We start from the raw sequence: 143,719 nt of genomic DNA, 5'->3' as shown, positions 1-143,719 counted from the left end.
TGACCTGAGCCAAAGTCCGACACTCAACTGACTGAGCCACCCAGGTGCACCTACAATGATTTGTTATTAAAAGGAAGGGGTGTTGGATTTAATAAGATTGGGGAAAACTGGTTCTTTCTCCCAATCATACTTAGGGGTTCCTTTTCCTGAGCACCTCTGTGTACATTACCATGAAAGCAATTATGTGACCGTATGATCATTGTTAACAGATCAGTTCTTCAAAGACTCTGAGCCCTTTGTGAGCAAGAATCCTGTCTTTTACTTTCATATTTCCAAGATCTGGACAGTTTCTGGCACTCAGCAAATACTTACTGCATGATGAATAATGGGGAGTAATTGAGATGATCACCCAAAGACAGCAAGGCAGAGAAAAGTACTAGGTGGGAAGAAGGAATGAACATTGTGTGCTGACATGGGGGGCCAGACTCTGCTTCCTCACTTCTGGTTGAATTCTCCCAAGTTGTCCTGCCCAGAGCTGGGCTCTGAATCCATCAGGAGGAACTCCCCCAAGCCACCACCTTTCACCATCACCTGCCCCAGCTCTGGGTGACGGGGACGACAGACACCGCCCCTCCCCCTCAGCAGTGCAGGGCAGTGGGAGTTCGCCTCCAGCTATTGGCTTTGTGCCCTCTCGGTGAGTGCTGCCTTTCAGAATCTTACTGCGCTAGAACAGGCATCATCCAGATGCACACCACTGCATTTGATGGGCTTTGGTGGCAGCTCATTTAAATTAAAGCCGAGGTTCTCTGCACCTGCGTGTTGGTTTCCGTTAAGCTCCGGCTCTGAAAACTTTCCCAGTGATCTTTGCTGCACGGCCACCTTGCCTTGGCCCCCCACCCCAGAAGGGTTGTGCCCTTCTCCAGTTCACCAGAGTAGTGCCACTTAACGCATGTCACTTTCGCCGATTGCTATTTGAGCATACGACTCTTTACCGCTAAATTATAACTTTTATGGAGAGAAACTGGGTTCCACATCTTCATATCCTCATAGCACCTAGAGCGTTGCCTCAGTCAACAAACGACAGGACAAATATGGTTTATTATATATTTTGTGTAAACGCAGCTATTACAGGTTAACATGTTTCATATATTCATTTTATTAAAAATATGTCTTGGGGCGCCTGCATGGCTCAGTTGGTTAAGCGGCCAACTTCCACTCAGCTCGTGGTCTCACTGTTTCTGGGTTCGAGCCCCATGTCAGGCTCTGTGCTGACAGCTCAGAGCCTGGAGCCTGCTTCGGATTCTGTGTCTCCTTCTCCCTCTGCCCCTTCACCCACTTGTACTCCCTCTCTCTCTCTCAAAATAAATAAATATTAAAACAATTTTAATGTCTTAATGAGAAATTCACATAACAAAATTAACCATTTTAAAGCAAGCAATTCAGTGATATTTAGTACATTCACAACCTATGCATCCACTGTCTAGTTCCAAAACACTTTAATCACCGCACAAGAAATCCCCCTGCCTACTGAACAGTGACTCCCGATTCTTGCTTTTACCAGCCCTTGGCAAGCATGACTGTGCTGTTTCTATGGATTTACCTATTCTGGATATTTTATATAAATGCAATCACACAATATGTGACCTTTTGCGTCTGGATTCTTTCACTTACCACAATGTTTTCAAGATTCATCCATGATGTAGCATGTATCGGTATGTCCTTCCTTTTTATGGCTGAATAAATGTTGTGTATTTTATTTGCAATTTATCGCAGGTACCTGATGTTACCACTAGATGGCACTGCTTCCCTAGGAATTTCCTCCTGGTTCCTCCTGCAAATTGGTGAAATTAACTAAACTGAAATTATATCAGTTCAAGGACTGCTTTCACTGGAAAGCCTAACGAATTAACCATTATGGGTGTTTTGACAGCACACCATACAAACTGTCATGGATCTAGCCATTATATGCTTCTGTAAGCTACAGTGGCTTCTGTTAATGCAGATATTATTTCCAGATCTTTTAAAAAGTATCTATTTCATATTGCATTATAGTAACATAAATCTTTCTATTAAGTTGCCAGTGAATAACAATATCCCTGTCAAGACTGAAATAACAAAATGCAATAGAGAAGTTTGTAATGTAGTTATAAAATCTGCATGATTCTCGGCTTGGTTTAGACTCCAGCTCTACCTATTAGCTAAAGGATCATGAGCAGAGAAAGGTATCATGGGGAAACCTCATGGTTTTCCTTAACCACCCAGAAAAAAAATTAATGAAAGTAAATGAACACCCTCCTTTGAGGGCTTTATGAGTATCAAATGAAATATGTCTGTGAAAATGCCCTGCTATCTGGGAAGCGCTATGCTAATTGTTACTAATTTTGAAGATTTAAAAATTCACACTCATTAGTATTTACATCATGCATAAAAATGTTATTCTCTTTCAGGTAGTGTAATTAGGCTCCGAGTTTATCAAGAAGTTTAATAATTTGGGGGGCGCTGGCTGACTGAGTTGGTAGAGCAAGAGACTCTAGGTCTCAGTGTCGTGAGTTTGAGCCCCACGTCGGCTGTACAGGTTACTTAGAAAGAAATAATTTTTTAAATGTTTATTTATTTATTTTTATTTTTCAACGTTTATTTATTTTTGGGACAGAGAGAGACAGAGCATGAACGGGCGAGGGGCAGAGAGAGAGGGAGACACAGAATCCGAAACAGGCTCCAGGCTCTGAGCCATCAGCCCAGAGCCCGACGCGGGGCTCGAACTCACGGACCGCGAGATCGTGACCTGGCTGAAGTCGGACGCTTAACCGACTGTGCCACCCAGGCGCCCCTATTTATTTATTTTTAGAGAGAGAGAGAGAGACAGAGAACCCTAAGCAGGCTCCTCACTCTCAGTGCAGAGTGGGACAGGGCGCTGGATCCCATGAACCATGACATCATGACCTGAGCTGAGATCAAGAGTCGGATGTTTGAGGGAGCCACCCAGGCGCTCCCAACCCCCCAAAAAGAATTTTAACAATTTAAAAAGCAATTCTATTTTGAGCATTTCTCTGAGACTATCATCAGAAAGAATGGTTTGAATACATTCTATGAGGAAATGACAATTTTGAGTAAGTGACCTCTACTACTGGATTCCTAGTTTATTTAGTTTAGCTAGATGAGGTAACTTTGAATTGACTAACAGTATTTCTTAGTACCAGAAGCATATGTCCTATCTGGTGATAACTGTTCAAAGCTTCTTTGTACTTTTAGTGCCCAGCAGAGTTTGACGTATAATAAGCCTTAAGTATATAATGATAAACAAATAAATGAGTTCTAGTCCCTATATTTCCCCCTTATTTGACTAGGAGGTGTGTGTGTGTGTGTGTGTGTGTGTGTGTGTGTGTGTGTGTTTAAGGTTTTATTTTCAAGTAATCTCCATACTCGACGCAGGGCTCGAATTTACAACCCAAGATCAAGAGATCAAGCCAGCCAGATGCCCCTGACTAGGAGTTTCTTCAAGGTAACAATCATTTTATTTATTGACTTTTCATTACCAAATAGCGCCTGGCCTTCAAATAAAAAAGAAATAAATAAAAACAAACAAAGATGAAGTGCTTATTGGATGCATAAGTGAATAGATGAATACATTAGTACTAAAATGCAGAGAATACAAGTTTAAAACCGTTGGCTATGTTTTAAAACTATTAGAGGTCCATTTCAAAGTCACAGAGTCTCCCCTAGTTGATCTAGCTGCTTAGCTAAACGCTACACAAACAGTTAACATCTATAATCATCTTTTGACAGATAAAACCAAAGCAAGCAGGTGGTGTTCATAGGCAGGCTTGCAAATGACTCATGTGACCTCAGCTTCTTAAAATGTAAGCAGTACAGAGTTCTTTGCATGTGTAGGAAGCACTGGGATTTTGCAAGGAGAACGGGCGGACATGTGGGACAAGTGGATTAAAGGAGATTAAATCCACACAAAGCATTCATTCAACTCAGTACCTGGCTCCTAGCACCTTTGTGCTAATTAGGCAAACACCTCTCCCGGCAGATGCAGCTTGGGCCCACAGCCTGGCAAGCTCGGTGGGGTTTAGATTTCTGTCCCCAAGCTTCCTTGTGCGGCAGCCTTGTATAACGAACAACCTGCAGAGCTATTTTTGGAGGTCCTGGGGCTTGCTGTTGTCATTAAGAGATGGCATGACATCAGGTCATGATCTCGCGGTTCGTGGGTTCGAGCCCCACATCGGGCTCTGTGCTGACAGCTCAGAGCCTGGAGCCTGCTTCGGATTCTGTCTCCCTCTCTCTCCCCCTCCCCCCCCCTCAAAAAATAAATAAACACTAAAAACTTTTTTTAAAAATAAGCGGCGGTGCCCTCCATCCCTCTCAGATGATTACTTATGAGTACCTCCCCCAATACTGCAGCATGCTGAAGCATATTCTCCCGTATGTCTTAGGTTCGCACACCTCCGCTTTCTTCTCAGGAATATTTCCGTTCTGGAATGGCGAGGAACACCAACAAACACAAGAGGTCTTGGAGTGCATTCTCCTGGATTTTGAAAAATAGTAACATTGCTCATCATAGACTTACAAAAAACCGAATAGACACTATTTCTAGAGCAGTTTTGGGTTCGCAGCAAAATCGAGAGGAAAATGCAGACGGTTCCCTTGTACTCTTCCCCTGCCAGGGCACAACACCCCCCACACCAGCCTCCTGCCCCAGGGTGTTACGGTTGGTGGACCAACACCCACACATGGTTTTAAAAAATGTTTATGTACTTATTTTGAGTGGGGAGGGGCAGAGGAAGAGGGAGAGAGAGAATCTGAAGCAGGCTTCATGCCCAGGGTGGAGCTCAACGCAGGGTTCGATCTCACAACTGTGAGATCATGACCTGAGCCCGAAATGAAGAACCGGAGGCTTAATGGACTGAACCCCCCAGGCGCCCCTTGTCACATCATTGTTGACCAAAGTCCACAGTTCCCATTAGTGTTCACTCTTGACGTTGTACATTCTGTGGGCTTGGACACACGTATAATGACACCTACCTGCCATTATAGTTTCATACAGAACAACAACAAAAAAAAACCCCTTTGCTTTGGCTATTCATCTCTCCCTCCCCGGGACCCCTGGCAACCACTGACCTTTTACCCATCTCTACAGTTTTGCCTTTTCCAGAATGTCAGAGAGTTGGGATCATACAGCATGTAGCCACTCCAGACTGGCTTTTTTCACTTAGTAATGTGCGGGTTTTTTTTTTTTTTAAGTTTATTTATTTTTGATACAGAGAGAGACAGAGCATGAACGGGGGAGGGTCAGAGAGAGAGGGAGACACAGAATCGGAAGCAGGCTCCAGGCTCTGAGCCATCAGCCCAGAGTCCGACGCGGGGCTCGAACTCACGGACCGCGAGATCGTGACCTGAGCTAAAGTCAGACACTTAACCGACTGAGCCACCCAGGCGCTCCAATGTGCGTTTAAAGTTCTTCCATGTCTTATCAGGGCTTGATAGCTCATTCGTTTTTAGTGCAGAATAATATTCCGTTGTATGGATGTACCACGGTGTACGTATCCATTCACCTACTGACAGGCATCTCGTTTGTGTCTACGTTTGAGCAGCTAGGAATAAAGTTAATATGAGCATTCACATGCAGGTTTTGTGTGGATGTCAGTTTTCAAGTCCTCTGGTAAGAACCAAGGAATGGGATTGCTGGATTGTATGGTACTAACATGTTTAGTGTTGTAAGACACCTCCAAACCGTCTTTCAAAGGGGTTACACCATTTTGCATCCCCACCAGCCATGAATGAGGATTCCTTTTGCCCCACCTCCTCACCAGCATTTGGTGTTAGTGTTTGGGATTTTAACCACTCTAATGGGCGTGTAATGGTAGCTCGCTGTTGTTTCAATTTGTAGTCCCTTAATGGTGTATGATTTTGGCCATCTTTTCATCTGCTCAATTGCCACGTATATATCTTCTTTGGTGAAGTGTCTGTCCAGGTCTTTTGTCCGATAGTAACTGGATTCATTTTCTTATTGAGTTTCATCATGATTTTTTTTTTTTTTTTAAACAGTGGTGGAGACTTTAGTAAATGTAGAAAAGCACAGGGTAAAAAAAAAAAAAAAAATAGAAACTTCCATAACTTAGAAATAACCAGAGCACTGTTTTATACTCTTTGGACCTGTTTCCTCTGTACATAAATAAATGTTATTATACACGGTACGTGAAAAATTAGGATAACGCTCAACGACTGTACAAATGCCAGATTCGTAAATGCTCCCCGGCAGAGTTAACACTCCTGCAGGATCTATAGTCTTCATTTGCTCAACACATCACTTCAGTTCCAGATGCTCCTCTTGCTTTCCTTGTTGCAAATAATGTCAACACCTTCACAATGGCTCAGTGATTGGCAGGTGGCCTTCCATCTTTCTTCCTTAAAAACCACAGCGATGTCAAGCAATGTAAACACAGTATGGAAAGGGTTTCTGTAAATCTCTTACAGATGATAGTTATTTCTCAAGGAACTTGGGAAATGATACCAAATCCAGTTCCTAATTCACACGTGTCCAATTTACAGCTTGATGTCGTTTGGGATAAATAAATCTGGGTTCAAATCCCGCCTCTGGGTGGTAGAATGTAAGTTTTTTAGCCTCTTACCCATTTAGCCCATCCCCCCTCCCACAACCTCTCCAGTAACCCTCTGTTTGTTCTCCATATTTAAGAGTCTCTTAGGTTTCATCTCTCCCCCCCGTTTTTATATTATTTTGCCTCCCTTCCCTTGTGTTCATCTGTTCTATGTCTTAAAGTCCTCATATGAATGAAGTCATATGATATTTGTCTTTCTCTGACTGACTAATTTCGCTTAGCCTAATACCTTCCAGTTCCATCCACGTAGTTGCAAATGGCAAGATTGTGTTCTTTCTGATTGCCGAGTAATACTCCATTGTGTGTGTGTGTGTGTGTGTGTGTATATATATATATATATATATATGCCACATCTTCTTTATCCATTCAGCCATCGATGGACATTTGGACTCTTTCCATACTTTGGCTATTGTTCATAGTACTGCTCTAAACACTGGGGTGCATGTGCCCCTTCGAAACAGCATACCTGTATCCCTTGGATAAATACTTAGTAGTGCAACAAACATTATCTATCTTAATGATCTATTATGGCCCTATAGGTATTTATGCGTTGAAGATATTGAAAAAAGAAAGGGGGGCGCCTGGGTGGCGCAGTCGGTTAAGCGTCCGACTTCAGCCAGGTCACGATCTCACGGTCTGGGAGTTCGAGCCCCGTGTCAGGCTCTGGGCTGATGGCTCAGAGCCTGGAGCCTGTTTCCGATTCTGTGTCTCCCTCTCTCTCTGCCCCTCCCCCGTTCATGCTCTGTCTCTCTCTGTCCCAAAAATAAAAATAAATGTTGAAAAAAAATTTTAAAAAAAAGAAAAAAGAAAGGGAAGGAAGGAAGGAAGGAAGGAAGGAAGGAAGGAAGGAAAGAAGAAGCTTCTTGCCCTCGAGAAGCTTGTTTTCTAGTGCATAAGGCAGATAAATAAGCCACCAGCCAGGATGCAGTGATGGGACTAAGTCAGAGTTGTACACAGGGTGTGAAGGTATTCTGAAGGGATGCTTGTCTAATCAGGGAGGCTTTCCCGGAAAGACCATGATTAGGCTTCCTTTCAGAGAAGGCATGGAAGGGTGAAGGACTACAATGTACTTGCAGAACCATAAATGGCTTGTGCGAGGCAGTAGTGTTGCCTTGGGCAGCCGTAGGAGATGAATCCAAGAGGTAATTTCAGCAGACATCGCTATCTGGCATCGTTTTCTGACCCCACCTCATTTCCTACAACTCCCTCCCTGTTCTGATCCCACCGGCCTCCTTGCTCTTCCTCCCATACCCCCAAGCACACTCCAAATTCAAGGTCTGTTCCTTTGTCCCAGGCTCCTTTGGAATGTTCTCCCTGCAGATAGCCGCAGGCCTGCTTTCTCAGCTCCTTTGGGCTTCTGCGTAAGTGCCACTTCCCTGACCACCCCATTGACCATTTTCCCTGTGCTGTCTCTCTCCCCGGCACTCATCACCACCCGACACCCCGTGTACTTTACCCATTATTTGTCTGTTGTTTATCTCTGCTGCTCTACCCCAGTGATACGAGCAGTGCCTGACCTGTGCCAGGCAACTCACATATTTTTATTTTTAAGTGAGTGCCACATGATTGCTGTTAAATTGAAGTTGACAATACATCTCTTTGAATGATACTTTTGCTCGTGTTTGTGCATTTGTTTTTGTTTTATAGTCAGGTAAGGGCTAAAGATACACAGAGTTCTTACCTAACTTTTTCTATGTACTAAAGCAGCCAGCATTATGATCAAAATAATTTAAGTTGATCCTAAAAGATGCTCGACATCACTCATCACTGGGGAAATACAAATCAAAAGTACAACGAGATCTCACCTTAACAACTAAAAATCAAACAACACAGGAAACAACAGGTGTTGGCGAGGATGTGGACAAAGTGGAACCCTCTTGCACTGTTGGTGGGAATGCAAACTGGTGCAGCCACTGTGGAAAACAGTATGGAGACGCCTCAAAAAGTTAAAAATAGAACTGCTCTACGGCCCAGCAATTGTACTACTAGGTATTTACCCAGTGAATACAGAAATACTAATTCAAAGGGATACATGTACTCCAATGTTTATAGCAACATTATCTACAATAGCCAAATGGACACAGCCCCAATGAACATCGGCAGTAAATGGATAAAGAAGATGTGGTATATACATGCAATGGAATATCGCTCAGCCATAAAAAAAGAACGAAATCTTGCCATTTTCAATGATGTGGTTGGAACTAGAGAGTATTATGCTGAGCAAAATAAGTCAGAGAAAGACAAATACCATATGTTTTCATCCATATATGGAATTTAAGAAACAAAACAAGTGAGCACAGGAGAAAAAAGAGAGGGGCAAACCAAGAAAGAGATCATTTAATTTTTTTATGTTTGTTTGTTTGTTTGTTTAGAGAGAGAACAGGGGAGGGGCAAAGAGACAAAGGGGCAGGGAGAGAGGGAATCCCAAGCAGGCTCCTCACCGTTAAGCACGGAGTCTGAGTCCGACAGTTTGTTAACAAACTGTGAGATCATGACTTGAGCTGAACAACGGACGGAGCCACCAGGGTGCCCATAACCCGTCACCCGGGTGCTTAACTATGGAGAACACACTGATAGTTACCAGAGGGGAGGAGGAAGGGGTTATGGGTGAAACAGGTGATGGGGATTAAGGAGTGCACTTGCTGTGATGTGCACTGGGTATTATACGGAAGTGTTGAATCCCTATATTATACACCTGAAACTAATATTACACTGTAGGTTAACTGGAATTTAAATAAAAACTGAAAAAAATAATTTAAGTTGATCCTGAGAACTGCTGATGGAGACATCTGGGAGAAATTTTCTATTCCTTTAAAAGGGGCTCATGCATTACTCATATTTAAGAAATGCTATTATAATATCTTAGATTGTGTATGTGGGTTTTTTTCAGTTAGTAAGGAATATAGGAGTTAAACATTAAATTTCTTAGTACCACCGCTTACTCACTCTGTGTTCTTGTGCAAATTATTTATTTATGAACTACCTGTCTATAGTTTTTGAGAGGATTAGATGAGCTAATGCTTACTACAGTGCCTAGGCATAGAAGGCTCTCAATAAATTGAGTTATGTTGTGCTAATTATCTCAGGAGGTGGGGACTAAAGCTGAATCATTTTCAAAGAACCATATCCTTTCCTCCAGAAGAGTCACCGTGGTTTGAAATCCCATACGGACTTGAATCCTGAGCATATGTCTCACAAGATCTCAGGAATCATGTGGGTTTTGCTCATGACTGCTCTCTAGCACCTAGCCAGGGGCCTGGTGTGCCAGTGTTGATTCCAGAAGTCCATGTATAAAGGCGGTGTAAATCCCAATAGTGAACACATGGAGGTAGTGTTGTGCCATTTATCCCCAGCCTGGCTCCATTCAGAAAACTTGATTGAGGAAAGGGCATTTTTTTAAGCCTAGTTTTAGTCAAGAAAGCAAGTTCTTTATTTCTTTAAGGCTCAGGCTCTCTGATTTTGCCTCATTACTGCCTGAAATATATACCTATCCTCTCCATGGAAAGATAAATAAAATCTAAAAGCTTGGCTGTATTTGTACCCAAGACTTAATAAGGAGTTTTAAATGTCCAAATGTTTAAATCAAAGAAATTTAAGCTGGTTATCCCTCTCTATTGGGTAACATAAAATATAATGATATTGCAAGTAAGGTGATTAGAGGTGCCCTCTTAAAACATTAATTTGCTCGGTTAATCATTGTGGACACTTTCCAAAGGTAATCGCTAACCCTGAATACTTCATTCTACAAATATTTACTGAATGCCTTCTAGGTGCTAGGGCTTTTTCTGGGTGCTGGGGAATTAAGTGAGGAAGGCAGACAATGGTTGTATCTTTGTGTTTAGCCTGCCAGATATTCTGTCAGGAGAGGGAGGAAGGGAATTAATCTGCTTGCAGAGGCTCAACACTCTTGAAAGAATATCTTAGAAACATTTAGATGTGTTCAGAGGAAGGGGGATTTAGAGATTATCTTGTGGAAATGCCTAGAGGGGCCAGACAAATAATATGCATAAATGAAATGGGACAGGTGGGAACTGCCATTAAATGAAGAGCAGCAGCCAATTTAAGAAAAAATGTTTAATGTTTACTATATTGTTGAGAGAGAGAAAGAATGTGTGTGTGCAAGCAGGGGAGGGGCAGAGAGGAAGACACAGAATCGGAAGCAGGCTCCAGGCTCCGAGCTGTCAGCACAGAGCCCGATGCAGGACTCGAACCCATGAAATGTGAGATCATGACCTGAGCCAGAAATCAGACGCTCAACTGAATGAACCATCCAGGAGCCCCAAGCAGCGTCCAATTTAAAGGCCACTCCCTCCCAATTATCTCAGGCTAGAATTTTCTTCCCCCCCCCCCCCCCATCAGCACACACACCCCTTTTCCTCAGGTCACCAAATAGAAAGCACTGCTCTCAGAAAAGTGGATTCCGAGAACCAGAGACAGGGCATCATCATCTTCAGGTGCTATTATCAGAGGAGGGATGAGGTGGGCAGCTGTGCCTTCCTCCCTGTCATTTGCGAATGTGAGAAGCTTGTGAGATGTGGAAGGGAGTCTCTGAGGCCAGAGTTTTCAAGGGAATTCAGATTTGGATTTTGCAAAAGAAACCAGAAATACGAAATTTCATGGGAAATCTCCCAACTTTAGAAGGTTGCCTATGACTGAAATTTTTGTCAATGCTACGGAGGGCCAATCCAAGCTCAGCGGGGAGCTAAATTTGCCTCCTTGCCCCATAGTTTACTCTCTAACCTACTTCCATCCTCTAATTTCATGGACCAAAGAACAGACTCGGAGAGGGGTGCCTGGCTGGCTCAGCTGAAGAGCGTGAAATTCTTAATCTAGGGATTGTGAGTTTGAGCCACACGTTGGGTGTAGAGATTACTTAAATAAAAAAAGATTGGGGGCACCTGGGTGGCTCTGTGGGTTAAGCGGCCTGCTCTTGATGGCAGCTTATGTCAGGATCTCATGGTTGGGAGATAGAACCCCATGATGGGCTCCGCGCTGGGCACGGAGCCTGCTCGAGATTCTCTCTCTCTCCTCTCTCTGGCTCTCGCTCTCGTTCTCTGCCTGTTCCCCCACTTACATGTGCATGCATGTATAAGCTTGCTCTCTCTCTCTCTCTCTCTCTCTCTCAAAAAACAAAAAAAACCAAAAAAACCAAAAAAACCAAATAGACTCAGAGAAGCGAATGACTTGCCCAACATCCATATTCTCTCCCTGTAGTAGGAAAATGGCTGGGAAAAGTGGAGGAGAGGTGTGACAGCTACCAGACGGCTCTTGTCAACTTTAAACACGCGGGGCTTGAAAGGGAGCCGTGCTGCTTGGCAACGTTGGTGTTGAGACAATTCAGAGTGTGCTTTATCCTAACAATGAACGTAGTGCCTAATGTGGAAGATGATGATTATCGCCGAGGGGCCAGGGAGCCAACAAAAATGCGCTCCGTGGTGGTAAGCTGGAACACCACCGCGTGCAGGAGGCCAGCTGCGGGTTAAGGTCGGGAAATTCCGGGTAAGTCAGACATTGTATTATTTCACAAACCTAATAAGGGAAGCGCATGTGGGTTTGACTATTAAGTGAAGAAAAAACACGGGAAACGCAGTGAGCTTGGGGGTGTGGAGGAGGAGCTCGCATGAACGAGGACACGAAGGCGGCTGGGGCTTCCAATTCTGGGGGCATTTCAAATGCGGGCATTTCGTGGAAACGGGAACTAAAAATATTTTGGTACCATTTGAGAAAGTCCCATGTCCTCGATTGTCGACTCCACACGGCTGATTCTTGTGTCTTGACGTTCCGAGGGGAGAGCCAAGGGCTGACGTCAGCCTCCGGCTTCGTGAAGTCTTGATCACCTCCCATTTATTCTGTTGGGCAGAGTGGGTATCTACACGTTCACTGTCACATTCCCGGTGAGGCCTCAGGCACTCACAAGACCCTCCGTGACTGCGTGTTTCGTTGGGCTGAAGTGACTTCGCTGAAATGAGAAGCCATTGGAAGGGACCTTAGAGCTAGATCTCATCGTGTGCACCCACTCCCACCCCTGCGAGCGTGACAATGCTCCTTCCTGTCACACGGCCGCTCCCGTCAGCGATGGGACATGCTATGTACTGTTGCCATGGCTGGCCAGCAGCCAGATCCAACTGCTCGAGACCCTCCCCAGATGATGACGCCTCACTCCAAACTAGATTGTCATGATGTTCTTGGCCAAAAGCCCATACTTTTATAATGAGACTTCATGTGATTCATGGGTTGTAATAAAACCGTAATAAGTATTAATAACACATGCCGTCTAATCAGTTGGCATTCTCCCACGAAGAGCTCAAACTCTTCTTATTTCTTACTGTGATATCTTTGTACTTACGGATGCACGTCAATAAATCTCTCTACATAAGGGGAAAAACAAGAAGTTTCCAGGCAACAGTGTGAGTTAGCTCCACTAGGTCGGAAGAGCAACGGGGCTTGGGAATTCTATTGTTTACTTTTATTTTTAATTTTATTTTTAAGTAAATTCCGCCCACACCCAACGTGGGATTCAAGCTCATCGAGGGTCAACACAGTCTCCTGACTGAGCCCACCAGGCACCCTGTGATCTTGGAGCTTTTAGATCAATGGTCACTGAGATTACTCCAGAATGGAGTTTATTTTCTCAATGCACGCTCTCACGCCACCCAAAAATGAAAGTTTCTGACCTAAGTCCGGGCCTTGCACACCTTGAACACTTTGGGTCCTTTTATCCATTCATCCAATAATTGAGTTCCTACTGTGCACCGGGCACCATGCAAGTTAACAGAGACACGGGATGAGCACCATGGACGTGATTCTTGTTTGCACTGAGCTGTTACTTCAGAGCCAAACAAAATGAAAACAAGTGGCCTTGGAAGGCCTCGGGGAGATGACATTTAAGCTGAGGTCTTTGCAAAAAAAAAAAAAAAAAAAAAGTTGCAGCGCTTTCCAGGCAGGAGGAAGGGACACTGTAATAGACCTCCGCCTCCTTGGTTTGGTGCTGAGAAGAAAACCCAGCCATGGCCACAGCTATAGCAAGCAGGAGATGGGGTGCCAGATGACGTAGAGGGGCGCGGCACTCTCGCCGGTCATGCTCAGAGGAGCCCAGATTTTGTTTTAGGGCGTTGGGAGCCACGGAAGAGTTTTCAGCTGTGAGGCAATGCGATCTACTTTAAGTTTTGAGAAAAATGTTCTTGGTGTTGTCATGGGAATGGACTGCAGGGGGCTGAGAGCAGACACAAGTACATGGATTAGGAGGACACTGTGGGAGAGAAGACCAGACGGCTGGCTGCATCAGGCTGTTGGCCCTGCAGATGGAAAAACAGTGAGGCAGATTTGGAGTTCTACTTTGATGAGGTAATTGACAGGACTTGCGGATGGATTGATGTGGGAGGTGAGGGATGAGTCAGGTTTCCGGCTTGATGAATGGAATGCATGGCATCCCAATCTAATAAGACCATAACTAGAGCTGGTCCACTTAAGGAGGAAGACAAGGAAAAGGAGCAGCTGGTCCTGTCTATTGGGGTGCCTTCCCCTTTTCCAACTGCCCTTGGGTCTCGCTCCAGTACTCACGCATGGCTCTCAATTTTTAGGGTGCTGAGACACTTGGAAAGTTTATTCAATACTGGTTTCTACATAGAATATTACTAGAGCAAAGCACTTAGAGCAGATACAGAGCAGAATGGTGAATGTGGACGTGTCTGCTGATAAGAACTATGTATCCACTCCTTTCAACTAACCTGCAGAGTGTTGGTTGGAAACACTTTTTTTTTTTTTTAATTTTTAAAAAAAAATTTTTTTTTCAACGTTTATTTATTTTTGGGACAGAGAGAGACAGACCATGAACAGGGGAGGGGCAGAGAGAGAGGGAGACACAGAATCGGAAACAGGCTCCAGGCTCCGAGCCATCAGCCCAGAGCCCGACGCGGGGCTCGAACTCCCGGACCGCGAGATCGTGACCTGGCTGAAGTCGGACGCTCAACCGACTGCACCACCCAGGCGCCCCTGGAAACACTTTTAAAGCAACTGGCAAGCAGTTTGCTGGTGGACTTATGTATCCTTTTTGTATGCTTTTTCTTTTTTTAAAGGAGATTTTGTTTGTTTTTCTTTTTACTTTATGTTTTTCTATTCTTCGTACTTCACTGAAATAGAGTAGAACCAATGACTATTATTCATATTCCTAGAAACTCTACCAGTGGTTCTTCCAGTGGTTGGGATGAATTGTACTTTTTTTTTTAAGTAGGCTCCACACTCTCTCTGTTGATTGAACTCATGACCCTGAGAACAAGAGTTGCATGCTCTACCAACAGAGCCAGCCAGACGTCCCTGAATTGTACTTTTTTTTTTTAATGTTTACTTATTTATTTTGAGAGAGACAGAAAGTGCGAGTGGGGGAGGGACAGAGAATCCCAAGCAGGCTCCACGCTGTCAGCACAGAGCCTGGCGCACTGCTCGATCTCATAAACGATGAAATCATGACCTGGGCCAGAATGAAGAGTCAGATGCTTAACCAACTGAGCCACCCAGGTGCTCCTGAACTGTACTTCTGTAACTTAATGATGTTATCATAGCATCATCTCTAACCACAAGAACTAAGCAATATGGATGTGCAAATATGTGTCTCTGCTCAAAGCAGTAGCTACAATAGTATCCTATAGTGCAGCTTATATAACATTTCGGATATACTTACAGCACATAGAAAAAAACCAAAAAGAAACTAAAAACGGATTTGGCCTTTGTCGTTTCCCTTGACGCTTTATTTATTTGGATTCGACTTACCCTCATCAAATATTTTCTTCAATTTGCACTTCCCGAATTTATGAAAATGAATAAAAGTGAAGCAGAAATGTGCTAATTAATCCATTCAGAAGATCGACACAGAGGGTCAAAAGGGGGCACATCACCCCCAGACAAAGCTAGCTGGGTTTTCTTTTTTGTTGTGTGGCTTTTGTTTTTGCAAATAAGTGTCACGAGTCTCCTCTGTGTTTCTGTTGTTAGCAGGTGACCTGTCCAGCCGGAACCACGCGTCCCTCCGAGTGACTTACAGAAGCTGGGTGGCCCTGCTATGAGCCACGGGGACAGTTTCCGCTCTGCCGCTCTGTCTCCCTTCTCTGAATGGTGATCACACTTCTGTGACCCCTCTGGCACGCACCACATCCTACTTAGCACTCAGCTCTGCCTCTTTCTTATCTGCCCTGCTAGACATTGCGGACATTCCCCGAGATCCAGGCCTTGCCCTTCTCCTCTGGTTTCATCTCGGCTTGCTTGCATTGAAGATTTTCAAGCCATATCTCTAACTTTTACCTTTCCCCTCGGCCCCTGACCTGAATTTCCAACAGCCTGCTGGGCATTTCACTCCAGCTCAAGCTCCACGTGTCTAACGTTGAAGAGTTCACCAGCTACCAGCTCTTCTGTCTCTGTTAATGATCACCATCCTGCTGGCTGGAGACACACAAGCTCCTCACGTGTCTTCCACTCCACATCTCATCAGGCACTTTGTCCTATTGATTTTTCTCTGTTCTCCTCAAAATGACTTATTTACTCTCTGCCAAATACGCCTTGCACTTTCCCTCTGCTGATATTATAACCTGTAGTTGCACCTGCCAAGACGGCCCTCCTACCTGCTTAGTGAAAGGCTCCAAGAAGGAGTTCCAGCCCCACCTGTAAAGTCCAGCCTTCAACTGGGCGGTTTGTCTGCCAAGCATTCCACTGCGGACCTCTCCTAGCAAGTGCTGACGTCCTTTTTCTGAACGATCAGGCGGTCATGCGTCTTGTCTTTTTGAGACTGTAAGGGTGTGGTGCAGGTGTTCTTGAAGTCTTTCATTGTTATTAAGCTTCTCTCGGTTCATGAATACTTACATTTCTTTTTTTTTTTTTTTTAATTTTTTAATGTTTTTTTTTTGGGGAAGACAGAGAGACAGAGTGCAAGCAGGGGAGGGGCAGAGAGAGAGAGGGAGACACAGAATCTGAAGCAGGCTCCAGTCTCCAAGCTGTCAGCACAGAGCCTGACGTGGGGTTCGAACCCACAAAGCATGGGATCATGACCTGGGCCAAAGTCAGACGCTTAACCAACTGAACCACCCAGGCACCCCTTTTTCTAGTGTTATTTATTTATTTATTTTTAATGTTTATTTATTTTTGAGACAGAGAGAGACAGAGCATGAACAGGGGAGGGGCAGAGAGAGAGGGAGACACAGAATTGGAAGCAGGCTCCAGGCTCCGAGCTGTCAGCACAGAGCCCGACGAGGGGCTCGAACTCACGGACTGTGAGATCATGAGCTGAGCCGAAGTCGGACACTTAACCGACTGAGCCACACAGGCGCCCCATAGTGTTATTTATTTTTGAGAGAGAGAGAGAGAGAGAGAGAGAGCGCATGAGTATGGGAGGGGCAAAGAGAGGGAGACTCAGAATCCGAAGCAGGCTCCAGGCTCTGAGCTATCAGCACAGAGCCCAACACGGCTCGAACTCATGAACTGTAAGATCATGACTTGAGCCGAAGTCAGATGCTCAACCAACTGAGCCACCCAGACACCCCTACCTTTCAATTGCATTGTAAATTCCTTGAAGACAGGAACCTCATCTTAAAACACTTTGCACTGGGGGCCCCCGAGTGGCTCAGTTGGTTAAGTGTCCAACTGGGGCTCAGGTTATGATCTTGTGGTTAGTGAGTTTGAGCCCCACATCAGGCTCTGCACTGACAGTGCGGAGCCTGCTTGGGACTCTCTCTCTCTCTCTCTCTCTCTCAAAATAAATAAATAAACTTAAAAAAAAAACACTTTGCACTGTGCATAGTGTCTATACACACTCGACCCTCAAAACAACTGGCTGATGTGTTCGCACTGGATTTGTCTGATGATAGAAACGAAGGAGAAACACACTGTGGTTGAGTTTCCAATTTAGTTGTTCATTCAATCGGCCCATCAAACAAAAATAATTTCTAATATATTGCTCACAGTATGTTCCCCCACCTTGAGTAATTAAAAAGAACAAAATAGCATGATAAAAACCGGGGAGGGGCACGGGGGAGAGAAAGATTTCTGATAGATATGTTTGTAAAAACGTATCCCTTCCTACAATTGTCGGGTACGTACAAGATCTGCGGGCATTGTGAATGTATACTTTCTCTTGGTAAAGTGATGCTGCATGATAAGCACGACACCCCAGTGGCTACAACAGCAAAGCTTTATTTTTGTGTATGCGTGAGTGGGTTGGCTGGGCAGGCCTGATCTGAGCTGTTCTCAGTGGGCTCCCTAGTGCACCTGCAGCCTGCCATGGGGATGGTAGCAGTTTCCCTGATCTTAGCTTGGCTCTCCCGGTGTCTGCGGCCTTGGCTGGGGTGGCCGAGCTGACTGGGCTCGGGCTCTGTGTTCTCCCATCTTCCTGCAGGCTAGCCCGGGCTTGTTCTTCCAGCGAGGCAGGGTTCTAAGAGACAGCCGGGTGGAGGCATGGCCCCTTAAGGCTCAGAAGTGGCTCGCCACTATTCGTCTTTCCCACTGGATGAAATAACGAACAGACTGGCCCGGATTCAAGGGGTGAGGGAACAGGCCCCACGTCTTGATGGGAAGATACAAATTCACACCACAAAGGATATGGAAACCCAGGTGGAGAGAGTCCCAGCTGTTTTTGTATCCAGTCTACTCCAGATTTACACCAGGCTTCACATACCAATGGCGCTGTTACCTAGTTGCACAACGTTGCACAATTCCTTTCACCGCTCTGTAGGGGCCGAGGGCAGGCTGCCCCAAGATGAGTCGCTAGGGTGTAAAGATTATTTTGAGCTGAAGGCAGTTGAGAGCCTACAAGCTCAAGAGAAACTTTTGCCCCTCTGTTAACTACGTAGAAGAATCTAAACTGGAGGGGGGTGTCTATCCCAGAATAGGGGTTACTGGCAGAGGTAAATTTTATCTAAGTGACCATCTGCATTGCAGGGCAAACGTCTAAATGCCAAACATCTGTTCTTCTTATTTCCCTGTGAATCACATTCCTTTCCCCTTCTCCCTCGTTCAAGAAGACAAAGATACCTCATTTTGCCTGACTGGCTTCAGTATTTCCACGTCTGTGTGGATTCCCCGTTAAGTATGTTATTAAATTTGATTTTCTCTTGTTAATCCGTCTCATGTCAATCTGAGTCTTAGTCCAGAAGGACTGAGCAGGAGGAGGGATTCCTGTTCCCCAAGAATTCTGAGCCACCTTCCTGCACTTGGAAAACGGGTGCTGTGAGAATGAACGAACTATATTTGCCTAGAACACTAGAGGAGTTCCGTAAATCCATCATACTCACCCTCCAGCCATTCAGGGGTGGGAAAGAGGGGTACACCAGCTGTGAACATTAACGGAAGTTGAATAATTTTATTTAAGTTTAATTTGGAGTACCAAAATGCTAAAACCAACACATACTTCAGAAAAAAAAATGATATAGAAGTTTGAACAGTAATTTACAAGATTTTTGAATAAATTAACTGGGAAACAAAGCTCAATGTTATTAAAATCAGTAGGGGCCAGAGTACCCGAGTGGCTCAGTTGGATCAGGTCACGATCTCACGATTCGTAGGTTCGAGCCCCGCGTCAGGCTCTGTGCTGACAGCGCGGAGCCTGGAGCCTGCTTCAGATTCTGTGTCTCCCTCTCTCTCTGCTCCTGCCCGCTCGTGCTCTGTCTTGCTCTCTCTCAAAATAAATAAACATTAAAAAAAATTTTTTTTTTAATCAGTAGGGCCTGTGTGCTACTTTAACGGGAGCAAGAAAGGGTAGGTCATGAAGTCTGTGGGTCAGGCCATGGTGAATTTCTCATCTCTTTTTTTCCATACTCCACTCTGGTTGGTTGCTAAAACCAGTAGCTTTTTCTCTCTGTCCCATTCTTCATGGAAATATGCATTTCCATTGCAGATGTGTTCCCCAAAGGAGTTTTAGCTTGGTCAGAGAACTGTCAAAACTGCACACACAGTAGCTCAGAGCAGGGGAAACCATTGGCTTCAGGGAGAAAAGTACCGGGTTAGGTCTGAGGCTATCGTGATCCTGACCATGGTTGCTGACTTTGTTCGGAGTAAATGCTTCGTAAATAGTAACTGGATGAATCTACCAGAGGAACAAAAGCAGAGGTGAACAACCAAGGTGACATAGCTACAATCACTCATTCTGCAAAGATTTCTTAAAATTCCTGCTTTGTTAGCATTGGGAGAATTGCAAAGGAGACAGAGAGGGTCCCTGCCACCAAAGAGCTTATGCTTTATGTGGAAGAGGGAGGAGTGTTTGTATGTGATTTTCAGCTAACATTTATTTTAATTTTTCCCCCAGCTTTACTGAGATACGACTGACAAATAAAAACTGATCTAGGGTACGCAATGTGATGATTTGATATATGCATACATTATGACATTATTACCATAATCAAGCTAAGAAAGCATCCATCACATCACGTAGTTACTTTTCTTGTGTGTGTGGTGAGAGCACTTAAGGTCTACTCACTCAGCAAATTCCAATATATAATAGAGCACTATTAACTATAGTCATCACGCTGTACATTGGATTCCCAGAACCTACTCATAAGTAAAAGCTTATATCCTTTGGCCAACATTTTGCCATTTCTTCCACCACCGAGAATGGCAACGGCCATACGACTCTCTGCTTCTGTGAGTTTGACTATTTTAGAGTCTACGTGTAAGTAAGATTATACAGTAATTGTCTTTCTGCGTCTGGCTTATTTCACATAGCATAATGTCCTTCTGGTTCATCCACGTTGTTCCAAATGGCAGGATTTCCTTTTTTATGGCTGAATAATATTCCATTTTATAAAAAGATACCACATTTTCTCTACCCGTTCTCATCAACAGATAGGTTGTTTCCATATCTTCTTATTGTAAATAATTCCACAAACATTTGCCAAATACTTACTATGTGTCAGCAACTGTGCCAGGCAATTCAGGAGTTACGTGTCTCACTTAACCCTCACAGCGGTCCTACAAGGAAGGTGTTGTTATATAATTTTATAGACGAAGAATCTGGAGTTTTGAGTTGTTACGGAACTTCCTCAAGGCCCCCTAGCCAGCGAAAGGTGGAGCTGGCTTTGAACTCAGATCTACCTAATAGCAGAGTCTGAATTCTTGATTACTATGGGTTAGATGGAAAGGCTTTGATATGTTTGTTTTATCTTTTAAAATTTTTATCTCATTTATTTTTATTATGACCATTTTCAAACAGAAGTTGAAAAATTATACATACACTGCTCCTCGATTCTAGATTAACATTTTGCTACATTGCTTTATCACCTGACTATCCATCTCTCCCTCCCTCCATCCAACCATCAACCTATCTTTTTTTTTTTTTTTGATGCCTTTCAAAGGAGGTTACAAACATCAGTAGAAGCTAGGATTTGAACTGAGCCTGGAAGGATGTTATCAAGTCTATAAAGGCAGAAGAGATAGAGGAAGCAAAAGTCCATGTATGGGGAAAAGTGTGGGTGAAAGAACAGGGGCAGGGATGTGCATGATGACTTCATAGAACAAGACGGAGGCAATGACAGAGGGTGACGGGGGGGGGGGGGGGGGACAATGACCATGAAGGATGGGTAGGAAGGCTGGATGGAAGAGAACTTGGGCAAACGAACAGAGGAGTTCCACTTCAACGAGAGTAAATAGGGGAAACAGGAACAGCCAGAGTTTCCAGTAGAAAGAACGCAGGTCATAAGCAGTATCGGGAGGGGTCGGTGTCCAGAAGGGCAGGCGTAAGGGGACACTAACCTAATGGAAGGCTACTAGTTGTAGCAAACTACACATAAGGGAACCTGAGTCTGGAGAGCAGTGGGAATAGATAGGGAGAGAACAAAAATCACCAAGAAAATGTAATATAAGAAATTTGTTTTATTGTTGCTTAAATTCAAAAGCAATATTTTCTAGGATAGAATAATGTAGAACAACACAATCTAAATTAATTTTTTCTAAAAATGTTTTTCAACGGTGATCTTCGGAAAACACGTCCATTGACAGAGCTCATGGGTGAGCGGACACCCACGTCCTGCAGATGTTGACCTAGTCAGGCTCTGTGCCGGCTGCTTCCTGTACATCGTCTCCTGGAATCCTCACAGACCTGCAGGGGAAGGCACTGACACTCCTCCCAGAATTCCTCTAACCCTATGGGTGCCAACAGGAGGCAATTTTGCCCCTGCCCAGGGGACATTTGGCAATGTCTGCAGACAATAGCGATGGTCATGACCAGGGAGGTTACTACCGGCATCTGATGGGTAGAGACCAGGATTGTTTCCGAACATCCTTCAATGCACAGGGCAGCCTCGCAATGAAGAATTATCAGGTCCAAAATGTAATTACTGTGGAGAGTGAGAGTCTAACCTAATTAGCACAGAGGTTAAGATAAGTAGCAGCTCAAGTCATAATTTTTGAAAGGTACTGTTGGTCTAATTTTATTGATGAGAAACACAAGGCTTAAGAGGGCTAAGAAAATTTCCTAAGTTCACACTGCCAACGGGTGGCAAAAAAACAGGTGTTTACTTAGGTCTTTTGATGCCAAATTCAATGTCTTTCAGTTATACCGTGACTCCATGAAGAAGAAAAAGGGGTTAAAATCATTCCATGGCTTCAAGTCACGGGACATGAGAGAATTTTAGCGCCAAAGACCAGGGCGGTGACATCAACGAGAATAAAACAGAAAGTCTGGGGGCAACTAATGGCAGAGTGTACCTAATAAGTCCAGTTGCTCACAGGTCAACGTTGGAAGTGACGGGGTGGGGAGAAGTGAAGTGACAACGTCCCCTGGGGACCTGGCAAGAAGACTCAGAGGTCAGGACCGGAAATTTACTGCCTCGAACAGGCAGCTGTTAGCTACAGGCATGACAAGGGGGGCTTGGGAGATGGGTTAAGTAAAGAGAGCAGAGGAATTGGGGCTGAATTCTAAGACAATGCCCGTAAGAAAAGAAGTGCAGGAAAAGGAACCAAGGAAGACAACAAGGAAAGTGGAACCCGAAAGCTGCCCACAGGATGTGATTTTATTAAAGAAGGGCCAAGAATAGGAGTTCGGGAAGGTCGTGTTTCTTGGTGTGCTGGGAAGAATTTCCCTGTATCCGATTCCATGTATAATTTGTATAACTAATTGGTAGAACTGACAGCAGATAATACTTGTTTCTTTTTTATGCTGTTTGTAATTATTCTTAGACTCTGTGTTAGCCCTGAAAATAAACTTTCAACTTTCATTCAGGCAAAAGCCTCAGACTGCCAGCCCCAACCCCCAAGCTTCTGGTAGCTTCCAGTCTGACGTGGACACCCCAAGTATTACTTATCTGGAGCCAATGTTCTCATTTCTCTCTGCTGAGTCCACACATCCTTGTTTGACCAAATAACAGGAACAAACAATTCTTCCCATAATGGATGTACCCTAAGGTGTCACGCTTCTGAGAATCTCCACTGAAAATTGATTCCCCTGAACTATGGCACGGTATGAGTTTTGTTAACACATTTGTTACTTATTGGACACAAATGGTAGGGGTTGGAGCAAATATGCGGAGCCTCCGGGCTAGAATAGTACAGGTAGTGCCCAGCTCTGAGCAGGGGGGAAGAGGGGAGGGGAGGGGAGGGGTTGGAGCCCAGCTATAAATGGTAGCCCTGGTACCAGAGCAGCTGACCACACCAGCAAAAAGTTATTGACTAATAAGGATGTAACTGTTGTACTATGTGCCCCCCCCCCCCCCGCAACAACTTTGTTTCTTTTTTTTTTTTTTTACTGTAAAATGACTATTAATGCTTATACTGGTTAAGATTTTTTTGCACGTTTACTATAGGCAGGAATTGTGTCCAGCACATTGTATGGATTACCCCATTCTGACCCTCACGAGGACTCAGTGATCTTGGTTTAATTATCAACCCCTCCACCCACCGTAGGCCAGATGAGGTTCTGACAAGGATTTGGGACAGCTGGAATACCGGGGCTCACTCCCTCCTCAAAATCCTGCTGCACACTGAAACTTTCTGTGCTGAGGAAAAGCTTGATATGCTGTCCGGTGTTCATGTGGAGCGCTTGAAACTTGGTTAGTGCAACAGACTGACACTCAAACACAAGCACACACGCACAAGACCTCTGAATTTTAACTAAAAATGTAATTACATTTTAATTACGTTTGTATTAATGCATTTCTTTTTTTTTTTTATTAAAATTTTTTTTTCAACGTTTATTTATTTCTGGGACAGAGAGAGACAGAGCATGGACGGGGGAGGGGCAGAGAGAGAGGGAGACACAGAATCGGCAACAGGCTCCAGGCTCCGAGCCATCAGCCCAGAGCCCGACGCGGGGCTCGAACTCACGGACCGCGAGATCGTGACCTGGCTGAAGTCGGCCGCTTAACCGACTGCGCCACCCAGGCGCCCCTGTATTAATGCATTTCAATTACATTTTATTTTAAAAATTTTTTTTTTCAACGTTTATTTATTTTTGGGACAGAGAGAGACAGAGCATGAACGGGGGAGGGGCAGAGAGAGAGGGAGACACAGAATCGGAAACAGGCTCCAGGCTCTGAGCCATCAGCCCAGAGCCCGACGCGAGGCTCGAACTCACGGACCGCGAGATCGTGACCTGGTTGAAGTCGGACGCTTAACCGACTGCGCCACCCAGGCGTCCCCATTTCAATTACATTTTAATCAAAATTATGAAATGTGGTAAATAGCCACATTTCAGAGCCGTATGGACCGTGCAAATGCAGAACATTCCCACCCTGGAAGAACGTTCTATTAGGTAGCACTGTTTAGGAAAAAATGCTGCCTTTTTCCTTTCCTCCCTGGTTGGATTCCAGGGCAAGCACACGGGTCTTTCTCCTCCCCTTCCTTCCCTAGCTACTCCAAACCCCCAGCCTCTGAGAAAGGAGATTCCTTTCCTCTTTCCATCTTCCCTTCTTCCACAGGGCCCATCCGCATGGCATCAGCCTATTCAACAGCCCTGCGTAGGCAGATGGGCGTGACCATTCCAAATCAGGCCCTGCCTGCTGCATTACCCTCCACATCATCAACAATCTGCAATTACTCAACTTGCAAAAGACGGAAATCATTCTGCCCGAGCTACCATCGGGCAGACTCAATCTGAACATTCCAAGAATCACAAACAAACCCAAACACACAGCATTTAATGAAATAAACAAAATACATGCTTTGGGCTTTGCTAGAGCCTCTCTGTAAGTGATGACTTTGGTTAGAGGGAAGCCTGTGAGGTTTGTTTCTATTCTCCAAAACTTTTTAAAAGAACTGGTCGTCCTACATTACCTAAATGGAGAATCGGCCTTATTTGCCACTGAAAACAATGTTCTGAAATGCAAAAGCCCTCAAGCCTTGAACCTAAAGACCTTCACAGATGAGAGCTCAGGGCGCTCCAGCGCTCTACGTTTAGAAGTCCATTTTCAATGCTAATGAATTCTTTTACGAGCCATATTTTCTAATTCTTACGTGTGTTTTAGACATAGATTCGCTAATCATTACTTAGATGCAACCCAGAGGTTTTTGCACTGAAAATGGGACGTCAGGCCAGATTTATAAACAGCAGGCGATTGCGGGAAGGAGAAGAAACAAAACAGCCAGAGCGTAAAATGAGGAAGGACTTGACTTAGCCTGTTTTTTAAATATCCTAAAGTACCGCGTGGCTACTGCTCAGTAACTTCGCAGTCCCCTTCTCAAATCTTCCAAAAGCTCCAACTCTTTCTGAAACTTCCTGAAACCGACTAAATGACCTAGGGATGCTTGTGAAGATGGAGATTAGGATTTAGAGGTGCCGGGGTCGGGCCGGAGATTTTGCATTTCTAGCAAGCTCCCAGATGACAACGATGTTGTTGAGTAGCAACGGTGTAGAGCCCAAGAAGCTGGAATCAGACTGGCAGCTGGAACCTGCTTCTGCCCGAGTGAGTTCCAGAAAGGTTAGCCTAGAATCTGCCTTACGTGGGGGTACCTCTGAGCAAGCTCGGGAAGCTGCTTCTTCAGGCCTTTGAGACGGCCGCCTACAAGGCGAAGTTTGAGGACCTGGGCGAACCGCAACATAATCAACAGCAGTAACGCCTACTGGGGGCGAGTTACACACCGGGCACCTGCACCTCCTTCGTTCGGTCCTCTAGGCAAACACAGGAAGTGGGCCCTATTATTATTCCTGTTTCACAGGTGAAGAAACTTGAGGCTCAGAGACTTAAGTAACTTGCGCAAGGTCACAAGCTTTTCAGGAGATTTGAATCCAGGTACACGTAACTCCAAGAGACAAGGCCCCGAATGGCCTCAGTTTCCGGTGCTGTGAAATGGGAAGCGCTGGCCGGCAGAATACAGATCCGTGCCAGATGGTCTAAGGGAGCCCTCGATTTTTTCCCTGGAGACCCTGCTCGCTAACGCTGCAGGGAAAAGTTCTGTTTGAGAACACCGGGCCCCCTCTGCTTGCCTAGGTCAGGGGCGCGCAAGGCTGCTAAGGGTCACGGCGGACCCCGGGGAGGGTAGGGCAGTCCTGGAGCGAGCTGGCTCGGGACACAGCGGGCCGACCCGTTACATAACCGCCAGGCGTCCCTCCGCCCCCGCGCCCCTCACCCCGCTCCAAGCCGCGGCGCGCAGGGCGGGTAGCAGTGATAAACCCCTCTCGCCCGCCCGACAGAGTCCGCGGCGGAGCTGGCGCGGCGGGGGCTGAACCTGCCCGTGCGCTTCGGCACCCGGGCGCTGGGCTCTTCCCGGCCGCGCTCCCCTCCTCCTCCCGCGCTGCCCGCGGGGCCCCCGGCCCCAGCCCCGCCGGCGCCTCCGCCCCGAGCACTCCCCGCCCCTCCTCGGAAGCGCGGACCGCGGCGGCTGGGGCCCGGGACGGGGGCCACGGCGCAGGGACACGGCCGGGTGGGTGCGCCCCGAAGACATGTCTGCGCGCCACGGCCCGGGATACAGCGGTCCACGCGAGGTGAGGACGCGGCGGGGCCGGGCGGAAGGGGGTTCGCGCGCCCTGGGCGGGCTGCGGGGCGCCGGGGTCGGCCCCGCTGGGCTGCACCGGGCGCACCCTCCCGCCGGCGGCTCTGGCGCCCGGAGCCCCCTCGGCTCTCTTTCTCCCAGTTCCCCGGCGGCGCGGGGATCAGTTGACCCAGGCATCCTGCGCGGCGGGGCTCTCGGGCTGCGCTTGGTGGAGCTGGCGGAGGGCGCTCCGTCGGCTGCCGCGGCCCCCCGCGCCCAGCCTCGCTCCGGGAGCCCCCACCCCAACCCGGGTCCCTCGGGACGCCCGCAGGGTTAGGAGACGGACGTGTGCCCGCTCGTCGTGTCGGTGTCGGTGTCGGGCCAGCGCTCCGGCAGTTTCTGGGCAGGTGGCTCGAGAGGAAGCGGCTTTGATCTCCATCTCCTGTGCTTTCCAAAGGCGGACTGCCCGCTGTAATAGAGACCGTTTGTCGGCTGGATTCGGTTTTCAGTGTCTTTTTTTAAATCTTCGTCTGTCTCGGGTAATATTTATTCCTCGTGGGCGGTGTACTAACAACACACCAGCCTCAGTTGATTGAATTTAATTTTTTCAGCTGTTTCTTGTCCTCAAGGAAAGTAGTGCGGACTCAGGGTCAAGTGTTGGCAAGCACAATTTTAAAGCAAGATCCCAGTAAAACCTGGGGCTATTTGGTTAGCCTTCTGTCTTCACAGCCCAGCTTTCTGACCATCTTATAACTTTTTTTTTTTTTTTAATGTTGAGACGGATGGAACCTACTAGAACACTGGTTAAACCATTCCATTCTGATGGGGTTCTCATTTGTGCAACTTAACTTGTTTCTTGGCTGAGAGGGGGGTACTCTGAAGGCGCAGCCAGCTTAACCCAGGAAGAAAAGACTTCAGGCCTGACAAATTTAGAAATACACTGTCTTGGGGCGCCTGGGTGGCACAGTCGGTTAAGCGTCCGACGTCAGCCAGGTCACGATCTCGCGGTCCGTGAGTTCGAGCCTCGCGTCGGGCTCTGGGCTGATGGCTCAGAGCCTGGAGCCTGTTTCCGATTCTGTGTCTCCCTCTCTCTCTGCCCCTCGCCCGTTCATGCTCTGTCTCTCTCTCTGTCCCAAAAATAAATAAACGTTGAAAAAAAAAAAAAGAAATACACTGTCTCCATAGGTATCTGAGGTCACTAGCTTTTAAAATCATCAACCGACCCTGCGGAGTTTGTCTCGCCCCTCCCCCCCCCCCCCCAATGTCACGCCAGACTGGGCTAATGGTGTCTGACCCTTCCCAAGGTGCCCAATGTATGTTTGTTAAAGAAAACAAACGATTAAATAAGGAGTAATTAAGTGACTGGGATTTGCTCACCTAATCACAGGATCTTGGAAATTGCTAAGGGTTTTAGAGATCATCTCCTCAAACCCTTCTCCTTGCAGGTCCGGAAGCTCAGATTCTGGTGGTCAAGGATTGGCTAAACTCCTACTGGTAACTGGTGATGGAACCAAGCCCACAATCCAGGCCTTCTCCTTCCCACTTCCTTAGACTTTTCAAAGCGTATTGCCGCTAGGCATTTTTTTTTTTTTTTAATCTTTATTTATTTTTGAGACGAGGAGAGACAGAGCATGAACGGGGGAGGGTCAGAGAGAGAGGGAGACACAGAATCCGAAACAGGCTCCAGGCTCTGAGCTGTCAGCACAGAGCCTGACGCGGGGCTCCAACTCACCGACCACGAGATCATGGCCTGAGCAGAAGTTGGATGCTTAACCGACTGAGCCACCCAGGTGCCCCAACCGCTAGGCATTTTGAACTACAATGATAATACTGGAATCACTTATGATCATATCCTTTTCCTTTTCTTATTTATTTATTTTAACTGGTGTGATTTTGAAATAAACGAGAGGTTGATTTAGTCAAATTGTATTTGGAGTCCAATTTTTAAAAATGTGAACCCTTAATTTTAAATAATATTTACATTCTACCTGAACAACGATGAATATGCAGATATGTCCTAGGTGAACATCCAGAAAAGAAAAGCAATCAAAACAGGTGGACTGAATTTACCATTTCTCCCTGGAACGTCTTCTGATTCTTAGCTCCTGATGGCGATGATTGGTTAGAGTAAAAGGTGTAATGTATGATATTGGAGCCAACTTGATCATTTGTGTGTTATAAGGAACACCATGACCATATTGTAGAGCTGAGATGGGAACTTTAAGCTGACTTCTTTAGTGTTTTATGCATTGCACATTTTTTTATGTTTTTCAGTTTAGTTCAATTTAACAGATATTTACCTGCTGCATTATATAATGCCTACTATGTGCCTGGTGTATTCTGGGCATTTGGGATAGATCAGTGAACACAACAAAGAAAGTTGTTCCTGCGGAGCTCAAGTTACAATTCATTCATGAGAATTTTTTCCAGATTTTGTTTGGCAGGTAGAAAAGAATTTCAGGGGCACCTGGGTGGTTCAGTTGGTTGAGCATCTGACCATTGATCTCAGCTCAGGTCTTGGTCTCCAGGTCATTGGTTCAGGCCCTGCATTGTGCTGGGTGTGGAGTCTACTTGGAAAAAAAAAAAAAAAAAAGAGAGAAAGAATTTCAGTTTTGCCTAAAGTAGGGGAGTGGACATAAATGTTCCGGATTATCTTCCTTCCAATCCTATGATTCTGCTGATTTTATAATCACTGAAAAGAAAGAAGCGAATTCAGTGAAGTTACTTGGACTTCTATAAACCGATACCCTCCTATACACTCACGAAGAGCAAGTCCCACATTTGGTTATTTTATGGATGTTCATTCGGAGTCTCTTAAATTACATTATCTTTAGTGCAGGGATATCGCTGCCTTGGTGACATTAAACTTAAGCATGGAAGGATTAGTTTTCTCAGTAGTGTTAGGGTACCCGTGTTAGTGTTACATACTGTAATTGTACTAGTTTGTAAGATGTAGCTTCTTATTTATTTATGAAGATGGTGTTCTGCTTTCATTTTTTCTCACTTTGCATTTGTCTCCCATCCCCCTGACTATGCCATAGGCCACACAGTGTTGTGACTTCTTGGTAAATCCGTTACCAGGGAAGTTTTTATTCAGACATTCCAGTTTTAAGCATTTTCTAATTCTCTCACTTGCTTTTTCTTCAAAACAGCATGGTTTGCAAGCTTAGGCATGTTTATTGTTTTTAACAAAGGCTTATCAAAATGAACTTGGCAGTTTTTCAGTCGTATACAGCCAAAAAAAGTATTCAGTGCAGCTTTTGGGGCTGTTTATACATTCCTTACCTAACCAACTGCTTTGCTTTTAAAAATCGCTAATTTGGAAGCTATTTGCTTATGAGAGAACCTTTGTCGTATATCTCAAAACTCACCCGTTAAAGGGGTATAATAATTGAATTGAGAAAAACCAAATCCACATTTGATGTTGGGAGATTCCGAGTACAAAGATGTCCTCTCTGTTTCTAATTTGTTCTACATCAAAGGACTTCGGGAAGTGTCATTATCTAACAATGTCCCATTTGAAAGTGATCTCTGTTAAACACTTGGAGGAGAGTCACGATTTCTGACGGCTGCTAGGCACCCAAGATGAGTTGATTTTCTTCATCCACCCACCACTTCAGACACCCATCAGGCACCCGTCTCCTTTACCCCTTCCTTTACTCCGCACTCATGAATGGGATGAGTTGCTGTAGCCAGGTAGGAAGTTACACGCCATTAATTAATTATTTAATGTGCTCCTTCTTTACTTAATGAGTAAGTAATAAACACTTATCACTTCTACCCCCTCTGCATGCCATCCCCTCCATCCATCCCCCCCCCCCAGTACTCCTGGGTAATGGAGTACTGACCCACACTAAAACAACACATTGGGTTAGCCAGTGCCCTCCTTCCCTCTGAAACACCTATTGGTTGCTGCTCAGAGCACAGGGGCCACTATGGCAAATAGCTATCATCACAAGAAACTGGTGTACTTTGCTTTTATCAGCCCAGGTGTATGCTTACAGTGGCGTTTGCCCACAGTCCTGTTTATTCCAGCAGAACTTGCTAGTGTAATTTTGCAATTTAATGACGTGTCACATAAAGTGAAGAGATGGGAATGCCAAAGAATGCCTTTTCTATAAAAACTAAATAGGCGCATAAAAGTAAGTCATTTTTTTTTAAGTTTATTTATTGTTGAGAGAGAGAAAGTGCAGGTGGGGGAGGAGCAGAGAGAGGGAAAGAGAGAGAATCCCAAGCAGGCTCCACACTGACAGTGACAATGCAGGGCTCGGATCCATGCACTGTGAGGTCATGACCTGAGCCAGCGCTTAATCTGCTGAGCCACCCAGGTGTCCCAAAAGTAAGTTATTTTTAAAAACAGTATCAACACATGCTACAACACGGTTGAACCATGAAAACATTATGCTAAATGAGAGAAGCCAGACACAAAAGACCACATGTTGTACGATACGCCCACCATAGGCTAATCCATAGAAACAAAAAGTAGATTCGTGGTTGCCGTGCTATGGGGGTGGGGAAAGTTGAGGGTGACTGGTGAGGGTTACATGGTTTCTTTTGGGGATGATGGCTTTGTTCTAGAATTAGATAATGGTGATGGCTTTGTAGTATGTGAGTGCACCGAACTGTAGCCTTTAAAATGATTAAAACAGTAAATTTTATCTCAACCTCCTCCCCCAAAGATAATGAAGCTAAATAGAGAAAGAAAAGTCAGCAAACAGGCTGCTACTATTTAGGCATGGAACCGACAGCTATAAATGATTGGAAAACTATAATAAAGCAAATCCAGAAAGATTTTGCACTCAGGTTTTTCCACAAGTGACTTTAAGGTACAAGTGCTTTTAAGAAACAGAAGCAGGAAATTTGGGTGTGGTTTCACCAAGAAGGCAACCCAGAACTCCGGTCGTGACCTGATAGCTAAAGGTTAGTGAGTGATTTTGCTTGTATTTATGTGACTAATGTTGAAATACAATGTTTGAAATATGTCGTATCAACTTTTTGACTCTGCTTTTACTGACTTCTGACTGCCCCAGTTAAGAGAGATCTTAATTTTTCAGTTTCTTAGAGTACCCGTGTATCTTGAAAATAGCTCATCCCTCTGCTTCTGGAAAGAAATTCCATGTTTTATAAACATGGAAAGTTATGCCTCTCTTATGGATGTAATGTTAGTTACTCTGTGCCTCTCTTATGGATGTAATGTTAGTTACTTCCTATTTATAAAGGGGACCTGAACCTAGTCTTCAAGCTTTAAATCCCCATAAAAGTCACTGTCTGTCTCCCCCCAAGATATCTTATGACTACTATATATAAACAGAGTAGCCACATAAAATCTTAACCACCCCAATACTTAAACATTTGTTAACTTTATAATTTTTCAAATATTTCTGAGCGCAATCCACCATTTTCTGGTTTATTTAGCACATTACAGATTAAAGCTGTAATTACCTATCTGGGAGGCCAAAGGGTGTTATTTTTGTAATTTTACTTTTTTGGATGGAATACTTTCCACGGGAGTAAGCTCATATTTACCTACTGAAACCAGTCGTGTTTCTTGAAATAGTAATTTCATCGTTCTAAACTTGTGACTTCAAAACACCTGCATTCATAGCCCATGAAGGAACTGCCCCCCCCCAAAAAATCCCCCAAAACAAACAAAACCCAAACCCACACTCACAACTAAGTTAGATCTGCTTGAAGGGAGAATAGAGAGCTATTTCTTCAGTCTGATGTTGGTCAACCAGACAACTAGCAAAAAGCAATCTTGACCATCATTATTAACGGGTCACGAATGCGGAAGCCCACTCACAGGCATCACTGCCATCAAAAAGAAGGTGTTTGTCCCAGGGGTACCTGGCTGGCTCAGTGGGTAGAGCACACGACTGTTGAACTTGGGGTCATGAGTTTGAGCCCCAAGTTGGGTGTAGAGATTACTTAAGGAAATTAAAAAGAAAAGTGGTTTGTGCAAGTTGAGGCCTGACTACTGAGTGATCAGTCACTTGATTCAAGACTATATCAATGGTTCTCAGCGCTAGCTTCACATTAGAATCACCTAGGAGGGAAAAACAGTATTTGTGCCAAGGACCCATCCTCAAAAATTCTGATTCACTAGGTCTGGGTTAGGGCCAGGGCACCAGTGGTTTTTCAGCCTCCCCTCGTGAACCTCATGTGTAGGCAGGGTTGTGAACCTGATGTATATGATACTTAATAATTTTACACTTTTTCAGAACAACTTTTATTGAAACAAAGTATGATTTCTTAACATACTTGATGAAAATATTAAACATGAGACTTTTTTCTTCTTTTTAATTAGCACTACAATTTCTCTATATGGTACTCACTCAGTATATGGGAAGCTTTCCCAATGGTCGAATGAATTTTCACTGATTTTCCTCCTGTGGGAGGAATTCACTGAGCTTATGTCAGTACAATATCAGAATAACCAAATCAAGGGGTGCCTGGGTGGCCAAGTCAGTTAAGCATGCAACTCTTGATTTTGGCTCAGGTCATGATCCCGGGGTTGTGAGATTGAGCCCTGCCTAGGGCTCCTCGCTGAGCACGCAGCCTGCTTGAAATTTTCTCTCTCTCCTCTGCCCCTCCCCCCTGCTCACATGTGTCTGTGCACCCTCTCCCAAAAAAACATAAAAAACAACCCAAAAACAAATCGACCAAGTTGGTGTTATTACAGTCAACCAACCAATAATTGATCAGTCACCCTACTTGTTCTATGTTTTGGTGATTGTTTTTCTTGAGGACAGTAATTTGGCCTTTTCTACAATAATCGGTTTCCTCTATAATAACTTAAAGATGTGTCCTTGTTTATTATGCATTTCCTCAAGTTGATAGGAATCTTAATGTTCAAACTTGTTTCTGAATACTTTTTGTTTAACTGTATCAAAATAAATTTTGAAAAAACATGGTTTCTATGTAAGAAATACCTAAGACTCGTAGAAGCAAGCAGCTTAAACCTTGCCTTATGTGACTTAAAAAAATAGTGTCTACTTTAAAAAAAAATTTTTTTAACGTTTATTTATTTTTGAGACAGAGAGAGACAGAGCATGAATGGGGGAGGGTCAGAGAGAGAGGGAGACACAGAATCGGAAGCAGGCTCCAGGCTCTGAGCCATCAGCCCAGAGCCCGACGCGGGCTCGAACTTGCGGACCACGAGATCGTGACCTGAGCCGAAGTCGGACGCTTAACCGACTGCGCCACCCAGGCGCCCCAATAGTGTCTACTTTTAAGTTTTTCCTTACCATTAAGATTTACTGTCTTTGAGAAAATGTGATAAGGTGATAGACACAGTGAAAGACGCTGATCTAGTGCACTTCTTAGAACTGACTTTATGTTTAATGACATTTGTTCTTATTTTACTTCTAATACTGTTGGGAATTCTCACCCACTGTTACCAGTTCGCTGTCCCCAAATGTGCTTTCCCTGTTGATTTTTGTATTAAAAGTAGCACCTTCATGGATGTTGGCCAGTCATTTTTGAACTGTGTTTTGCAGATTTCTGGGAGTTTCAAGGAGTCGCAGGGGCTGTTATGGGGCATGGGGACAATGAGGGGGAAAGATGTCCTGCATCCAGTTTGGGGTTCTCTTTGGTGGTCTCGACTGCAACCTGAGCAGGTGTGCTATTCTTGGTTTCGCATTTTGGATTTCCAAGTCAGATTTTATCTCAACAAAGGCTTTCTTGGTGAAAACAAGTTGGTAAATGATTAGGCCACGTGTTTGTAAGTTTCTGCTTCTGCAACCCTGCCAAATTTGATTTATGTCATTCTGGTAGCTCCTTATTGTTTCTAACTGCTACTGTGCACCTGTGTTGAAAAAGCATGGGAAGACCTTGGTCTTACTAACTTTATATCCTCTGTGCCTGTGCAGACAGCCAAATGAGCAGTTAGATATTCTGGGCAAGACGCATAGATTGGGAGTTATCCGCGTAGAGACTCAGTTTAAGTCCCGCATGTATGGAAGTAATCGCCCAAGGAGAGGGTCTATAGAGAGACATGAGGTGAGTCAAAGATAAAATCCCGAGGAATGGCTGTTCTGGGTCAGGTACCCTCTGTAGTCACGTTTTGGTCAATGGAGTTTCCTCTTTACTTTGCCATTTCCCCACGTATACTTGGGCATAACTGTCAAAAGAGTTGGAGACCCACTGTCTATGTGTGTGGGTGGGGGTAGGGGATGAGGTCAGAGCACATAGACTGTGGAAACCATCCAAGGATGTTTTCTGTTTCTTTGAATACCCTACATCCTAGAGGGCTTATTCTTCTTTTTTTTTTTTTTAATTTTAGAGAGAGAGAGTACACGCATGTGCAAGCAGAGGAGAGGCAGCGGGGAGGGCAGAGAGAGAGAGAGAATCTTAAGCTCCACACTCAGTGTGGCTCCCAACGTGGGGCTTGATCCCACAACCCTGGGATCACGACCTGAGCCAAAATCAAGAGTTGGACACTCAAACGACTGAACCGCCCAAGTGCCCCACCTAGAGGGCTCCTTCTGTATGTGTGTTGACGAACAGAACAAGAAGATAAACTTGAGTGATTGCCTCATGGGTTTGGTAGTGAGAGAGCCATTGCAGCCTACAATGATTTGTTAAGAAGCATTATGGTTTCTTGACTTTTAAAATCCAGACGTTGCCCCCATGTCTTCATTCTCCCCTCTGGAACCAGAGTGGTGACTGCTAAGCTCTGGGTAAGGTCCCACTGAAGCCCCGGGGTGAGTCTGCATTCCAAAGGGTCTGAAGCTTTTTTCTGTTTCATTGACACAGACCCTGCCTTCAGTGCTGGCCAGCTGTTTGGCAAATTTACTTACAAGTCTCAACAGGCAACAGTGTATTAACATAATTTATAAACTCATGAACCCTCTTAGAAAAGCTCAAAGTACCATGGTAAAGAATAAATAAATGTTCATAAATAAGATCCTGGCAAAAATATTTTGCTTAATAGTTAGGGGGTTCCAACAATAAGGAGATTGGTCGTTGTATCAAAAAATTAAGCACCACACATTTATTTCCTCTCATTTCTACTTCTTTTGGTTGACTTCTTCCCCACTCAAAAAAGATAAAGTACAGAAAACCACACATTCTAATTTTATTAGAGGTGAAGGTCTAATTAAAATTTCAAATGACACTGAATAGCTGCTGCATCCAAATCAGCATCTTGGAATTGTTCTGGCACATTCTGCTTTCTTTGTAAACTCTTGCACGATGGTATACCTAATGGGTGGCATATACAGGCAACGTTAAAGTAATGCGTCAGTTTGGGTTTTTTAAATTTTAATAGTTTTTAAGCTGGGAAGACACATTTGAATTAGATGAAATGGAATTCATTACTTTTAAAGCCCCTAATAAAAAACATATTGGGATTAAGTAATGTTAAAATAACTCAGTGAGTTTACCGCTTCCTCAGGCAAGTGTGTGCTGAGTACCCAGCACGTGCTAGGTACTTGTGTCAGGTGCTGAAGGCCCACAGAGAATAGAGAGGATTTTATCCAAAGGCTTACAATCTCCTAGGGGATCCGGATGTGTGGACAAATAGTCACGGCATTGTGAAGAGTCCCCTAAAGACCACCTGCTACCTGGTTCAGAGCCAGAGACACTTCATGCTGCCTAGGGTGATCAAAGCATTAAGGAAGGGTAGAAATTCATGAGGCAAACAACAGGTGCAGGCACAATACGTGCAAAGGCACTGGGGTGGGAAAGTCACACTGTGGATGGGACTTCAGGGCGGTTAGGTATGGCGGACCTGCAGTGTATGCATATGGCTAGATGCTAGATAGGACCAGAAGAACTGGCAGGAGCAAGATCATTTAGGGTCTTTGTGTACCACACCACTGAGTTTCAGTTTTGCTTTAGCTGCTAAGAGTAGTCCTTGGAGGCCTTTAAACAGAGGGGTGGGGTGGGATTGGGGGTTCGGTGAAAAAATTAGCTTGTGTTTCAAACATGTATGTCTGAATGAGCCCTGAAGAAAGGTCCAAGAGGGTGACACACTGGGGGCCTGTTGAAATGGTACAGATGGGAAGTAAGGTTAATGCCTCACGTAAGACTTTTGCTTTATTCGTATTTATATTCTCCGTGCTTGCTGCCCTTATAGGGATGTGGTGGGGATGGCTGGTTAGGCAATTTGATAATCTGGGCAAGCAATCCAGAAGGTGGGCATCACCAGCCAATAGGCTCAGTTGAGCATGACAGGATTGGATGAACAAGACATAATTGGATGTAATTACCCGGGGAGCACGTAAAGGATGACGTGTGAAGTGGGTCCAAAAATTGTGGAGGACAACTGGGGTGTGTTCGTTCGTGTTATACCCAGGGCACCTCTTGGTCATCGTGCCTTTCTTTTTCCACTCTAGTTACATGTTGATCTTTTTCACTAGCCCAACGGTGAGGGCAGAGACTATGTCTTCTTTACAGTGTCACTGCCATTGTTCACGGTTTAAGTCCTGTGTGTGGAAGTAAGCACCCAAGGAGAGTGTTTATAGAGAGACGTGAGATGGATCAAAGATAAAAATCCTTGCACAGTTCCAGAAAGTGCCACTCACGTGTCTGAGTAGTTGCGTCTCACGGTGAATAGTGCCTTCTGGACTTGTGCTTCAGCTGTCCCTGCCTCACTTGTCCCAGCGTTTGTCACGGTGCCTGAGACATGGTAAGAGTTCAGTAGTGTTTGTTGGATGAATGAATAAATGATACACCATCGAATGAGTGGTCAGAGGAAGAAGGATCTAGCAAAAGAAAGGAAGAAGTATGGGTATGTAGGGAAGAAGGATACACAGGGAGGACTCCTGTCACGGAAATTCAAGGAAGAAAGAGTTTCAACAACGAGAGAGTGCCAAATGCTGCCGAGAGGTCAATGAATTACGGATGGCAGAGTTACCACTGGCAATTAGGAGTCATTGGTGACGATGTCTAACACAGTGTGAGCGGTATGTAGGGGAGGCAGAAGCCAAATTCCATTCCATTGAGGAGGGAGTGAGAAGAGGGATGAGGAGACAGTGTAGACAGATCATTAAGAGGCTGGGTTTGTGAAGGGACAAAAGTCACCCAGGTGGCACGGTTGGAGGGGGGTTTCTTCCCTTGTCTTCTCTTCCCTTCTTTCCCCTCTCACATTTCTCCTTCCTGCTTTCAAGATGAGAGATACTTGAGGGGCGCCTGGGTGGCTCAGTCGGTTGGGCGACCGACTTCGGCTCAGGTCATGATCTCGCAGTCGTGAGTTCGAGCCCCGCATCAGGCTCTGTGCTGACAGCTCAGAGCCTGGAGCCTGTTTCAGATTCTGTGTCTCCCTCTCTCTCTCTGACCCTCCCCTGTTCGTGCTCTGTCTCTGTCTCAAAAATAAATAAACATTAAAAAAAAAATTAAAAAAAAAAAAAGATGAGAGATACTTGAGTAACTGTGTAGGCTAAAGAGGATCCAGTATAAAAGTCTAGGTTCAAAATATAGAAACTAGAAGAGGGGATACTAACCTGAAGAATATAAAAGGACATGTCTTTCTTTTGAAAGGAACAAAAGGGATCAAGGATGTGTGTGGATAGGGATGAACTGGAGGAATAAGCTGAAGGGGAAAAATGGAGTAAAAGCAGCCCCCATTTTCCCTATAAAACAGTAACAGCATTTTTGGGACAGTTTATATGTTCTAAGCATTGTTAAGGCTACTTTACACGTGTTAACTCTCTGAGTTCTTGCAACAATCACGTGAGGAGGGAGTTGTTATCCTAATTTTAAAAACAAGACAACTGAAGCCGGGAGGGGTTCAGCATCTTGCTGAGGTTGTACAGCTGCTAAGAAACAGAACCAGGAAGCCCCTAAAGCTGTTCGCCATCCTGCTGAGGGGTTCATGGAGTACTTAAGATTTTGAATAACCATTGTGCAGATGGAGCAGGTGCTGATATTGTTGCTGAGTCACTTCGAGCGCTTAGTTTACGTGTTGGAAATCATAACCGTGCCATTTAATTTGCAAGGCTGAGAGATTTCCTCTAGCGAAACTTGCCTTACCAGTTATAGGGACGGACAAGTTTGGATGGTCTGAATTGATTCAAAATTGGGGATTGGTGGTTTGGAAGGAGTGGGGGTGTCAGAAAGAGAGCAAATGACATAACAGAGAACGAGCTCTAGCCTCTAAGGAGTGGGACAAGCTGAGGAAATGGGAGAAAATGGAGAAACCAGGGACCTGGGCGCTCAGGGAGGTTGGAAACTAGGTGCAGTAGGAGTTAGGGAATTGCTGTTGGATAGAAGGTTGGGGTTTGGGAGGGATACTGACATCTCACAACAACTGTAGATTCCAGAAGTGAGGATTAGCACAGGTGATGATTGATGATGTGGCTTTGGGAGTACATGGCTAAATTAAATGGAGGTGAATCTTTTTTTTTTTAACTTTATCTTTTTTAATTTGCATCCAAGTTAGTTAGCCTATAGTGCAACAATGAGTTCAGGAGTAGATTCCTTAATGCCCCTTACCCACTTAGCCCATCCCCCCTCCCACAACCCCTCCAGTAACCCTCTGTTTGTGCTCCATATTTAAGAATCTCTTATGTTTTGTTCCCTTCCCTGTTTTTATATTATTTTTGCTTCACTTCCCTTATGTTCATCTGTTTTGTCTCTTAAAGTCCTCATATGAGTGAAGTCATATGGTATTTTTCTTTCTCTGACTGGCTACTTTCGCTTAGCATAACACCTCCAGTTCCATCCACGTAGTAATACTCCAATACGGTGATACTGCCGAGAATACTCCACATCTTCTTTATTGAACGGAGGTGAATCTTAAGGGTTGTGATGAGCTCAAGGTTGAGGCTGAGATCAGCCAAGATGTTGGGGACATGTTGACTAGATCCTTTCTCTTGTTGGAAGATGGTGCCCACTAGCCCCGTGGACTGGTCTGGACTTTAGAAAGCTGTAAGACAAGTATGTTACAGTTCTAGGGAAAGATACAAAAGGTTGACTGATATCCGGCATGCAATAAATATCACTCGATCTCAACAGAACATTGTCAAAAGACAGTTGAATAGCTTCTATTTTGCACTGTCGTTTTTGAAAAACTAACTTGCAAGTATCGGTTGGCAAAACAGCACATTTCACAAGTAACTTCTGATGCTTTCGCCAAATCGTCCTTATCAACCTGCCAAGAAAGGACTGCGTGCTCTCACGAAACCCCCTCTCCCTCTTCCTTCTCCCTCCTCTTTCTTTTCTCTGGTAGTGTGCAGTACAGCACTCTGTGGGCGGGGAAGCAACCGGGGATCATCAGGCTTCCAGCTGTCGAGCTTTGTTGTGATTTGTGGGGGTGGGGGTCATGGGAGAGGGGCCAGAAACTTGAGTGGGACTCAGTGTGGTGTCTTTGCTTCTATAGTTAGCCATGTGATGGGAACCAGCAATATGCATTCCCTTTGTACAGCTGTGCATACCACTGTCTGCTTTCCTCCTCTGCCCATTCAGGATTTTGGAAGTCAAAATTAGATGTGATGTAAGCTTAGAATTACCCACATGTGAGGATCTGGGGCTACTGCACAGGGGAAAGGACATGTGTGCTGGGCCCGATGTGTAAATGGCATTTGTAGAGAGTATATCAGGTGGGCAGTTTGGGGGTATAAGAACGGAAACTCCAACCTGGCCTGGCTTCACTGGTAAGGAAAAGGATTCTTTGTGCGGTGGAAAGGCCAGGAGCAGAAATGTCTGCGCTCTGACTTTAGTTCTCTGTGATTCTCTTGGCTCTGCCCCTGCCATGGTCCTCAGATGGCTACGGTTGTTTGAAGGGCCACATGGAAGGGGAGCGACGGCATCTGCTCAGTAGTGATGAAATCTTTCCAAGAAGCTCCCGAAAGACTTTGTTGTCGCTGGCAAAGTTTGGGTCACTGCCCTTTCCTTAAATCAGTCCGTGACTGGCTGGCGGAACAGGATTGCTATGATTCTTGATTAACCACTTGGGATGGACTGGGATGTTGGGAATCACGTCCATGATAGAGAGAAGACTTGAGGCCATTATTATAAAATTCCAGCCTCCTCAAGGGGAAGGGGCCTTGGAGGACCGTCAAGTCCCCAAGTCAACATTTGCTGGCAGTAAGGACTTGGACAAATTATTCTGTGAGCTTCTGTTTTCTCTTACAGGATCACTGTGGGACTCGAAAACACTTTATATAAACTTTAAGGAGCTATACAAATGCTAATTTTTCATTTAATAATGATGATGATAATAAGGATAACAGTTTCATTTACTGAGCACTTACATGTTCCAGGCACTTGCAGAAGGCATTTAATGCATTTTCTTTATTACTCACTGAACACAGACTGAGCAACCATTATACTCAAGGCGTTCTCCTAAGTGCTTTATTTCTTATCTCTGTTAAGCTGAGATCTGGAAAAGTAAGGCTAGGGACAGAGAAGGGGGGCGAGGCGGTGCTCCGTTTCATGTACGGATTTCAGTTTTTCGGACTGCGTGACTGAGAAGTGGCAGCTGGTTTGTGGTGCCTCTGACAATTGCTCTGTTTTCTGCCACTGATGGCCTTCGGCTAACTAGTGCAGGGCTCCCTGCACCGGGGATTTGCTGCACACAGGTGTGCATGTGCTTTTGATGCTTTTCTTTTATAAGCGTTTGCATGTTTCTGCTCTTGAAATAGAGGGATTTATAAGTGTTTATTAGGTGCTTGTCTGTGCTGCCTCATCTGAGCCTCATGAAGTCAAGCCTTATTTTGTATTTGTACTGAGGCTTAGTGGTCATGAGATCCTCAGGTAATGAAGTCTGTAGGTGGTGGGGCATCGGTTTTTTGATGTTGCAAATTGCCCTGCTGTGAACATCATTGCAAAGTGAACTTTTTTCATATTTTGGTTTTGTGTCCTTCAGATAGTTTCCCTGAAGGAGAATCTGGGTCAGAGGGTCTGAACTTTTTATACAGATTGTGTGATTGGTTCACAGAAGGTTTTTGAATGGTGAAAATGGCACACTTGTAGTGTTTTGTTTTGTTTTTTAATGTTTGTTTATTTTTGAGAGAGTGAGAGCAAGTGAGGGAGGGGCAGAGAGAGAAGGGGACAGAGGATCCGAAGCAGACTCTGCACAGACAGCAGTGAGCCTGATGCAGGGCTCGAACTCACGAACTGTGAGATCATGACCTGAGCCGAAGTCAGACGCTTAACAACGGACTGAGCCCCCCCTACGCGCCCCGGCACACTTGTAGTGTTACTTGGGGATCATGTGTTTTCTCATTCTACGGTGTTTTATATGCCCGGGATCATAAGGTATTTCCAGAAAATCTGAACTGTTCTAATACCATACAACTTACATTTTCCCAGGTCCCCCCTTGCAATTATAATAAAAACAGTGTTACTGTGGCTCAGCCCCTACTGGATTTTGAGGAGGTCCCGCCTATGTCAGTTCCTCCCATTAGTTCCTAACGTCCTGGGGAGAAACTAAACTTCTCCATCTTGATTTATCCTTTCCTTAGTGTGTGAGTTGCTGCTCTTAAGGCTTCTTGATCTGCATGCAAATAGACTCCCTGCAGGGCTATCTTTGATGCACATCTGCTTTTTATTCTTAGTTCTGGCCCTCATGCTGGGAGCTCTGCTATACTCTTAGACAATATGTGAGCAAATTGATGGGGAAAATGAAGAGATATACTGTGGTTTTTTGCTGATGCAGTATGAATATGGAATATCTATTTTGATGTTGTGGTGCAAATAGAACGACTTCCATTCGGATGACTTGACTTCCCCTGTAATTCTCTCAACGGTTCCTAAAATACTTCTCTCCCCAATTCTTCCTACCCCACCAGATCTATTGATGAATGAAGCTACGAAGCCAATGGAAAATCAGGGGAAGAAACCACTGCTATTCTTAAATAGATTTTAAAAAAATCGTAATTGCAACCATAGCCAATTTGTATGTGTATTTTGCTCTTTGTACATTTCCTCAGCTAGTTTTTCACACTAGTGTGTTGAGTGGGATAATAGGAAAAAGCAAAAGAGTGGGACCTTGCAGGGGACTCTCAACAGAGCACACAGTGTGACCAGGGCTGGAGGGGACACAGAGAGTGCCGTGGCAGCAGCTAAGTGGTTGGAGGGAGGGCCCAGGACAACCCTATGTAGCACGTAGGACACTGGAGCCCCAGGAGGCCACTCCTACCTGGTTGGTTACACAGCAAGTCAGTGGGAAAGCCTGGATTTCAAACCAGGTCTTTCTACATTCAAATGGCACCTTCTTTATTTGCTTTTTTTGTTTTCTTTTTCCAGATATGAATTTTCAAAATTACCTCTAAAATAATTCAGACTTCACAGAAGGGAACAAAAGGGCATACTGCTTCCCCCAGCTTCTCTCATATCTGAGGCTTACGTTATTTTTTATTTTATTTTAATTCTAGTATAGTTAACATATAGTGCTATCTTAGTTTCAGGTGTTCAGTATAGTGATTCAGCACTCCCATATGTTACCAGTGTGGACAAGCACACTCCTTAATGCCCCCAGCCCCACTCACCTCCCCTCTGGCAACCATCAGTGTGCTCTCTATAGTTAAGTATCTGTTTCTTGGGGTGCCTGAGTGGCTAAGTTGGTTAAGCGGTTAAGCGTCTGACTTCAGGTCACAGGTCATGATCTCACAGTTTGTGGGTTTGAGTCCCATGTCTGTGCTGATGGCTCAGAGCCTGGAGTCTGCTTTAGATTCTGTGTCTCCCTCTCTCTCTGCCCCTCCCCTCTTGTGTTTCTCTCTCTCTCTCTCTCAAAAATAAATAAATAAATAAATGTTAAAAAAAAAAGGGGGGGGGGCACCTGGGTGGCTCAGTTGGTTGAATGCCAGCTTCAGCTCAGGTCATGATCTCACAGTTCGTGAGTGTGAGCCCCGCATCAGACTCTGGGCTGTGACAGCTCAGAGCCTGGAGCCTGCTTCAGATTCTGTGTCTCCCTCTCTCTCTGCCCTTCCTCTGCTGATGCTCTGTCTCTCTCTCTCTCAAAAATAAGTAAAAACTAAAAAAAAGAAAAAAAGGAATCTGTTCCTTGTCTTGTCTCCTACCCTGTCCCCCCTTGTTTGTTTGTTTCTTAAATTCTACATTGTGAGTGAATCAAGTTTACATTTTACATTTTCTAATCTCCCCCTTCCACCAGTAGGACTCAAGAAGCTATTTTCATTTTGAATTTTTATTTTTATTTTATTTTATTTTATTTTTTTCAACGTTTATTTATTTTTGGGACAGAGAGAGACAGAGCATGAATGGGGGAGGGGCAGAGAGAGAGGGAGACACAGAATCGGAAACAGGCTCCAGGCTCTGAGCCATCAGCCCAGAGCCTGACGCGGGGCTCGAACTCAAGGACCGCGAGATCGTGACCTGGCTGAAGTCGGACGCTTAACCGACTGTGCCACCCAGGCGCCCCTCATTTTGAATTTTTAAAACATGGCTCTTGGAGCGCTTGGGTGGCTCAGGGGGTTGAATGTCCTACTTCGGTTCATGGTTCATGGTTCATGAATTCGAGCCTCACTGGGCTTGCTACTGAGGATGCAGAACCCACTTAGGATCTTCTGTCCCCCTCTATCTCCACCCCTCCCCCATTCCCACTCTCTCTTTCAAAAATAAATAAATAACATTAAATAAACCTTAAAAAGACTCTTAAACCCTTGAATTTTTCTCGAATTAGGCCTTGGCAAGAACTATTTGCCTATCATGGATTTAGGGGGTTCCTCACCCTTATTGGAAATATCAGTTGGCCCCCAAAGTCTCGTACCTTGGACAGAATGTTAACCCAAAAGAAGTGCTAAAATTCAAATGGGAAATTACAGTGCCACTTAGTTCCTGTGATTTGCCAATTAATAGGAGGGGATTAAAAACTATTACTCTCTTCCTGTCCAAGTGGAGTTCAGTTTGAGAACCTTCCAGTAGTGAAGACTGGTAGACACTGAACTAAATTTCCCCTTCCAGCTTGATTCAACCAAGCTGCCCTAATTACAAGTTTGAAGGAGTTTATAATCTAGTAGGAAACAAGGTAGGCAGTCACCTTGCCAGGTAAAAAACAGGGTGCAAAGCAAATAACTCCTGGGAACAAGATCACAGAGAGAATACATCTATTCCAAAAGAAATCTTACCAGTTATTTACAGTATCCGTTCACAAGGAAATGGTCGGTCATGGCAGTTAAACCAGGGTTTGCAAAATCGCCCCTCTTTGGGAACTCAAGCGTGAAGTAGCTGAGTCTTGACCTAATAGGGAGGGAGCGGGCTGTCGCCAAATTGAGGAAAACATTCTTTCGCCATTGGACAGATCCTCAAGTTCTGTTCTTCGTGCCAGGGATATATCAGCCAACAAGGCTGACAGAAATCCCTGCCCTTCTGGAGTTTACATTCTAATTTGTCACTGCCTTGAAAAACAAATAACCAAGCCAGTTAGACTTCTCTCTAGAGTAAAAGTCAATGAGTCAGACACATTGGTGTGTTCCTGTAACCAAACTGCCCAGATCCCAGCTTTGTTTGCCTGGAGGCCCTTTTCACATAGCTGATGTTTCTGGATAAGTGAGATTCTTGTAATTACAATAGACGTTGAGGTGGCTAATTTTTGGCATTCTGCTCATTCTGTTGCCTTAATTTGCCAAATAACCATAATTATAAAATACTTTTGGCTCTACAAGGCAGCCCCTGGTCTATTTCGTTCCAGTTTTGCTACTGAATTGAAAATAGAGCATTGGGAAAAAGGCCATCTGTCCTTGCATGGATTGTGTTAATTGGTGATGCCCTAGTGCCGTTGACAACCACCCCAGCTCCCTCGGGGCTCCCCTGCGCTGGGGGCTCCCCTGCGCTGGGAGCTCCCCCCACCCCCACGCCCACCCACCGGGAGCCCTGTGACTCTGATGAGGTCACTAGAATAACACGCTTGAGAGCTTGGACCTCAGAGACCATGTGCCTTTTCTTTGAGCTTCTTGTGGGAAAATGGGGATAAGGAGCATTTGTGACTGCTCTTATCTCATTTTTGCAGATGGAACTTCTGCTGGGTCTGCAAAGTGAGGCGAAATTGATAGTTTGGGAGAGAGAAAACGCTGGCCACTGGCAGGGATTAGAGTCCTCTGTTCTGTTCAGCCTTCAATGCCTGGGAGACTGTCTTTAGCAATTTAACGGGTATTAAGGATGTGAATGTCTGTGGCCCGGATTCCCGTCTCAGGAACTTCTTGGCGTGTGTACCCACGAGCTCCTGCTTGCCTTGCATGTGGGGGGTGCTGTGCTGACCCCGGAGGCAGTGATTTTGCCACGCCAGCGTCTCAGCAGTCCCGACCTGGGGCATGTTCCGCTGGGGGGACCTGAGAGTCCCGACAGGCCACGTTGTATTACAGAAGTGGTCTTGGGTTGTTACCGCGAATCTGTGTGCCCTCAAGTAATCCCATCACCCACTGAAATTGCTGCCAAACGCCTCACGGGCATCTTTACATCTACACAAAGTCCAGTGGGCACTGTTGGGAGCCCAACGTTTGTGTCTCCCCTGCATATGTCGAAGCCCCAACCCACAATGGGGTGGTCTTAGAAGGTGGGGCCTTTAAGGTGTTAAGTTTAAGTGAAGTTGTGAAGGTGGAGCCCCGTGATGAGATTAGTGTCCTTAGAAGAAGAGGAAGAACGGGGAGGGCTGAGGAGAGGCCATGTGAGCACACAGCCAGAATTTAGCCCCCTGCCAACCCCAGGAGGAGAGCTCTCACCAGAGCCCCACCATGCTGGCACCCTGGCCTCCGACTTCCCGCCTCCACAACTGTGGTATTTTGTTACGACAGCCCGAGTGGACTAGGACAGGCTCAAGTGCCTCTTTTTAGTGTCTTACCTGATCTGCCAGTAGGGTTGATAATGCTGTTCCTTTCTTCTTTGACCTCTGACCCCGTGCTCTCCTGGATTTATCTTTACCTTTCTCAATTTCCTTGCAACCTCTACTTCTCCTGACCCTCCTTGAGAGATTGAGATTCCTCAGAGTCCTGCTCTCTCTCTTTACTCTCTCTTCTCTTCCACCTACCGTCAGGACACCTCACTCCTCAACTTGGGGTCTGTGGACCAGCACACAGGCCTCACTTGTGAGTTTATCAGAAATTCAGATCTCAGGCTCCACCTCAGACCTGCTGAATCTGAATCTGCCTTTAACAGGAGACACTCACAGAAGTCTGAAGGGCCTACTCTTTAACGTCTCAGTGAGCAAGGGTGCTCCCCAGCACCTGTGTACATGTGGACACCAGACCTCTCCCCTGGGCCCTAGACCAGTCCCATAGGGATAGCAAATGTTCCCTGTCTAGAGCTTTGCTCCTCTTTTTCCAAATAAGCACCTATTCCTTTGGGCAACCGATAAAATACAGGGGCTCTTCAAAAACTTAAACAAAATTGTTTTTTAATGTTTTGTTTATTTTTGGGAGAGAGAGAATGCGAGTGGAGGAAGGACAGAGAGAGGGGGACAGCAGATCTGAAGTGGCTATGCACGGAGAGCAGCAAGCCCGATACGGGACCCAGACTCACAAACTGCAAGATCATGCCCTGGGCCAATGTCAGACACTCAACCAACCCAGCCACCCAGGTGCCCGTCTTCAGAAACTTTTACTTGAGAACTTCCATTTAGCCTCAGACTCCTGGTTAAATGGTTCCTTTGGGGTTAAGAGAGCTAATCTAATAGGCAATATGCTCTGATCTGGCTGACCCCATTGTTCAGCTGGCCTCTCCGCTGAGTGATCCGTGCAGCTAACAGCCTTTGCTAAATATTTTGAATATTGCCCAGGGTATCATGTTCAATTCGTACCTTGTCTAGCTTTTTCCCTCTGTAGTAAACTTGAAAGTATACAGGTACTTAATAAATATTTTTAATTAGTATTATTCATTATATTTGTTACTAACTGTAACATATTAAAGGTACTAGGACTTAATAAATATTTTTAATGGTGAGCAAACAGCAAGTTCTCTTGAGTGAAGTGCAAGCTTTCCAGAATATTTGTGAATGACCCTAGGTAGGGTTCCCTGGGAATGTAGTGTGACCTGATATGTCACATGATTGAATCATCCAACATCTTTTTGGGACAAGAAAAGTCAGAGGCAATGCAACTGTCCGACAACAGAGGATTGGTGACATTAATTATAGTAAATTCACACAAATACTTTGCAGCCATTACGATGATCAGAGTACATTAACATTCATGATGTCAAACTACATGAAAAGAACAAAGTACAGATAAAATGATTACAGTTTTGGATTTTTTTTTTTTGAGAAAGAGCAAGAACATAAGTGGGGAAGAGGGGCGGGGGTAGGGGGGAGAGAGAGAGAGAGAGAGAGAGAGAGAGAATCTTAAGCAAGCTCCATGCTCAGTGCAGGGCCCTACACGGGGCTTGATGCTACTACCCTAGGATCATGACCTGAGCAGAAATCAAGAGTCAGACACTCGACCAACTGAGCCACCCAGGCACCCCAGTTTTGGATTTTTTTTTTGAGGTATGGTGAAATATATGTAATGTACAGTTTGCCATTTTAACCCTTTTAAGAGTACAATAACATTAAGTACCTTCCTGTTGTTAAGCAACCATCACCATCGTCTATCTGCAGAACATTATTTTTTAATCACCTCAAACTGAAACTCCATACCCGTTAAACAATAACTTCCCATTCTTTGTCCAGCCCCTGATAACCACCATTCTTTTTTTTTTTTTTTCAACGTTTATTTATTTTTTGGGACACAGAGACAGAGCATGAACGGGGGAGGGGCAGAGAGAGAGGGAGACACAGAATCGGAAACAGGCTCCAGGCTCTGAGCCATCAGCCCAGAGCCTGACGCGGGGCTCGAACTCACGGACCGCGAGATCATGACCTGGCTGAAGTCGGACGCTTAACCGACTGCGCCACCCAGGCGCCCCGATTCTTTGTGTTTCTGTGAATTTGACTCACATAAGTGGAGTCATGTATTTGTCACTTTGTGACTGGCTTATTTCCCTTAGCATAATGTCGTCAGGGTTCGTCCATGTTGCAACATGTGTCAGAACTTCCTTTTTAAGGCTGAGTAATATTCCATGATGTTCATAAACTTTATTTTGTTTACCACTTGAGTTGCTTCTACCTCTTGGCCCTTACGAATAATGCTGCTATGAAGATAGCTGCACAGATATCTGTTCGAGCCCCTGCTTTCACTTCTTTTGGGCATATACCCAGCAGTGGAACTGGTCGGTCCTATGGTAATTCTATTTTTAATATTTTGCAGAGCCACCATACTGTCTTCCAACAGAGGCTGCACCATTTTACATTCCCACCAGCAGTGCCCAAGCCTTCCAATTTCCCTGTGTCCTTGCTAGCACTGGTTATTTTCGGGTTTTGTTTTTGTTTTTTATAGTCACCATTGTAATGAAGTCTCGGTGTTGTTTTTAAAAAGATGTATTGACAGGCATACATGATATAGAAAAAAAAAATTCTCCAAAGGATTTACTCCAAATAAAAACAGTACCTATTGGGTGGCAGGATGTAGATGATTTTTGTCATCTTTGTAGATGATTGTTCTCCTTTTGCTCTATGCTCTCCTTTTTCTGCATTAAGGATGTATAATACGTGTAATTAAAAATGCCTGAAACTCAGAGTCAAGGTTTATCAGTTCAGATGTTGGCAGCAACTTGTTTGCCTCTGGCTGTGCAGCGCTCACGTGGGTCCTCGTAACTTGCTGATTTTGGACTTGAGGCTGCCCCTGTCATGTTGCCACTCTTCACGTTGAGGCCATCCACGGATGCTCCGGTGCTTGGGGCCCGGCGGCTGCTCGGGGCCCGGCTGCTGCTCATTCCTCTGCCCAGTGAAGCAGAACCAGGTTTTCTTGGCATTGGATGAGATGCAGGAAGCTATTATAACCAGGTGTCAGCTTTCTGGTGCCCTAGGCCACTTCCTCCCCCATTTGGATTTTTAGCACAAAGAAATCTCCTTTTTTGGGGGTGTTTACTCAGCAGGGTTTGGGCCGGTCATCTTAACTGATTGCAAATGGAAGGGAAAGTTACTTTCTTCCTATTCTGTGAATTATATGCTCTGTAATTTTCCAAAGAGTTTCAAGGCTCACACATCACAAGATTGACTCTGTGTCGGCTTAAAAAGCAGTGAGGGTTGCATATGTACCAGTTCAGAAAGAACCAAAAGAAAAGCTTTCATGGAGCAAATTACTACCTTTTTGAAAATAAGGGCTGTCCAGTTTACAGTAATATAATTTATTCCTTTTTTTTGCTTACTGTATTTGTTGATGTGGTAGCTGAAAGGATGGCTTTCTGCTTGTTTTTTTTTAGGGGTGGAGAGGGAGCCAGGGACGGGTATAAGGAGAGGCTTCAGTTAAAGCTCTCTGTACTTGTAATTGGGTGTTTTAATCAATTACCAATGACCTTTTGTGGGGACCTTCTTTTGGTTGTTTTGCTTTGACGGGACGATTCTGGCTGCCGAGTTCGAGGGCCAAGATTTTGAAGCAAAGTCCAAGAGACTGTTGGAACCGTCCAAACTTGAGCTGTTAGCACTTGTGCTGATCTTGTGCAGACAGGAGACAGACCGGTGAGATCCGACAACTGAGCCTGGGGCCTCATAGAGATGGAAGGAGTGGAAGCTGAGGACAAATTGTGTATCGTGGAGGCGCGAGAGCAATTCCACATCTTCATCATGTTACATCTGGATAAGGCATCGCTGTTGCTTTTATCTCCACATTTCTTCCCTGCGCTCAGATTTCTCACAGACCTCTCAAGAGAGAAGCCGTCGATAACTTTGGGTTTGGCTTTCTGCCACCTTCTCCTCGCACTTCCAGCTTCCTCCATGCCTGCCATTCCTTTCCGTCAGCATAGCCCCAGCCTGGTGCAGGCCTTGGTGGCCCAGATCGTATGGAGGCAACTTCAGGCTCCACTGTAGGCACTGTTCCTGCCCACAGCCTGACTGTGGGCTCATCTCTGGTTACTCTGGGCACACCCACCCCTGACCCAGCTGGCCCCGTGGTCTTTTTCAGGTCACTGCCTCTGACTCACCTGCTCGTGTCTCTTTCTCTAGGCACATCTAGAATCCATGTGCTCCAGCACCCGCTGCACCCTCCCTCCCCTCTCTCCCTACAGTGCATAACCACTCATTTTAGGCTGTTCACCATTATGCGCATCCGCAGGGAGAAGGCAGGCAGCCGTTGAAAGAGGTCCTGCACAGGTTGATGGGGGAGGGTACAGGGACCTTTTATAATTCCAAGTGGGATCGGGATAACAACTGTGGTTTAGATGGCGTTACATTAATTGTTCCTGAGTTTTCTTTTTACCAAAGTTAAGTCACCACCTCATTTTAAAACCTTTTTTAAATAAAACAAGGCCATGTTTACATGTTGAGGTTAACCATGGACCTACCACTTCAGTAAGACATTTTTAATATAAAAAGAAAGTAATGAGAAAAAGGGTGGAAGCCAGTTACATGAGAAGTAAGCCATTTCGATGTATTTGTAATTTAATAACGTTTGTTATGCCAAGAGAGAGTTGCCCTGTCCTTTTTAAAGCCTGTTGTTGAATGATGTGGGGCTGCTTTTGAGAACATTCACTGGAGAGAAATGAACTGAGTGCTTGTCTGTCATTGACAAGGTACAAACAGGAACCCCCTGACCGTGACCTCAGATAGTAATTTTAATTGTGGGTAGAACACGCGTTTCCTATAAGCTTTGCCAGGCACTGTTGCTTCTCATTTGTTCAATTTCTGCTGAAGAGGTGAAAGAGAGACGGCTGCTGGCTTCTTTGGACAGATGGAGGTCTAATGGATATGAAGTCGGGGAATTCCTGATCCTTTGCCAAATTAATATTCATAAGCGTCGTGTTGGTCTCAGTCTGTGGCAACCCGTGTGATTTGGCAGCTGGAAACTTTAGTGCATGCTCCTTATGGAATGGGTATTGACTTTATCAATGCCCGGCAGATGCAGAGCTAAGATGAGTGATGTTTATTTGCTTCTGTAATCCCAAGGGCTCAAGGCACTTGACACATTTTTGATAGCCCTCCAGAGTGTGGCTCCGAAACCCTGCAAACCCCTGGGCAAGACGCTGAATTCTCAGGAGCGTTGCTCGTCCTCTGGTGAACGCATGCAGGATCCAGTTCTCTGTCGTACCAGGAGTATTTCGGTGGGCATCACTCCTGCCTGAATCCCGGCATCAGATGGAGGTTGTGCAGGCTGTATACCGCCTCCGCTCCTCTTGTAAGCAGTTGTGAATCTGTGAGTAGCCAACCTACGTCACTGAAATGGAAAGCAACGCGGTGAGGATCAAATTGTCTTCTATTTATGAGGCAATGAATCTTGCATTTTCAATAAATATTGGTTGGGGGCTTGCTGTATGTTAGGCTTGTTCTAGTTGCTGGGAATCCAGCAGCATTTAAAGAAGATAGGCAAGATTTGCTCCCTCATGGGGCTTACAGTTTTGTAGTGAAGACAAACAGGAAACAAGTTAATGAATGAGACAACTTCAAATAGTGGTAGCTACATGAAAATGAAAAAGCCTAATTAGTGCAGAGTTACTAGGATTTGGGGGGACAGGGAACGTCGTAAATTATTATGGTGGGGAGGGGCTATCTTAGAGGCATTTGACCTAAGATCTGAATGGTAAGAAGGGGCCATCTATGTGAAGATACGGCATGAGGGGGCTTGCTGGCATGAAGGGGCTTTCTAGGCATGAAGGAACAAATGCAAAGGTCATGAGGCAGAAATGAATTTGAATTTGGCAAGTTCAGAGAACAGAAAGAAGGATACTGCTCCTCCCATGGTTGAGAGGAAGAGTTCTAGAAGATGACATTTGAAGATTGAAAAGGGTCGGATCATTCAAGGCCTTATGTTATAAGGATATTAGGTCATATTCTCAGGGCAAGGGAGAAACCATTAGAGAGTCTTAAGCAGGGTCTGATAAACAGTGCTTCTTTCTACCCAACTTTACAGTTATAGTCTATAGTCTTCCCTTTTTATATCCTGACTTTTTACTATATAATGTTCCAGATTTTTAAAAAAATTTTTTTAATGTTTTTATTTATTTTTGAGACAGGCAGAGACAGAGCATGAACAGGGAGGGTCAGAGAGAGGGAGACACAGAATCTGAAACAGGCTCCAGGCTCTGAGTTGTCAGCACAGAGCCTGACGCAGGGCTCGAACTCACGGACCGCGAGATCATGACCTGAGCCGAAGTCGGCTGCCTAACCGACTGAGCCACCCAGGTGCCCCAATGTTCCAGATTTTTTATGAATACTTATATATATTTGTTAAAAAAAAGAGATCATGCCTAGTTTTACAACTGAATTCATCCACATATCTATATATCTGGAACAACTTCCCTGGTCGGTAATTACATGTTACAGTCCATCGTATATGCATCATAGCCAATGTCATTAACCCCAATCAATTGAACTAGTAAGGGTTACTGTCTTTGTTTTCTCTGGTTATAAAAGTAATACTTGTTCCTTGTTATATTTTTTGTTTTGTTTTTTGTTCTTATATTTTTAAGTAGTACAGAATTAGATAAAATAAAATTGTACCTATTTTTAACTTCATTTTATGTCGTCTGAGTGCCCAAGTTTACTATTTGGAGGGAATAATTACCTAGTTAACATATGTACCTAAAATATAGTTTTGACCTCAATAAGAAAATGTTAGTTTATATATGATTGAAAGGGTCTTTTTTAATTAACAGAGACATGCTCTTAATGAAATAATTTTGGGTTTTCTTTTTCTGCCTGATGTCTATACCCTTCTAATTCCTTTTTTTTTTAATTACATTTTTTTAGTGTTTATTTTTTGACAGAGAGAGAGAGAGAGAGAGAGAGAGAGAGACAGAGTGCCACGAGGGAGGGGAAGAGAGGGAGACACAGAATCTGAAACAGGCTCCAGGCTCCAAGCTGTCAGCATAGAGCTTGACACAGGGCTTGAACTCACGGAGTGAGAGATCATGGCCTGAGCTGAAGTTGGATGCTTAACTGACTGATCCACCTAGGCACTGCCCTCCCTGTACCCTTCTAACTCCTAAATCAGTAATTGCACACAGGATAGCAATAGCATATAGTAGGATGTATGCTAGATTAGGAGTTAGGAGATCTGAATTTAGTTCCACTCTGCCTTTAACCAGCTGTGCATACGTAGACAGATTGGGCCTCCGAGCCCCTAACCCAGTGCTCTTTCCCCTGCACCATGAGGAATTCTCCCTTGTGCTTTTGCCAGGGACCCCTGTTGCACCATCGTGCTTTCCTCCTGAAGCTGAAAAGACCTGGTCTTTGAGTTTTCAGAAATCGGATGCAAACAATGCAACATACAATAGTTTGATTTAAGAATGATATACATTTCTTGGGGCGCCTGGGTGGCGCAGTCGGTTAAGCGTCCGACTTCAGCCAGGTCATGATCTCGCGGTCCGTGAGTTCGAGCCCCGCGTCAGGCTCTGGGCTGATGGCTCGGAGCCTGGAGCCTGTTTCAGATTCTGTGTCTCCCTCTCTCTCTGCCCCTCCCCCGTTCATGCTCTGTCTCTCTCTGTCCCAAAAATAAATAAACGTTGAAAACAAAAAAAATTAAAAAAAAAAAAAAAAGAATGATATACATTTCTTATTGGCATAAATAGTAAATGTTCCTCTGAATTTCTTTGTTTCTACTTCTACTCTTTAAGAATACATAAATAAAACCGAAGAAGCTTGATACCCAAGGAGAACGTGTTGATCAATGTGGCACATGACCAGAGGGATGGGTTCTGAGTGGACTCAGCATATGCATACAGTAGTCCCCCCCCCCCCCCTTATCCTCAGGGGATACGTTTTAAGATCCCCAGAGGATGCCTGAAACCAAGGGTAGTACCGAACCCTATTTATACCATGTTTTTCCCTAAACATACATGCCCATGATAAAGTTTAATTTATGAGTTAGGCAAAGTAAGAGGATTAACGGCAATAATTATAAAATATAACCATTATAATAGTATACTGTAATAGAAGTTATATGAATGTGTTCTCTCTCTCTCTCTCTCTCTCTCTCTCTCTCTCTCAAACTATCACATTGTATTGCACTCATCTTCTCCTCATGATAGTATGAGATGATAAAATGCCTACGTGCTGAGATGAAGCAAGGGGAATGATGTAAGCATGGTCTTCTTAAGGCTTAATTGTTTTGCTTTTCATATTTTAGTTGTATAGCACACCAGAAGTTGATGTATGTGAATAGTGTGAGATGGGGGGCTGTGGGGTTTTGTGTTAAGATTTTTGCACACTCACATGTGGGGTATGTTTTCATCATATATTTTCTGTGTTTAGGGGACACCTATTGTGAACATTGGATCTCCTGAACTAATCCAATAATTTTCTTATGTCTCCACTCTAATATTCTATGTCTTTGTGTTTTTGTCTGCTTTTTGGGTAGACAAAGCTTTACCTTCCAATTCTCCTATTACATTCTAAATTTCTTTTTTTTTTTAATTTTTTTAATGTTTAGTTTTGAGAGAGAGAGAGAGAGAGAGAGAGAGCGCATGTGAGCAGGGGAGGGGCAGAGAAAGAGAGGGAGACACAGAATCCAAAACAGGCTCCAAGCTCCAGGCTGTTAGCACAGAGCCCTATGTGGGGCTTGAACTCACGAACTGCAAGATTGTGACCTGAGCTGAAGTCAGATGCTTAGCTGACTCAACCACCCGTGCGCCCCTAAATTCCAACTTTCCACCATCATTATTTTTGATTCCAAGTGTGTTTTAGTTCCCAAATGTTTCTTTTTTAAAGACTCCTTTCGTTGTTTCATTTATGCACTTTTTTGTGTGTCTGAGGATAGTAACTATAGTGGTTTTTAAGTTGAAGTTTTTTAAGTTTATTTAATTTTAAGTTATTTAAGCCTTTACGTTTATTTATTTATTTTTGAGATAGAGCGCCCACAAGCAGAGAGAGAGGCAGAGAGAGGGAGAGAGAGAATCCCAGGCAGGCTCTGCACGATCAGTGCAGAGCCGAATCCGGGCTCACACCCCAAACTGTGAGATCATGACCTGGGCTGCAACCAAGAGTCGGACGGACATTTAGCCGACTGAGCCATCCAGGCGCCCCATCCTTGCCTTTTTCTTTTAAGCTCTGAATTGTCCTTATTTCCTCTGAGTTCATTCCCCACCCTCATCCCCTTCTGAATCCCCCATCCCAGCTCTTATATTAGAGGCTTTTAATTATCTGGTGATCTTTGGTTGTCTGTTCATTTAGGAATGAGACACTAAGAAGCTGATCAGAAGGTCTTATGAATTGGCAGCTGCATTGTGAATGAGTTTTGTTGGATCTGGCAGTTTTGTTGGACTTAGTTCCTGCATCCCCCGAGTGACAGTGCCTTTTTCCTCAGCGTGGTCAGTCACTCCAAAGATAGAGCTCAGTCTTCTGCCTGGAGGTTAGAAGGCTGACTGCTAGTCTAATGGGGCCAGGGTGTTTCACCATTTAACATGATTTCTATTTAATCCCCTGTGTTCCTGTGGTGCCTCGCCTCCCCACTCTATTCTCCTGTAGTCTGCTATCCCCAGTAGGTGTGCAGCCTATCCACAGAGTAAAATCTAGCTTTCTTCCAGGGAGGGGAAGGCTAATTGTCTAGGGGGCAAGAACTTTTAAAGACCTTCCATCAATCCTCCTGTTTTTAACCCCATCCTGTTCTGGCTGCCTTTAGAAATCCTCTGTTCCTTCATGCCTGACACTTTCTGAGATTTTGCAGTTGGCTTACTTTTTATTGTATTCCTTCCCTGTTGGTTGGGTTCTCTGTCTTGCTACATTGTATATACCATCTGTTGGGTCACTCCCAGCTTCCCACAGGTGGTTCACCTCTTTAACCTGCTGTTCCCCTCTCTCCTTTCCCTGTGTCTTTGTGGCTTCTTTCTTAATTTCTTTACTATCAGTGGTGTTTTAGGAGAGAGCAGATATAAACCTGTGTTTTCAACGTGCTGTATTAAATCAGAAGTTGTATGTACCACAATTTATCCAACTGATTTCCTGCTAATGGAAATTTATTCTGTTGTGTTTGGAGTTATAAATCATGCTAATGACCGGGCACCTGGGTGGCTCAGTCGGTTGAGCCTCCAACTTCAGCCCAGGTCACGATCCCTTGGTTTGTGGGTTTGAGCCCTGAGTCGGGCTCTGTGCTGACAGCTCGGGGCCTGGAGCGTGCTTGGGATTCTGTGTCTCCCTCTCTCTCTGCCCCTCCCCCACTCTGTCTCTCTGTCTCCCCAAAATAAATAAACATTAAAATTTTTTTTTAAATAATGCTAATGTGCCCTTAATACAAATATATCTGAGCCCATGGGGGAGCGTTGCTCCGTGACATTACAAACTGTAGAAGCCTTGGGTCTGAAGTTAAGTTTGTTTAAAGTTTTGACAGATACTGCCTAATATGACTCAAAAAAATTGAATCAACTAATACTCCTATCAACAGTGTGAGACAGAACACATGTTTTTATTCATGAACTAGCTATATATCCTCCTTGACTGACAGATTTCTCTGTGGGATTGAAAACATTCTATTTAATAATTTTGGCAGATTTTCGCATTAGGTAACCGAAAAATTCAATACTGAACATTATAGTTCTTCAAGACAAAAAAATGATACCATGTGGGTGATTAAATTACCAACAGGAATGGAGCCAGTATGATTGCTTGGATTGTCTTTATCTCTACTCTATTCTTGTGGCTCATAGTACTTCAGTTTCATAGGCTTCCAGAACTTTAAGTATTAAAGGAACTGATGATCGATTTGGTAATAGTCTGCTTTCACAAAATTGCTTTAGTGAGCATCCTTCATTTGTCTGCTTCATGTCACAAACTCATTCTCCTGATCCTTCTGCTTCTGACATGGCTGCTGGCCTATCTGATTACGTGAGTGCTTCTGCAAAAAGAGGTAAAAAATGCAGTTAGGCCTGTAGAACGCTGGTAGTATAAGTATGTGGGATGGAGAACCAGCTGAGAATTGGGAAGAGCCATAGACAGGGAGTTTGACAGCTTTGGGTTTGCATCCTGGCTCAGCCACAGATTATTGCACGATCTTGGAAAATCATGTAGGCTCTGAGCCATATTTACGTAAGACAAGAATAACAATGGTTACAAAAACTAGTAAGGATTTTTGGGTGCAGTGAAAGAAATCAAATTCAACATGACTAAAATCAAAAAACAAATTCATTTATTTACTTAACAGACAACCCCAGGGATAGAATTTAGACATAGCCGAATTCAGATGTTTGCACAATTCCAGAAATATGTATTTCTTTACCTCTCGCTCCTTCTCTTTCCTGGGTTGGCTTCATTTTAGGTGGGGGTCTCTCAAAGTGGAGAGAAAAATGGCTTACCACGGGGGCCTGGGCAGGTCAGTCGGTTGGGCATCCGACTCTTGGTTTCGGCTCAGGTCATGATGTCACAGTTAAGGGGTTCGGGTCCCTCGTCAGGCTCTGTGCTGACAGTGTGGAGCCTGCTTGAGATTCTCCCTTTCTCTCTGCCCCTCCCCTGCTTGTGCTCTCTCTGTCTCCTAAAACAAATAAACGAACTTAAAACAAAATAAAACAAAAAATGGCTGCCCGCAGCTCTTTATATCCATTCTGGGTCTTGGGAAGCCCATGCAAAGAAAGCACTCTTTCCCAACTGTTTCGGCAAATGTCCCGCAGCTGACTCTTAGCTCTAGCTTGGCTCATAAGTGTCTGGTCAGTCAGTGTCTCCAGCTGGCCAGGCCTCTCCAGGAGCGTGTAGGTTCTCAAGGCATGTGAACCGAGAATAGATAAGATGCCCAAGGAAAGCTGCTGCCGCCTCTAGGTAAGGACAGGATGCTGGGCAGAAAGAAAACAAGAGCTGTTTTTCTCACTGGATGGTCTCAGACTTAAATACCGTAATATTTTGAATATAAGCTCCATAGCGCATATAACATAGTATTCTTTTTGTCCCATTTTATGGATACTCAACCCACGTAAATTATTTGTAGTTAATTTTTGCAAGTTCTTTTAGGCCTGGAGGGCCTCATGCTTATTCCTAAACTACTCTTGTCCCAGGCCACATGACCTGAAGGATCACTTTAAGGGAACGTTAATAACCTTTAGTGGATAGTCTATGTGCATTTATCATCATCTTTATAGAGTCTTGTTTAAAATGCCTTGGTCAGGGGCACCTGGGTGGCTCAGTCGGTTAAGTGTCTGACTTCAACTCAGGTCGTGATCTCATGGTTCGTGAGTTTGAGCCCCGTGTCAGGCTCTGTGCTGACAGCTGGGAGCCTGCTTCGGACTCTGTGTCTCCCTCTCTCTCTGCCCCTCCCCTGCTTGAGCTCTGCTTCTCTTTCTCTCTCAAAAAATAAATACACATTAAAAAAATATTTTTTTAATGCCTTGGTCAATGAGATAATACGATAGATTATTTTATCTTGGTATATAATGGTTATGGTCAATTAAGACATGCACAGTTTTGAAACATTGAAGTTGATCTTTTGTTTGCTTGTTAGTATGACACCGAAAACAGAAGAAGCCATTGGGAGGACATGGTTATCATATTAGTGCAAAGTATGACAGCATCTTCCAAATATTCCCTGTTTCTCTTGGCAGCCAATCTTGACATTATCCGTGAACTGATCTAAACTTTTCTTGAATCTACTTATACCTAAATTGGTATTGCCTCCGGAGATGAGAGCCATAATTTTTTTGTGGGTCCTATCGATACACCTCATTTTGTGTGATGGTATGTTGAGTGAGTACTATTTACAGACTATAATAAGCTGCAACTGTATTTTTCATCCCCTGTTTTCCTTTAGAACGTGTTCCATAGGGAATAACCCTCTGCCATCTCTCTAAATGAAAACGTGGACAGGTCCCATGGCTCTCTGTTCATTCTTGGGTAGCAGGTGGCCCCATGGCCACCTCAAGTCCTGAGCATGGTCTCGATTCAGACATTAGAATAGCTAACCCATGCAGGTAGTGGAAACATAGAATTGAATTTAATGTCAATCCTCACCTCCTCCCCCAGGCAAGGCCACTAAAATGTTGGCTGTTTGTAGCGGCAGAAGGAGGCATGATTCTTTCCCCTTCCCCAGCTTAATGTTTCTTCCTCACTAGCTTGCTGTAATTTTTTTTTTTTTTTTAACTCCTTGAGACCTGGCTTAAGTAGGAGAGGGGATTAGGAGAGTAGGGCACAATGTTACACTCGTCAGCTCTTTATCTGGCGGGTGATGTTTGTTTGTTTTTAGTTCTTGTTTTTTGTTTTTGGGTTTTTGTTGTTTTTCAGCCCTTGGAGCACAGCACCTGTGAGGCATGTAGTACTTCTCATCTGGCTGCCTGCAACCCCCTTGGCTCCTGGTTCTCCAGGGATTATGGACCTTTGCTGTTAGAGAACCATCTCCCATCAGGAGGCCCTCCTGGGCAGAAGTGTAATGGCTCTAGACAGTTCTTTCCTCAGCAGGGTCTGTGCCTGGCCCAGGGGAAACTATGTGGCACCTGTTGAGTCACCTTGAGGGACGGGGGAGTTCTGTCTCCTTCATGCCAAGGTCAAACCCATGTATTAGCCACTCTTGGGATTCCCTGGGCCTGGACTCATATCTCCCTCCTCTGTTCTCAAATGCAGAGTCCAAGTAGCTCCCCCCCAAGGTTTCACTGACACCTTACTTTTTCTAAACTTGAGGTAGGGTGGGGGTATCCCCTCATCTCTAAGGAAATTGTCTTTAAAAACTCCTATTTATTTATTTATTTATTTATTTAGATAGATAGATAGATAGATAGATAGATAGATAGATAGTGAACAGGGGAAGGGCGCCCAGTGTGGGGCTTGAACCCATAACCACAAACGAGATCACGACCTGAGCTGAAATCAAGAGTTGGACACTTAACCGACTGAGCCACCCAGGTGCCCCCCCACCCCGCCCAAAATCCTCTTTTTAATTTCTAACTCTCAGTTCTTTTGTATTTTCAAAGCTAGATGAGGAGCCCAAGAGTTGTGGAATGAGATTTTTGTGTGTAAGTTCCAAAGACAGTCATCTGGCCTGTCACAATAGAATTTCACATTTATTTTACTTGGGTGTTTCAGATAAGACTTTAATGTTAACAGACTTGTAGTATGATAAAAAAATTTTTTTTTTTTTTTCCATCTCTGTCCCTGGCTCCTGGCACAGCACTCCTAAAACTCTTGGCATTTCCTGAGTGATAGGGGAATGTCTTTTGTTATTCATAAGGAACCACTTCTTAGCACACTGGAGTGTGCTAAGGAGGTGACGTAGGGTGGGGCCCTGGGTAGCCTCAGGATGGGGCTGGTCACCAGAATGACCATGTGATTTGGACTTGCAGCCATACTCACTAATTTCCTCGGAGCAGCAAGAAGTGGGGCTAGAGATTGGGCTCTGTAGTGAGTCAGGTGGGAGTTTGTTTTTTGGTTCTTGTTTTTTGTTTTTGGGTTTTTCGTTCTTGTCGCCCAACCCTTCGAACACAGCACCTATGAGGCATTCAGTACTTCTCATCTGGCTGTTTGCAATTCAGAGAGCTTCCAGGTTGGTGAATACATCCACATGAATTCATCCGCCAGGAGGGTGGCCCGCCCCAAGTCCACAGACGGGAGCGCCCGACTCGGGACCCTTCTGGTCCTTGCCTTATGTACCTTTTCATCGGTTTCCTCTGTATCCTTTATAATAAACCCGTATATGTAAGTAAAGTGTTTTCTTGAGCTCTGTAAGCTGTTCTAGCAAATTATCAAACCTGAGGAGGGGGGCGTAGGAACTCGAGTTTCTAGCTGGTCAGTCAGGAGTACAAGTGGCCCAGAATTTGAGATGGCGTCTGGAGCGGGGGCAGTCTTGTAGACGAGGCCCTTAACTTGTAAGTTCTGATGCTAACTCTGGGTTGATAGTGTCAGAATTGAATTGTGGACACGCCGTTGGTGTAGGATTGCTGGAAGACTTAAGAATCAGAGAATACTGTATTACATATAAGCCACCGCAGTCTCTTCTAGCCTTCCGGAATTGCTGGCAGGTTCTGAGATTTGTTGCAAGTCCAGATTCATCATACCTACTCGTCGTGATTTTTTAATCTTCAAGCCCATTAACGTTTGATCTATTTCTTTGCCTACTGAAGAAGAGCCCTACGTTTTCATTTCTCTTCCTATGAAGACCTTTGATGTCTTGAGACACTGTAGTCATCTTTCGTGGACCCTTCTGAAATTGTTCTATTTTTCTTGATTTTCAAGTGAATGGAACTGTAGCATTATGGATGCTGATGTTTGATACAAGGGGAATTACATTTTTTTAGTTTGTCCCTATTTCCCCTTGATGATGACCAGAAATTATATTGACTCTCTTGATCACAGAAGCACTTGAACTGATGATACCTTTAGGGACTATTCAATAATAGATTTACACCTTTTTTTTTTTTCATCATTTCTGAAATAACAAACATTATTATGTGTTCACAGGTTTAGATACATGTAATACACTATTGACTCAAAAGGAAATACATATCCAAATGATATTATCCTCATAAAAGCAGCTACCTTAGGAATTTTTAAGGTCAGTCTATTGTTCACAATATTTTAGAGCCTCATGTTTTGAAACTGCTTTAAATCTTTAGCATATTCTTTTGAATGTCCTCAACAATGGCTATTCACTCCAAGAAAGTGACTGATTTTTGGAAACATCAAAAATCATTGGAAACCACATCTGAGTGTGATATTGATTATTCATTTGAGCAGTGCTGTTAAGGTCAAAATAGTGTGTCTATAAAATGGTGGGCCTGGTTTCCTTATTTAAATGAAAACAATACCAAGAATAATTGTAAGGCTTTTTTGACAATGATAATTCCATTGATATTGATATACCCACATTTTATAGAGATAACTGTTTAAAAGTAACAAGTATAATCACTCTTTCTTTCCTCATGAAAGACTCCTTCCATGAGGCTGTAAGATATCTGGTGCCGACAGGGAAGTGAGCCACTCTCTAGTCACTTTCCTGACATATCAGTTCTCATTTTGACTCTTGTCACATCAAAGCTTCTACTTATCCTGATACCGTGCAGAATGATCTCAACCAGACCTTGCCATGTCTGGCTATAGCCTGTATCTCAGTTCCCCTTGAGCTTTTTCCATCCTAGGACATATCCTTCCTCCTTATTTCTTTTATAAGTGGGAAGTGGTCCTTTGGGAATCCATACTGCTCAGAAAAGGAGCATCTGTAGATTTGTAAGACATCATTTGGTGGAGAACTGTCATTGTAATTGGTTTGTTGCTGCTGGTATCCCAGGCGTACGTATTGCAATGCCCAAATTAATTAAAGCTAGATTATTTAAAACATTTTTTAAGTTTATTTATTTATTATGAGAGAGATGGGGAGAGAGACAGAGTGTGGGGGAGGGGCAGAGAGCTAGGGAAAGGGAGAGAATCCCAAGCAGGCTCCACATTGCCAGCGTGGAGCCTGATGTGGGGCTCGAACCCACAAACCTTGAGATCATGACCTAGGCTGAAACCAAGAGTTGGGTATGTAACCTACAGAGCCACCTAGGCGCCCCAAAGCGAGGTTATTTTCAAACCTCACTGACTCTCCCACAGTCTATTTGAGGGTGAGGGAGTTTGGTTGCCAAGCTCTCAGCACTTCTGGAGGCTTGGAATTAATTCAGAAAGGAAAGGGAAATTCTGCTATGCAAAATCAAGGTACCACAATGCCACCGACAGTGAGGAGCAGGTACCCAGATCCTCTTCTGAAAGACTATTGCATATGTGACTCCCTGAGCACAGTGCCTCGCCTGTGGATCAGTGCTCACAAAATAGTAGCTTGTTGCTATTTTGATGATATTCATCTATAGAATTAAAATGCTGAGTTGTCTTTTGGCCACACCATCCTGGGTATTTCCTTTAAATACCCAATTAGTCAGTCAAATGTTATTCCCCCTTAGAGAAGTCTTGTTGCCTTGCCCAGGATGGTTATGCTCGTTTGGAGGAATCTGCCCCTTTGTACAGATCCCACAGATCTTCCCAGCCAGCTGTGAAAGGGATTGATGGTGGCCCTCCAGCAGCTTTCTGGAGCACCACCGCCGGGCAGTGAGAAGGTCTTCATTTCATCCCATACTTCCAAATTTCATCCTTGAGCGTCTTTTGACCTGCAGGGGTCCATTCACCGCTAGGAAGCAACACGGATCTCTTCTGGAACACTGTGTATCTACTGCTTTCTGACCTAGGACCTTTGAACTGCCAACTGCAAAAGGAACTTTTCCTCAGAATTACATCATCCATACTAGAAGCTGAGTCGAGAAGAGGAGAAATAAGGGATCTAGGAGGCCTCTGTTTCTGTAACATTGGTTTCCTCTCCTCCCTCTGTTTCTACTTAGTACATGTCACGGTCACATAACTTACATATGTAAATTACAAATTACATTTGGCTCTGGTTTTTCAAATCTTTCTTCCCCAGAAAGAGTTAATGATCCTTTGTTTGTTTGTTTGTTTTTAATCCTAAACCTCCTTCTTTGTCTGAGGTTGAGGGGATGTCCATTTCTCAGTCTTTGTGGACTTCTTGTTTGTTTCCTAAACCACAGGAGGTGTTTCCATGTAACCCCAGATGCTCACCCGTGCCAGGCAGTGAGCTTGCTGCCCACCAACCCTGCAAGACACGCATCAGCTTCCCCTTCCATCTTCTGGGGACCAAATAGCTCATTAGGAACTATTTCAGCTAATTGCCACAAATGCTAGAGATTTCTGCCTCTGCTCTGGTTAATTTTACAAAATGACTCCAGGCTCTTGACTTTTTCTGGGTCTTTTCTTTTTTTTATCTTTTTCTCTTTGTTTCTTTTATTCTAGGTTGTCTCTGTTGCTCTCAGACTGTCAACAGCGATCTCACACTTGGTTACAGATTTGTCTGTGATACCAACCCCCCCCCCCCCAACACTATGACTATTGCTTACCGTTGGTGGGCCTGAAACCCATAACTTGTTCATGTAGAAGATACAGTGGAAACACACTGGCCTTTGGAACATAGACCTCAGCCATTCATCAGCCTTTTTTTTTTTTTTTAAGTTTATTTATTTTGAGAGAGAGAAAGCGAATGTGGGAGGGGCAGGAAGAGGGAGAGAGAGAACCTCAAGCAGGCTTTGCACTGATCGTGGGATGATAGCCCCAATGCAGGACTGGATCCCATGAACTGTGAGATCATGACCTGAGCTGAAATCAAGAGTCGGATGCTTAACCAACTGAGGCACCCACGCGCCCCCCCCCCCCATCAGCCTTTTTTGCTGTGTTCTTAATTAGTTGCGTTTTTGAGAAATGAGAACCAAGTAAATTGAATTTATATTATTCGACACTCTATTCTAAGTGAGGAATACCAGTTTAAGACATGAGTGATTAAGTACCTGCAAAGCTGTACTTCTCAATCTTATAGATGATTGTCTTGTAGAAATCAAAATGTTTATTTTCTTGGTTCAGATTATTCTCATTCCAAGATCCTGCAAGTATCCAATATAACTCAAGCCTTTATTTATTCTTACTCTGAAGATGTTAAGTAACTCCTTCCCTTGCCCCCAGAGAAGACAATTCTGTCATTGTCCACATTCTTTCAAAACACAGGTCAAAGAAGACCGAATGAGATTCTTATGGGAGCCTAGAATGTCCTGAGCAAGAACGTCAGATTCTCATTCCATCCAGTACAGTTGTTAAGGTGGACATGTTCATTCCCTGTTATTTACTCATCAAATATTGCATCACTGAGGTGTCTGGGTGGTTGTCGATTAAGCATCTGACCTCAGCTCAGGTCATGATCTGGCGGTTTGTGGATTCAAGCTCTGCATCAGGCTCTGTGCTGGCAGCACAGAACCTGCTTGGGATTCTCTCTTTCCCTCTCTCTGCCCTTCCCCTGCTTGCACACATGTGGGCGAGGGCTCTCTCTCTCTCTCTCTCTCTCTCTCCCCCCCCCCAAAATAAATAAATAAACAACAAATATTGCATCACTTTGTAAGAGGAGAACAAACTTGGGGCGCCTGGGTGGCACAGTCGGTTGAGCGTCCGACTTCAGCCAGGTCACGATCTCGCGGTCCGTGAGTTCTAGCCCCGCGCCAGGCTCTGGGCTGACGGCTCGGAGCTTGGAGCCTGTTTCCGATTCTGTGTCTCCCTCTCTCTCTGCCCCTCCCCCGTTCATGCTCTGTCTCTCTCTGTCCCAAAAATAAATAAAAAACGTTGAAAAAAATTAAAAAAAAAAAAAGAGGAAAACAAACTTGGAAATTATAGTGAAAGACCATGCTGGAATAAATTTATTTTACATACACACACCACACCATACCACATACCCCACACCACACATACACATACATGAAAAGAAAAACAACAATAAAAATTAAACTCTGCCAATTGAATTGTTTCCTTAGACAACCTTAAAATATGATCAGACAGCTTCTCTTTCCACAAATAGATTTCTTGTTTTCAGCCTGTTGGGAAGAAAAGAAGTGAGGGGTACCCTTTAATTCATGTATGAGAGAGTGGTCCCAAAGCAAAGCCCTCTCAGGTATTACTGGAAGGAGAAAGATCTTGACAAGTTTGAATAAAGACAGTAAACATAAGCGTGATAAACATAATAAATGGGAAATGTTATCTCTGTAAAATATATAAAAAAGCATATATAAATGTATGGAAAATGGGAAAACCCAGCTTACTTAGTTACAACTGTGTAAAAATGGTTTTGTTACTGTTTGTAAGAAGGTTATGAGTATTATGAGACTTTCAAAAAATACACGAAAAGACCATTCATCATCTTACTTTCCTCACACCACTACTTTCTATTTTTGTACATTCCTTTCTCATTTTGTCTGTATGCATCTGTATTTTCTGTAGGTGTGCTCAGAGCACGCACATTTTGTGTTCTGACTTTGGGTTTGCCCAGTATAGGCGTGTTTTTGGTGCTGCCCCAGTCCTCATGACCATCATTGGGAAAGGCTTCATAATAATCCATGGCTTGGACGTGCCCTCCCTGTACCTCTTAGGAAAAGTCATTAAAAGGGAAGAGAATGTGGCTACGGATGTTTGGTATACAGGCAATTGCCTGCAAAGAATTGCTGTGTGCATTTCAAAAGGACCAACTAAGTACTGCAAAGAAGTGAAAATTGGCTTACATGTTCAAAAGACATTGTATTTCTTGGATGTATTGTTTTCTCTTTCATTTTCTCTGGCACTCTCTCTCCATTATTTACTCTTTTGTATCGTCTCTGTAGCATAAGAGAAAGTTGACATAGCAACATGAAGTCATTGGGTGGCTCCTTGGCTTTTTTCCTTTGGATACTCTAGCAAAAGAAACATGGGTGCTTTCAGCTATAATGAAGATACTCATTGACTAATAATTTGCTAATCATGTCACTACTGGAACTAGTAACTGGTATGAGTTTAACTTAGGTAAGTATTTTGTGAGTGTGTACTGTGTTAATACGTGAATTTTTTGGTCGGCGCTAGGTGCTTTTACGTGTACTTCACCCTTCAATCCTCATTAAAGCCCTATTAGAGAGGAACTATTAACTCCCACAGACACAGCGGTAGACTGTGATTCAGCAAGCTAAGTCCCGTGGTCAAGGCCACTCAGCCAGCAGTTGTCTGAGTTGGGTTTCTAAGCCGGAGATGTCTGGCCCCACCCCAAGCGCACTGTTGTGCATGCTTAAAAATGTGATCCAGCGTTTGTATTTGTGGCAGTTTTAAAGACGTCAAGGTCAGTAGTAGAGGGAGGAGGGAACCCCTGGAATCCTTTAACGGGGGAGATCCCGTCAGAGGAATGTGGATTTCTTTTTTCTCTTAAAAATGTCTTTCTAGGGGCACCTGGGTGGCTCAGTCGGTTAAGCGGCCGACTTCGGCTCAGGTCATGATCTCACAGCTTGTGAGTTCAAGCCCTGAGTCCGGCTCTGTGCTGACAACAAAGAGCCTGGAACCTGCTTCGGACCCTGTGTCTCCCTCTCTCCCTGCCCCTCCCCTGCTCGTGCTCTGTCTCTGTCTCTCTCTCTCAAAAATAAATAAACATTAAAAAATTTAAAAAATAAATAAAAATGTTTTTCTAGGGGCGCCTGATGGCTTTGTCGGTTAAGCACGACTTGACTTCAGCTCAGGTCATGATCTCACAGTCGTGAGATCGAGTCCCACGTTGGGCTCTGTGCCTGCTTAAGATTCTCTCTCTCCCTCTCTCTGCTCCTCTCCCTCACTCACGCTTTGTCTCAAAAAAAAAAAATTTTTTTTTTTAACCGTGTTATGTCACTATGTCCAGCTGCATCATGGCCTAAGAGCCTCTTGTAAGCCTCCTTCTCAGGGAACTGCTCTTTGAGAACATTTTTCACACGCAGCCTCAGAACACACATACGTGCTCCAGTGTGAAGTCTCTGGAGAGGGGAGGATGATAGGTCTTCTTCTGCAGTTTTTGAGGTTCCACTTGATATAACTGTCATCCCCCCACGCTATCTCAATATAAAAAATTATAATAATCAGGGCACCTGGGTGGCTCCGTCGGATAAGCGTCCAACTTTGGGTCACGTCATGATCTCACGGTTTGTGAGTTTAAACCCCACATAGGGCTCTGTGCTGGCAGTCCTCTGTCTCCCTCTCTGCCCCTCCCTCCCCCCTCTCTCTCTCTCAAAAATAAATAAACATTTAAAAAATTATCATAAAATATTGAAATCTTATCCCTCTCCTATGGCTCATGGAGGCAGTCTGTAACAATTAGGGTAGTAATAGCTAACATTTATTTGAACGCTTATGCTGTGGGGAGGGTCTATGCTTCGTGATATAATATGGGTTACTTATTTCATTTTCCAAATAACTCCACGAGGTAGGCATTGGGATTTGAAAGGATCAATAAAAAACACTCATCTTTTCCCTAAATTCTGAACCAGCGTAGAGGTAGAAACGGATATCCAACAGAAGAAGATCAAAATGCCACCTCCAGTGCTAATGATTACCGATAATTGGGGAACGAGGCTTGGGACTACCAGCCAAGTAGGATTGCAATACTTTCCCCATAAACAATACAGATTTACCTAGTCGCAGTCCCTGCCAGCCCCGGACAACCACAGGCTTACTGGCAAGGGCACCTGCCCCTATCTCATTTATAGTGTGGAAGACCTGAGAAGGATGAGCACAGTCTACTAACAGGCAGATCCCAAGTGGAGGGGCGGGGGGCGGGGGAGACAAGGGTGAGAAAGGCGGAACTGAATATGTGCAACTGTATCTGTTTCTCCCAAGCTCACAAATCAGGTAACTGCTTTCCTCCTATGGAGAAAAGGAAGCGAGGAGGTTGAGACAGGTTAAGGATGTCACATCTGCTGGAGTCCCTGACACATGGAATCAATCGAAAGAAGGCCTTTGTCCCCATTTGTAGGTATTGTACATGGATCTGTCATACAGATATGGCAGCTGGGGCACTGAGACACTAAATAAGAGTTGCGATTAGTGAGTAGCAGAGAAGTCTAAATGGGGTCACTCTGTAAGTGATGGATGGAGCCAGGAACACTGGGGTGGGCTTCAGTGTGGCTCAGGTACAAGACAAAGGGAAATTCAAAAGGGAGGGCAGATGTGAGAGGCACACAAGCAGAAGCCATGAGTTGTACTCGCTGGTTATGAGAGCTAGGGAGTTGTCAAGGGGACTCAGAGTGTTCTAGTATGCCTAGTTGGAAAATACTGAAAGCATTAAATGCGTGCGTACGCGCGCGCGCACACACACACACACTGTGTTTCCAGGGGAGAATAGCCTGTGCTCTTTTGGACATGTGAGTGTGAGGTACCCTGGAGGCTATTGGAAGTTTGAGTCCACAAGTTGAGGAATGTCGGCAGCAGAGAGGCAGATTTGGGCATTGTCCCTTTAAGGGTGAGTGCTGGCTGAAACTAAGTGGGGACTAAAGTAAGAGCAGCAAAGGAGGAGGTTCAGTTTCACAACTGAGTTTTGTATTTGAAATAAGCCAAAAGGTTGGAGTTGGTAACCTTGAGCGACTTGCTCTTGTCTAAAGGCAAGCCTGGCTGCGGTTCAGGAATTGACCTCATCTTTTAACCAGAGCCCCGGTGCATGACACAAGCTTACAGCCCACACTGGTGTGCCGGACGGCTTCCATTTGTCCAAGTTCACTGTTTATCCATTTCCACCCTGGGAGACTGACGTGTGGGCTGCATCAAATGGGTCCCCCTTGAGTCCAGCCACTGAGAGGACTTGGAAGGCATCTGGAGTGCGAGGCTGGTGCATTTGTGTCCTTGGCTCTTTTACTGTCTGATCCTTGTGGACTGGCTGCTTTCCTTTGCTCAGGATTTTCTATGGTGACTTTATAGAAGGTTCCAGTAACTGTCCTTCAGACCTAGAGGTGGTAATATCTTCCACTATTACTACCCCCTGGGGACTCTACTGACCTTTGTTAGAGTTTATGAACACAGCTCACATCTTTCTAAATGTCTTTGTGGAAGCCTCCCCAACTTCCTGGCCTTGGATAAAAAAGGACCTTGGAAATAAAAACAAAACAAAACCAAAAAAACCACCTAGTAGACCAGAAGGAATTTATGGTCTCCAAGGCACCAACCCTACCCTTAATAGACAGAGAGGGGCTTCTAATCGGGGGGTCTCTGACCTGGAAGGAGACAAGAGAGTTAGTACAGGATATGCAAACCCACATGCACACGCAGCATCCTCATCCATAAACAGAGTAATATCTTACACAGTTGTCAGGCTCTTTCAAATGTTTGTAAGTGCCTTAGTGATTTGTAAAATAAAATATATTTGAAAATACCGTGAGATTCATTTTAACTGTTGTCTTTATGTATTTTCTTAATCAGTAAACATATTAAAAATATAACCATTGCTAGAGTGCCTGGGTGGCTCAGTCGGTTGAGCATCTGACTCTTTTTTTTTTAACTGTTCTTTTTAATGTTTATTTATTTTGAGAGAGAGCGAGAGAGAGCGTGTGGGGGGGTAGAGAGAGAGAGGGAGAGAGAGAAAGAATCCAAAGCAAGATCCATGCTGTCAGCACAGAGCTCGAAGGCAGGGCTTGAACCCATGAACCGTGAGATCATGACCTAAGCTGAAATCAAGAGCCGGGCATTTAACTGACTGAGCCACCCAGGCACCCCGAGACACCGACTCTTGATTTTGGCTCAGGTCATGATTCCAGGGTCATGGGGTCGAGTCCCACATCGGCTCTGTGCTGAGCATGGGGCCTGCTTGGGATTCTCTCACTTGCCCCTCTCCCCAACTCGGGCTCGGTCTCTCTCAGATAAAATTAGCACATATGTGTGGGTGTGGCCATGTTTGGCTAAGGAAATATTTTATTTATTTATTTTAGGAAATATTTTTAAACGTTTAGTGCAAACTCACACATGAAGAAGTTGGCAACTACTTCCAAGGCCTTTGCTGTTAAAATTCACCAGACTTTTCCTTGGGCCCCAAACTAGGAGAAAGTAGAATGAACTGGTTCCGTTCTAACTTGTTCTATCAGGATCGAGACAGAGGTGACCACCCACATCTTGAAAGAATTTTTGTAAAATCCTTTCCAAGTTTTTTTATTTCCAGAAAGAAACTCAGGTCCTCGGTCATGAACCAAAAAGTACACCACATTCTCAGCCTTGGCAACACCTTGTCCTTTGCGTGACCTACCGTGGCTCAAGCAGCGAGCAGAGTCTGCGGAGCGCAAAAATAAACATCTCTAAGGGCCTGTGGAATTTGATGGCCTGTGCAGTGTGTGAGGCAGACCGTGGGCTGAGTGCCAGGCCCTGTAGGTGAGCCCTCCAGCAACCCGTGTGCATTTTTAGCCTCTCTCTTGGTCACCAGAAAGGCCAAGCCTTGATTAGAAGCGCGGGATTTTCAGCCTCACACCCACCTCTCTTTTTCAGAGAAGGGAGAGGGGCTGAAAATGGAGCTAATTGACCCTGTCTCTGCGAGGATGTCTCCATAAATTCCCAGTGGTGTGGGGTTCGGGAAGCTTCTGGTTTGGCGAACGCATGTAGGTGCTGGGAGAGCGTCATGGCTGGAGACGGCGTGGAAGTCCCGCGGCCCTTCGCACATACCTTGCCCTATGTGTCTCTTCCATCTGGATGCTCATCTGTGTCCTTTATCATACCCTTTTACAGTAAACTGGTAAATGTGAGCAAGCGTTTCCCTGAGTTCAGTGAGCCGCTCTAGCAAAATAGTTGAACCCAAGGAAGAGGTCATTAGAACTGCCCGTCTATACTGTGTCGGTCAGAAGTTCAGATGACATCCTAGGCTTGTGTCTGGTGTCTGGAGGTAAGGTGAGAGGCAGACTTCTGGGCCCGAACCCTCAACCTGTGGGATCTGACACTCTCTCTGGGTTGACAGTATCAGAATTGAGTCGAATTCTTATTGGTGTGGGGGAAACCTCTACGTGTCTGGTGACCAGAAGTGACAGAAGCGTGTTTTGTGTGGGAGGTTAAGGAGACTCATGGGAGAGAAACACCCAGAGGGAAGAACCAGGTTTTCCCTACTCAGGAAGGAAAAATCTGAGTTTTTATATTATACTAGCAGTGAAGTTGTGTTTCCAGGTTTAGACTGGTCGGGGGTCAGGATCTGGCCATGCTTGGTAAGTGAGATACATTCACTTAAGGCTCTGTTACCCAGATGCTGGGAAGGCTGGTCAACCTGGTTTGACAGTGGGTAAAAAGAACAAAGAATGATGGGTAATTTCTTCCCCCCATTCCTCAAGCTCCCCTTCCCCCTTCCCCATGCGATTTGAGAAAATGTCCAGAACGTGAGAACTGGGGATATTCATTCCCTAAGTATTTATTGAGTGCCAGTGTCCGAGGCACTGAAGTGTCAAGGGTCCCCGCTCCCAGGGAGTTCACACTCTGTGCAGACTTCACTGTGGCTTTCAAACGGCCATTCTCCACGACCCTGTATGACCTGAGGGGTTAAGTTCTAGCCCACCAAAATAACGGACTGGTTGCCCCTCCCATCCCAACCACATGGCAGCAACAGCGATTACAGAGCGAGGAAAATGTTGTGGTATAGACAGGCGGCACTGTGCTCCAATAAAAGGCTCTCTGTCAGTTAACAGAAAGACCCTATGAAATTCATCACAAGCCCCGAGGTTCTCCTCTGCAGCCAAGAAGCCTCTGATATAACATATCCTCACCTAATAACTCCATATGCCGTAAGAGTGCAAAATTAGACTCCGCAAGGCCACGGAGTTAGACTCCAGGATTTATTCACTGAACCACACAAATGTTGAATGCCAGCTTCATACCAGACACTGTCCCAGGCCCAGGGATCTCTGACTGCATATTGTGTGTGTGTGTGTGTGTGTGTGTGTGTGTGTGTGTATACATACATGTATACCCACACATATTTTTATCAAAGAGGGCTATAGCTCAGGCCTGTCACTTCTTTTACATGCCCTTCCAAATAGGAGAGAAAAGAACTCCGTCACTGCAGAAGAAAACGGTGGGAGCAAGCTCCTGGTTATGAGTTGCACCATCAACAAACTATTAGACGCAGAAGTAAGCATTTTTCTGACGTTGCCTAGACTCAGCAGCTTCTGTGGGTTAGGAACTGGTGGCGAGGGAAAGAATGTTGCGTTCTGCTCTCTGCGCCTTATGGGAATCACAAGTCGTACCTTTTTCTCCCTTGTGTAGACCAAATACCATATAAATTGCTCTGCTGTTTATTCTAGGTCTTCGGTCACGTATTCCTGTCCCCGAAGTCTCACACAAGGTAGGAACTTGAGCAGCTGCCTTGCCAGAAGTCAGAATTTCTCAGTTTAGTGCCCAAAGGTGCCCAAGAGACAGCCCCAGCTTTCTGGTCGAAGTCAGTAGTTGTACTCCCCTGTTACCAGGATCTGTTGGAGGACTTAGCAGAGAGAAGCAGAGAGGAGAGGGGGCAAAAGCGAATCACTAGTTTTTCTTTACTAAGAACAATATTTTTCATAGCACACATGTGATATCATTGAGCAACAAAAATAAATAAATCCATATGCGTTAGGAGTCATCCCTAAGACCCAGAGACTCCGATGGAAAAAATAGGTGGGTCCCTGAGCCACAGACTGTGCAAACCCAAGCAGAGAGGACTTTCTTTAACTTCCCTCCCCATTCAGTCCTTGTCAGAGCTTGTGTTTGGCCCAGGCTACAAGTCTGCAGGGTTACCAGCTGGAACGCTTTGCTCCGCTGCTATAAAGGCTATAAATGCTGTGCAGAAAAGTGTTGGAATCCTCTCATGGCATACTTGGAAGATTGCCGTTCGGTGTACCTGGCGTCCTCTGTGATTCCTCGCCACTGAAAGGATCAGTCAACTTGGATAGATTTCGGCATCTTCCGTGGAATGAACGTGGTAGCTCTCTCTCTCTTTTAGGCATTTATAAACCTGTCTCAGCACTGTTTTGGAGTTTTTAGTGTAAAAATAATGCAAATATTATGTCAAGTTTGTTCCTGGACATTTCATGGTTTTTGATGCTACTATAAAGTAGTATTTTTAAATTTTAATTTGTAATCGCTCACCCTAATATATAGAAATACTATAATTGACGATACAAGACAAAATAATAAATTCCTGTTCGTCAAAAGTAATAGCTTCTGTTCTTCAAAATACACCACTAAGGAACGAATGGGCAAGCCACAGAATGGGAGAAAATATTTGTAATACATATGTCTACAAAGGGCTTGTATCTACAACATACAAAGAATTTTTATATCTCAATAAAAAGACACCCCCCCCAAATGTGCACGATATTTGAATAGACAAAAGAAGATGTATGAGTAGTTAATAAGTACATGAAAAAACTGGTTAGTATCCTTAATCATCAGGGAAGCACAAATTAAAACTAAAAGGTGTGGGGCATCTGGGTGGCTAGTGGGTGACGCGTCCAACTCTTGGTTTCAGCTAAGTTCGTGATCTCATGGTTCGTCTGTTCGAGCCCTGCATCAGGCTCCGCACCAGCAGTGCTTGGGATTCTCTCCCTCTCCCTCTTTCTCTGCCCCTCCCCTGTGATCTCTCTCAAAAATAAATAAATAAAAAGAAACTACAATGTGAATCCATTATACACTGGAGCATCTGGACTTCTGATATATTACTAATAATATTGTACAGCCATTTTTGAAAAAAAGTTTGGCAGTTTCTTCTAAAGTTAAGTATATACTTACAACATGACTCGGCAATTTCATTCCTATGTATTTACTCAAGAGAACGAAAATAGATGTCCACAAAAAGACTTGTATAGGCGATGTCACAGAAGCTTTGTTCATAATCGTCTAAAACTGGAAACATGTCCATCAACAGATGACTACATAAATAAATCGCAGTATATCCATTATGTAGGTTACTATTCAATAATAAAAAGGAATCTACAGATGCACACAGCAACCTGGATGAATCTCAAAACATTATCATGAGTGAAAGAAGCTGGAAACAAAACAGTCCCTGTTGTGTGGTTCCATTTTTATGGAATTCTTGACTGACAAAACTAGTCTATGTCGGACAGAAAGCAAGTCAGTGGGGGCGTGGTGCTGAGGTTGGTTGAGACTGACTTCAGAGGAGCACGAGGGAATATTTGGGGTGATGGAAATGTTCTATATCTTGGTTGTGGTGGTTGTGGTTATGTGAGTGTATACATCAAAAAGTCATCAAAACAAAGACTTAAAAATGGGTGTGTTTTATTGTGTATGAATTGCACCTCAATTTCAACACGTTTCTAGCAGCCTTTGCAAGTTGAAAGTACTCTCTTGCATCTTCGCTCAGTCTTCTGGGATCAATATTTAGCCAAATCCAAGGTTAATCTCTAAGTGTTGTTTCTCCTTTCTGTGGTGTTTATCCCTCCCTCTCCTCTATGCCTGTCTGGCTTCAGGGAGAACTCATGCGTAATGGTGGAGGAGGTGGTTGGCATGCAGGTCCCTGAGTTCGTACTAGCCTAGGCACAGCTTTCCTTGGTGTTGGTGCCTGGGCGTCCTGCCCGCGACTCTCATCTGGCTGGTCTCTGGGTGTTGGCTTCTGTCCTCACTGTGTACCATGCTGATGCATGTGCTACTGGTGAAACTTACAGTCCGTACTGCCTTTATGGCCAGGACCTGGGGAGATTCCCCGTCTTTCTTGTTGCAGATCCTCGTGTGAAGATCAGCCATGATTTCCGTTTGGCTCAGCCTGTTTCCCCTTTGCCACAGCCCTGCCTCTCATCGCTTAGATGTATTTCATGTCTCCACTGAGAATACGGAAGAGCATCTGGGCCACTTCTGTGTCACATGGGAGGTGAGGGACGGTCAGTAGGCACTGTCTTTGGCTTTCTCTCTGCCCTGACACATCACAGGCCAAGGGCACCCAATGAAGTTGGGTCTTTCCACAGTTACCCACAGGATACATAGCACAAGCCTCCTTATTGCAACCCCCTGCCCCAAATACCCAGTTTAATTCCTCGCTATACCACTTACCTACCCCTGCTCAGGACTCGAGAGAATGGGAAAGGCAGCTCATCACTCTTCCTTTAAAAAAAAAAAAAGGGGGTGCCTGGGTGGCTCAGCCGGTTGAGCGTCTGACTTCGGCTCAGGTCATGATCTCACGGTCTGTGAGTTCGAGCCCCTCGTCGGGCTCTGTGCTGACAGCTCAGAGCCTGGAGCCTGCTTCAGATTCTGTGTCTCCCTCTCTCTGACCCTCCCCCGTTCATGCTCTGTCTCTCTCTGTCTCAAAAATAAATAAACATTAAAAAACAAAAAACCTTTCCCCTTCATCTCTGGGCAGGCTTCTACTTTCCCTTTGTGTGGTGGAGACTTCCCCTACAGCACAATCCTATGGTTCCTTATTTATGGATGAAGTTATTATGGACAGGACCCATCTTCTCGTTTCCTACAACAGTAAACTTCTGGGCTTAGCCTTAATGATAGAACGGGGCCAATGAGAGGAAACCAGCTTGCCAACCTAATATCAAGAGATATTTCCAAAAATTATCTGCAGTAGAGGAATATTTTAGAAATGCCAGAAAAAAAAAAAAAAGACTGGCAAATTTCATGATTCTTAAGTAAAAACAAAGAGTAGAATCAATCCGAGTTTACTGAGAGTGTCTGGACTACCAGGTCACTCACCTCTGGGGGAAGAGGTCCTTAATAATCAGTCACCTGTTGGGGCGCCTGGGTGGCGCAGTCGGTTAAGCGTCCGACTTCAGCCAGGTCACGATCTCACGGTCCGTGAGTTCAAGCCCCGCGTCGGGCTCTGGGCTGATGGCTCGGAGCCTGGGGCCTGTTTCCGATTCTGTGTCTCCCTCTCTCTCTGCCCCTCCCCCGTTCATGCTCTGTCTCTCTCTCTGTCCCAAAAATAAAAAAATAAAACGTTGAAAAAAAATTAAAAAAAAAAAAATAATCAGTCACCTGGTTTGAAACATCAGTAATTCAACTCCCTGGTTTTATAGATCAGGAAATGGTAGCAGAGAGGAGGTGATTTGCACAGGGTCATTACTAAGTAGTATCAGTTGGACCCAATGGTCTTGATTCCTGCTCTTGATATCTTTCTCCCACACACCCTTATCTGTTTTGTGGCTGCAAAGCGATTAATAAAGAAGCGTACTTGATGAAGGTTAAGGCACTGGACATAGAAGGGAATGGAGGAAGGAAAGAATAATAGACCATGTTGGGAGCCTAACAAAATGAGTGGTTCCAGGACCACTGTGGACTTTTCTCTAGCAGTGTCCTGACTGTAAGAAATATGTGGGTCTTCTGACAGGAGATCACTTCAGAAAACTTTACTGAAGGCAACATGAAAGATTTGCCCCCAAAATGTAGTGCTATATTGGAAAGTTATGGACCATTGGCAAGAATTCTTTGCAAATGTCTAGATTTTTGAAAGCAAGGAGGATGAAGTGAAATTGAGCATATAGCCTAATTTGTACTGTGAAGGAGTAATCTTAGTGGGACATCATAATATGGAGCCTCTTTTGTTCCAAAAAGATTTTTCTGAAACCAGAATGAGATGCAGAATGCAATTATATTTCAGTGGTTGGACGTCAAAATGAAATAAATTGGAGGCTGATTAGTAAAATGACGAACTACGTGATGGTAACATGCTTCCTTTGCATACTGTTTTAGGTATACTGTTAACTCAGTAAAGGACTTTTTCATTATATTTGTGCCGTATCGGGCCAGTTAATTATTTATAAGAATGTGCAGACTAATACTGTAGGGGACCTGCAGGTTGCTCCAAAGTCTCTATGAAACTAGGTTAGCCTGGTCTAACTTGTGCTCTTCTGAAGGCGTATAAATCTAGTAAGTGACATGTTTTGAAAGAAACACGAGTTATTTTTTGGGCAGTATACCCTTGTGTTATTAACCTGTGGCCTCCCTCCCCTTTCTTTCGTCATGAGCACTCACATGAATGGGTGTTCAGCCTTCACCATTATTTGCACGGCTTGTTGAAAGAAATGCCCAATAGCCGCTCTGAAATCTGGAGGGTGGATGGGCAGGTGCACCGTCCAAAATCCGCCAGACCACGCGTCTCCACCTGCATCTCCGCATAGCGCTGCCAGGTGAGTCCCTTCTCTTCTCTGGGCGCTTCAGCATCATCACGGTGAAGGGGAGAAGACAGTGCCCAGCTCTGAGGCTTGGGAGGCTCACGTGTGCCTGCTCAAGAGGACTGATTAATCATAGGACTGCGCACTGATGCTTTCAGAGCTGTTTCTCCCCACCCTGGAACCCCGTGAGAATGTTCCTGGGTCTGTGGTGTTACCCAGGTTGACTTTAACTTAACAACAGACCTCTGTTCGCTGTGCTGTCAGCTCGGCGCTGCTTGGGAGGGTTACTCCCCTCTTTAATTTGGATTCATGCAATTGTATCTTTTGAGAGATCCTCTCAAGTTGGTCCTTAACTCCTAGATTGTGGGAATGCCAGGGAGAAGCTGCTCGGCTGAAACAAACGGAGACCGCAGAGGCGAAGTAAAAGTTAATGATGCTTAATATTTTTGTAATGAAACAGAACATTTTCTTTTGCCAGGCCTTGTTACCTACATCATATCTTCTACTGAACAATCACCTAAGTTTCATTGTGTTGCATCAATAAATGATACAGTTCTTTCTAGTCCTCGAGAAACTATGCAAAGAAAATTTTCGTGCGCATGTCCACGGTGCAGGAGTGGATCTGAATTACCTAAGAAAACTATATATAAAATGGTATCAAATACAGTTTTGAAAATGAATCATAACAGTCATACTGGCTGTATACTTTTCTGCATAGTGTTTCCAACTGCATTCCTTCTGGCACAGTCTTCCTACTCTTTGTGACAGTTACGAATATACAACTTTTACGTGAGTTTCATATCGCTTCCTTCCCAATGCACACACAATATTAGTGGCTGCTTTTTGCCTTACCATTGCATCATAAATGTTTTCCCATATTACAATATTATCTTCTTGTTTATGGTTTTAAAGGGGTGGATACTGTTCCATTTGTTGCTTGTGTCATAGCTCTTGAACACTTCCCAGTTGTTGAGCACTTAAGTTGTTTCTGTTTTATATATTATTCATAATGCAACTATTATTTTTCACCCATAGTGTCCATCTTCTCTTAAATTGTTTTCTTAGGATAACTTCCCAGCAATGAGATGACTGTTCAAAGAATTTGAACAACTTTTTAATTCCTGATCTATCGCGCTGTATTATACTGCCTCCTTGGGCATTCTATTTTTTAATTTTTTAATGTTTATTTATTTTTGAGAGAGAGAGAGAGAGAGAAAGAGAGCAGGAGAGGGGCAGAGAGAGAGGGAGACACAGAATCCAAAACAGGCTCCAGGCTCTGAGCTGTCAGCACAGAGCCCAACGTGGGGCTCGAACTCTAGAACAGTGAGATCATGACCTGAGGTGAAGTTGGATGCTCAACCTACTGAGTCACCCAGGCATCCCTGTTTGAGCATTTTTGAACAGCACTGGGCAGCACTGACTGGGGATGGTCCTTACGTTTATGGGTTCGTGGATGTATAGTCTTAAATTGGAACACAGCTTACCCTTGGGGTTATTTTAATGGGAAAACCTATGAAGAGGCTAGGACCGAACCAAGGCAGAGGTTTCTGAGTTTGGCTTTTTGACTCATACAATTGATTCTGTCATTTCATGACACTTGCCACCTCATTATGTCTAAGCAGTGAGTTATTTTGTTGTGTGTGTGCAGGTGTGGGCAGAACTTCAAATGCTAGTCCCATTAAAATTGTGAGAGAGAGGGGCGCCTGGGTGGCGCAGTCGGTTAAGCGTCCGACTTCAGCCAGGTCACGATCTCGCGGTCCGTGAGTTCGAGCCCCGCGTCAGGCTCTGGGCTGATGGCTCAGAGCCTGGAGCCTGTTTCCAATTCTGTGTCTCCCTCTCTCTCTGCCCCTCCCCTGTTCATGCTCTGTCTCTCTCTGTCCCAAAAATAAAATAAACGTTGAAAAAAAAAAAAAATTAAAAAAAAATTGTGAGAGAGAGATGTGCTGGACGAAAAGTATCCCATAAATGTGACCCACATGTGGCTGTTCAAGAAACTTGGAGTTATGGCAATGTGGTACAGGCAGACGTTCAAAATCTGTTGCAGGAGCCTGTCAGGTGTCGTATACGAGTGAAACGGCAGGGCTGGGCGATACAGGAGGTCAGGGACAGGGTGACGTGGGGAATACGGGCCTTATCCAGGAATGTGCTGGTACTTGACTCCCTCTGATAGCTTCAACAAAGGAATGCCAGCTCGGTATCTTTAGCACTTCCAATTTTTCAAGAGGGTTTGGAAATCTAAAGTTTTAGGTGTCTTGGTCCATTTGGGCGACTGTAACAAAACTACCACAGACTGGGTGGTTGACAGACCTTTATTTCTCACAGTTCTGGAGGTGGGAGGTTCAAGATCAAGGTGCTGGCAGGATTGGTGTTGGGTGAGAGCCTGTCTCCTGGTTCCTAGACAGACTTCTTTAAGCTGTGTCCTCATATGGCAGAAGGGGTAAAGGAGCTCTCAGGGCCCCTTTTATAAGGGAACTGATCCCATTCACCGTGAACTCACAGGCCACCAGTTTGTTCGGGTGGCTTTAAAGAGGCACACCTGTAAGGTTCTACCATGAGCCGTTTCCTTCAAAAATTGTGGTTTTAAAGTAAAAGATATCTTAATAGTTTGATTTGCCCATCATTTACCAAGTGGTACATAGCCCGTGTTCCAAACAATGCGGGCTTCGCCATATTTGAAATGGTGTTGCATTGAATTAATATTATTTCAGATTTCTTCTGGTGACCATGATACAATCGTACCGACCACTGAGTGATTTGCTCAGTCCAGTGGAAAATGGATCTGTCCTGTCAAAACTCTTATTTTCGTCTCTTAAATAATTCATCCCTAATGGTAATTTAAGAAGTCTGTTTAATATACTAAAAAATACCCTGAGAAACACCTTACATCACCGTTCCTGTGAGGCCAGAATCCAGGACAGCTTAACGGGGTCCTCAGCTCAGGGTGTCACAGGCCGCAGTCAAAATGTCAGCCAGTCTGTGTTCTCAACTAGAGGCTCAGTTGAGGAATAGAGGAATAGAGGAAAAGAAGTCGGCTTCCAAGATCACTTAGGATGTTGGCAGAATCTGCTTCCTTTCTGTTGTAGTACTGAGAACTTCAGTTTTCTGCTGTCTCCTGGAGGCCGTCCTCAGCTCCCAGCAGGCTGGCCACAGTCCCTTCCACGTGGCCCTCTCCATAGGCAGTGTGCAGTGTAGCAGCTGGCTCTTCAAGGCAAGCAGGAGAATGAGAGCTTTCATTTCTAGCATGACTGAGCCTTACACAGGATGCCATCATCGTGGGATTCCTGTCCAGTCACCTGTGCCCTACTCTGGTTAGGAGCAAGTCACGGGTCCCACCCACACTCAAGGGGAGGGATGATACAAAGTCACGAACACAGGAGGAGGGACCATAGGGGTACGGTAGAGTCTGCCCGCCATAGGATTTCCAGTGCCCTAAATACTGCCTGGCGGATGGTACACAGTGAGTGCTGGTAGTTGATTGAATTAATGTTGCAGCCATTACTTTTTGAACCACGTATTGCTATCTTTTTCCCAAGTCTGTGGTTTATCATCTGGTTTTATTTATTACACGTTTTGATATGTAGGAAAGGTTAAATTTTAATTTAGACAAATCAACCAAATTTTCCCTTGGTTTGTTACGTTACTTTACATCTCAAGGGGCCCTTCTCCTATCTAGAGATCAGATAAATATTTGCCTCTATTTTCACCTAGATTTTTAATGATTTCTTTATCCTTTTTTTTTTTTTTTTTTTTTTTTTTTACATTTAACTCTGACCTATCTAGGGGCGCCTGGGTGGCTTGGTCGGTTAAGCGTCTGACTTCGGCTCAGGTCATGATCTCACGGTCCATGAGTTCGAGCCCCGCGTCGGGCTCTGCACTGACAACTCAGAGCCTGGAGCCTGTTTCAGATTCTGTGTCTCCCTCTCTCTCTGCTCCTCCCCTGTTCATGCTCTGTCTCTCTCTGTCTCAAAAATAAATAAACGTTAAAAAAAAATTTTTTTAAACTCTGACCTATCTAGTAGGTTTAGAACTAGAGGGAGAGGTGTAATATGATACAGTGAGTAATCCTTTTTTTCTCCACTAATCTTTGCTACCTTATTTAGCTATATTGAGTTATTATATACTTGCTGCTGGACTCTCTATTCTGTTTCATTTATTTGCCATTCTCTTCTTGCTTTAATTACACACTTACAAAATACAGCATTGACAAAAAATTTTTCATTAAAAAATAAAAATTACAGCATCACCAGTCAGAAATGCCAAAGAAGTTACTATCAGACTCATTCAGTGTAATAATTAGGTACGTGGTCTAAGCTGTTGTAACAGAGAGACTGAAAATACAGAGGCTCAAATAAAGTTGAAGCGTTTTGGTATTTTGTGTAGCTGTGCAAAGCTATGTGTAGTCCAGAGCTAGAGAGGCAACCCTTCTCCACCATCATCTAGGGACCCAGGCTCCTTCCACCCCATAGCTGTCCAGCCCCCAGGGCGCTGTCCTGGTGTGTGTGGGCATAGCTGTCTTCACCCTTACATCCATGCTCCAGTCTATGGAAAGGGAGTGGTGAAAGTCCTGGGAAAGTGCCTTGGCCTTTGAGCTCATGAGCCAGAAATGGCATATTATTTTTCCTTGCATCCCTTTCATTTAGACTAAACCATGTTATAAAGAAGATGTGGTGTGTATGTATGTGTGTGTGTGTGTATATATATATGTGTGTGTGTGTGTGTGTATGTGTATATATATGTGTATACACACACACACAATGGAATATTACTCTGTGATAAAAAAGAGTGAAATCTGCCATTTGCAATAATGTGGATGGAAATAGAGTGTATTAAGCTAAGCTGAATAAATCACAGAAAGACAAATATATGATTTCACTCATGTGAAGTTAAAGAAACAAAACAGATGAACATAGGGGAAGGAAAGGAAAAATAAGATTAAAAACAGAAAGGGAGGCAAATTATAAGAGACTCTTAAATACAGAGAACAGGGGCGCCTGGGTGGTTCAGTCGGTTAAGCGTCCGACTTTGGCTCAGGTCATGATCTCACTATTTGTGAGTTCGAGCCCCGCGTCGGGCTCTGTGCTGACAGCTCAGAGCCTGGTGCCTGCTTCGGGTTCTGTGTCTCCCTCTCTCTGCCCCTCCCCCACTCACAATCTGTTTGTCTGTCTCTCAAAAATAAATAAAACATTAAAAAATTAAAAAAAATACAGAGAACAAACTGAAGGTGGCTGGAGGGGTATTGGGCAGGGATTGGGCTAAATGGGTGATGGGCATTAAGGAGGGCACTTCTTGGGATGAGCACTGAGCGTTACGTGTAAGTGATGAATCACTAACTTCTACTCCTGAAATCATTAGTACACTGTATGTTAACTAACTTGTATTTAAATAAAATTTAAAAATTAAAAAAAAAAATAGGCTAAACCATGTTGCCACATCCACCTTCAAGAGAGGTTAGGAAATACGGTATCAAACTGGGCGGACATGGATTTGGCTAAAATTTAGGAGGATCTCTTATTAAACAGAAGGAGAAGGGGTATCAAGGACAGCTAATGGCCTTTGCCCCAGTCCAGGATCCATAGCTACAAATAACCGTATTTAACAGGAAAAGAATGATCATTTCTGTCAAGTGAAAAATCAGCCTTTGGATATGACCATAAAATATAAATATGTCCTGGTTTTTGGTTTCAGATGGCCAGTAACCCGTGTGCCAGGTAGCAGTCTGTGCCAGTCTTGAATGCCAACAGGAAGTCACTGGACAGCAGACCTCTTCCAGGATCACAACTGGGCTATTGAAGTAACTCGAAAAAGAGGAAAAAAAGAGCTGAGGCCATGGCAAGAAGAAACCGAGTTCGGTCTACCTCTCCTCCAGATGGAGGCTGGGGCTGGATGATTGTGGCTGGCTGTTTCCTTGTTACCATCTGTACTCGGGCAGTCACCAGGTAGGTGGGATTTTCTTCTAGATTTATTAAGATGATCTGGCTTGTCTTTTCTTCTAAGTCTGCTTCGTTCTATTTCTGAACCTCTCATTGTGAAAATATCTGTGTATATGTACAGGGTGTGTGTGTGTGTGTGTGTGTGTGTGCGCGCGCATTTCCTTTGCTTGGATATCTTTTTCTTTGCGAGGAATGTGATTTTCTAATACCTGAAAGTCCTGGATAGTGGTGTCTTCTATAATATCTGGCACATACACCTGAAATGTGAGGACATTTTTAGACTAAATGTTGTGGCTATTCCAGCCGTTTGTTTTCGTAAACAGCTCATCTCAGAAAAGAAAAATACATAAGGTCAAAACAATCCTTGAAAACCTCTTGGCTCACCAGATACTGAGCTGTTGGAAAGCTTAATACCTAGAATTTAAATTCTTCTGCTTCCTTTTACATTTGGCTGGAGGCTAAGTTCTAGGTTGAAGGAAAGTAACAGCGAAAGTACAGGCTTCTCTCATTCTTGTTCATTTCTCCTCGTTCTTTTATCCAAGGCCCTATTGTTGAATATGCTTAAGTTAAACCCATGTACATTGGGACTCATTCATCTCACTTATATTTGGAGTAAATGTATGCTTGAGGTCTGCATGTGCTAGCTCTTCCGTCTACTTATGCCTTCATTGAAGTAGAACTCTTTACTCTTCTCTGGCAACACACTCTTAGCAGTGGCCGAACGTAATTTGCCCTGAAAACTTTATTTGATGACATCATCAATAAAAGCATCAGTAACAAATACATAACGCAGGAAATAAGCAGGCTCTTTGTGTTTGGTAAAATAAGAGTTGGTTGATTATGTATCATAGAAACCTATAGATTTGTTTAACATAATATGGTATTGGGTCTGTTTTTTTTTTTTTTTTCCATCTCTATCATGGGTCTTGTGTTGTGGGTGTGAGGAGTCATAGAGTTAAAAAGGAATCTTTTGGTTCTTACATGTGGAAGCTCCCATCATTTCCAACATGGAAAAGTTCTGGAACTGACTTCAGTGCTTTATAAGGAGGTTGATATCTTTATAAGGAGGTAGTGGAGTCTTCGTGACCCCTTTTATTTATTTATTTATTTATTTATTTATTTATTTATTTATTTATTTTAACGTTTATTTATTTTTGAGACAGAGAGAGAGCATGAATGGGGGAGGGTCAGAGAGAGAGAGAGGAAGACACAGAATCTGAAACAGGCGCCAGGCTCTGAGCCATCAGCACAGAGCCCGATGCGGGGCTTGAACTCACGAACCGTGAGATCATGACCTGAGCCGAAGTTGGACGCTTAACCAACTGAGCCACCCAGGCGCCCCTCATGACCCTTCTTAGATGGAATAGTTTTATATATCCCCACGAATAGATTAGGACACTGGTGCTAATGTAGGTTAAGTAACTTACCTACAGTTTTGGTCTAGTGGGACAGAACTGGACTGGATTTCTAGTCTTTTTTACTTCTTGTCTTGTTTACTTGCCATTGCATGTGCGCATATAATCCACCAACTCTTTCCAACACAAACCAGATTATCTTCCTACCTCATTATTTCTCACACATGCACCGTATCTGCCCCATCTTCCATACACATGTATATATTCACACACATATCCTCTGTTAGTGCCTTTTCATTGTGAGAAGTGACTACTTCAGTCTTCACCTTTGTTCTGCTCTAAGATGTAGGCACTTTGAGGAAGTTCTGTGGCCAGTTCCTTGTCCCCTGAAACACTCTGCACCTTATCCTGTAGAACAGTGTGGGATCACCAGACGTAGGTTTTCTAAAAATTGCCTTGGTGATGGAATCGTTGTCTTAAGATCTTACTTCCTAATCTCCATATGGTTGTCACACCAGTGATGAGAAGTCATGGTGCCAGGGGACGGCTGTTTCTAAATTCTTCTAACGGAGGCTCTCTACCCTCCTTGTCCTGTTGGCAATTAGTCATGTTAGTTGTCACCCCAATTCATGTACAAACAACTGCACATTAAGGCTTGGAGACATCTGGATTGTTTGAGTGTTGTACTCTGAAACTATGGAAGTGACTTGGGGCAGGTGTCTGTAGAAAATTGAGGACTTACCTCAAGGACACTGATTTCTTGATGGTCTTTTATGCTCATTGGCATCTTATATGGCTTGTCTTGTTTGGCAGGACATTGAATCTCATTTTTTTTTTTTCTCAATCACAGTGGAATTGCTGTGGAACCCATGACTGTCACCCAAGGCTGAAAATCTTGCATATTTTTTTCGGTTGTATCTTTAAGTTTTCAACTTCAAGTTAACGGAAATCAAGTTCCCTAATATCTAGCTATACGTTCATTGAGGACAATGCTCTATCTAGGTGTTTTCCAAAAATACAGAGATGCTGGAACACCGCCTGGTAGGCGCGGGCACAAATAACTGAAATACAAATCCAAATGGGCTAAGTATACATTGGATAAAAACAGCGTGTAAAATAACGCTGGTGAGAGAGGGGTTAATTCCGATCTGGGAGTTCAGGACAGCTTTCAAGAGACGTTGTCCCTGGAGTGAAGTCTTGAAGAGTGGATAGTATTTGGCCAGGAGGAAATGAGAGGAGAGAGGTTTCAAGCTGCATTAGGTGCATGTACTTTATCTGCTTTCCTCACTTTGTGATAACGGTGGGCAGTCCCCCTTCCTGAACTGCTAAGGGTTTAGCCAGAAACCAGAAGAGCGTTGTGGCAGATAGCAAAGACCTGTTCTCAGAGGTTAATGGGAGAGGCTGAGAGGGGCATAGCTGAGCCGAATTAAGTTTAGAGGAGAAAAGTGCAAAGGCACGGCCAGCATTGGAACTCAGTGTCGTGAACAGGCAGCAGCCAATAGGACTGGAGATAGGGCCAAGGAAAGCGGCCCCTAGGGTGATTTGTCAATTCAGAGGATCAGTGCCTATTCTATTGTGCAATTAAGTCTTTTTTTCCCTGTTTAAACTGTGTACTTAAAAATTAAACCATACTTCCAGGTGCTAAAAATTTGAACAATACAGAGATGCATAAAATAGTCTTTTTCTCATCGCTTCCTGAATGTCAGTTTCACTGCCCAAAGTTAACCTTGTTATTAGCTTCTTCAGGCGTGCCCCCCCCCCCAATTTAAGAACCTTACATCCATCTGTAAAGCATATTATTATTCTTTTCCTTGACACCAATAGGATCATACTGTACACACTGTTTTGAACTTATTATTTTTTGCTTAATAATATCTCTTGGAAGTATTTCCATATTCAGCACATACAGCTCTACCTCACTGAAAAATAACAGCTTAAGATTCCATCACAAGGATGTGTGCATAATTTATTTAACACATTTTGATTGAAGGACTTATATTGTTCCCTGGGTTTTGATTTACAAACAATGCTCCATACAGTCATGATCGAGACCACTTTAAAATCAACTTTCAACTCTTGCCTTGTAACTGATGATGCTGCCTTACACGTAAAGTTTACATAAAGCTCGAAGTTGTCTAGGCTATTAAAGCCGTCATTCTCATTTATTTATACTCTCTGTTCATTAATGTGTGTTGAGTACTTATTTTTTGCCTCAAGATATCTTATTACCAAACACATTCTCTATTTCAAGAATCACATTTCATCGTGAAATTATCTGACATTCTGTTTGTGAACTGACAGCTTGAGTTGGAGTTGATGGTTGAAAAAGCAATACTTGATTTGAATGTTCAAAGAAAACCTCCAGCTGTAAGACCTAACTTTTCTCAGGGCACCTGGGTGGCTCAGTCAGTTGAGTGTCTGACTCTTGATTTCAGCTCAGGTCATGATCCCAGAGTTGTGGGATCGAGCCCTGTGTCAGATTCTGCACTGAGCTTGGAGACTGCTTAAGATTCTCTTTCTCTCTCTCCCTCTGCCCCTCTCCCCCACTCACTCTCTCTCAAATTAAAATAATAATAAATAAAATAAAAAATAAAAGTAGTACATGCTCATCAAAAAAAAAAAAAATCAGAAAGTAAAAGGAAAACAAAAGTTCTATAAAAAAGAGCACCTGGGTGGCTCAGTTGGTTAAGTGTCTGACTCTTGATTTCAGCTCAGGCCATGATCTCATGGTTTGTGAGTTCGAGCCTCACACTGGGCTCTGTGCTGACAGAATGGAGTCTGCTTGGAATTCTTTCTCTCCTACTCTCTCTCTGCTCCCCCCCCCTCAAATTAAATATTTTTAAAAAGTTATATTAAAAAAAGACCTATTTTTCTTGACATCCTCTGGATCCAAATTAACTTAGTTTCAGTAGATGTCTAGAGTCCTGTGGAATTGGGGAGCTCTTTTAACAATGGCTGAATTCCTATAAATAGTAGCTAATGTTAGCTGAGTACTTGTTCTGTGCTGGTTAACATTGTTCCAAGCACCTTTCATTTATTAAATCATTTAGTCCTTGAAACAACACACAGAGGTCGAATAATGTGTCCAGAGTCACAAGGGTAGTGAGTAGGACTGCTTTTAACTACTAGGCTACACTGGCCAGTGGATCACTTCCACATTGATGCACTGGATGACTTCATCAACTGGAGAACCGTCTTTCCCAAATACCAGATGTTGTCAACATCTAGCTCTATAGGAGCCAGAGAAGAAGTTTTATTTTTTAAGATTATTTTTTCTTTAAAAAAAATTTTTTTTAATGTTTATTGATTTTTGACAGAGAGAGAGAGAGCTCAAGTGGTGGGGTGGGGGGTGGGAGGTGGGCAGAGAGATAGGGAGACACAGAATCCCAGCAGGCTCCAGGCTCCGCACTGTCGGCACAGAGCCTGACACAGGGCTCAAACCCGTGGACCGTGAGATCAAGACCTGAGCCCAAGTCGGATGCTCAACCGACTGAGCCACCCAGGCGCCCCAAGATTTTTCTTTCTTTTTAAGAAATCTCTACACCCGACAAGGGGCTCAAACCCACAACCCCGAGGTTAAGAGTCGCATGCTCCATCAACTGAGCCAGCCAGGTGCCTTGAGAAGAATTTTATAGCAGAGTGGCAAGACGGAGATACTAGGCATGTTGGCCCCTTGAGGGAGAGTATCTTTGAGAATGGTATTTCATACAGATGACACTTACGTGATAATTTTGTTTCCTTATTCTTAGGAACAGAGCTTATCAACCACTGAAGGATGATACTTGCATGATAATTTTGTTTCCTTATTCTTAGGAACAGAGCCTATCAACCACTGAAGGATGTTAGGAGTTGTTTGCTACTGAGCATGATCTAATGAATGCATTATGACTGATCCAGTCGTGCTGATCAAACTGCTTATTTCAGAAATGAGGAAAAGAGACTCTGAGAGATTAAGAAGCTTTATCCAAACTCTCAGTTAGTCAGTGTGAGGATCAGCGATCAGGACCCAGCTTTCTTGACACATCAGATGCACAGATTTTCCAAAGGACAATAAAAATTATTTCTGGAGTGAGAAGCACGTGTGCTCCCGATAACATTTATTTTCTTTAAGGTCATGCCTGTGTTTAGAAGCCATAAATCATGGAACTTTACCATTTGAAAAGTACTTTTTTCCCTTTTGAGAACAAGTAAGAAGTGATCCTTGTTTTTTGAAAGTCGCAGTCAATCAGAAGCATGTTCATGGTTATTAAATTTTGCCTCTGGCAAGCCTATTCACATGGTTAGATAAGAATCTTGGGTATTATTTTTGAACTTTGCATACCTAAAGTTTGACTGATATGACTAATCAGGTCAGTTAAGAAAACCATCAATCAGAAAACTAAACAGCAATAAAACAAGATAAAAAAGTTACAAGAGACAAACATAGTCGCACAAATATGAAATCCCTCAGAATGATTTAGTGAAGAGAAGAGACCGGCGTACCATCGCAAAATGTCTTCTCATCATCTGGGACCCTTTTTTCTTAGTCACCCCATGTTCTTTCCCATCTCTAGCTTCGGGATCTTCCTCCTACTGATACTTCATTCTGCCAGCTTATGAACTCAGATTCTTCACATCTCTACTTCACCTTATCCGGCTCCACGTTCCTGGTCAGCCACCCTCCAGTCTTCCTCTTCCCTTTCTCATTCATGTCCTTGAAGTTGCTGTTCAACCTTTTTTACTTCCTTTGCTTCTAGTCACTTCTTTACCAACGCTAATCCTTCCTTCCTTCTTTCTTTCCTCCCTGCGATACCTTGAACCTTGAACGATATTTAATGAACACCCAGGTAATGATATGAGAGCCAGTGCAGACATGGTCTTTGCTGTGACAGAGCAACAGTCTAGTGGAGAATACAAACCAACGCAAAGGGAATCGCCATATCCCTGTAGTGTGGTAGGTGTCCCGCACGTCATGTAAACACTTACGAGAGGTATTAAGCCCAGACTCAGGTTGTCAGGGAAGCCTTCCTGGAGGAGTTGACCATTAATGTTTATTTTTGAGAGCGAGAGAGAGAGACAGAGCATGAGCAGGTGAGGGCAGAGAGAGAGGGAGCCCCAGAATCTGAAGCAGGCTCCAGGCTCCGAGCTCTCAGCACAGAGCCCGACGCGGGGCTGAAGCTCCTGAACCGTGAGAACGTGACCTGAGCCGAAGTCTGATGCTTAATCGACTGAGCCACCCAGGTGCCCCTGGAGGAGTTGACTACTATCTTTAGACTACAAGAATGAGGGCAGCTGAGAGAGCAGCCTAGAAAAGAAGAAAACTCTTTAATGCTCAGAGGTGTGAAAAAGTATGGGTGGTGTGTTGAAAGTGATGGAAATAAGTTCAGTCTGGCTGAAATGAGGAATGCATGGTGTAGGTTGGGGGAAACACCGAGAAGGGTCAACTCCTGCGGGGTCTCAGAAGTCATGTTAAAGAGTTTGAAGCATCAGGATCTCTTTCGTGGTCTAGTAAGGTCACTGACCATTGCATATAAAATGTACAGAAGGCAGCCAAGTGTGAATTCAGAGAGATGAGTTAGGAGGGTTTGGGCTGCAGTCCAGGAGAGAGGTATGGGCATGAATTATGAATGATAAGGGGAACGGAGAGCTGTGGAGGCATTTGAGAGCTATGTATAAGGTAGAATAAAACCTGACCATAGATTAGATCAGTGGTTCTCAACCAGGCTGATTTTGACCTCCAGGGGACAGTGGGCAATGTTTGGAGACATTTGGGGGGTGGAGGCCAGGGATGCTACCGAACACTGTATGATACACAGGACAACCCCTAAAACCAAGAGTTGCCTTTGTTAAAGATGATGGCCAAAATGTCAGTAGGAGTTGGGTCGAGAAACCCAGGCTAACGATCACTTAACTATTTTGATAATGAGGCGATGTCTATGAAATTATTCTTCTCTTTTAAGTTTATTTATTTATTTATTTTGAGAGAGAGAGAGAGAGAGGGAGAGAGCATGCATGTGCACACACGGGCAAGGGGCAAATTTAGAGGCAGAGAGAGAATCCCAAGCGCTCTCTGCGCTGCGAGTGCAGAGCCCGAGGTGGGTCTCTGTCTCACAGACTGTGAGGTCATGACCTGAGCTGAAATCAAGAGTCGGATGCTTAACCACCTGAGCCCCCCCCCCCAGGTGCCTCTTCATGGACTTTTTAATTTGCTCTTCGGTGTTCTTACTAGCATGAGTTTACCTTTCGTCTTTACATCCTGCAATCCCAGTTTTGAACACAAACGTGAGCCTTGAACTCATGCAGAATCACTGGAGCTCAGGCACGTGTATGTATTTCATTTTCACCAGAACAGGGGAAACCCTGCACCAAAAACCAAAACGAAACAAAACAAAACAACCTCCACCGTTTTCACTTCGTTTCTTGATGCACTCACTTTCTGTCAACATTCTCTATCTTCCACTTCCTGATGAATAAGGGAAGACAGAGAAGGAAAGGGAAAGGAATGGTGGGTAGCCCTACCTTTCTTTTTTCCTCCACGTCATGATTTTCAGCGTAAGTGGTTGGCTAGTAAAATACAGAGACATAACCTGAGTCAGAGAGGATATAGGAATCCTCAGTGCTTTGTGTTTCCTAGAACACTGTTGCTTGCTTTCTGCATTTGAAACAAGTTCTGATTTGAAAGGAAAGCATGGCCTCTCTCAGGAGTGAGAGCCTTCCTCCCCCTACCCCCGTGCTTACTCAGTTGTCAATGTAACATAACTTGCACACACTCTGAGTCTAACCCAACACCCACACATTGTGAGTCTACCAGAGTTTATGTGTCTAATACCACACGTGTCCATGGGAAGACGGAGAGTCGCAAACACACGTGGTGCGTGTATCTCCTCTGCTCGCGTGCATGCCCTGTTGCTCCTTTGGACTTTACTTACAAAACATGAATTCAGAGATGAACGTGTTAGAAATTTTAAGACCGTGACAACTGAAATTCTATGCTTCTGAGTGCCAGATTCTGTGCGATTGCAGAGGATGCACGCTGGGAAAGCTGGCCCTGCCTAACACAGTTGTCCTGGTTCTACCTGATTCTCCTCCTTCTTTTTCTCCATCACCCACCTTCACATCTAGCAGCAACTGGAAAGGGCTGGGGAGAGAAATAACAGGTTACTGCGGGCTGCTGAAGCATGATGGGTTAGACGGTAGCCCTATCCAGAGAGACGACCTCCTATCTCATCCTCACCAAGACCTGATCCTTCCCTGGCTGTAATCGAGTACTAGAAGCTCCTGCCCTGAATTGGGAAACTTGCTAATCTGTATGACATTCATTCAAACTTGTACAGTGATACAAATCATTGCTCTAAAATCACTTACATCTTTTTTTCCTAATTAATTTTTCAGTGTAAAGTTTCTCTGTCTCTGTATGTCTGTCTGTCTGTCTCTCTCTCGTGATTATTTATAATGTCACCATTCACATATAATGACTGGGTACTTTTTTGGTTTTTTCTCTATTTATATGAACTATGATTTTATCAAAATAAGCCTTTACTATATAAACTACTTTGTTTTATTTTTATTTTTTTATTTTTTTTTTTCAACGTTTGTTTATTTTTGGGACAGAGAGAGACAGAGCATGAACGGGGGAGGGGCAGAGAGAGAGGGAGACACAGAATCGGAAACAGGCTCCAGGCTCTGAGCCATCAGCCCAGAGCCTGACGCGGGGCTCAAACTCACGGACCGCGAGATCGTGACCTGGCTGAAGTCGGACGCTCAACCGACTGCGCCACCCAGGCGCCCCTAAACTACTTTGTTTTAATTAACATTGTATTGTGAATTTTTTCCCAAATCAATAAATACATATCAAATCATCATTTTTTAACACCTAAAAATATTTCATTTTATTGATGTCAAAATTTACTTAGCCAGTCCCTTATTGATGGGCAAATAGGTTGGTTACAATATTTGGCCTTTATAAATAGTTCTTTAAAATATATCCTTTTATGTGTATCTATTATTACTATTATTATCATCATTTGATTATTACCTTTTGTTAAAACCTAGAACTGAAATTGCTGGGAGAGGAGATGTAGAACTCCTTTTTTTGAGAGAGAGAGAAAGAGAGAGAGCAGAGGATGGGCAGAAAGAATCCCAAGCCCCAACATGGGACCCGATCCCATGAATTGTAAGATCGTGACCTGAGCCAAAATCAAGAGTGGAATGCTTAACTGGCTGAGCCACCCAGGCACCCTGAGAGATGTATAATTCTTAATTGTCAAATTTTAACTTGTGTATCAACCTCTTAGAAGTCACAGATGTTGGTGAAATATGAAGATAAAAAAGAACCCATATTTTTGACCTGCCATATTTCCCGTAAAACCTTCCCTACAGCGGTGATCCTCATATCCACTTGGCTTCAGCAGCCCTTCTAGTGGATGAACATTCTTTCTCATCCTTTAGAGTGGCTCCGTAGCCATTGGGCCATTCTGACTTCCTACTTACTATGGTCCAGCAATGTACCACTGAAAACCAATTAAACCAGCTGAACCAGAATTTGAAACTGTGGTTTTGATCCATGCTCATTCATTTTTTTTTTTTGTATAAAATTCTTGCACTGTATTTTTCAGATGTATTTCCATTTTTTTTGTGGAGTTCCAGACATACTTCACTCAGGATTATGCACAAACAGCTTGGATCCATTCCATTGTAGACTGTGTGACCATGCTCTGTGGTGAGTATCACCAGGGCTAGACAATTATTGGTTACTCTTGAACTGTACGTGACACTGGCCTTCCACTGCTTCTGTTTAACAGCTTTTTATGAATAGAAGGGTTTTGCTAAAAGTTGGCTAAGACTATATAAAAAGAAAAGACTGATCCTACCTTCAGCCAAACCCAACCAGACCTGCCCTTGGAATTAATGGTCTTCACTGAGGGCAGATAGAACAGGTGATTGACACTCTCAAAAAGACATACTATTTGGTGCTCCCATATAGAGATAGGGTGCTGGACCTCACAGGACTCATCCTTATTTGGGAAACAGTTAACCATACAGTATATGCTTGACCTCTCTTTGCTAAATGCTATGGTCCCTCATTCTCCAGTCATGAAAACGGTCATTGGATCGCACTATGAGCCATTCCTATATGATCTCCTTAAGCAAATGCCAAGAAATCTTGTTCTTATTCTGTTCCCTTCCCAGAGGTTCAAAATGTGGCTCATGGATTTTGTTTTTCATGGGTAAACCTTCATTCTTAGAGAAGTATGAGGGAAGGATAGGATGGTACAGTCATGTGATCAGCACGTTCACCGTCACTATAATTTCATTCAGGAAACCCCAAGGGTACTACAGAGGACATATAGAGTCATCTCAAAATCCATGGAATCTCTCAATCCATCTATGTCGTAGAGGAACGCTAGTCTTGAGATTTTTCTTTTCGAACGTTTTATTTTTTTTTTTAATTTTTTTTTTCAACGTTTTTATTTATTTTTGGGACAGAGAGAGACAGAGCATGAACGGGGGAGGGGCAGAGAGAGAGGGAGACACAGAATCGGAAACAGGCTCCAGGCTCTGAGCCATCAGCCCAGAGCCCGACGCGGGGCTCGAACTCACGGACCGCGAGATCGTGACCTGGCTGAAGCCGGACGCTTAACCGACTGCGCCACCCAGGCGCCCCGTCTTTTCGAACGTTTTAAACCAAAGTTCTTAAATGAATGTCTTAGAGAGTTTCTGAGATTGGGACAAGTTGGAATGATCTATTTGCAGTCTAGACCCATTTAATCATTTCATTTAAATGAATCCTTAGTATTAAAAAAACAAACCACTATTATCTCTTCAGGCCATGTCTTGTGGCAAAAAGGAAATCCCATATTATTTAATAACTTATAAATAACATCAACTGATTCCATTCTAGGTACTGATTCATACTTATTTTTAGAAAAAAAAATGGACATACTCAGGAATCAGTTGAATTGTGCTGAAATGTATTTCCTTTGTTGGGGGGAATTTGAGAGCAGTTCTGGGACGAAGAGCACGTTTCATGAGAAGGCTAAGTTGACTCTGTCTACTGATAACCCTGGAAGGTCTTAAGGGATCAGAAAATAATATCTTTGGGTTTTCTACCCTGTTTTCTTGTTTGTTTTGTTTGTTTTTTTAATCAGGAAGACTATCACTTGGTTTTCAGGGTCATGTTATTAGTCACAGCCTTTGTATGACCATGCCAAGTGAGCCATGTTTATCTTTCTCAGATGACACAGGTGACTCATTTCCCTCACTGTTATCTTTTGGAGAATATTTATTATCCCCAGAAGAGGACTAAATGGCCTTCGGTGACCAACAGGATCACAGTGACTGTGTGATACAGCTGGGTCGTATTAGATGCAGCATTTTAAAATTCAAGGACTGGAGGCCATGCAAGGACTTGAGGCCTGTTGGATCCAGTTTCCATGTACCAGTTTCCATGTTGCTCATCTGACAACACTAGTTGAGGTCAGGAGATGGAGAAGAGGCTGCAGACACCCACTGGGGGCACTTTTCATTGAGTTTAGTGTAAGTTTTGTCACTTTCCAATAGCCATAGCGGCAGCAGCCTGGAGAATTAGATATATTCTCGGGAGTTTTGCTCCTTCCTGTTCTCCAGAGATTATATAGACACACTGCCACTGTTTTAACTAGGCAGGAGACATCAGGCTGATGGCTGGTTCTCTCATGTACATTTGAGTCGGGCCCCAGTTTCAACCTGACCAACACAAAATTATACTCCACCGATACCCGAAGAACTTGCTCTTCTGATCTTCGTACTAGGAATGCTGCTCAGCATGAGTTGTTCCATAGAAAGAATTCTCATGCTTTCCCCATGTCTCCTCTGCCATCAGTCTGGGAGGCCCAAGGAGACAGAGTAACAGGGTGAAATAACCCTGAACTTGGTGTCAGGTGCCCTGAGCTATACTTGTTGGTGATCTTGGACATGTCATAGTCCCCTGAACTTCAATTTCTCCTTGGTCTATTCCAGCTTAATTAATATTCTATAAACCTGAAAGCTGGCACAATTATAACACATTATTAAACCACAAATAGAGTGAGGCCAACCCAAATGTCACTACGGATGTGAGGCATTTTCCCAGATTTTCTGGATTTTGATTTCTCATCCACAGGGTTTCCTAAAGGCCGAAAACAGTACCAGATTGTGGAATGGTCTTTTTCCTTGGCCTTTTCCTGCACAACACTACTGGCCACACAGTGTTGCCTTCCCTTCCCTACTTTCCTTCCCTACTAGTTAACTGTGATAATTATTGCTAATGATGCATGATTAATACTATGTGAAACATACAAGCCACATCCCTGTGTAAGTGGCATGTAATTTAAATAAGGAGCTATTTCACTATTTTAAAAGCACCCCCGAGCCCTGGAATTATGACTATAATAGAATGGAGAAGCGGAGGGCGCGCGGAAATGCAACTCAGCAGAACCGATCCTAATTCCAGCTTTGCTACTTGTTCTCCGTGTGACCATAGACAAGTCATTTCCTCTGTCCTCAGTTTCCAAATATGTGGAATGAGCGAGACGGGCTTGATGCCGTAAAGGTCAACCATTCTCTGTTCTGTCAACGCAACACCACAGCCTTTCCACAGTGCCCTCAAGGCCTCTCTGCTGAACCTATTTATTATTGTTTTTGAAGCTCCACTTGGGAGTGTCGTCAGTAACCATTTATCCTGTCAAGTGGGAATCATGCTGGGTGGCTTGCTTGCATCGACTGGTCTCATCCTGGGCTCATTTGCCACCAGTCTGAAGCATCTCTACCTCACTCTGGGAGTTCTCACAGGTAAGGGCTCTTTGTACCGCTTGTCTCCCCACCCCCTTCAGGTGTTGTCAAGCAATCAACAGAACTGTATTCCGTAAAGTAGTCATCTTGTTAGATGCATAACGTAAAATTTTTTCATGTTTATTTATTTCTGAAGGAGAGAGAGAGAGCATGAGCAGGGGAGGGGCAGAGAGAGAGGGAGACGCAGAATCCAAAGCAGGCTCCGGGCTCTGAACTGTTAGCACAGAGCCGGGGCTCGAACCCACAAGCGGTGAGATCATGACCTGAGCCGAAGTCAGACGCCCAACTGAGCCACCTGGGTGCCCCATAGTTGCATAATTTAGTTGACTTAGCTTATGTCTACCTACCTAGCAGTTAAAAGAGCTGGAAATGCAATTGATTGCACTCCTGGAATGAAAATGTATCACTCCTTCAATTCAGCCACATGATAGAAGTGATTTCCGGCTTCCCCTCTGGTAGCAGTGGATGGCTGAGATTCTGTACTCAGAAGCAATGAGATGTTAGCCAGGGCACCATAAATTTTCAGCAGTCATCATTCTCCCAACATCTTTGCCGAGACACCAAAACACTATCTGCGCTCGACCTGAGTTGCCCCTGCTTTATAGTGAGTGAGGAGCATCATCCAATAAATGGGGGTTTACAGTTTAAAAAAGAAAGCCCCTTATTGTGAAGATTTTTACATTATGCATTCTCTCTCAATGTGATGGAATTATGCTTTAAAGAATTATGACGAACCCTGCAAGAAGAGAAGTAATCTATGTGCATCCCATAAATCATACCTAAGGGCACTGCATAGCATCAAGGTGGGGTCACTTGGTGGCACTGGAGTGGCATTTTGCCCCATCACTCAAAGGAATGGGGAATAGCACTAACTCAGTCTGGGCCGTAGGGGTAGCATGATCTGGTCAATGAAGGACATAATCTCATAGTGATTTTATAAATCTGGCTCTGTCCGTTTAAAAAAAAAAAAAAGGTATCTGTTCCATGTAACCCAAAAGTCCCAACCGCTAGGTGTCCAGTCATCCCAGTTTACCAAGGAGTGCCCTGGTCTTAGCACTGAACATCTCGTATCCCGAAAACCCATCAGTCCAGGCAAATCTGGATCATTGGTCACCCAGCACTGCAGATGGGAATAGGAGCCGAAGGTCGTTCTGTTTTTCCATTTAGATGCCATGCGTTCAAGGTTTTACACTCTTCAGATTTTCTTGACTTAAAAGGAATAGAAACTGAAAATCCTTAAAAGGCTTTCTGCTGACTTTAAGGAATATGTTCAGGTTACTATGTGTACATGCTGTGTTCATACACAAAGTTGGCATGAAGTTTCCCCATTATGTGAAATGATTCTGGAACTTTCATGGGGTCATATATGCTATTTAAACCCAAATTCCATGGGGCGCCTGGGTGGCGCAGTCGGTTAAGCGTCCAACTTCAGCCAGGTCACGATCTCGCAGTCCGTGGGTTCGAGCCCCGCGTCGGGCTCTGGGCTGATGGCTCGGAGCCTGGAGCCTGTTTCCGATTCTGTGTCTCCCTCTCTCTCTGCCCCTCCCCCGTTCATGCTCTGTCTCTCTCTGTCCCAAAAATAAATAAAAACGTTGAAAAAAAATTAAAAAAAAAAAAAAATAAACCCAAATTCCATGAGTGGTCCAGATGATCAGAGTTGTGTTTTCATAGGCAGTGAAGAGTTGAAGTAATCCTCTGGATAATTCAAGATAAAAAGAGGTATAGGGTGGGGAGAATAAGTTTCTTGGGTCAGCATTATCTTCGTTTTCTAGTTAATTCAAATTCAGTTCGTGTAATGATTTTTTAAGCTCTTCCTTTCATTTTAATATTTCATATATTAAAATATATTTCATTTCATATATCTATCTATATATATATGACTTTCTTCTTTGGAAGCAAACCTTAAAAAAATATGGCAGATATAGATATCTGTAGATATCTATCTATCCATCCATCCATCCATCCATCCATCCATCCATCCATCCACACACACTGTGGTTCCCAAACTGTGAATGACTGGTCAGGGAGACTCCTCTTTAGCTTGGTGTAGAAAATAGTTTTAAAAGGGTTTGACAGAAGGTCAGATTCTCTTTAATCCAAATAAGTTTATCCTGAAATATTTTGTTTCACGGTATACCAAAACTCATATACTTCTCTTCATCCTTAGGTCTCGGATTTGCACTTTGTTACTCTCCAGCTATTGCCATGGTTGGCAAATATTTCAGCAGACGGAAGGCCCTTGCTTACGGGATCGCTATGTCAGGAAGTGGCATTGGCACCTTCATACTGGCTCCGGTGGTTCAACTCCTTATTGAACAGTTTTCCTGGCGGGGAGCGTTACTCATTCTTGGGGGCTTCGTTTTGAATCTCTGTGTTTGCGGCGCCTTGATGCGGCCTATTACTCTGAAAGAGGACCCTACAACTCCAGAGCAGGACCACATCTGTAGAACTCAGAAACAAGACTTTAAGCGAGTGTCTCCCTGTGCAACTCTGACTAAAAAATGGGTGCAGACCTGCCTCTGTTGCTCTTTGCAACAGGAATACAGTTTTTTACTGATGTCAGACTTCGTTGTGTTAGCCATCTCTGTTCTGTTCATGGCTTACGGCTGCAGCCCTCTCTTTGTGTACTTGGTACCTTATGCTCTGAGTGTCGGAGTGAGTCACCAGCAAGCTGCTTTCCTTATGTCCATTCTCGGGGTGATTGACATTATTGGCAATATCACATTTGGATGGCTAACTGACAGAAGGTAAAATCCGTGAAACCACAGTCGGCGCCCTACCAGGGGACTCCCAGCTTTGAGATCCCCCTCATCCCCTTACCCTGTACAAAACCCACATCTGAGTGACGTCAATGAGTTTTCAGTATCGAGGGCAACCCCCCTGCTGTTTCTTCTAGGTAGAGGTTGGAAACCTTTTCCCATAAAGAGGTAGATAGTAAACGTTTTTGGCTCCGTGGGTCATGTGATCACAAGTATTCAGTTCTGCTGTTGTAGCACAAAACAACTATAGACAATATGTGAAGAAATGAGAGTGGCTATGTTCCAGTAGGACTTTACTATGGATACTGAAATTTTAATTTCCCAGATAATTTTCACACGTTGAAATAGTATTGTTCTTTTGATTTTTTGTTCCAACCACTCAGAAATAGAAAACGCTTCTTAGTTCACAGATAGTGCAAAAACAGGTGGTGATCTAGATTTGGCCATGGTTTGCCAACCTCTGTTCTAGACGGTTCAGGATGATGGGTATGTCTAAATTGCAGAAACCTGTGGTAACCACAAGTTCTGGTGACACGTTTCATTCCATCCAAAGTCAAGTCAGTGCTCAGGCTGGGTGTTGTGGTTTTAGTTTAAAGACAAAACAAAACAAAACAAGCAAACAAACAAAAAACACAGAGGCTGGCTGGAAATGGAGAGAGGAACAGAATTGAGTCCAGGCAGGGAGATTAGGTGCAAAACTAACACATTATTTATAGCCACACATTTGTGTTTGACCATGCGGATAGTAAATACTTACAGTATGATTTTAGGCTTAGAAACCCAAGTTGTAACAAATCTACTAGGTAGTTTCTTAAGCTAATGCTTACTGCTTGGATTGAAGAAGAGTGAGATACTCAGATTCTCTTCACACTCGAGCTGTGACCTGGGAGAGCAATCATCACGTGGCTTCTCACATATTATGTCTTCGGTACTTACTCAGTGTCCAACAGCCATTCTCCAGTGCTATGAGTATAATATTTAAAGTTAATTCCAAATTTAATGGTTAAGGAAAAGCGGGAAGAGCTGGTGTCTCTATCTTGACAACTAAGACCACAAGAAGCAACCCCAGTGTAGGTTTGATAGAGGCATCTCTGCTCAGGGGCTATACCAGACCTAAGTTCTTCTGCTGGCTCTGCCCCTTACTATCCCTGTGACCTAGGGAAAATTAGTGACCCTCAGATCTTCAGGGGTCTTCATCTGTAAAACAGGCGAGTGCACTATTTTTCTGTTGACCTCTTAGCATTTTGTGAGACTCAAATGAGACTGCGGGTTGAAAAACATTTGTAAAGCATAAATGGCCGGGGCCGATACTATACCGAGTCTTTGAAATAATTGGTATCAATGATGAGTTTGGAGCTATAGGGGGAAAAGGTAACGGAAGTACCACTGGGGAGGTCTTGAAAATAACACTTAGTCCTAGTACAAGACTGACATCATCTCTGGCCAGTCATTTTAATGTCTTCATATTCTAGCTTCTCCCTTGTGTAACTTGGGTTATTGACCACATATGACGTAGCAGACACCAATGGGTGACGTACCTGGAAGCATCTAATATGGTAGACGGCTAGAAAATAGTCTCCTGACACTCGACTTGTTATTTCACAACTATGCTTAGGGTGACCGTATGGGATAGGTAACCTTCCCATTATACAGCTTAAAGAAATGGAGATTAGAGTTCAGCAGTTAGTAGGTGACAGAACTGGATTCAGACTTCCGCCTTTCTAGTTTTAGAGCGTATTTTGTGCCACACCATGTTTCCTGGGAAGATGAAGTCTTGTGTGTTCCTATACCAAAAGAAAGATAGGTAGACGACATGGATAACGGGAAGCCTTCTCTATAAATAACTGCAGTGCTTATCGCTGCATGGCCATGGTTCCAACGCTCTTTGATAGAAGCTGTGCATTCTGCACTCATTCTTGGTCTTCAAATCCACAGGTGCCTGAAGAATTACCGGTATGTCTGCTACCTCTTTGCCGTGGGACTGGATGGGCTTTGCTATCTCTGCCTCCCAATGCTCCAGAGTCTTCCTCTCCTCGTGCCTTTCTCTTGTACCTTTGGCTACTTTGATGGTGCCTACGTGACTCTGATCCCAGTAGTGACTGCAGAAATAGTAGGGACCACGTCTTTGTCATCAGCCCTCGGTGTGGTGTACTTCCTTCATGCAGTGCCGTACTTGGTGAGCCCACCCATCGCAGGTAAGTTTCCAGAGAGATCCCCCTGACACCTCTTCCGTTTGTCATACCGATGTGAAAACTGTCAACTCGCACACAGACAATGGGGACTGGAAGTTAAGTTGGGAAGAGCGAAAGGGAAAGGGATTCAAGAGCCACCGAGGTATCATGGGCTCACTTGTATCCTTGTTTTATCATTTTCTTCCAGCCAAGTGGAGACTTTAGCCTACTTGGAAAGAAAAAGTCCAAAATTAGGGTCTTGATTCCATTCCACACTAACGATGGGAGCAATGGAATGGAGCAGCTGTTCAGGCTTATAAATAAGTCAGGCACATTCAGAGGGAAGTCTGGAGGGAGTACAGGATTGCACTTGGGGAGAGTGGGCAGTGAGGCTGAAATGGCAAGTGGGTGTCATAGCGGAGGGTCTTGAGTGCCAGCCAAAGGAGCCAAAGGGGCCCTATATTCTTAAGAGACTACGGATAGTGTTTTTATTTTATTTTTTTTTAATTTACATCCAAATTAGTTAGCGTGTAGTGAAACTATAGAATGATTTCCAAACCCAGCCATTGCTAAAGCAGCCAACTAGGGGAAACTGTGGCTGTTTCACAGCTGCAGATAAAAATTCCTGGTCAGGGGTGCCTTGGTGGCTCAGTCAGTTAAGCCTCCGACTTCAGCTTAGGTCATGATCTCATGGTTCGTGGGTTCGAGCCCTGCATTGGGCTCTGTGCCAACATCTCGGAGTCTGGAGCCTGCTTCAGATTCTATATCTCCCTCTGTCTCTGCCCTTCCCCTGCTTATACTCTCTCTCTCTCTCTCTCACTCTCTCTCTCTCTCTCTCAAAACTAAATAAACATTTAAAAAATTTCCTGGTCAGTTTAAATTCTGTGATACAGGACCATCTTTTTAGTGCTTCATTTTTTTGGAAACTGCCCCCAAAAGGTCCCCCCATCCTCCCTTGGTAGCCAATTTTTGTGTGTACCAACCTTGGAGGGAGCAGTGTAATTCAGTTAAAAAGTCACAGTGCATAAATGAAATTTGGATTCCTGGATCCTTTTTTTTTGGATCCATGGCCTTCATTTGGCAAATTAGACATTCTCGTTGCCAGGCATTGGAGGATTAGGGTGTAAGTTCTTACCATAATACTTCTCTTATTTAATTACCGTTAAAATGACAACTCTCTACTCAGTCTCTTTTGTTTGGTGCTACAGAAATGCATAAGCAAATCACAGGATAACTAAAATATTCGAGAGTAGTTTGGATTACAGAAAACTTTGTGGGGCTTGTAACAATTTCTGCATACCGTTTTTGACTAATGAAGTGGGTGAAAGGAAAAATCATATACTTTTCCAGAGGATTTTCTTGGCATAGAAGTTTAGAGGAGTTTTTAAAAAAACTTTTTAATCGTAAAATAATTGCCTGCCAAGGTCTAATTTGATGCCATCGATTCCCTGATCATTGTGGCCCATATTTTGCATATCATATGCCCTGGTTCTCCTCAAAATTTAGAGCGGGAATTGATATTGGGATTAATTTGTTGCAAAAGGAGCTAAAGAAAAGAAGGGGAAAAAAAAGCCATGATTGCAGAATGATATCTTGTGAAGTTTGCGTTGGCCGCATCTAAGATGGCCCAAAGTTCTGATTTTCACTGTATGGGGTACAATGACTGGATCCAGCCGAAAATTTGGATTCTTCTATATCCAGGAGCATGTTAATGTCACTCAAGATAGACAGTATGTGGGTGTTGGGAATACTACCAGAATTTGGTACAATTATATTCTCTTAACACCAGAGATAAGTGATCCCAACATCAATAATTTGATGCTATTTTTATCTTTTCTACCATATTTTCTAGGATTAATAACAATATTTCTTGTGCGATTACTAAGAATGGGACACTCCTCCAAACACTTTACCTAGCGGTGACAATCCATTTAAGAACTTTTCCTAGAAAACAGAATGCATTTTCAGTTGCTGCACCATATTTTTAGATCTGCTTCTCATGTCAAAATTGTAATGGTGGTGCTAGCAATCTATTGTTCTTATCCTTCGAAATGATTAGATTTGGGGCACCTGGGTGGCTCAGCTGGTTAAGTGTCCAACTTTGGCCCAGGTCATGATCTCACAGTTTGTGGGTTCGAGCCCTGTGTCAGGCTCCGTGCCGACAGCTCAGAGCCTGGAGCCTGCTTCGGATTCTATCTCCCTCTCTCTCTCTCTGCCCTCCCCTGCTCACACTCTGTCTCTCTGTCTCTCTTTCTCAAAATTAAACATTAAAAAAAAAAAAAGAAATGATTAGATTTGAGAGTAGGTAAATAATTGAATTGTCAACTCCACAATGTAATTTCGCTGTTGCTTATTACAGGATGGCTTGTGGATACGACGGGCAGCTACACTGCAGCCTTTCTGCTCTGTGGATTCTCAATGATATTTAGTTCTGTGTTGCTTGGCTTTGCTAGACTTGTAAAGAAGATGAAAAAAACCCAGCTGCAGTTCCTGGCCAAAGAGTCTGATCCGAAGCTGCAGCTATGGACCAATGGATCGGTGGCTTACTCTGTAGCAAAAGAGTTAGATCACAAAGATGAGGAATCTGTCGCTGTCGCAGTGTCTGGTTACAACCCCACATGACCAGTGGCCTGGAGCCTGGGAATCTTCAGGGCTGAGAGAGGTGGGACCACCAGACCGTGTGTGTCTCTGAAGCATTTTATTTTGGCAGAAGCACTGCCTTCCGAGGAAATTATTATTGTTTTATTAACGCGTTTATAGGGGAAAATAGCAAATAACAAAGCACGTTGGACTGGCTCAGAGTTTCCTCACTTGGGATTTGTACTCACAATTGAACTCACATCTTTCAGGCAATTAGCATCACTCCGTGGAGAATGTTAGGACATAGCTGATGCAGTTAGTGGTAATTGGGGGTAATGTCAAGGCATGACCAAAGAAGATGACATTGGGAAGCTTTGTCTGCAACTCTCTGGCCCTCCATCTTCCTCAGTCAGAAGGTAAAGAGAAACAATGACATGTAGGTGAGCTTACTTTATGCTTTTTTGGAGAAGGGGGTCTGTATGAATCACTGCCTTTTGAAGAATCTAAAGTATTCTTCAGTGACTCTGTTTAAAGCCCTGATGAGAATCTCCACTGTGAGGAAGGGTTGGCATCTTCACCTCTCCACCTCCACTGAAAGCCTTCTTCCTAAGACTGAGCCCCTCACCTCTGGCCCGGCCCTCACCTCTGTTCCTATCACATATAATAATGAGTTTAGCAGAATACGCCAAGTCACAAGGGTGATTCCTCAGTCTCACCTGAAATGTTAACACCAACACGTCTTTAGAAACAAAGCTTTTATTGAACTTGCACACACATTCCTGTTAGGAACTGAAAAATGTTGGCAGTATTCCAACTGGGCAGGAATTGAATTCTCAAATCAGCAGGGGTCTGATGGGAGTTTTCTTTTCAGACCAGACATTTAGGTTCATCATTACCCAAAAGGGAGGTTTGCCTGAAAAAGATTGTTCTAGAGATATTCCAGAGGTGAGATTCCTTTCTGCCTGTGTTAATTCTTGTTCCAGTGTCCACTGCCCTGTATCTCTTGATGGATAATTGTTTGAAACTTTACGGGCCTCTCCAGATGAATGAGAAGGCTTCAGGGGTTAACCTCAGCATCCTAGCCCTCTCATTAATTAGAGCTTTGTTCAGGCGAGAGGGAGGAGAAGGTTAAGAAGGCTAGAGGTGTGGTATTTTACAGTTCATAGAACTCTTTCACATACCTTCACTCCTTGGATTAGAATAGTTTACTCATTCTCAAGTACTCTATTTTCCTATAGTTTGGGACAATTTCTGACTCTTCAGAGGGAGGGTATCAAAGAGAAGAGAAAGGCCAGAGCCTCCAGCTTGTCTCCAACCGCTTTTAAATCCACAGAGCGATAGCCCTGAATCGCCAAATCGTGTCATACCTGTAAATTAGGAGAAAATTACACAATTGAAAAAGGATTTTAATTATAGAGAAATTTTAAATCTGAACCTGAAAGAAATATTTTTACCCTAAAGGCCATTTAATCCATTGTCCCTCAGGCGGTCTCACAAATGCCTGGTCGGCACTGAGGAGGATCCTAGGTTGACGAAGCGTGTTCACCAAGAGTCTTCGCCTATAACTGGATTATTTCATAAAATTGCATATTAATACATTGTTTTCAGAATGAAATACTGACTTGATTTAATGGAAGAAAACTGTAATATTTCACTGCTGCTTTCCAAAGATAAATTTGAATGTCGCCTGTTATCTTTTTACTTAGCTCAAGAATTAAGTTTTGAACCCACTTACTAGATCATTTGCAATCTACAAATAATACTTGGAAAATATCTGTAAAAAATCAAAGTTATGATGAACTTATGTGTGTTTGGAATAGCACTTTATACTAGATATCGTTTCTTGAATCTTCAAGCCTAAAGATTTTTTGAAATATAAATAGTTCTAAATATTCCTAGACATATTTCTTCCTAGCAGCCAGAGTAAAATTTTCGTTCTCAAGTTCTGCAATATGATTTCTCTGAAGTATTATAAGTGTTCCTGAAAAATGAGTATAGAAACCAGAGCTTTAAAAAATTTGTTTAAAGTATTTGGGATATTTTTACTTTCTACATGCATAAATTTGTATTTTACTTGCCCATTTGGAGCGCAATTTTAGAAAACCAGCAAGGAAAATGTAGATCTTAGACTCCACCATTGTATCTCCACAAAATTTTACTGTTAAGGTTCCATGTGCCTATACTGTTTTTTCCAAAAGGGAGAGATTCGTAGGAATGATGTGTTTTGTGGAATCAAGAACAAAATTGTGGTAGGATGATTCTGCATCTTAAATATTTCTTCATATCACTGTGAGCTCTACTTTGAAATTGAGTAGAAAAGCAAAGAAGCTAACTTCTATTGATACACTGTACCATTGGGCCTTTTTTTTTTTTTTCAGATTGTGATTTTACTAGTAGATCAGATATTTATGCTCATATTTTCTTATTTCAAAAGCGTAATAAAATGAGTTTATATTTGTGTTTGGAAACACATTTTTCCCTGTACAAGGGGTTTGGATTGAATGGCGAGTGAGCTTGTCTGGATTATGCTAAAATGTAGCTGGCATATAAAGATGTGGTAAACAATCAAATAATTTACAAAAGCCAAACCCATGTATTGAGTGTTTTCAATGTATTAGCTACTGTGCTAAGCACTTCCTATGCATTGTATTATCTAATCCCCATAACCTCTATTGTCACCACTTGATAGATGTGGAAACTGGGGTATCACGTGGCCACTGCACTTCCATTGCCTCCAGGGAAATCCGGTAAAGCCAGGAATCTATCTGATGCTGGACCCTGCCTCCTTCCCCTTGTGCCTATCTGGGTTATCTTATGTGTGTTGAAAAGCCATTTGGAAACAGGCCCTCCCTCGAGAAAAATTTTTAAAAAAACCTTTGGATTATGCTTCAATCTACCAATTCGTATAGATAGGAAGATTCTAGAATGGAAATTTCCAAGAGTTTTCCCAAGAGTCTGGTTCTAGCAAGACCACTACTTCCAGGCTAAGTGGTTTAATTTGCTGTCTATTGATCCAGGCCTCTCTTGGGGAGCGTTTACGTGTGTGTAACAGGGAGAAGGAGAAGGTTGGGAAACATACTTTGTCCCAAAAGAGAGTTCCACCTTCTGCATTACCAGAGTTATGCTTTCTCAGTCAACAGTTGAATTCTTTCTTAAGTGCCTGCACCATTGCCCCTTGATGACGAAGATGGTAATGTCTATCTGGCACTCACCTTCCTCGTCTTAGTGGGTCTAATTCTGAAATTGTTTACTGAGCTGAGATAGTATGAAACATCAAGGTAGATATCTGAGTTTCTCTTCTCATACTTCAAAGTTCGAGCCTTTATTTTTTTTTCTAAACCAAACAATAGATTTTTATACCTGTTGCCAGAGCAGCTACTAGTGAGAGACGACTGGGATTTTGTCCCATAACACAGAGAAATATTTGGTAGGGGGGAATGGGAAAATACTAAATCATGATCAAAAGACTGACATTTAAAACAAAACATTTTATTATGGAACTTTTCAAACGTACAAAAAAAAGAACAGTCAAATGAACTCGACATAACTACCACACAGCACCTACAATTATCTATCTTTCACCCTCCCCCTTGATGAACCTATTTGAAATACATTAACATGCTGACAGGGTATGTCTTCCTTCAGCTGCCAAGGAATAACTGAACCTGGCAAGAATAATTTATTCCTGCAAGCAGAGGGTATGGGTGGTTTAGTATCACCTATTAATGGACCACGTCATTACAAAGCTGATTGGGTCCGCTTTCTTTCCGTGGACTTTGGGCATCCAAGTTACAGGTTAAAATTCTTCCTCTGTCTTTCCCCAGCCCCCACGTGATCTATCCACCTGAAGCTTAAGGAGGTATCATATCAGTGAAAGTGCTTTTGAATTCTGGAAAAAAGTGATGATTATTACTCTTAGTTATTTTAAGTGTCAGCGACCTCTTTCAAGAGTAAAAGCACTATATGTGTATACATACATACGTATGTTTATTTATTTATTTATTTATTCATTTATGTATTTGGGAGAGTGCGAGTAGGTGAGGGGCAGAGAGAGGGGGACAGAGGGTCCGAAATGGGCTCTGCACTGATAGGCTGACAGCAGTGACTCCGATGTGGGGCTCGAACTCACTAACAGTGAGATCTGACCTGAGTTGCAGTTGGATGCTGAACCGATTGAGCCCCTCAGGTGCCCCTATTTTTAAGGAATTAATTTATGGCCCACTTAAGATTTAGTTGACATTAAAAGGTATTAAAATTAACATTTTACAAGATGACCCTTGGGGCATTTGGGTAGCTCAGTCGATTGAGCCTCTGACTTCTTCAGCTTGGTTCTTGAGTTCAAGCTCCACATCAGGCTTGCTGTTGTCAGTGCAGAGCCTGCTTTGAATCCTCTGCCCCCTCTCCTGGGTGGCTCAGTCAGTTGAGCGTCCAACTTCAGCCCGGGTCATGATCTCGTGGTCCATGGGTTCGAGCCCCACATCGGGCTCTGTGCTGACAGCTCAGAGCCCGGAGCCTGTTTCGGATTCTGTGTCTCCCTCTCTCTCTGACCCTCCCCTGTTCATGCTCTGTCTCTCTCTGTCTCAAAAATAAATAAACATTAAAAAAAAAAATTTTGAATCCTCTGCCCCCTCTGTCTGCCCCTCCCCCTCTTGTGCTCTCTGGCATGCATGCATTCTCTCTCTCTCTCTCAAAAACAAAAATTAAAAAATAAAAAGGCAACCCTTTTAGTTTTCCCATAAAATTGTTTCGCTTGTGATGGCAAGTTAGGTGTTCTCTCACTAACACAATGACGGGAGAAAAAGAGAGGCCCCAGTGCTAGCTGTGCTGAAGACATATTCTTATTCCCAGATAACTTGTTTCTGCAACTGGCCCTGAGCAGAGTCTGGCTGTGGCTCAGGGTGGGGAAGTAGATGCGAGTGAGGGAAAGGGCCATGTGGTTACCTGAGATTCCATCAGACTCTGAAAGCCTCTGGGTCTAAAATTTGCTGATCCCTGCCCAAGCAGAGGTGGAAGAATTTGGACATCTGACTCTAGTTTTCAAAATTCAACAGGGGAGAGGAGACCCTGTTTTGGAATCACAAGTTACAGGCCTGGTGTGAGCACTGGGTACGCACACTGGAATAGGGCCTACGAGGTCGCGCGGGGTGTAGCTCCCACCTAACTTCCAGACCCCACGTTGGGCTATACTCACGCCGTTCATTCTACTGCAGGGCCCGGCTCTCCAGGTGCCCTAGGTCATTTCACGCATGTTGATCCTTCACTGTACTCACTTCTCAACTTTTGGGCCACAGTTTACATGTCACTTTCTGGACAACCCATCTTTCACCACTGCCCCATCTAAATTACATATCCACACCATCACCACCCTCGTTACTCATTTTCATAACACTGTTCTTTTCCTTTAAAGAATAGAGTTTAATTATAATTAATACTCATTTGTGCGTTTAAAATGTCATCCCCACAAAACCATAAGCTTTCTGAAGATGGGGATCACAACAACTGACTATTCACCGGTCAGTCCAGTGCCAAAAATGTAGCAGGCACTCCATAGATACTTGGTGAATGAGTCAATGAATGGAAAAAAAAAAAAAAATCGGATGAAAACAAGAAGGAATGAGAAGCTGTTCAAGAGAATTGTAACACAGCAGAGATGGGGCTGATTGAAGGGTTGGGTTTGCTTGAAATTGCCCTTGTACCCAAAACAGATAGGACATGTTAGATGTTCCCCATTCGGTTGGCCTCAGTAAGACACTGGTGAGAAGTGTCATATGAATAGTAGAGCTCCAGAGCATGGGGTATCATGGGGCAGATTTGCGAAAGCAAATAAAGGTGGCAAAGAGCAGGGTTGGCAGATGTATATTAAATAACTAAACCTTTCGATTGAGGCCCGAAAGTAAAAATGATGTGATTGTGTTCAACCCAGACAGGCTTACTTGGAAAGCCCGGTTGTGGTCAAGTTGAGTGGAAGGCCCGGGGCTGGGGCAATGCACAAGGAGCCCTGGGACATTAGGAAAAGGTGGAGCACGTGTGCCTCATGCACGAGAAGAGGGGATTTCAGGAACAGGCACCATACAAGCCGCTTTTACTTTACTGGAAAATGACACCAGTATTTGGCCAGGAGAAGTCTACAATTAGTCTTTTGCACAGTCCCTATGGCTGGCCTCTAACTCATAGGACATTACTGAAAATTAGCGTGCTGGCAAATATGTTTAAGAATTGGTGAGAGGAATTTAATCAACTAAGCTATGTATTAAGCGCCTCATCCGGATTTGATATTGTGTTTTTCTGGTGGGGAATTGAAAATACACGGAACACAGCCCGTGTTAATTGCCTAATTGGTAGTTAATTAGGAGAAATTTAAGGCTGGTCCAAGCAACTCAGGTATAGGACCGAATGGGTTGGAATCGGCCTCTACTCTTTTTTTTTTTTTTTTTAAATGTTTATTTTTGAGAGACAGAGCCTGAGCAGGGGAGGGGCAGAGAGAGAGGGAGACACAGAATCCAAAGCAGGCTCCAGGCTCTGAGCTGTCAGCACAGAGTCCGACGTGGGGCTCTAACCCGTGAACCATGAGATCATGACCTGGGCCAAAGTCGGACGCTTAACCAACTGAGCCACCCAGGCGCCCCGGCCTCTACTCTTTTTAAGGTAAGAAGCTGGGAGCAGGGGTAAGGGATGTGGGGCAGCTGCTTCATGTGGCTCTTTGAGGTTCTAGCAGATAGATATCCGAGGCCAATGCAGCACTGAGTTAACACTAACAAATATTCTGATGAAGGGATCCATAACGGTGTCTGGGACTTTGCGGATTGCTGGGATTTGGGGTTGCATTTGGCGTCTCTAATTTGAAAACGGGAATTTTCAGGGAATGGGGTTATAACCCATATACTTCGATGTTCACTTCTCAACTCTGAATAGGAACCATTTAGGGGAGCCTGGCTGGCTCAGCAGAAGAGCATGTGACTCTTGATCTTGGGGTCATGAGTTCAAGCCCCACGTTGAGCGTAGAGATTACTTAAATAAATGAAAACTTAAATAAGTAAAAAGGAATCATTTTGTAAGTTTTCTATCTTAAAGGGTCCACAGCTTCCGGAAGTTTTTTGTTGGTTTGGTTTGGTTTTGTTTTGACATGTTATGCGGTACTGCCATCTGCTGGAATTATGAGACCACCTCCCAGAATTTGCTGACTCCTCCAATTATAGCTCAATTGGACAAGGACAGCCTTCAAATAAACATTGACGTTTATTATTGTTTCCTTCTCCTCCAGCCCCCAGTTCCCTGCTCATTACCCATCCCACGTGTATCTTGCAGCACACATAAATACAGGTATAAAGATGCTATGTTGTATTTTTCAGCATTTTGATTGTCTGGGTCAGTTTTCTGTGTGGAATATCAAAGTTAATATGAATGATGGTTTTTGATTGATTTGACTAAAGATAGCAATTGGTAAATGTAATGTAGAGGAACTGTTTTCTGAGTCTTCTTGTCTTCCTTAGGAATCCAGATTGCCATTCTGGGTCCCCTTGCCAGTCCCCTACTAATATGTTAATTGCTTTGATATGAGTTAATGAAGTGTTAGAGTGTGAGACACAGAATCTCAAACACCTATCAGAAGTCAAATTTTGAGAAATGTTGAAACCAAGTGATATAGAGGAGTGTATTGTGTCGATTTGGAAACGTAAAACATCATGTTTATTGTACACAAATTACGAGATTCAGGGATTGGATTTCCTTAAAAATGTGTAATTCCTGTGAAATTGTGAGGAGATGCTATTTGTGTATAACAACAATTGCTTTCAAAGGGAAGTATATTTCTGTTAAAGACCCTTTTATTGAACTAAGCAACTTGATGAGTTTGGCTACGTCTAAGTGGGTCTGTGGATGAGGATGAGTTAGAACTGAATTGCTGTTTAAGAAAAATGGATGAATTGGTGGTTCTTATTTCAGAGGGAGAAGAGAGAAAGGGAAGAGGTAAGGCCCAGAATCATGGAAAGAGGCAGGGTCATCAAGAAATGGTTGAGGGTGTTTCCTTCTTCTCCCTGTCCCTCAATCCCTCTCACATTCCTTTTCTTACTTCTTTCTCTACTCTGTCCCTCTTTCCCTCCTTTCTGTCAAAAAAAGGGGGGATTATCTAATATTAAATTTTAAGTTGTAGATCCTTTCCTCCTGAACCCTCAGTGAAGTGTTTTTATATACAAATGATATATAAGTGGTTTATATATTTTTGGATTTGTTTTAGTTCTTATGTTGTTGTTTGTGTGTTTTGGTGAGATTGGCACATAAGGTTGCTGGAATTAATGTGATGTGGAGAAGGAAAGTCATGTGAAGCTACTCTTACACTAAATCAATGTTCAGTGGAATTAGGGCTCAGAGCCACTTTCCAAAATCCACAGCTTGGAGGCCCAAGGCAAACCCAGGCCATCTTAAAGGGGAGGTGGTCCTAGCCTACCTCTGGTTGTTACATTTTTACAGCACTCTCCTTCCCTGCCTTCTTGTGCTGCTCTCTGCACTGGGAGAAGGTTCTGACTCTGGTTGGTGTGGAAGACGTATCCTTTCTCCCAAGGATGAAGGACTGGGTGTCCTGGCTTCTAATTGTCTACTGGTTCTCCAGCCTTCCAAAGTAGGTTCATTCCAAATCTCTGTTTTCCAACATCCACCTTGAGATAGGCCTCTCCCTTAGATTGAGTTCCTTGATTTCTTAAGGCCATTCTTTGGAGTTTGAGAGCAGCTTTGAATCCCAGCATCAAAGGCAGCTAGTGCGAACAACCAGTTCTTCTTTATTCATAATTCCGTCCGGGGAGTTTTCAGACCCTATGTAAAACAGTGTTGGGTGACCTATGATTGTAGAATGTCTGACCTTGGTGTGATCCTCTGTAGCATTTTCCTACAGTCTCTGTAAAAATTGGTCCTATCTTCCCACATCCTTCATTACCAATTTTAAGACTATCTTGAAAACACTATACAGTGGTTAAGTGCTAGATTCTAGAACCAGACATTTAGGGTGTGAATCCCTTTTCCACCTCTTCTTAGCTGTGTGATCGTGGGCTAACTTAATTTCTCCAAATTTCAGTTTATTCACATGCAAAGGAAGGAATAAAAATGCTATCTGTAGCGATTTTGTGAGGATTTTATAAGTTTAATACATGTAATGTACTTAGAACAGCCCCTGGTACATAGTGGGTACTAAATAAGAGTTAGCCGTGATTATTCTTGAGTCACCAGCATCTACAGATGTGGCTAAACTGGCATTCCCTTTTTCTTAGGGCTTTGCTCCAGTCTGATGGTTAGTTAGGGACAGGTATAGAAGGAACTCATCAGTAGACTGACATCTGAACTCTTGCATTTCCTCTCTTTCTTTCTTTCCCTTTACTCCCTTTTACCCCGGGTGTAGGAATGGAAGAAGCTTAGACAGAAACGGCTTTTCCTGAAGAAGAGGAAAGGCCAGTATGATCAGTGTTTTCAGTATTCAATCCAAATGACACCAATCCATGCTTGTCCTTCGGAGTTTATCTGTGAGGCGTCTATGTCCTGTCATAAGATACGGCTTCCCCAAAACTTACACATCTCACCTTATTTCATTGCTTACTCTGCCTAGGTGCCAACATGAAAGGAGATGATGAGAATTCTAGTTCATCACTTATAAAGACCTCTAGGTTCGGAGCAGATAATGGGAATACATACATGGCATTTCTGTGCATGTTTCTAGTAATTAGATGCTGTTTTTTAATTCATTTATAGTGAATGGCAACAAATGCTTAATGAACAAATTTATTTTAGGAAATATGAAACTTCCAGAGAAGGTGGTAGTTTTGTTTGGGGTAGGATGAGGGATATATGGCATGATCACAGAGAAAGAGGAAGCTAAGGAGAAGAAACCACATCTCAAAGATGCAGAGAACCTTGGCTAAGAACAGAATTGGAGAGGCACGAGAGCCTTGGTCCTGGGGGAGAAGAGGGGAAGAAGAGAGGAGGAAATGTCAGAGTAGAGAGGTAAATGATAAAAGTTGTGGCCATTAAATATAAAATAACTCTGTTGTTCTGTGGGGAGGGAGAGAGGAAAGTCAGGGTTAGGGGAGGAGTCCATCCTAACCTACAGTGGGTGCCTGTGGTGGGCTTACAATGCTATTTCTTGATCTATTTAATGTAGACTTTATTGATTGCCTGCTATGTTAAGAGAGGACTTAATTATGAATTTGAAGAACTCCTATTCCAATTCCTCACAGCTTTGAGACAGTTATGGCTCAATTCTTAGTTACTTTATCAATTAGTTTTATAATGTACAATAAAATATTTAAACCTTTATTTCTTCTGTCAGATTGTAACTCAGTGTCTTGATTTCCCTTTTTGCAAGATAAGGTCTTTTTTTTTTTGGTTTCTACCCTCCCCTAACCTCGTTCCCCCTTTCTTTTCCAACTCAAAAATTACAAGGTTAGAAAGATTATGTTCTGTTCTTTAACCATATTACTGATCCAAAAAGTTGAAAAGCATTTAATATTAGGTAAACATGATTTACTCGACAGCCAGTTAGAGTCATCTAATTGTATTTCTTTCAATAGGTGAGTTAATTTGATCTCCAAAAGCATAGGATGGAATACAAAACATAGGATTGAATACAAAATCCTAGGACTTTGAATACAAAACATAGGATTGAATACAAAAAATTCATTAGGGAAACACGTGTGAGAGAAAATGGACTGGAGCAAAGAGGCTGGAGAGCCATCTGACTGTGATTCATGTCTGTCTCCAAGTGTAGGAGAGAGAGAAGGAAGAAAAGTTGGGCAGAAGCATCTTAGAGTACAGTATGGGTTTGTTTTGTTTTGTTTAAAGATTTTATTTTTTAATCTTTACACCGAACGTGGGGCTCAAACTCACAACCCCGAGATCAAGAGTCACATGCTCCACCAACTGAGCCGGCCAGGTGCCCCAGGGTACAGTAGAGTTTTAAGTAAAATTTGGCAAGGCTGATCGAGAATCCTTGAGCCGAAGTCATCTGTCAGAGGAGTTGTGCGTCTCCCAGGTCAGGGCCCTAGTTGGTGTCCCTGCCATGGCAGCAAGAATGGCCTCAGTGCAAATTCAATAATGGATGTCAGTGTATAGCAGATGGGACCCTCAGTCTCCATGTAGCTGGAGATCTTAGAGGTGCTTCTCATGGCCACCACACTAGGGTTACAATGTTATTGCCCCTGAACTATTCAGAGGAAACTATTCTAATTGTGAAGGCCAAATAGATTTTCATTTCTTATAATCCACCAATTATACAAAAGCATGCTACATTTTCATTTGTTTTACATTTCTTTCATGTTCTTTAATCTCAACAATAAACACATTCCATAAAAGAACCATCCTTGGGCCTGCTTGTGTTGTGGTTGATATCATACAGGCATAGGCACATCATGGCCAAACTGTCAAAGTTTAATTGGTATAACAAATGTTACTGATTATAGGTAGAAACTGTCAAACAGTGAAGAGTGTTGCTGAACCAGGAGCAAGGAGAAGAAATCGTAGTCCATAACTTGTGAGATCTTAAGTGACATCACCAACTAGGATCCCAACTTTCTTATCAATATGTTTGGTTAGAGCAGGGTCCTCCTCGTTCCAAAGTTCTGTGGGTCTATGCAGTTTTTCTTGAACTGTGGTAATTTGCATCTTGGACTTTTAGAAAAGAATATTGCCCGGTTTTATTGTCATTGAAAGTCCAGCAGAGGGAATGTGATCAACTGCTAAAGTCAGCTCTGCACCCAGAAAGGACAGAAAATGTTTTGTTTTGTTTTGTTTTTTAATGTTTACTTACTTTTGAGAGAGAGAGAGAGAGAGAGAGGCAGAGAGAGATAGGCAGAAAGAGAGAGAGGGAGACAGAGGATCCAAAGTGGGCTCTGTGCTGTTAATGTGGGGCTCAAACTCAGGAACTGTGAGATCATGACCTGAGCCAAAGTCAGATCCTTGACCAACTGAGCCACCCAGGTGCCCCCAGAAAATGTTTAAAGCTCCATTACTCTGAAGCTGGTTTTCCTGCCAGCTGATTTGCCTGTTGAAAGGGTTTATCTCAGCTTTTGTGAGGCTTGTAGCATAGCTTTAGTGCTGAACAAAACAGCTTCCAAGAGCACCTTCCATCTCAGAGAGAAGCATTTCTGTCTTCCTGAAGGGGCAAATTACCTGAAATCAATTACAGTCACTTTCCTTGAGCATATTTTTTGGTTTGTCTAATAGGCAAAGAAATAAACTCAGGCCCGATAATTCTGGACTTTATCAGGCCAAATGATGAGCTTATCTAACTAGTCTGATTTTAGACCCATTTCACAGGCTTTGAGTCAACTAGTAAGGCCAGCTTTCAGAGGTGGGGACAAAAACTATGGAATTCAATTTAGGCAACTTTTATTAGACCTATTATATACCAAGCACTGTGTTATATGCTGAGAAAGTCAAATAAAAGTAAGATACTTGAGGAAATCTAGGATCCCCAGAATTAAGTCTATTAGCCTAATTAATTTTATTCTCTGTTTATGTTTTCCATATTGTAGACCAGAGGCTGTCAAACTCTGCAGTATAATAATTTCACCCAGGGAACATAAAAATCATACTGTCAATTTAGTCAGCCTCTGAGGTGGGACCCACACACCAATAGTTTAACTTCTCAGGTGATTCCAATATGTAGCCAAATTTGACGAACAGTTTTGTACACTCCTACCTGACAGCAGTGTTGTTATTAGTTGGGATCTTGCAGAATCTCAGACCCTCTGTGACATCTACAGAATCAGTATCTACCTAACAAAATGCCCAAGTTATTTGCAAGCACATTAAAGTTTGATAAGTGTTGCAGTAGGCCATGTTTCCCAAAGACTTCTGCGTATAAGGCAGCTCTTGTTTGCTGATTTCTAAAAACAAGTTAGATGAAATGAATACTCTTTTCTATGACTCACTGTCCCAATGGCCCCTGAATATGAGAGTTTTCTGAATTAGGTGGCAAATGTTGGAGTTACTATGTACTTTAAGGTTAAAGAACAGGATGGCTCCATAGTTCATACTGAGGTCCCAGAGAAAGGCCATGGGGAGGGGGAAAGAGAGAGCTGATCCTGAAAATCCAGTTTCGCAGTGGAAAGGGCTAAGGTATATATGCACGTGAGAGAGAAGGAGAGATGGAAACTTTTAGTGGGCAACTCTGATGGATTTTGAGGAGACTCAATATAATTGATGAGGTAGAATTTTGGGAAGAGATTCAAGGTAATCCTAGGTTATCTGATTCTACTTTAGCTGATGTGGCTCCAGAATTCTAAGTTAGGCTGAGGCAAGACCCTTCCCAAATCCGACTGATCATTATTCTTGCTTTTCCTTCAGTTATTTCCCCTAACCTCTTTATTTGGAGAGCTTGCACATAACAGGTTGAGAATTGTGTCTAAATTTGGACTGTTAACTTTCACCTAACACATATACAGTTGCCCTTAGGATTTCTAGTTGCAAATGAAATGCATAGGATATAGAACAACAAGGCCACCCACCAGTGGTGTTGTAGGCTGTAACAGCTATTTCCCTACCTGGCTAATCCTCAGGATCACTTTGGGTGCTTTGTAAATATGTAAACTTCCAGATCTCACCCGTAGAGGTTCTAGTTTAGTAGTCTGTGGGGGGAACCTTGGAATTTTATTTTTAAAAAGCTTAATCAGTGACTCTAATTTAGGGTTAGGGTTGTGAACCACTGATATGATGGAGAGAGAGTAGACTACAAATTTAGGTTGGGTCTGGTTTTAAGTCCTAGTCTCATCACTTAGTAGCTTAGTAATATAGATAGATTAGATAGATAGATGATGGATAGAGAATATATTCTCTGTCCTTATTTTCCATATTTTAGGCCAGAGGCTCTCAAACTTTGCAGTACAATTTCACCTAGGGAACGTAAAAACCGTAATGCTAATTTAGTATATATCTCACGTATGTAATCTGTTTGGGCTTTGATGTCCAGATATTTCCATGCCCACTCTTATTCTCTACTTTTGTCACCTTGAATTTGAACTAGTCATGTTCAAGACCTGGAGACCTCACAGCAGCTGGTGAATAAGCTGGTGATGGCCCTTTCAAGGGCTGCTCAGCTTTACTGGATATAGTTTATTCAATTAACACAGTCCATAATGCCTCTGGTTGTTTTATTTTTTGAAGTTGTCTGAATTACAGTTGGTAGCCATCACTACAGTGTGAGTTTGACTTCTTCCTTCCCTCCATCTTCCACATACCACCCCCTTACCAGGCTGCCCTCTATGATGCCAAGGTGGAGTGCAGATCTGAAGGAATAAAGAAGAGGAATTAAGAGAACCAGAATAAGGAGACACAGCACTTGGGATCCCATCAGAAAGTTTACTGGGGGCTTCAGTGATAAGAATGACTCTAACTCCTTTCCAAAATATTTTACTTGCTACCGAGAAATGTATGCAGTGGAGTTAGAAGGTATTAATTTGAATCTATATACCCATGGTGTTTTGGCTGTCAGTATCCACTACCAAGTTTCCTGAAAATTTCACCCCTGCAGCTTGCAATCCATATGCTTCTAGGGGAGTCCATTTTCTCCCCATTCTTCGTTCAGGGTCAGCTATGTGTCTCAGGCCTAACTAATGAGCATAACTTCCTCCCTGGCCATGATGACTGATTTGAGAATGGCATATCACTTAAGGCAGTCCTATCAGAGAGCAAAGCTAGACTTCTTAAGCGGCTGGGAGAACAAATACACTCTTTACCACTGCATTGGGATAAGAGTACATGCGGCAGCCATCTTAGTATCACAAAGATGGAGCTTTCTCAGAATGGAGCCAAATCTGATCAGAGCTGAGTAGAGTGATTATGTCTTGGTCACACCTCTTAAGATTAGGTCTTGCTTGAAAACAAGATTTATTTCTGCTACTATTTTAAAGACAACTTAAGTTGGGATTCCATTATCTGTTGTTATTTGCAATGAGTAGCATTTTATATATAAACTTTTCCTCAACTTTTTAAAGAGGTATGGGTTATCTGAAGTGCTGAATGCTACCAAGTGACATAAAGCACTTTTAAAAGCCAAATGCTCAGGTATAGGATATGAAAAACATACCTTTAAATGGCATGGGTGGAAAAACCTACACATGGGTAGATACCAAGGAGATATTTTGGTTGGGGCCACATTAATAGGAGTATAGTTCATAGAAAAAAGAAAGGATCATTCTACTATAGTCCTAAAACCTCAGTTTGGGTATTAAGTTAAACTTTGAGCACAAACCATTAGCAAAGGGTAGAGACAATTTGGAGAGAACTAAAACTGACCATGATGGAGATGGGGGTGGGCTGAAAGAAAATGCATGCTTAACTTAAAGAATTCTTAGGGGACAGAGAGCAATTGTCTTCAAATACTTTTAGACATATATAGTAGACACTTGGTTTTTGGCTACTCAGCATCACTTGACTTACAATAATAGCCACTGATATGTATTTGGTGACTCGTCCCTCAAATTTATCTGAACCTAGTACTGCCCCTAGACTATTAAATTACAATAGCCATTACATTCCCATTTTTGCTTAGGTCAGTTTGAGCTAGGTTTTATGCCACCTGCAATCAAGAGTTTTGATACAAAATGTCACCTCTAAAAAGGATTAGATCTTTGAGGCCCCTAAAGACAGACCAAAATGTATACACTTCAGGCCAAAAGTATGCAGTTAAATGGAAGGAACAAATTTCTAAGATTAGGACTATCTGAAGATGAAATTATCATTTAGGAAGATAATTCAAGCTCCAAGTTTTGATGGTTAATTGATAAAGGTGAATGAACTCTGAGGTCTTTTTAAAACCTAAGACTCTCTGAAATTATCTCTAGTTTTAAATTTTAGGAAGGCAAGCCCAAAATTAGTGACAAAACTTACAGTTATTATAAGCACACTAATTTTAGTTCAGTGTTTTATAGAGTTGTATTTTTCATATACCAATTTTATACTTTCTTGGTGTTTATGACTTCTTATATGTTGGTATGTTATAATATCTAGTAAATTTTATTTATTTTTTTTAAGAGAGTGAGCATGAGAGAGAGGGGCAGGGAGAGAGACAGAGAGAGAGAGAGAGAGAGAGAGAGAAAGAATCTTAAGCAGGCTCCACACTCAGTGTGGAGTCCCACGTGGGACTCTATCTCATGACCCTGGGATCCTGACCTGAGGCAAAATCAAGAGTCAGATGCTCAGCTGACTGAGCCACCCAAGCGCCCCTCTAGTGAATTTTAAAGTCACTTAATAGACTCTATTTAAGTATTTAAATAGAGGCTTATAGTTGTGCCATTGTTTTGATATCATATCTGTATTACATTGTGTGCAAATTCCTTACTTGGGAATATAACCTTAATTACATTATTCCCAGTGGGGGAAAATGACTTGCTGCAAAATAAAATATTTGCTGCAGAGTGTAACACAAGCTTCTACTGATAGGTCAGGACTTCAGTCCCAAATTTCTGAAATACTTAAGTAAAGATCATTCCCTTCCCATTCTTCTTTCTTGAATAAGCAAATGAGCAAAATAAACAAAAACAGCAGGGGCTTAAGTAAAACAAACATTTTTAAAAATTTAATTTATGAAATACATTGTAGTATGGATGTATGTTTGAATATGCATTGAAAAAATATCTGGAAGGATACATATTAAATTGTTAACAGATTACCATGGGGGCATAGAATTAGGGAAGGGTGAGGGGAGTGCTCTTATTTTAAATTCATATGCTTCTGTTAAGTTTGAAATTTTACAGTGAGAATTCATTACTTTTGTAATAATCAAAACCATAACAGGAAAAAAAATTTAAAAAGTAACAAAAAGTAAAAAACACACAAACATATATACAGTAGTTTTCAGAGCTACAGTAGAGGTATGGAGAATTAAATCACATGGCACACTTTCCCACTAATACTGCGGTGGTAAATATAATTGTGTAGTCCATAATCAAAGAAGCAACATTAGAGATGCTACTTTTAGCAATATCCCAATTAACAATGTCCCCTGGGGTAAGCGCCCTTAAGCAGTGACCCTTCAAGATGGATATTAAAACTGAAAGGATCTATAGGAAAACATGTCAGTCTGAAAACTTTAGACAAAAGAAAAAGATTCACAGAAGTAACTTCAGAATACTAAAATAGTGAACCGAAGATCAGAAATTGGGGGTATGAGAATGATCCAGTCCAGACCGAAACCCAAATCACTGAAATCTTGTTAATCTAGGGATGTATGTTAGGGACATCTATTTTACCCATTTGTCTATCATTTCTCCCAATTTCCCAATTAGTCTGCTTTCAAGCTTAACGGTTTTAAACTAAAAATACTGCAATTTTAATGTGAAAGAATAAAATTAATTTCATCTAGATTAGTTTAAGTTCATTCTTCTAGTTAAAAGAACCAGAGAAACTTGAGATATGATTTTCCATTCATTTTTTTTCTCACAACTATTTCTAGCTACTTAATGAACATTTTGGGAGATAATGCTTGTGATTTCTCATGGGTCCCTTAGTTCTGTATTTAAAGAAATTTTTTTTCCTGTTCTAGATTTTTCTCCTTTTATTAAAGTCACCATAGATAACAAGTTTTTTATTATTATGAACATTTTTCTTTCACCAAAGAGGATTCTTTAGGTGACTATCAGGTTCTCAAAGTGAGAACATCTGTACCTGAAGGGTTCATCTTCTGCAAGCTACACAGTTAAAAGCTTAACTAATATAATTCTGCTGAAAGAATATTCCTGACCTAGGTGTCAAGCGTTTATGCAGAATTATACTCAATGTGTGAATAATATGGGAAATTTGATAAAATTTAATAAAAACTTATTATAAATAACAAAGATAAAGGGTATAAAGTCATAATGACCAAACCATTTTTAAGAGTTATAAGAGCTGAAATGTTTCTGTTTCTCAAAGGATTATATGAATTTAAAAGAGAAGAAAACAGCAAAAAGATTCATCATTACGTATATAAAATAGTATTTAGCATAATGCTTAGTACATAATAATCATTCAAAAGAATTGGCTCTATAATGAACAATGGATTAAAATAATAAACAAAAAATACAACCCAAAATGGAGACAAAAGCTTATAACTAATCTCCTAGAGTATGTGTTTAAATAGAAAGTCGAAGTTCACAGAGAGCGGTAATGAATTCTGCATTTTCTGGATCTACCTTTTGGGCCCTCTCATAGTACTCAGCAGCTTGCCTCTTTTCTCCTTCCAGCTTGTAAACAAACCCTAGGGCACTTAAACTCTGCACATCTGAAGCATTGTAACCAAGTCTCTTGATAGCTAATTTCTTCAGAGCACTTGTCAATTTGGTGCGTAAGGACGACCGGTCTTTGACCTTTAAGGCTTCTAAATAATGGTGGATAGCAGTACTTTCCGATTTGCGGTGAAATTCCTGAAAGCGGCCATAGTGATAGTGGATCTGATGTTTGTGATCATCAGTTATGTTCTCCAGACGAAGGGCTTTCTGGAAAATGTCTTCAGCATTGCTATACTGGCCTCCCTCAGCATACATGTTGGCCAGATCCGTGTAGGCAAATGCAAACATAGAGTCTCTTTCCACAGCTGCTTTGAAATGAGATATAGCAGATGTAATTAGCTCATCAACTTTTAGTTTATCCTTTCCTTTAGGTCTGTTGCGCGTGGCCTTCTTGATTTGGATCATTTGTGCCCTATAGCAAAGTCCCATCTGGTGATGCAGGAAAGAAGAGGTTGGTGTCACCTCCAAGGCCTTTTTCAAAAGTTCAAGAGCTTTGTCCCAGGAATTTTTTCTCCTGTAGAATTTGGCTGCATAACGAAGGACATAAGGTTGGGATGATATTTGGTCCAGGATTTCTTCAATATACCTTTCCCCTTCAGCTTCTGCATGTACATCTTGAAGCTTTAGTGCCAGAAAAACTTTAATGTAGGAGTTATCTGGGTTCAGGGTAACAGCTTTCCTCAGAGGACCCAGAGAAAAGCTCTTTATAGACCCCTCTCTGTCAGAATCATCCAGCCGATACACCGTGATGGCATAGCCAATGTTAAATTCTGGATTGTCAGGTTCCACTTCCAAAGCCTTCTCAAAAGCTGCTTTAGCCTTTTGGTAATACTTTCCTCCAAATTTCAAGAGTGCCCACCCTTTTTCACAGTCAATCTCAGGACGCTCCAACTTGTAGTTAGAAGGACTAGACAATTTCTTACAAACGTTTGCTATCTTGTCTATATACTTCTGAGCTTCTTTGAGCTGGTCCATGTGATAATATACCCAGGCATAGTTTCCCCAAGTGACCAGACTTCGTATTTCCTCTTTGTCTGAATGTTCTCGCCGGATTATTTCTTCTGCTTGTTCCAAGCATTCTAGGGCATCTTGATTTTGGCCTTTTAGGTGTTTCACATAGGCCAATAGGTTATAAAGAGTGAGTCTGGATTTTGTGGTAAGAAATTCAAGCTGTTGCCCAATTGTATCTTCCACATCAAACAGGTCAATGTCTTCCTTAAGTAAATTCCATGTAAAGTGACATTCTAACTCCAACAGAAGGGCCTTCAAGGAGTCCTTAGGAATTTCACTGCAAAGATAAAATCCTTTTTAACTTTGAAGAAATAAAGGAAATAATCAATCTTTAAACCTTAAATACTGTTTTTTGCTTAACAACACTTCTATCTTTTATTTGATCTTACAGTTCAAGCACTAGTCCCCTACAACTTTATACTAATTTCCTTGGTGTAGAGTTAAAGTCTAGAAATATTCTCATTATTTATTGCAAAAGCAGCTCTGGAGAGATGTCAGGGTTTTCTATGTCACCGAATATATATTTCCTTTGGCAGTCACTAACCCACCAGTACCTCCAATTTTTACAAAAGGGAATTTAAAATGTTTTTATTTACTTGCCTTAAAAATTAAGACTAGTAACTATATACACAGTCAATAATTAATATAAAAATTACACTTCTGTATTATGAGTAGGAAGGGGGAGAAGAGGAGGTGAGAAATAAGAAAAAGAAGCACGCTGGAGGAGACACAGAAGCCATACCAATGCATCATTTTTGTGAAAGAAGGAAGGACGAGAAGGAGAGAGAGACGAAGGAAAGGAAGGAAACCCCACAGAGAGAAAAGTCACAGAAACACACAGTAACTGGTATACCACAAGATGAGGAGAAGCATAAGTTTGAGACAGATAAAAGGAGAGTAACAGATATTTCCAAATAGATGGGGAAAAGGCAAAAGGAAATTTAGTAAGCTTAGTAAATTTGATATTAAGTGCTACATCCTTCTGAACTCTGGGGTTGTGGGCAACAATAGCTAATACTTATTATTACCCTATCATTGCCCCTAAAATTCACTTTACAATATTTGTTGAGCTCCCTTTGTGCAAGGCACAATGGAATATCTGCAGGGCACACTGGAAACACTGTCTCTGAAACTAGGAAGATGAAGGGAAAAGGAAGGACAAGGAAATATTTATTCTTTACTGAGAACCTTTTATGTGTAAGAGTTTCTAGATAACCCTTGGTATGTAACTGCGAACAAGACACAGCCCTGCTTATACAGACCTTATAAGTAGTCAATTACAACTCAGCATGAAGTTTCTTGCAAGTGACCCAGGAAACATACGTAATCCGATGCTGTGGACATCTGTGGTTCTTACTTGGTAAGGATGCCTCTTTTGGTTTCCATTTCTGGAACATCTCCCTCTACTCTCAGTCTATGTGATTTGAAATGGGATGTCTACTGCTTAGTCTGGGAAGACACATGATATTCCGGCCATCACCTGGTCCCAGGGATTTATTCAGAGATAGTCCAATTAAAATACAATTGTGCTGAAATGGGACTTTGATAGAACTATCCACCTTCCTTCTAAAAAGTTTAAGTTGGTAGGATATAAGCTTAGATTTGCCGGTGGACATCTTTCCAAACTCGGGGAGAGTCAGCCTGCTTGAGAAACAATCTAACAGAGAGGAAAGCACAGCTTAGATGGGAAGAAAGAGAAATTGTTCATGACAGTAACTAGTTTTGCCTGGATCACTTCGTCTACTCTGGACTTCTATTTACTTAAGGAAATAACCTCTCTCTGTCTGCTTAAGCCACTCTGAATTAGGTTTCTACTGTCTGCAACTAATTAACATTTCTGGCTTTATTCATTTGTTTTGCTGGTAGTGGTGGTGTGGCAGTCAGGAAAGACTTTCTAAATCTACTATTAACTATAATTAAGAAATGTACAGAAAATAAATTCCTTAGTCTTCTCTCAAAGACGAAAATGCCCTAATTATGGGATGAACAGTATACAGGGCATGTGTGTGTGAATGTATGTTTATTTCCCTTTCTGATGCACACAGAATCCTCCACCCACTTGTATGTGAAATATATAGTTATATAAATGTCTTTGGGAATTATAGTAATAGTGCCCTCAAAACATTTATTGACCACCTCATGTCATATATGCCAGGCAATATTCTAGTTGTATGGATATAGCAGTGAACAAGTTAGAAAACGGCCCTTTCTTCATGGCAATTCCATTCTGGGAGAGGAAGGAACAAAAGGAGTTGATGGAAAACAAATATGTAAACAAATCAATATGAAAACAAATGGACACTATGATTCCAGATAGTAGTAAATGTTAATTAAGCTAAGAAAAAAAAAATCAGAGTAATGGGATTAAGGGTGATGGTGGTTGGGGGAGTACTTCCGTTATAATTGTGAATGAATAGCCTTTTTGAAAGGGGCAATTTGAAGTAAGAGTTTTTAAAAAAAAAATCCCTCTGGCTGCTCTGAGGAGAATGGACAATCAAGCATCAAGAGAGGAAGCTGGGAAACTGGTAGGGAAATTATTTATTCAACCAAGATGTACTAAGAGCCTACAATGTAGAGGGCACTGTTCTAAGTGTTGGGATACACCTGTTAACAAAAGAGAAAAAACAACCTGACTTCATGTAGCTTATAATAGATAGGCAGTGGTGTATACCAAGAAAAGACAAAAAAATAAATGGAAAAAAAATAAATGAAAGTATAGAGTATGTGAGATGGTAATAAAAAGAAAAATATAGCAGAAAGGGTGGTGGTGGGGGAATAGAAAGTTGGCAAGGGTTCTGAGAAGTGGTTAAAATTTAAAGAACATGGCCAGAGCAAATCTCCCTGAAGGAGACATGAAAGAAGCTGTAGAGGAAATCCAAGGAGAGATGATGCAAGCTTACACTGTGGTTGCAGTATGGGGTTAGTGAGGACTGGACTCGTTATATTTGAGGCAGAGTTGACAGGTCTTTCTGATGGACTGGGTGTAGGGAGGGCCATAAGGAAAAGAGGAAATGCAGGATGATGCCTATGCTTTTGACTTCAGGAAGTAAGTTGATAAATCAAGAGGACTATTTGGAAATATTAATTTTGAGATGTCTATTACACACTCAAGTGAAGATACCAAGTATGAAGTTGGATATTAATGAAGAAAATACCAGGAACAAGGAGTGAAGTTAGAACTACAGATATAAAATTGGGAGTCATCAACATGCAGATGAACTTTAAAACCACAATATCTAGAATGAAATTACCTAAGGAGTGAGCATAGACAGAGAAGGTCAAAAACTAAGCCGCAGGACACTCTAAATGAAGCAGAGTAGAATGACCAGGAAAGGAGGCCAAGAAAGAATAATCAGTGAGGGAGCTGGAAAACTAAGAAACCTAGTATCAATGAAAGCCTAAGGAAGAAAATGTTTATTTTGAGAAAGAGAGATCAATATGCAAGTGTACAATGATTCTAAGAGATTGAGTAATCGAGGACAGACAGGAGATCACAGTTTTAGCAGGAGTAAGCTGTGGAGGACCATGTTAAGTGTTTCACTAGAATGGTAGGGATGAAAATATTACTGGAGTGGGTTGAGGGGATAATGCAAGGTAAAGAAGTGGATATGGGGAATACAGGCCACTCTTATCAAGGAATTTTGCTATGAAGGAAGTAGAGAAATAGAGCTATATCTGGAAGGAAGGTAGGAGGCTGAGGGAATCGTCAAAATAATTTTTACTCACAATATTTTTAATAACTTAATGATATGCCAATAGGAATGATCCAGTAGTAAGGGAAAAAAATGATGCTTGGGGGAGAGAGGTGAGGATAACTGCAAGAAAGATAGAACATGACGCAGAAGCGAAGCTATACATTGTTAATATTCAAATCTTTATCTCCAGTCTCAAACTCCTAACCATGTCATCCAGCCCTTGACTACTTCTCTGGCCTCATTTTGTACAACTTTCCTCCCACTCACTGCACTCCAGCCATACAGTCCTTTAAAAAAATTTCTTTGTTATTTCTTCTGTGAAGTACGTATCTACCTAAGGGCATCTGCATGTACTTTTTATTCCCACATTCTGTGAACTTTTCCTAAGAGAGTTCTAGGGCTTACTTATTCTCACAATTCTTGTCTTGGCTCAAATGTCAGCGCTTTAAAGAGTGGTACCCCTAATCACCTTAGCTAAAGCTGCACCCCCACCTTGCCAGTCATCCTAAAGTCTAGTCTATCACATTTCCCTTTCTGTAGAGCACTTACATCAATATTTGGTGGGGGGTGAGAAGGAGGAGAAGAATGCTTTAAATCACATATGGTGGGGCGCCTGGGTGTCTCAGTTGGTTAAGTGTATGACTCTTGATTTTGGCTCAGGTCATAATCTCATATGCCAGGCTAGTGCTGGGTGTAGAGTCTGCTTAAGATTCTCTCTCTTCCTCTGCCCCTCCTCTGCCTGTGCATGCATGTTCTCTCTCTCAAAAAAACCCAAAAAATATGAGATTGAGGTTTTAAATGGAATCAGACAGAGTCTTTAGGAACTGGAAAGGGGCTGTCCTAATAGCAAAAAGTAACAGATGGGTTAGAGAACTGAATTAATTGCACATTAGTAGTAGTGATTGGAAAAATAAAACCATTTCATATTTATAACTCAAATACTACTCCATGAATTGTTTTCCAATTTTTATAAATACTAAATGTAAACATAAATAATTGACTTAATATTATATTTAGGGGGCATTTAAGTTTATAATTAATTAATAAAATTAAATATACGGGTCTCACATTTTAGCATACGTAGTAGGTTCTACACCAGAGCTTTCCAAAAGAACTTCCTGCAATGATGGAAATGTTCTTATGTGTGCTGTATAATATGACACACTGGCCACATGTGGCCACTGATTACTTGAAATGTGACTAGTACAGGTAAGGAATCTAATTTTTTATTTACTTTTAATTAATTACAATAACCACATATATGACTAACGGCTACTATATGGGATGGGAGAGTTAGAGACACTGGGCCTATAGGGCTTAACAGATAAAAAGATTTCAAGCCCAACAGGTTAGAGCTTTCCTTTAACTTGAAATTTCTGCTATTTATTCAAGGTGAAGAGCTAAATTAAATGACAGACAAGGACATATTTTAAAAAAACAACTTAAACAAAGGACCTGGGCTCACTGCAGATTCAGTTTGTTAGTATGAATGTTATATTATTTATAACATACTATCTAGAATTAGATGAGTACTCAAAACAAAACAAAACAAAAAAACCCTGAAGCTGGGGCTCCTGGGTGGCTCAGTCGGTTGAGCATCTGACTCTTGATTTCGGTTCAGGTCATGGTCTCACAGTTCGTGAGTTCGAGCCCTGAATCTGGCTCTGCAATGACAGTGCAGAGATGCTTGAGATTCTCTCTCTCACTCTCTCTTCCCCTCTCCCTATGATCTCTTTCTTTCTCAAGGTGAATGGATAAACTTAAAAAAAAAAAAAAAAGCAAATACAGAAACATTAAAAAAAAAAAAAAAAAAGAAAATAACAACCCTGAAGCTACCATTCATTGATAGTTTACTATATTCCAGGCAGTGTGCCAAGCACTTTATACGAATTATATGTAATTTTTCTAAGAATCTTTTATTATTTTCCCAATTTTATGGATGAAGACAGGGAGATAAGAGTTTAAAATACGTTTCCAAGGTTACACAGCTAGCTATAAACTGGCTGAGCCCAGATTCAAACCTAGTTCTGCCTGACTGAAAAGCTAATGCCTTTCGACCATAATGGTATACTACTTCTTTAATATAAAAATTAGAGGTTGTTTACAGAAGAGCTTGCTTTAAAATATGTGATATATATAATGTATTTAAAATTCACTTTGCCTCAGGAGGACCTAAAAAAATAAAAATAAAAATAAAGGGATTTTAGAGAGCAGCTTAAAGAGCAGGTAAGAGGTCTGTGTGGCTGCCCATTAGAAAGGATATGCCAGATATTTACTTAAAGGTCTCAGGTTAAGAAAACAATGGTTTCAAATATGAACCCTCATTCTAAAGTCACAACATTGTACATTGCTGCAGTTGTTTTAGATGAACTATTTCTCGCCAGGACTTGCTGTGCACAGTGCTTTAGATAAGGAGTGGCAGAGAGATTTACTTAAGGATGATTAGTGATTCTCTCAAACAACAAAAAAGCTGGGTAAAAATATTTTAAAAATGAACCAGGGGTGCCTGGGTGGGTCAGTCAGTTGAGCGTTCTACTTTGGCTCAGGAGTTGGGCTCTGTGCTGACAGCTCAGAGCCTGGAGCCTGCTTTGGATTCTGTGTCTCCCTCTTGCTCTGTCTCTCTCTCTCAAAAATAAAGATTAAAACATTTTTTTGAAATGGTGCAAAGGAAGGGCAAAACTCTTAGTTATCAAGATCCAATTATCATCATTATTAAGAGAAGTGAATTAAAATATTTTTTTCCCACAATTCAAGACTTTCTAACGTAGACCTGATGATCTTCCAATATATTTCTTTGATCTCTGATCTTTGCCCTAAATTCCAAACTTAATGACTTTTTATTCACATCTTCAGTTAGAAGTTCAACTGGCATCTCAGGAGCACCTGGATGGCTCAGTCAAGCATACAACTTTGGCTCAGGTCACGATCTCACAGATGTGAGTTCAAGCCCCGGGTTGGGGTCTGTGCTGACAGCTCAGAGCCTGTATCCTGCTTCTGATTCTGTGTCTCCCTCTCTCACTGCCCCTACCCCACTCACACTGTCTTTCTCTCTCTCTCAAAAATAAACATTAAAAAAAAATAAACATTAAAAATAAACATCAACTGGCATCTCAAACAAACATAGCCAATCCAGAAATCTGGATTCCTTGAGCCTGCTCCTCAGGACCTCATCTTTTTTGGCAACTCTTAGTTCCACAGGCCAAATAATCTAGGAGAAATCTGATTTCTCTTCTTCCCTCAACCTCTCATCCAATACAACAGGAAGTCCTGTTAATTCTATCACCCAGATACATCTCAAATCCATCCACTTTTCTCCATTTCTACTCCATTTCTTCCTAGTCTAAACCACAATCAACTTTCCTTTGAGGTGGAGCAAATATCTGGTCTCCCAGCATTGGCTCTTGATCCCCTCAGAGTACTAGTAAACTTTTGAAAATGTGAACCAGATAGGTCAGTCTCATGCTTAAAATCTCCCAATGGGGGCGCCTGGGTGGCGCAGTCGGTTAAGCGTCCGGCTTCAGCCAGGTCACGATCTCGCGGTCCGTGAGTTCGAGCCCCGCGTCGGGCTCTGGGCTGATGGCTCAGAGCCTGGAGCCTGTTTCCGATTCTGTGTCTCCCTCTCTCTCTGCCCCTCCCCCGTTCATGCTCTGTCTCTCTCTGTCCCAAAAATAAATAAACGTTGAAAAAAAAAAAATTAAAAAAAAAAAAAATCTCCCAATGGCTTCCCAACACCCTTAAATATTAATCCAGCCCTTGTCATGTCCTAGAAGTCCCTAAAGGACTTGGTATTATCTATCTGTCCAACCTTTTCTCCTCCTACTTTCCTCCTCATTCACTGTTTTAGACATATTGACCTTCTTCCTCTCTCAAACATATCAAATTCAAGGACTTTTATCCCTGTTGTGTTTATTCTTGCAATGTTCTGCTCCTAAGTCTTTACATGACTAGTTCTTTCCTGTAATTCAGTTCCAACATTCCCTACCCAGGAGGCCACCTGTGGCAGAACTATCTAAAATAGCCCCCTCCATTCTAGATCACTTTCTTAGCCCATTACACTATTTTATTTTCGTTGTAGCTCTTAACACTTTCTGTATTGATCTATTGTTTATTTCCCCCATTAAAGGCAATTTTTTAAAATGTTTTTTCATTTTTGAGAGACAGAGACATGGCACGAGTTGGGGAGGGGCAGAGAGAGGAAGACACAGAATCTGAAGCAGGCTCCAAGTTCTCAGCTGTCAGCACAGAGCCCGATGTGGGGCTTGAACCCACCAGCCTGTGAGATCATGACCTGAGCCGAAGCCAGATGCTCAGCCAATTGAGCCACCCAGGCGCCCCTATTTCCCCCATTTTAAATTAAGCCCCATAAGAATAGGGACCTTGTTCTGAGTTTTGTATCTTTCACTACTGTGTCCCTAGAATCTATTATTCCAGGCAATTAACAGAAGCTCAATAAATATTTGTTGAATGAATGTAGTTACATGCTGGCAACTTCTGGCACGTCCAGCCCAGAGGTATAGGCGATCAGCATAACAAGTACCTGGATTCCAGAGGAGGGAATTCTTACTAGTTCTTCGCTTCCTGCTAATGGCTCCAAACTTTTCTCCCACTGCAGTTCTCCCTATCCCACTTGTCTTTATATCTTGGCATACTCTCTGTCTGGCTCCATGTTTTGATTCTGAAAATAAGTTTTGGACTATTTCCTATGGTCCTGACTGGGAAACCTGGTATGGCTGTCCCGTGGTAGTTTGTTCCTTACTCTGGTGTAACTGCACCAAACTCAGAGGCAAGACATCTCCTTAACAGCCTGCCCAGATGGGTGACAAATGGGCTAACCAGCCCCCTGTCCATCCACAGAGTAAAATGAACATCTGCTTTTGTTGTGAAGGTTTACACCAGCCCCGCTCAAGAACGATAAGGAGGGCTGCCTCAGGTAATTCGAATGTGGTTGTGAGATCTCAATGGGCTATTCAGTCACTGAAGTGCCTTGCCCAGGCTCTGGAATTTATGCACAACTTGATGCCTCGAGAAACGTTATTTTTTAAACTCTGCTTAATTTTTAAATTCAGTCTCTGGGAAGCTGGCAGAGAGAGGCTATTGTGTCTGAAAAGGCAACATTTATCTTTAGGCAATTTGGGGCTTTTTCTCAGGAAGAAGCAGTCTTTCATCGTCCTTGGGAGAAAGTCCCCACTGGGGTCCACCCCTCTTCCAACCCATCCTGCATACACATACAGAGCACCCCCCTTTTCCTCCTCGTTTCTTCAGGCACCTTCCTGATACCTCCCTCCCTTGTTACAGATGTGAGAAGCGAGGCACTTATTAAATTTCTTTTTTACTTAAAATAATAGTAAACATTTGCAAATATTAGGTACTACGCCGTGCATTAAGCCCACAGGCCTAAGATTTGGATGCCAGTAATGTGCACAGATAAGGAACAGACTCAGAACGTGGAAGCAACTTTGCTTTGGGTCACCCAACTAGTAGATGTTCAGAGTCAGGATTGAGAAGAAAGGGCTTTCAGCTTCAGGAGCCCCAAATCTCATCCGTCAACTTATTAACTGCTTCACTAATCACGCACCGGGCAGGGTGCCAGTCCCCGGGATACGAAACGGGCGAGAAAAGGACCCCACTACCAAAAGGCAGTAAAGGAGACAGATGAAGACACCCCCGTAAAATAGCGGATTGGGGGGAACAATAAGAATCTGGACGCGGCACAAAGGCAGCTCCCAGGAAGGGAAGGACTCAGACCCAGAATCGGAAAGGCAAAATGGCAGTAGTAGACCTAGGTGACAACTGCAGGGCTGCGGCCAAACCGCGTCTGTCCACCTCGGGGGGAATGGCAGCTGCGGTCCCGGGAAGGGGAGGAAGGCGACGGGCCTCAGGCGACGCGTGCCACGTAGAAGCCGCCCGGGAACGGCCCGGGGGCGGCCGACAACCAAGCACGGCCGTCGCCGCCGCGGAGAAAAGCCGCAGGGAGGGCACAGGCTCCCGGGGCGCGTCGCCTGGCTCCTCGACCCGACAGTCCTGACCGCGGACGCCCTGGAGGGTCGGAGCTCCCGGGAAGCGCGCGCGGTCACCCTCCCCGCCAGGCCCGACTCCAGACGCCCGGGACCGGGACAGGGCTCTCGGGGAGCGCTCCGAACACGACGCCCGGCTGCAGGGCGCAAGGGGCTCGGCCCCCGGCAGGGCCGTGCCGCTGCGCTGGCAACGGAATGAAAGAAAAACACCGGCTTGAAACAAAGGCCTACGCAGTCTGAGAGCAGAAGCGGGGAAAGCCCTCACCTCATGGTGGCTGGGCGCTGCGGGCCGTCCGGGAGGGGGGAGAGGGGCGGCTGTCCCCTCGGGCTTTCTCCTCAGGACTGGGCTCCCCAGCTGCCGAGCGGCGGGACGCGCGCGGGCGGGCGTGTGCGCGTGCGCGGGGAGTGCGGGCGGGCGGCGCGCGCTTCCCGCGGGGCGTCGGCGGCGCGAGGTCGCTGCCCAAGCGTGGGCTTTGTTAAACGCAGGACCCGAGCGGGAAAAGGAAACTGAAAAGTGAATCTGATCCCGGACTAGGCGGAGTCCAGTTCCAGGAAACGGAAACTTATGCGTGAGCTGAGTGGGGCCCCAGCGGGGCTGAGGAACCCAGGGTGGGGGTGGGGGGTACGTTTACGGACCTCGCGGTGGTTCGGTGTGGAATTTGCAGCTGGCCCTCTGGACTTTGGGCTCTCCCCTGTCTCGCTGAGGCTGCGTGGCGCTTGAGCAACCTCATTTATTTTTAAATAAAACGCCAGGAGATCGTTCAGCATTATTTTTGTCTTAAGGGTGGCAGCGATGCTCTTTCCAGCTTCCAGCATCCTAGGCTGAAACTGAAGCCCCTGCTTCCAGTCTTGATTCAGACAAACAAACAAAACAGGTGCAGTGCTGTGCACCCGTGCCATTATTTCCGTTGGGCAAATTTAAAGTGATTTGGGGGGCAAAATGCATATACGTTTAAAAAGTTGATAGGTATTGCAGAATACCTTTGCAAAGAGGTTTATACACCTCCACTCACAGTTGTGTGAGAGTGCCTGCTTTCTGTGCCTTTGCCAACCGTGCTCCGTATAATAAGATTCGTAAAGATGGGGTGGTATTGGTAGTCTAAGCAGAAAATGCCAAATATCCATAAACCAAAATTTTTGCTCCTTTTGGATTTATTCGTTCATTCATTCAACAAGTTATATTGAACAACTGCTATGAACCATTGTTCAAGGCACTGTCAATATAGCAATGATGAAGATAGAGGACTTAGCTTTATGGAAGTTATCTTCTAGTATGGGAGATAGAAATAATAAAGAACAAATAAAATATTATATATCAGATGGTGCTATGGAGAAAAAGCATAGAGAGGTTTTGACTCCAGGGTGATTTTTGCTAGTATAAATATGTTCATAAGGGCCGGTTTCATTGAGAAAGTCACAATTGAGCAAAAATCTGAGGTGGGTGAAGAAGTGAACACTGTAGATATGGAGCTAGAGAAGAATATTCCAGACATGGGAAACACTAAGTGCAAATCGCTTGAGGAGGGAGCATACTTGGCATGCATGGATGGTGTCGTTGGAGTGGTGAGAACAAGGAAAAAATCATAAGAATATAGATCAGAGAGGTAATGTGGTGGGCCTGAAGGCTATTGTAATCTTTATCTTAAGTGGGAAGCCACATTTTAGAAAAAGTACTGAAAGGGTTTTTTTTCTTCCAATTTTTAATTTAAATTCTAGTTAGTTAACATGTAGTGGGATATTGGTTTCAGGAGTAGAATTCAGTGATTCATCACTTACATACAACACCCAGTGATCATTATGACAAGTGCCCTCCTTAATCCCCATCACCCATTTAGCCCTTCCCCCATCCACCTCCCTCCATCAACCCTCAGTTTGTTCTCTTATGATTTGCCTCCCTCTCTCTTTTTTCTGCTCTCATATGTTCATCTGTTTTGTTTCCTAAATTCCACACATGAGTGAAACCATATGGTATTTGTATTTCTCTGACTGACTTATTTTGCTTAGCATAGTATATACTCTAGCTCCATCCACATTGTTGCAAATGGGACGCTTTCATCCTTTTATGATGGCTGAGTAATATTCCTGTGTGTGTGTGTGTGTGTGTGTGTGTGTGTACATACATACCACCTCTTCTCTATCCATTCATCAGTCGATGGACGTTTGGGTTCTCTCCATAGTTTAGCTATTGTTGACAATGCTGCTATAAACATTGGGGTGCATGTGCCACTTCAAATCTGTATTTTTGTATCCTCTGGTAAATACTTAGTAATGCAATTCCTGGATCATAGGGTAGTTCTATTTCTAACTTTTTGAGGAATCTCCATACTGTGTTCCAGAGTTTGCATTCCCACCAACAGTGCAAGAGGGTTCCCTTTCTCTGCAATCTTGCCAACATCTGTTGTTTCTTGTGTTGTTAATTTTAGCCATTCTGGCAGGTGTAAGGTGGTATCTCATTGTGGTTTTGATCTCCTGATGAGGAGTGATGTTGAGCATCTTTTCATGTGTCTGTTAGTCACCTGGATGTCTTCTTTGTGAAAATGACTATTCATGTCTTCTGCTGCCCATTTCTTAACTGGACTGTTTGTTTTTTAGATGTTGAATTAGATAAGTTCTTTATAGATTTTGGATACTAACCCTTTATCAGATATGTCATTTGCAAATGTCTTCTCCCATTCCCTAGGCTGTCTTTGAGTTTTGATGATTGTTTCCTTCGTGGTACAGAAGATTTTTATCTTGATGAGGTCCCAATCGTTCATTTTTGCTTTTGTTTCCCTTGCTTCTGGCAACATGTCTAGTAAGAAGTGGCTACATCCACTGGTGGATGGAAGGTAGAAGGTTGGAAGGTGGAAGAGGTTGCTGCCTATGTCCTCTTCTAGGATTTTTGATGGTTTCCTGTCTCACATTTAGATCTTTCATCTATTTTGAATTTATGTGTATGGTGTAAGAAAGTTGCCTAGTTTCATTCTTCTGCATGTTGCTGTCCAGTTTCCCCAACATCATTTGTTGAAGAGACTGCTTTTTTCCATTGGATATTCTTTACTGTTTTGTTGAATATTAGTTGACCATATAGTTGTGGGTCCATTTCTGGGTTTTCTGTTCTGTTACATTCATCCATGTGTCTGTTTTTGTGCCAGTACTATAACTGTTTGATGATTACAGCTTTGTAATATAGCTTGAGGTTCAAAATCATGATGCCTTCAGCTTTGCTTCTCTTTTTCAGGATTGTTTTGGCTATTTGGTGTCATTTTGTGTTTCAAATAAATGTTAGGACTGTTTGTTCTAGCTCTGTGAAAAATGCTGGTGGTATTTTGATAGGGATTCCATTAAATGTGTAGATTGCTTTGGATACTATAGACATTTAAAAGATGTTGGTTCTTCCAATCCATGAGCATGGAATGCTTTTCCATTGCTTTGTGTCTTCTTCAATTTCTTTCATAAGTGTTCTATAGTTTTCAGAGTATAGATCTTTCACCTCTTTAGTTAGGTTACTAAGCATCTTATTGTTTTAGGTGCAGTTATAAATGGGATCAATTCCTTGATTTCTTTTTCTGCTGCTTCATTATTTTTTTTAATTTTTTTTTTCAACGTTTATTTATTTTTGGGACAGAGAGAGACAGAGCATGAACGGGGGAGGGGCAGAGAGAGAGGGAGACACAGAATCGGAAACAGGCTCCAGGCTCCGAGCCATCAGCCCAGAGCCTGACGCGGGGCTCGAACTCCCGGACCGCAAGATCGTGACCTGGCTGAAGTCGGACGCTTAAACGACTGCGCCACCCAGGCGCCCCTCTGCTGCTTCATTATTGATGTATGGGAATATAATAGATTTCTGTACTTTGATTTTATATCCTGTGACTTTGCTGAATTCATCTGTTAGTTCTAGCAAATTTTTACTGGAGTCTTTTGGGTTTTCTACATAGAATATTGTGTCATTTGCAATTAGTGAACGTTTGGACTATAAACATTGGGGTTCATGTGCCCCTTTGAAACAGCACACCTGTATCCCTTGGATAAATACCTAGTAGTGCAATTGCTGGGTCATAGGGTAATTCTATTTTTAATTTTTTTGAGGAATCTCCATACTGTTTTCCAGAGTGGCTGCACCAGTTTGCATTCCCACCAGTAATGCAAAAGGGTTCCTCTTTCTTCACGTTCTCACCAACATCTGTTGTTGCCTGCGTTGCTAATTTTAGTCATTCTGACAGGTGTGAGGGGGTATCCAATTGTGGTTTTGATCTTATTTTCCTGATGATGAATGATATTGCGCATTTTTTTCATGTATCTGTTAGCCATCTGGATGTCTTCTTTGGAAAAGTGTCTATTCACGTCTTTTGCCCATTTCTTCACTGGATTATTTGCTTTTTGGGTGTTGAATTTGATAAGTTCTTTACAGATTTTGTGGATACTGACCCTTTATCTGGTATGCCATTTGCAAATATCTTTTCCCATTGCATCGGTTGCCTTTTAGTTTTGCTGATTGTTTCCTTCACTGTGCAGAAGCTTTTTATCTTGATGAGGTCCCAATTGTTCATTTTTGCCTTTGTTTCTCTTGCTTCTGGAGACATATCAAGTACGAAGTTGCTGCAGCCAAGGTCAAAGAGGTTGTTGCCTGTTTTCTCCTCTAGGATTTTGATGGCTTCCTGTATTATGTTTAGGTCTTTCATCCATTTTGAGTTTATTTTTGTATATAGTGTAAGAAAGTGGTCCAGGTTCATTCTTCTGGATGTTGCTGTCCAGTTTTCCTAACACCAGTTGCTGAAGAGATTGTCTTTTTTTCCATTGGATATTCTTTCCTGCTTTGTCAAAGATTAGTTGGCCATATATTTGTGGGTCCATTTCTGGGTTCTCTATTCTGTTCCATTGATCTATGTGTCTATTTTTGTGCCAGTACCATACTGTCTTGATGAGCTTGTAATACAGCTTGAAGTCCAGAATTGTGATGCCTCCAGTTTTGGTTTTCTTTTTTGGGATTGCTTTGGCTATTCAGTGTCTTTTCTGGTTCCATACAAATTTTAGGATTGTTTGTTCTCTGTGAAGAATGCTGGTGTTATTTTGATAGTGATTGCACTGAATGTGTAGATTGCTTTGGGTAGTATTGACATTTTAACAATATTTGTTCTTAAAATTCATGAGCATGGAATGTTTTTCCATTTTGTGTGTGTGTGTGTGTGTGTGTGTCTTCTTCAATTTCTTTCATAAGCTTTCTATAGTTTTCAGTGTATAGATCTTCACCTCTTTGGTTAGGTTTATTTCTAGGTATTTTATGGTTTTTGGTGCTATTGTAAATAGGATAGATTCCTTGATTTCTCTTTCTGTTGCTTCATTATTGGTGTACAGAAATGCAACCAATTTGTGTACATTGATTTTATATCCTGCAACTTTGCTTAATTCATGGATCAGTTCTAGCAGTTTTTTGGGTTTTCCACGTAGAGTATCATGTCATCTGAGAAGAGTGAAAGTTTGACTTCTTCCTTGCTAATTTGGATGCCTTTTATTTCTTTGTGTTGTCTGATTGCTGAAGCTAGAACTTCCAACACTATGTTGAATAACAGTGGTGAGAGTGGACATCCTTGTCATGTTCCTGACCTTAGGGGGAAAGATCTCAGTTTTTCCCCATTGAGGATGATATTAGTGATAGGTCTTTTATATATAGCTTTTATGATCTTGAGTTATGATCTTTCTGTCCCTACTTTCTTGAAGGTTTTTATCAAGAAAGGATGCTGTATTTTGTCACATTCTTTTTCTGCATCTATTGAGAGGATCACTTGGTTTTTATCCTTTCTTTTATTAATGTGGTATATCACATTGATTGGTTTGCAAATACTGAACCACCCCTGAAGCTCAGGAATAAATCCCACTTGATCGTGGTGAATAATTCTTTTAATGTACTATTGGATTTGATTAGCATCTTGTTGAGAATTTTTGCATTCATGTTCATCAGGGATATTGGCCTGTAATTCTCCTTTTTAGTGGAATCTTTGTCTGGTTTTGGAAACAAGATAATGCTGGCCTTGTAGAAAGAATTTGAAAGTTTTCCTTCCATTTCCATTTTTTGGAACAATTTGAGAAAAATAGGTATTAACTTTGCTTTAAATGTCTGGTAGGATTCTCCTGGGAAGCCATCTGGCCCTGGACTTTTGTTTTTTGGGGGAGATTTTTGATTACTGATTCCATTTCTCTGCTGATTATGGGTCTGCTCAAATATTCTATCCTTTCCTGTTTCGGTTTTGGTAGTTTGTATGTTTCTAGGACTCTGTCTATTTCTTCCAGATTGCCCAATTTGTTGGCATATAATTTTTCATAATATTCTCTTATAATTTGTATTTCTGTGGTGTTGGTTGTGATTTCTCTCTTTTATTCATGATTTTATTTATTTGGGTCCTTTCACTTTTTGATAAGTTTGGCTAGGGGTGTATCAATTTTACTAATTATTTCAAAAAAGTAGCTCTTAGTTTCATTGATCTGTTCTGGTTTTTTTGTTGTTGTTGTTTCTATAGTGTTTATTTCTGCTCTAATCTTTATTATTTCCTTTCTTCTGCTGGCTTTAGGCTTTATTTGCTGTTCCTTTTCTAGCTCCTTTAGGTGTAAAGTTAGGTTGTATATTTGAGAACTTTCTTGCTTCTTGAGGTAGACCTGTATTACTTTTTTAAAAAAAAAAAATGTTTTAATGTTTATTTTTGAGAGAAAGAGAGAGTGCAACTGGGGGAGGGGAAGAGAGAGAGGGAGCCACAGAATCTGAAGCAGATTCCAGGCTCTGAGCTGTCAGCACAGAGCCTGACGCAGGGCTCAAACTCACAGACTGTGAGATCATGACCTGAGCCGAAGTCAGCCGCTTAACCGACTGAGCCACCCAGGTGCCCTGCAGTATCCTTCAATCTTAGGACAGGACTGCCTTTGCTCTATCCCAAACGTTTTGTTTTCATTTTCCTTTGCTTCCATGTATTTTAAAATTTCTTATTTAATTTCCTGGTTAATCCGTTCATTCTTTAGTAGGATTTTCTTTAACCTCCATGTATTTGTGGTCTTTCCTAATTTTTTTTCTTGTGATTGACTTGAAGTTTCATAGTGTTGTGGTCTGAAAATATGCATGATATCAATCTTTTTTCCTTGTTGATTTGTGACCCACTATGTGATCTACTCTGAAGAATGTTCCATATGCACTTGAAAAGAATGTGTATTTTTTTTGCTTTAGTATGAAATGTTCTGAATGTATCTGTTAAGTCCATTCAGTCCAGTGTGTCATTCAAAACCGTTGTTTCCTTGTTGATTTTCTGCTTATATGATCTGTCCATTGTTGTAAATGGGGTGTTAAAGTCCCTTACGATTATTTATTATTATCAATGAGTTTGTTTATGTTTGTGATTAATTGACTTATATATTTAGATTTATTTATAGATTTATTTATTTTTTTATAAATTTATTTATATTTAGATTTTATTTATATATTTTAGATTTATATATTTAGACATTGGGGCATAAATATTTACAACTGTTAGAACTTCTTGATGGATAGACCCCTTAATTATAATGTAATGCCCTTCTTCATCTCTTGTTATAGTCTTTTGTTTAAAATCTAGTTTGTCTGATATACTTATGGCTACTCTGTCTTTCTTTTGACATCCATTAGCATGATAGATAGTTCTCCATTCCTTCACACTGAATCTGCAGGTGTCTTTATATCTAAAATGAGTATCTTGTAGGCAGCATGTACATGGGTCTTATTTTTTTTGACCCATTCTAATACCATATGTCTTTTGATTCAAGCATGTAGTCCATTACATTCAGAGTGATTATTGAAAGATATTAGTTTAGTGCCATTATGTTACTTGTAAAGCTCGTGTTTCTGGTTATCTTCTCTGTTCTTTTCTAGTCTTTGTTGCTTTTGGTCTCCTTCACCCCCCACCCCGAGTCCCTTTTAATATTTCTTGCAGGGCTGGCTTAGTGGTCACAAAATCCTTTAGTTTTTGTTTGTCTGGGAAACTGTTTAATTTATCCCTCTATTCGGAATGAAAGCCATGCTGGGTAGAGTATTCTTGGCCACGTATTTTTCCCATTCGGCACATTCAGTATATCCTGTCACTCCTGTCTGGCCTGCCAAGTTTCTGTGGACAGATCTGCTGTGAACCTGATCTGTCTTTCCTTGTAGGTTAAGGACTGTTTTCCCCTTTTTGCTTTCAGGATTCTTTCCCTATCTGTGTGTTTTGTGAATTTGACTGTGATATGTCTTGGTGACTATGTTATGTCTCAGCTTTCGTTGAATTTAGTGGGAGTTCTCTGTGCTTCTTAGATTTCAACATCTGTTTTCCTTCCCCAAAGTTTTCAGCTATAATTTGCTCAAATAAACCTTCTGCCCCCTTTTTTTCTCTCTTCATTTTCTGGGACTCCTATGATACAAGTGTTATTATGCTTTAAAGTCACTGAGTTCCCTAAGTCCACATTTGTGATCCAATACTTTATTTCCCTCTTCTTTTCAGCTTCATTATTTTCCATAATTTCATCTTCTATATCACTGATTTGTTCTTCTGTTTCATCCATCCTCATTGTCATGGCATCCATTCACATTTACATCTCAGTTATAGTATTTTTTTAAATATTTATTTATTTTTGAGAGACAGAGAGACAAACAGAGTGCTAGTGGGGGAGGGGTAGAGAAAGGGAGACCCAGAATCTGAAATAGGTTCCAGGCTCTGAGTCGTCAGCCCGATGTGGGGCTCAAACTCATGATCTGTGAGATCATGACCTGTGCCAAAGCCAGATGCTTAACCGACTGAACCACCCAGATGTCCCTCGGTTATAGTATTTTTAATTTCAGCCTGATTAGATTTTAGTTCTTTTATATGTGCAGTAAGGGATTCTTTAGTGTCTGCTATGCTTTTTTCAAGCCTAGTTAATATCCTTATAATTGCTTTAAATTCTAGTTCAGACATCTTACTTATATCTGTATTGATTAAATCCCTGGCCATTACTTTTTCCTGTCCTTTCTTTTGGGGTGAATTCTTCCATCTTGTCATTTTGTCCAGAAAAAAGAAAAGAAAAAAAAAAAGCTAGATCTTAGGTGTGTTTTGGTCTGCTTGTTAAAAGAAGCTAGATCCAAAAAATAAAATTTAAAAATTAAAAATTAAAAAATAAAAATCTAAAGGAAGCGAGATCCTATTTTCCCTACAGCTGGCAGCACTCTATGATCAGTAAACTTGGTGTATGTGAAGGGTTTGTGCTGGTCTTATGGGGAAGGGGCCTATTGCACTGATTCCCAGGTGGACTTGCCCTAGTGGAGATGCACCTTCAGGGTGCAGGAGGCAGGGTTTGGTGTAAGTGTCTTGGTGGTGCTGTTTTGTTCACTGAAGTTGGTCAATTGCCTGGGTATCTCATCCCTGGAGTGGAGAGTTCACGCCCACCCACCACTCTTCAGGAAGACTTCACAGAAGAGCAATCACTGCTCTTGTGTCCCCAGCTTCCATCAGATGCCTGCCTGCACCCTGTGTGTGAATGAGCAGTCTGCCTAGGAGGTGGCACAGTACTCTTGTGTTTTATCTCAGGCGCAGGGCTGGATTTCAAAACTCCAAATTTTAGGGACTTGTGCAGCGTGACCCCTCACTGATCCTCCGTTGGAGGGTCTCACCACACTTTTGCCATTTGCCAGTTTCTCCCAGAAAAGCAGCTGCACGAGCGTGCAGCAGTTTGGAGTTTATGGTAAAGCGCAGCAGAAAGCTGGCATCAAGGCTCACTGACCTCAGCCAGTGTCCCCATTCCTATGCTGGGGAACAGTGTAGGACATTGGCACCACCAGTTCTTCTGTCCCCAGATAGGCCATGCTGCCACTCCCAAGGGCACTCCAAACTGGGGAACTGTTTCTCCCTGTGTGACCCAGGGGATCCTCAGACCACACCACCTGCTCCTCTTGGCCCTCCTTCCCCATAGGAGCACCACTAAGCTGGCCAGACCCAACCCCAGTGATGGTGCAGACTTCTAAAACTTCAGATTTTACACTCCACTGCTTATAATAACTTGCAGTAGTCTTGTAAACAGTGCTCTCTCCCCTCCACAGGTCCCACAGTTCTTATCAACTCCCCCAAATCGACTCTGTGCAGCTCCAACTTCCATGAGGTGGTCATTTTTCTACTTGTAGATTTGCAGTTTTGTTCTCTCAGTCCTCAGATAGATTTCTTGGATGCTCAGAATGGTTTGATATTTATCTAGCTGTGTTTGAGGGATGAGGCAAACTTAGGGTCCCCCGGCTCCTCCGCCATCTTAACTCCTCTCCCCTGAATGTTTTACTGTGGGCAGAAAAATAAAACCAGAGTTTTCTCCTTCCCAAGGAATTATAAAAATCTGATAGTGGTCCAGTGTTTGAAAAAATTTCCAGAGCAACTGGGTGACTCAGTTGTTTGAATGTCCAACTGTCCAACTCTTGATTTCAGCATAGGTAATGACCCCAGGGTTGGGGGATCCAGCCCTGTGTTGGGC

General features: G+C 43.0%; 2 protein-coding genes across 4 annotated transcripts; one reads left to right on the top strand and one right to left on the bottom strand.

Annotated features, from left to right (window-relative positions):
- Positions 1 to 26,083: 26,083 nt before the first annotated feature.
- Positions 26,084 to 106,881, top strand: SLC16A12 (solute carrier family 16 member 12). 3 transcript variants are annotated; one of them, XM_086680340.1, is made up of 7 exons: positions 26,084 to 26,448; positions 83,397 to 83,647; positions 93,591 to 93,694; positions 96,640 to 96,783; positions 98,951 to 99,530; positions 101,478 to 101,737; positions 104,073 to 106,881. In XM_086680340.1, exons 2-7 carry the CDS (start codon positions 83,538 to 83,540, stop codon positions 104,333 to 104,335), a joined length of 1,461 nt encoding a protein of 486 aa, XP_086536466.1. In that variant the 5' UTR covers positions 26,084 to 26,448; positions 83,397 to 83,537; the 3' UTR covers positions 104,336 to 106,881. The 3 variants fall into 3 exon arrangements, with proteins under 3 accessions (XP_086536466.1, XP_086536465.1, XP_086536467.1); XM_086680339.1 differs by lacking the exon at positions 26,084 to 26,448 and adding an exon at positions 76,627 to 77,726; XM_086680341.1 differs by lacking the exon at positions 26,084 to 26,448 and adding an exon at positions 77,753 to 78,500.
- A 13,940-nt stretch (positions 106,882 to 120,821) lies between these two features.
- LOC112854343 (interferon-induced protein with tetratricopeptide repeats 5) lies at positions 120,822 to 133,768 on the bottom strand. Its single transcript, XM_086680338.1, has 2 exons — positions 133,524 to 133,768; positions 120,822 to 123,826 (listed from the first exon to the last, which is right to left on the bottom strand). Exons 1-2 carry the CDS (start codon positions 133,526 to 133,528, stop codon positions 122,383 to 122,385), a joined length of 1,449 nt encoding a protein of 482 aa, XP_086536464.1. The 5' UTR covers positions 133,529 to 133,768; the 3' UTR covers positions 120,822 to 122,382.
- Positions 133,769 to 143,719: the final 9,951 nt, after the last annotated feature.

Source organism: Puma concolor, chromosome D2, assembly GCF_028749965.1.
Source record: "Puma concolor isolate L17-30 chromosome D2, mPumCon1.1.hap2, whole genome shotgun sequence".
NCBI lineage: Eukaryota > Metazoa > Chordata > Mammalia > Carnivora > Felidae > Puma > Puma concolor.
The sequence above is the reverse complement of the archived record's forward strand: the minus strand, read 5'-3'. Positions and strand labels throughout refer to the sequence as shown.

Bases quoted from the DNA above. Each gene is read 5' to 3' on its own strand.
- SLC16A12 (XM_086680340.1), top strand. From the start codon at position 83,538: ATGGCAAGAAGAAACCGAGTTCGGTCTACCTCTCCTCCAGATGGAGGC. The intron at 96,784-98,950 runs GTAAGGGCTCTT...CTTCATCCTTAG, and splicing joins CACTCTGGGAGTTCTCACAG to GTCTCGGATTTGCACTTTGT. The intron at 101,738-104,072 runs GTAAGTTTCCAG...TGCTTATTACAG, and splicing joins GGTGAGCCCACCCATCGCAG to GATGGCTTGTGGATACGACG.